This window comes from Pollachius pollachius (genome assembly GCF_949987615.1).
Source record: "Pollachius pollachius genome assembly, chromosome: 10".
Lineage (NCBI taxonomy): Eukaryota > Metazoa > Chordata > Actinopteri > Gadiformes > Gadidae > Pollachius > Pollachius pollachius.
In genome coordinates, this window is record NC_136943.1 from 3,747,003 (window position 1) to 3,865,397 (window position 118,395).

Below are 118,395 nucleotides of genomic sequence, written 5' to 3' on the forward strand. Positions count from 1 at the left end.
GTCTGTATGTAGTGTGTGTCTGTGCAGTGTCACTGTGTACAATGTCTGTGTGTCTGTGTGTACAGTGCGTCTGTGTACATTGTGTCTGTGTACGGTGTGTAGTGTTCCTGTGTAGTGTGTGTGTGTCTGTGAGCAGCAGGTAGTGCAGGAACACACAGGGGATTGTCAGTTCTTTAGTCAGTTGTGGCATCGTGTTGCTGTGTGTGCACATGGCTGCGGAGCTGATGAGGCGAAGGGTGGAGGAGGTTGAGCTGATAAGATGAAGGGTGGAGGAGGTATCTGCTGCTGACCTCCGACCTCATGTGCTGATGTGCTGTGTGTTTCCTGGTTTAGATCATTGTCCTCGTTCGACCAGCAGACCAAACTCTCTCTCCTTTAACACATCTCTGTTCTCTCTCTCTCTCTCTCTCTCTCTCTCTCTGTCTCTCTCTCTCTCTCTCCTTTAACACATCTCTAATGTATCTCTCTCTCTGTCTCTCTTTCTCTTTCTCTCTCTCTCTCTCTCTCTCTCTCTCTCTCTCTCTCTCTCTCTTTCTCTTTCTCTCTCTCTCTCTCTCTCTCTCTCTCTCTCTCTCTCTCTCTCTCTAATACCTCTCTAATGTCTCTCTCTCTCTCTCTCTCTCTCTCTCTCTCTCTCTCTCTCTCTCTCTCTCTCTCTAATACCTCTCTAATGTCTCTCTCTCTCTCTCTCTCCCCCCCAGGCGACTGAGGGTGACAGCGGGGACATGGACCTCAGTGGTCTCCCTGAGACAGCCGTGGACTCTGAGGAAGACGACGATGAGGAGGAGCTGGAGCGTGCGTCAGACCCCCTGATGAGCCGGGACATCGTGAGGGACTGCCTGGAGAAAGACCCCATGGACCGGACCGACGACGACATCGGTGGGTCCTGGTCCTGGTCCTGGTTCTGTTCCTGGGGAGCAGGAACAGGTCCTGGTTCTTGTTCTGGTTCTGGTCCTGGTTCTGGAGCAGGTCCTTGTTCTGGGGAAGAGGAACAGCAGTCTGTCTCTGTCTGGGCAGCCTCATATGAGGAAGAGGAGGATACAGCCACCCCCCCCTTGTGTTTTCTAGGTCACCCCTCCTCTCCCACCACATTAAACTTTCATCGCCGCCTCGCGCACGCCTCTGTTGCCGTGCCAACCCCAGGTCAGCCCAGCCCAGACTACCGCTGGGGGAGGGGGCTGGTGTTGGGGTCCTTGGGTTCAGTCTGAGTTCTTTAGCGTCTTAGCTTAGCAGCACTTTGCCCGGCGCAGCCTAGCTCCCACAGCCCTGGAGTTAAGGGGCGCTGTGACGCTAGCTCCCACAGCCCTGGAGTTAAGGGGCGCTGTGACGCTAGCTCCCACAGCCCTGGAGTTAAGGGGCTCTGTGATGCTAGCTCCTAGAGCACTGGAGTTAAGGGGCGCTGTGATGCTAGCTCCAACAGCCCTGGAGTTAAGGGGTACAGTGATGCTAGCTGCCAGAGCCATGGAGTTAAGGGGCGCTGTGATGCTAGCTGCCAGAGCCATGGAGTTAAGGGGCGCTGTGATGCTAGCTCCCAGAGCCATGGAATTAAGGGGTACAGTGATGCTAGCTGCCAGAGCCCTGGAGTTAAGGGGTACGGTTAGGCTACCTCCCAGAGCCCTGGAGTTAAGGGGTACAGTGAGGCTAGCTCCCAGAGCCCTGGAGTTAAGGGGCTCTGAGATGCCAGCTACCAAACTACAGATCAGATCCCTTATGGGCGGCCTGACGGCTCCAGTTGGTTGGACCATACAGGGGTCAGAGGTCATATCGACCGAGGCATCAGAGCGGAGCAGCGAGGAGACAAGCTTTCACTGGAGGTTGTTCAGGGTCGACATCAGACCGCTCTCATGCATGCCCTCACGTGCACGCTCCTGTCCAACATGAGATCAGACTGTCCTCTCTGTCTCCTCTGGCCGTCAGGAATCATCTCAACCTCTCTCTCTCTTTCCTGTACCTCTCTCTCTTTCTCCTTACTTCTTCCTCTCTCTCCCTCTCTCTCTCTCTCCTTATCTCTCTCTTTCTCCTTACTTCTTCCTCTCTCTCCCTCTCTCTCTCTCTCCTTATCTCTCTCTCTCTCTCTCTCTCTCTCTCTCTCTCTCTCTCTCTCTCTCTCTCTCTCTCTCTCCTTCTCTCTCTATGGCGCTCTCTCTCCTGACCTGTCTCCCTCTGTCCTGACCTGTCTCTCTCTCTCTCTCCTGACCTCTGTCTCTCCTGACCTGTCTCTCTCTCTCCTGACCTGTCTCTCTCTCTCTCTCCTGACCTCTGTCTCTCCTGACCTGTGTCTCTCTCTCTCTCAGAACAACTGCTGGAGTTCATGCACCAGCTGCCGGCCTTCGCCAACATGACGATGTCGGTGCGCCGCGAGCTCTGTGCGGTGATGGTGTTCGCCGTGGTGGAGCGCGCGGGCACCGCCGTGCTCAACGACGGAGAGGAGGTGGGTGTGTCTACAACATGTTATGTCTATATAACATGTTGTATCATTGTGTATATAACATGTTGTGTTGTGTATAGCATGTTGTGTATAACATGTTGTATCATTGTGTATATAACATGTTGTGTTGTGTATAGCATGTTGTGTATACAACATGTTGTGTTGTGTATAACATGTTGTGATGTGTGTATAACATGTTGAGTTTATAACATGTTTTATCATCGTGTATTAAACATATTGTTTCATTGCGTATATAACATGTTTTATAACATGTTGTGTGTATAACATGTTGTATAACATGTTGTGTTGTGTGTATAACATGTTGTGTTGTGTGTGTGTAACATGTTTAACATGTGCTGCTCCAGCTGGACTCGTGGTCGGTGATCCTGAACGGCTCGGTGGAGGTGCTCCACCCAGAGGGCCGGGCGGAGATCCTCTGCATGGGGAACAGCTTCGGGGTCAGCCCCACCCTGGAGAAGGAGTTCATGAAGGGGGTGATGAAGACCAAGGTGGACGACTGCCAGGTACAGACAGACAGACAGTCAGACAGACAGACAGACAGACAGACAGACATTGTTTCGGTGCAGATGGGTGGTGTCTAACCCCTGGTTTGGTTTGCTTTGGGTGTAGTTTGTGTGCATTGCGCAGCAGGACTACTGCTGCATCCTGAATCAGGTGGAGAAGAACATGCAGAAGGTGGAGGAGGAGGGCGAGATCGTCATGGTGAAGGAGCACCGAGAGCTGGACCGGACCGGGACCCGCAAGGGCCACATCGTCATCAAGGTGAAGACCCCCCCCATAGCCCTGCTAGGACCCGGTCCCCCAGAGACCTGCTAGGACCTGGTCCCCCAGAGACCTGCTAGGACCCGGTCCCCCAGAACCCTGCTAGGACCTGGTCCCCCATAGCCCTGCTAGGACCCGGTCCCCCAGAGACCTGCTAGGACCTTGTCCCCCAGAGACCTGCTAGGACCTGGTCCCCCAGAGACCTGCTAGGACCTGGTCCCCCAGAGACCTGCTAGGACCCGGTCCCCCAGAACCCTGCTAGGACCCGGTCCCCCAGAGACCTGCTAGGACCTGGTCCCCCAGAGACCTGCTAGGACCCGGTCCCCCAGAGACCTGCTGGGACCTGGTCCCCCAGAGACCTTCTGGGACCTGGTCCCCCAGAACCCTGCTAGGACATGGTCCCCCAGAGACCTGCTAGGACCTGGTCCCCCAGAGACCTGCTAGGACCCGGTCCCCCAGAGACCTGCTGGGACCCGGTCCCCCAGAGACCTGCTAGGACCCGGTCCCTCAGAGACCAGCTGGGACCCGGTCCCCCAGAGACCTGCTGGGACCTGGTCCCCCAGAGACCTGCTAGGACCCGGTCTGGGACCTATAAAATATCTGATAATTGTTCTTGACAATAACAATCCTCCTCCTCCTCCTCTTCCTCGTCCTCAGGGTACGACGGAGCGTCTGACGATGCACCTGGTGGAGGAGCATTCGGTGGTGGACCCCACCTACATCGAGGACTTCCTGCTGACCTACCGCACCTTCCTGTCCAGCCCCATGGTGGTCGGCAAGAAGCTGCTGGAGTGGTTCCACGACCCCAGCCTCAGGGACAAGGTAGGGGTCACGACCTTTCCCCTCTAACCCCAAGCCTCAGGGGCATGGTAGGGGTCACGACCTTTCCCCTCTAACCCCCAGCCTCAGGGACAAGGTAGGGGTCACGACCTTTCCCCTCTAACCCCCAGCCTTAGGGGCACGGTAGGGGTCATGACCTTTCACCTCTAAACCCCAGCCTCAGGGATAAGGTGGGGGTCACAACCTTTCATCATTAACCCCAAGTCTCCTAGGTAACGTGTGTTGACGGTCTGTCTCCTAGGTAACGCGTGTTGACGATCTGTCTCCTAGGTAACGTGTGTTGACGGTCTGTCTCCTAGGTAACGTGTGTTGACGGTCTGTCTCGTAGGTAACGTGTGTTGACGGTCTGTCTCCTAGGTAAAATGTGTTGAGGGTCTCCTAGGTAACATGTGTTGAGGGTCTCCTAGGTAACGTGTGTTGAGGGTCTCCTAGGTAACGTGTGTTGAGGGTCTCCTAGGTAACGCGTGTTGAGGGTCTCCTAGGTAACGTGTGTTGACGGTCTGTCTCCTAGGTAATGTGTGTTGAGGGTCTCCTAGGTAACGCGTGTTGAGGGTCTCCTAGTTAACGCGTGTTGATGGTCTCCTAGGTAACGTGTGTTGACGGTCTCCTAGGTAACGTGTGTCGAGGGTCTCCTAGGTAACGTGTGTTGACGTCTCCTAGGTAACGTGTGTTGACGGTCTCCTAGGTAACGTGTGTCGAGGGTCTCCTAGGTAACGTGTGTTGAGGGTCTCCTAGGTAACGTGTGTTGAGGGTCTCCTAGGTAACGTGTGTTGAGGGTCTCCTAGGTAACGCGTGTTGAGGGTCTCCTAGTTAACGCGTGTTGATGGTCTCCTAGGTAACGTGTGTTGACGGTCTCCTAGGTAACGTGTGTCGAGGGTCTCCTAGGTTACGTGTGTTGACGTCTCCTAGGTAACGCGTGTGGTGCTGCTGTGGGTCAACAACCACTTCAACGACTTTGAGGGCGACGCGGCGATGACCCGCTTCCTGGAGGAGTTCGAGAACAACCTGGAGAGAGAGGTGAGACAGCAGACCGTTATAACATCATAACATAGCATCATAACATGACAGCATAACCTAGAACAAAGCATCATGAAATAACCTACAACATCATAACAAAGCATCATGGATCACCTATAACATCATGACATAGTATCATAACATGACAGCATAACCTGGAACAAAGCATCATGAATCACCTATCACATCATAACATAGAATCATAACATGACAACATAACCTAGAACAAAGCATCATGAATCACCTATAACATCATAACATAGTATCATAACATGACAACATAACCTGGAACAAAGCATCATGAATCACCTATAACATCATAACATAGTATCATAACATGACAACATAACCTGGAACAAAGCATCATGAATCACCTATAACATCATAACATAGTATCATAACATGACAACATAACCTGGAACAAAGCATCATGAATCACCTATAACATCATAACATAGTATCATAACATGACAACGTAACCTGGAACAAAGCATCATGAATCACCTATAACATCATAACATGATAACATAACCTAAAACAAAGCATCATGAAATAACCTACAACATCATAACATAGCATCATAAGATAAGCTATAACATAGCATCATAAGATGGTATCATAACATAGCGTCATAACATAGCATCATAACATTACCTATAGCATCACATCATAACCTATAACATACTTATAACATAACTATAATATAACATACCGTTATATCATAACCTATAACATGGCATCATAACATTACCTATAAAATCATAACATAACCTATAACGTGATAACATACATTGTATCCTAACCTGTAACACCATGAGCTATAACACCATGAGCTATAACACCCTAGCCTGTTACACCATGAGCTATAACATAGCATCATAACATAGCATCATAACATAGCATCATAACATAGCGTTATACCGTGAGCTCTAACACCCTAGCCTGTGTTTTCCAGAGGATGTGCGGCCACCTGCGGCTCCTGAACATTGCGTGCGCGGCGAAGGCGAAGGCCCGTGTGGTGACGCTGACCCGGGCCTCGCGGGACGCCCCGCTGGCCTTCAGCCTGCTGGGGGGGCAGGACAAGGGCTTCAGGGTGTTCATCGACGCCGTGGAACCCGGGAGCAAGGCAGCAGAGAGCGGCCTGAAGAGGGGAGACCAGGTCAGGGCCAGGGCTCGAAGGCTCTCACCGTACCAGACATGGCCTGGAACAATGACATCAACTAACCCTGTCTGTCTGTCTGTCTGTCTGTCTGTCTGTCTGTCTGTGTAGATCCTGGAGGTCAACGGTCAGAACTTCGAGAACGTCCAGCTGATGAAGGCCAACGAGATCCTGAAGAACAACACCCACCTGTCAATCACGGTGAAGACCAACCTGCTAGGTGAGAGGCCACAGGGAGCACAGACCAACCGCAACCTCTATCCACAAACAAAAAAGTAGAATTTAAATTTAAATTTAACATTCATTTAATAAATCTCTCTCTCCCTCCCCCTCTCCCCCTCTCTCCCTCCCCCTCTCCCTCCCCCCCCCCCCCCCCCCCCCCCCCCCCCACAGTGTTTAAGGACCTCCTGGCCCGCCCGGACCAGGAGCCCTCTGAGGGCGAGGTGGAGGAGGAGGTGGAGAGGAAGAACGGCGCCCCCCACCTCCCCAAGATCGGAGACCTGAAGAAGGCCAGCCGCTTCTCCATCCCCGACCTGGCTGTGGACGTGGAGCAGGTCTGCTCTCAACATCACATGAACATCCCCTTAAGATCACAACATCACCTTAACATTACAACATCACCTTAACATCACAACATCACATTAACATCATCCTTAAGATAACATCACCTTAACATTACAACATCACCTTAACATCACCGTAAGATCACAACATCACCTTAACATTACAACATCACCTCCTTGAACATCACAACATCACATTAACATCATCCTTAAGATAACATCACCTTTACATTACAACATCACCTTAACATCACCTCCTAGAACATCACAACATCACTTTAACATCACAACATCACATTAACATCACCTACACCATCACATTAACATCACCTACAATATCACATTAACATCACCTTAACATCACATAGAAAATCATAACACCTTAACATCACCTAGAACATCAAAACATCACCTTAACATCACAACATCACCTTAACATAACATCACCTAGAATATCATAACATAGCATCACAACATCACCTACAATATCACCTAGAAAATCACAACATCACCATAACATAAACTAGAACTTCCTTCCCAGCATCTTAACATGACCTAGAACATCAAACCCAGCATATTAACATGGCCTATAGCATAACCTAGAACATCAAACCCAGCATCTTAACATGACCTAGAACATAACCTAGAACATCAAACCCAGCATCTTAACATGACCTAGAACATAACCTAGAACATCAAACCCAGCATCTTAACATAACCTAGAACTTCCAACCCAGCATCTTAACATGACCTAGAACATAACCTAGAACTTCCAACCCAGCATCTTAACATGACCTATAGCATAACCTAGAACATCAAACCCAGCATCTTAACATGACCTAGAACATAACCTAGAACATCAAACCGAGCATCTTAACATAACCTAGAACTTCCAACCCAGCATCTTAACATGACCTAGAACATAACCTAGAACTTCCAATCCAGCATCTTAACATGACCTACAACAAACCGAGCATCGTAACATGACCTATAACATTGCCCCCTCCCTCTCTCTCCCCTCAGGTGCTGGCCCTGGAGAAGAGCAGCAAGAAGGGGAAAGGCGGCACGGTGGGCGGCCGCAACAAGCTCAAGAAGATCTTCGACAAGACACTCACCAGCATCCTGCCCCCAAAGCCCTACAAGTAAACAACACAACAATAACACAACACATTAACACAACGCTCACCAGCATCCTGCCCCCAAAGCCCTACAAGTAAACAACACAACAATAACACAACATCAACACAATAACAATAACACAACGCTCACCAGCATCCTGCCACCAAAGCCCTACAAGTAAACAACACAACAATAACACAACAACAACACAATAACAATAACACAACGCTCACCAGCATCCTGCCCCCAAAGCCCTACAAGTAAACAACACAACAATAACACAACATCAACACAATAACAATAACACAACGCTTACCAGCATCCTGCCCCCAAAGCCCTACAAGTAAACAACACAACAATAACACAACAACAACACAATTACAATAACACAACGCTCACCAGCATCCTGCCCCCATAGGCCTACAAGTAAACAACACAACAATAACACAACACATTAACACAACGCTCACCAGCATCCTGCCCCCAAAGCCCTACAAGTAAACAACACAACAATAACACAACATCAACACAACAAGACAACATCAACAACAACACAATTACAATAACACAACGCTCACCAGCATCCTGCCCCCGAAGCCCTACAAGTAAACAACGCAACAACACAACATCAACACAACACAAGACAATGCTCACCATCAATAAATATTAATATACTAGACATGTATCAGTTAATATTCATATACTAGACATATATCAGTAAGTATTCATATGCTAGACATGTATCAGTAAGTATTCATTTGCTAGACATATATTAGTAAATATTGATATACTAGACATATCAGCATTATTCATATACTAGACATACATCAGTAAGTTTTCATATACTAGACATATGTCAGTAAGTTTTCATATACTGGACATATATAAGTAAGTATTCATAGACTAGACATATATCAGTAAATATTAATATACTAGACATATATCAGTATTATTCATATACTAGCACTATAAGTGTGGGCGTGTACCTCTCAGTGTTCACTTCCTCTCAGACAGGAAGTGCTGGTGATTTTATGGGATGTGTGTTGATGGCTGTGACTCCACCTCTCCCCTACACAACACCGCCCCCTGCCTGCCACCGACAGAACTGCTCCCTCACCCCGCCCGCCCTCTCCCTCCTGTTTCCATAGCGACGTGGCGGTGGGCCAATCGCAGGACGACAGCATCGTGGGCATGAAGCAGTCCAAGCAGATTCCGGCGGCGCTGCCCGTCAGCGGTAACCTGTCCTCCTCTAACCCCGACCTGCTGCAGACACACCATCGCATCCTGGACTTCAACAACCAATCAGGTGAGGGCTGACCGCAGGTCACCTGCTCATATACAGTATACTGTGTAAAGTATGATATATACAGTATACTGGATGATATATATACAAACAGTATGCAGTATGATATATACAGTATGCAGTATGATCTATAAAGTATACAGGATGATGTATACAGTATGATATATATACAGTATACAGTATGATATATAGACACACACAGTATGCAGTATGATATATACAGTATACAGTATATATATATAGACACACAGTATACTGGATGATGTATACAGTATAATATATCTAGTATACAGTATGATATACAGTATTATATACATACAGTAAACAGAATGATATATACAGAATACAGTATAATATACAGTATTATACATTGAACAGTCTGATATATAGTATTATATATACTGTATACAGTATGATATACAGTATTATATACATACAGTAAACCGTATGATATATATACAGAATACAGTATAACATACAGTATTATATACATACAGTAAACAGTATGGTATATAGTATTATATATACAGTATGATGTACAGTATGATATATATATATATACAGTATACAGGATTTTATACACACACAGTGTACAGTACTATATACAGTATACAGTGTTATATACAGTATACAGTGTGATATACAGTATTATATACAGTATACAGTATTATATACAGTATACAGTGTGATATACAACATTATATATCTAAAGTATACAGTATGATATATATCTCTGGGACAGACCTCTCGGACCAGGTCCTGGGGTGTAGAGTACTAAGTGGTCCCCTGTGCCCCCCCCCAGACCTCTCGGACCAGGTCCTGGGGTGTAGAGTACTAAGTGGTCCCCTGTGCCCCCCCCCAGACCTCTCGGACCAGGTCCTGGGGTGTAGAGTACTAAGTGGTCCCCTGTGCCCCCCCCCAGACCTCTCGGACCAGGTCCTGGGGTGTAGAGTACTAAGTGGTCCCCTGTGCCCCCCCCCAGACCTCTCGGACCAGGTCCTGGGGTGTAGAGTACTAAGTGGTCCCCTGTGCCCCCCCCCAGACCTCTCGGACCAGGTCCTGGGGTGTAGAGTACTAAGTGGTCCCCTGTGCCCCCCCCCAGACCTCTCGGACCAGGTCCTGCGGGTGTTCAAGGCGGACCAGCAGTCGCGCTACATCATGATCGGTAAGGACACCACGGCGAGGGAGGTGGTGGCGCAGAGCATCCGGGAGTTCGCCCTGACCGCCACGGCCGACGCCTACTCGCTGTGCGAGGTGTCCGTCACCCCGGAGGGCGTGATCAAGCAGAGACGCCTCCCGGAGCAGCTGTCCAAGCTGGCCGACCGCATCCAGCTCAGCGGCAGGTCAGACCCTCCCCCTCTCTGACTCCCCCTCCTGACTCCCCCTCTCTGACTCCCCCTCTCTGACTCCCCCTCCCCCCTCCTGACTCCCCCTCTCTGACTCCCCCTCTCTGACTCCCCCTCCTGACTCCCCCTCTCTGACTCCCCCTCTCTGACTCCCCCTCCCCCTCCTGACTCCCCCTCTCTGACTCCCCTCCCCCTCTCTGACTCCCCCTCCTGACTCCCCCTCTCTGACTCCCCCTCTCTGACTCCCCCTCCTGACTCCCCCTCTCTGACTCCCTCTCTCTGACTCCCCCTCTCTGACTCCCTCTCTCTGACTCCCCCTCTCTGACTCCCCCTCCTGACTCCCCCTCCTGACTCCCCCTCTCTGACTCCCCCTCTCTGACTCCCCCTCCCCCTCCTGACTCCCCCTCCCCCTCCTGACTCCCCCTCCCCCTCCTGACTCCCCCTCTCTGACTCCCCCTCTGGGAGTTGTTTCACATGTTCTGCAGAAAAAAAGCGTGCCTAAAAAAGAATTGATCCGGTTTGCAGCCAGCCTTCCCCCGTCCCCGCGGTAACCCCTCCCCCGTCTCCGCGGTAACCCCCCCCCCCCCCCCCAGGTACTACCTGAAGAGCAACATGGAGACGGAGACGCTGTGCTCGGACGAGGACGCCCAGGACCTCCTGCGGGAGGGCCAGATCTGCCTGCTGCAGCTGAGCACGGTGGAGGTGGCCACGCAGCTCAGCATGCGGGCCTTCACGCTGTTCTGCGCCATCGAGCCCACCGAGTACATCGACGACCTCTACAAGCTGCGCTCGCGGGCCGGCCCCGCTGCCCTGAAGCGCTTCGAGGACGCCATCAACCAGGAGACCTTCTGGGTGGCCAGCGAGGTGACTCGGGAGCCCCACCAGCTCAAGAGGATGAAGACCGTCAAGCACTTCATCAAGATCGCCCTGCACTGCCGCGACTGCAAGAACTTCAACTCCATGTTCGCCATCATCAGGTGAGCCTCAGGGGGCCGGCTTGGGGGTCTGGTCTGGTCTGGTCTGGGGGTCTGGTCTGGTCTGGTCTGGGGGTCTGGTCTGGTCTGGTCTGGGGGTCTGGTCTGGTATGGGGGGGTGTGTGACGGTCTGGTCTGGGGATATGTGGGGGCTTCACCCAGCGGTTCGATCCCCAGCTCAGGTTCTCCTGTTCTTCCACCAGTGGACCATATGAACCCACGTGTCCCTGTAGCCTCTGACCTCTGACCTCTGCCCTCTGCCCTCCCAGCGGTCTGAACCTGGCCCCCGTGTCCCGGCTGCGGGGGACCTGGGAGAAGCTGCCCAGTAAGTACGAGAAGCTGTTCGGGGACCTGCAGGACCTGTTCGACCCGTCCAGGAACATGGCCAAGTACCGCAACGTGCTCAACAACCAGAACCTGCAGCCGCCCATCATACCGCTGTTCCCCGTCATCAAGAAGGACCTCACCTTCCTCCACGAAGGTAGACCCCGCCCCCTACCCCCACCCTCCTACCCCCACCCTCCACCACCCCACCCTCCTACTGCTCCTCCCCTCCCCCTCCCACAATGCATTGCGGCGTGCGGGCGTCCCCCTGACATGCCTTCTGTCCCCAGGGAACGACTCCAAGGTGGACGGGCTCATCAACTTTGAGAAGATGAGGATGATCGCCAAGGAGATCCGCCACGTGGGCCGCATGGCCTCCGTCAACATGGACCCCGCCCTCATGTTCAGAACCAGGTACCCTCTAGGACCAGGGCTCCTCTAGAACCAGCACCAGGTCACCTCTAGAACCAGCACCAGGTCTCCTCTAGAACCAGGTCTCCTCTAGAACCAGGTACCCGCTAGGACCAGGGCTCCTCTAGAACCAGGTCTCTTCTAGAACCAGCACCAGGGCTCCTCTAGAACCAGGTACCCTCTAGGACCAGGGCTCCTCTAGAACCAGGGCTCCTCTAAAACCAGCACCAGGGCTCCTCTAGAACCAGGGCTCCTCTAGAACCAGGACCAGCACCAGGTCTCCTCTAGAACCAGAGCTCCTCTAGAACCAGCACCAGGACCAGGTGACCTCTAGAACCAGGACCTGGTCTCCTCTAGAACCAGGACCAGGTCTCCTCTAGAACCAGGACCAGGATCAGGTCTCCTCTAGAACCAGGACCAGGTCTCCTCTAGAACCAGGACCAGGTCTCCTCTAGAACCAGGACCAGGTCTCCTCTAGAACCAGGACCAGGTCTCCTCTAGAACCAGGTTCCCCATGGCCCTGATTCCTGTATTAGTTCTGTACCATGTGCAGCAGCCCTACTGGTCCGCCTCGCTAGCATCACTGGTTCAGCTCAATAAGTCCACGCCTCTACTTCAGCAGCCGTCTCCTTGACGACCGTTTCCTTAGCGACCGGCTCCTCCCACTCTGTCTGTCTAGCGTGTGTTGCTGGTGGCCTACATGTTTGTCCAATCATATCCTCTCTGTGGGTCATGTGACGTCCTCTTCCTGGTTCTGTCGTCATGTGATCCCTCTGCTCCTCATGTGATTGGTTACTGCTTCTCTTTGGTGATCTTGGTGATCTGTCCTGCCCTAAGCTTGTCTTCTCTCTCTCCCACACACTCTGACTCTCTCTGACTCTCTCTCTCTCTCGCTCTCTCTCTCTCTCTCTCACACTCTCTCTCTCACTCTCTGTCTCTCTCTCTCTCTCTCTCTCTCTCCAACACACTCTCACTCTCTCACACTCTCTCTCTTACACTTTCTCTCTCTCTCCCTCTCTTTCTCTCTCTCTCTCCCACACACTCTCTCTCTCTCTCACTCTCCCACTCCGACTCTCTCTCTCTCTCTCTCTCTCTCTCTCTCTCTCTCTCTCTCTCTCTCTCTCTCTCTCCCACACACTCTTTCTCTCTCACTCTCCCACTTCGACTCTCTCTCTCTCTCTCTCTCTCTCTCTCCCTTCATTCCTCTCTTCCTGCTGCTGCTTCTCTGTGGTGACTTCCTGTAGGAAGAAGAAGTGGAGGAGTTTAGGGTAAGTCTTCAGCGCCCTTTAACCTCTGACCTTTAACCTCTGACCTGTCACCTTTAACCGCTGACCTCTCCATGGCCTTGATTTCTGCTACTTCCTTCAGCGCTTGCCTTTGATTCGTCACCCTAACATGATGTCAGTCTTGCCATAATCAGCTCCACCAATCAGACAGCTGCATCTGCTATACCAGGGGTGCCCAATACGTCGGTCAATATCGATCGGTCGATCAGTCCATGGCTCATTGACAATTTGGCAACTTACTCACTGAAGTATCCAACCATGAGGACATGTGCCACCTCCTCAACAGTATCTGGCTCTCCTTATTTATGCCATTCAGCCTTTTCCCACATGAAGATTATTAATCCAAATGCCGTTCCACCATCACTGATGGTCATTTGGATCCTGCTGGAGACTAGCTACCAGCAGCTACTGTCCAGACTATCAAACCCTGGCTGACTCCATTCAGTGCAAGTCATCGGAATTTATACTTAGTTTATATGAACAAATATATGTTTAGTCTTTTTTTATGTAGGTAGATTTTTTTTGCCCTGCTCATTTTGAAAGTAGCTCGCAAGCCTGAAAATGTGTGGGCACCCCAGTACTATACTGTAGAGACTACTGTATATCTACTGTACTGTACTGTAGAGACTACTGTATGTCTACTCTACTGTACTGTTGAGACTACTGTATGTCTACTGTATATCTACTGTACTGTAGAGACTACTGTATATGTACTGTACTGTACTGTAGCGACTACTGTATATCTACTGTACTGTAGAGACTACTGTATATCTACTCTGCTGTATTGTACTGTAGAGACTACTGTTTAGCTACTCTACTGTACTGTAGAGACTACTGTATATCTACTGTACTGTACTCTGATGTAGAGACTACTGTATATCTAATGTACTGTACTATAGAGACTACTGTATATCTACTGTACTGTACTGTAGACTACTGTATATCTACTGTACTATACTCTCACTCTACTTGTGGGACTGTTGGTTTGAGAGGTGCATCTGTCTGATGGTTGGACCTCTTACTGGAGATTGACTGATGGCTGATTGGTTTGTTTGAATAATCTGATGTATGCAGCAGCCGTGTGACCAGATGTTTAGAACTAACAGTTTGCATCCAGTGGTTTACAATAGAACTGAGTGCAGCTGGTGTTTAACTGAGAGCTGAACTCTAGGGCAGATCATGTGACTCCACATCCTGCTCTACTATTGGCTAACCGACCTCAACCCTTTAACCTGCTGCCAATGCCTGGAATGTCACAAGTTCCTCTCTGCATGTCATTGTATGTAGCTGTTTTGACACACACACACACACACACACACACACACACACAGGAGGCTGAATATAAAACTGCATATTTATCTTGTCTCTTTTGTGTTTCTGTCGTCTGTGCGTCTGCAAATGTGCAATTCTCTTTGTTTGCGTTTGTATGGGGATGCACCTTTTATTATGGTGGTGTGTGTACGACCTGTGTGTGTGCATTTGTGTGTTTCCTGTTTATGTGTGTTCACTTTGTGTTCCGTGTGTGTGTGTGTGTGTGTGAATCTGTTTGTGTTGTCTGTGTTCTGTGTGCGTTTGTGCATGTTTGTGTGAATGTCTTTTTGTATTCTCTTTGTGTGTGTGTTCTCTGTGTGCGTGGGGTGTGTGTGTGTGTGTGTGTTTTCTCTCTGTGCGTGCGGCGTTTGTGTGTGTGTATGTTCTGTGTGTGTGTGCGTGCGTGCGGTGTGTGTGTGTGTTCTCTGTATGGGTGCGTGCGTTGTGTGTGTGTGTTCTCTGTGTGTGCGGTGTGTGTGTTCTCTGTGTGTGTGTGTGTTCTCTGTGTGTGCGGTGTGTGTGTTCTCTGTGTGTGTGTGTGTGTGTGTTCTCTGTGTGTGTGTGTGTTCTCTGTGTGTGTGCGTGCGGTGTGTGTGTGTGTATAAGCAGGTCTCTGAGCCAGGGCAGTGCCAACGCGGCGGTTCTGGACGTCAGTCAGGCCGGCGGCCATAAGAAGCGTGTACGGCGCAGCTCCTTCCTGAACGCCAAGAAGCTGTACGAGGACGCGCAGATGGCCCGCAAGGTGAAGCAGTACCTGGCCCACCTGCGGCTGGACGACAGCGAGGACAGCCTGCAGGCGCTGTCCCTCCAGTGCGAGCCCTCCGTCTGCACGCGTGAGTCCCCCGCTGGAACCTCGCTAGAACCTCACACACTTGGACCTCAAACTAGAACCGCGCACACTAGAACCTCAAACTAGAACTGCGCTAGAACCTCGCACACTAGAACCTCAAACTAGAACCTCACTAGAACCGCGCTAGAACCTCGCACACTAGAACCTCAAACTAGAACCGCGCTTCACCCTCACACACTAGAACCTCACACACTAGAACCTCAAACTAGAACCTCACACACTAGAACTTCACTAGAACCTCACACTAGAACTGCGCTAGACCCTCACACACTAGAAGCTCACACGCTAGAACCGCACTAGATCCTCACACTAGAACCTCACTAGAACTTCACACACTAGAACCTCACACGCTAGAACCTCAGACTAGAACCTGCCAAATGCTAACAGCTTACAACTAACTGCTCTCTCTCAGTTCCTAAAATCCTGCTAACGGCTAACGGCTAACGGATAATGGCTAATGGCTAATGTCTCTCTCAGTCCCTAAGATCCCGAGCGGGCGACGGTCGGACACGTCTCCGGTGGTGGCGCGGGCGGCTAGCCAGCAGCGCGGGCAGCTAGCGCGGGGGGGCCCCGGCCTTCAGGTCCCTGCCGTAGCCCTCTACCCCTCCCGCAAGAAGGTCCCAGTGAAGGACCTGCCCCCCTTCGGTGAGACCTGGAGGGTCACTACCCTGCACTCTGCTGCCACCTGGTGGCCGTGTGTACCACTGCATTCTGCTGCCACCTGGTGGCCGTGTGTACCACTGCATTCTGCTGCCACCTGGTGGCCGTGTGGAACACTACACTCTGCTGCCACCTGGTGGCCGTGTGTAACACTGCACTCTGCTCCACAGGCACCAGCTCTCCTCACTCCCTGAAGAAGATCTTGTCTCTGTCGGAGGAGGGGACCGACAGACAGAGGAGACCCCAAGAGGACACGGTGTCCAACACCTCCTCCCAGCTCTCCTCCCCGCCCACCTCCCCGCAGAGCTCTCCCAAGAAGGGTAAGACCTGGTACCTCCCCCACGCCCTCAGATATGAACCGTCTCCATGGTGACCACCACAAAGACACCCCATTGTGATGGTTGACTGATTTGTTTGCAGGCAAGAGCCGACAAAAATGTACCTACGATTAATATTAAAGTTGCTTTTTATCTTATCTTCTGCTCCTCCTCCTCTTCCTCCTCCTGTCTCTCCTCCTGCTCCTCCTCGCCCTCCTCCTCCTCTTCCTCCTCCTCCTCCCCCTCCTCCCCCTCCTCCTCCTCCTCCCCCTCCTGTCCCTCCTCCTCCCCCTCCCCCTCCTCCTCCCCCTCCTGTCCCTCCTCCTCCCCCTGTCCCTCCTCCCCCTCCTCTTCCTCCTCCTCCTCCTCCTCCTCCCCCTCCTCTTCCTCCTCCTCCTCCCCCTCCTCCCCCTCCTCCTCTTCCTCCCCGTCCTATCCCTCCTCCTCCCCCTCCCCCTCCTCCTCCCCTCCTCTTCCTCCTCCCCCTCCTCCTCCCCCTCCTCCTCCCCTCCTCTTCCTCCTCCCCCTCCTCCTCCTCCTCCTCCTCCTCCCCCTCCTCCTCCTCCTCCTCCTCCCCCTCCCCCTCCTCCTCCTCCTCCTCCTCCTCCCCAGGTGTGTCCAGAGGAGGTGAGAGCTACGCTGAGAGCGGGGTCCACAGCGACGTCTCCTCCCGCTCCAGCCTCCTCAGCACCTCCTCCTTCGACATGCAGGAGCAGCGGAGGCAGCGGAGCTCTGGGGGGGCGGACCCAGCCCTGGGGGGGGGCGGGGCCCGGCTGGAGAGACGGGCCCCCACCGACCCGGACCAGTACAGCCTGGGGTAGGAGCCCACACACACACACACACACACACACACAGACACAGACACAGACACAGACACAGACACACGCACACACGGACACACACACACATGGACACACACACACACACACACACACATGGACACACACACACACACACACACACACACACACACACACACACACACACACATGGACACACACACACACACAGACACACGCACACACGGACACACACACACACTCACACACACAAGGACACACGGACACACACACACACACGGACACACGCACACACACACGGACACACGCACACACATGGACACACACACACACACACGGACACACGCACACACTCCCACACACAAGGACACACGGACACACACACACAGACACACGAACACACGCACACACGGACACACTCACACACGGACACAAACACACTCACACAAGGACACACGGACACACACACAGACACACACGGACACACAGACACAAAGACACAAGCACGGGCACACAGACACACAAACACGGACACACGCACGGACACAAACACACACGCAGAAGCACACACACACACAAGAACATGCGCACACAGACGCACGGGCACACACACACACGTGTACACACACACACACACACACACGGACACACACACAGAAGCACACACACAAGGACAAGGGCACACAGACACAGACACACGCACGGGCACACACACGCACATGTACACACACACACACACACACAGAAGCACACACACAAGGACATGGGCACACAGACACACACACACACAAGGCTGACGGCTCGGAGCTGTTCTGAAGCTTCCCTCGGGGTCAGTGTGTCGGGGGGGTCCACGGGGGATGGGGCTGACCTCTCTCCCCCTCTCCCCCCCCCAGCTCCTACTCCTCCATGCAGGACTGCCGCTCCCTGTACGCAGGGGGGCCCACGGTGCTGTCCTCCCCCAGCAGTGAGGAGCTGACGGGGGACCAGGGCGACCGGGTGTCCCTGGACGCGGCCGACAGCGGGCGCGGCTCCTGGACCTCCTGCTCCTCGGGTTCCCATGACAACATCCAGACCATGCAGGGCCGCAGCTGGGAGACGCTGGCCTTCGTGGCGGGGGGCGGCGTGGTGGGCGGCGGCGTCCCGGCCGGGCTGTGGGCCGCCCAGACCCGCGGCAGCTGGGCGTCGGCCAGCTCCTCCTCCTCCTCCTCGGCGGCCTACTGGGGGGAGGAGTCGGAGGGGGACACGGGCACCATCAAGAGGAGGGGCGGGAAGGAGGTGAACGCCGACGGGGAGACCAGCAGCATCACCTCCACGGGCTCGGAGGACGCAAAGCACCGCGCCACGCCCTCGCCCGTCACCACGGGGGGCAAGGGGCTGCTGGGTGAGGTCCTACTGTAGGCCTACCGCACCCGACTGTAGGCCTACCGCACCCTACTGTAGGCCTACCGCACCCCACTGTAGGCCTACCGCACCCCACTGTAGGCCTGCTGTAGTCCTACCGCACCCTACTGTAGGCCTGCTGTAGTCCTACCGCACCCTACTGTAGGCCTACTGTAGTCCTACCACAACCTACTATAGGCCTACTCTAGTCCTACCACACCCTACTGTAGGCCTACTGCACCCTACTCTAGTCCTACTGTAGTCCTACCACACCCTACTGTAGCCCTACTGTAGTCCTACCGCACCCTACTGTAGGCCAACTCTAGTCCTACTGTAGTCCTACCACACCCTACTGTAGTCCTACTCTAGTCCTACCGCACCCTACTGTAGGCCTACTGTACATGCTGTAGTCCTACCACACCCTACTGTAGTCCTACTCTAGTCCTACCGCACCCTACTGTAGGCCTACTGTACATGCTGTAGTCCTACTGTAGTCCTTCCCCAACCTACTGTAGGCCTATCGACTATAGACTATAGTCGTACTGTAGTCCTACTGTAGTCCTACCGCACCCTACTCTAGGCCTACTGTAGTCCTACCGCACCCTATTATAGGGCTACTGTAGTCCTACTGTAGTCCTACCGCACCCTACTCTAGGCCTACTGTAGTCCTACTGTAGTCCTACCGCACCCTATTATAGGGCTACTGTAGTCCTACTGTAGTCCTATCGCATCCTACTGTAGTCCTACCACATCCTACTGTAGTTCTACTGCACCCTACTGTAGTCCTACTGCTACATACTGTAGTTCTACTGCACCGTACTGTAGTCCTACTGCTACATACTGTAGTCCTACTGTAGTCCTACTGTAGTCCTACTGCACCGTACTGTAGTCCTACTGTAGTCCTACTGCACCGTACTGTAGTCCTACTGTAGTCCTACTGCACCGTACTGTAGTCCTACAGCTCTATACGGTAGTCCTACATCCATACAGCTATATAGATAGGGGTTGTGTGTGTGTGTGTGTGTGTGTGTGTGTGTGTGTGTGTGTGTGTGTGTGTGTGTGTGCGTGTGCTGAACTGACCCGTGTTGCTCTGCGTCCGGTTGCCGTAGCGAGGAAGGACGGCCGTTACCGGGAGCCCCCCCCCACCCCCCCGGGCTACACGGCGCTGACCGCCGCCGACCTGCCGGACGCCCCGCCCCCTCCCGCCCCCAGCGCCCCCGTCGCCACGACGGCGGCCGGCCCCCCCTGCAGCCGCCGGCCCCCCGACTACAGCACGGCGCTGCAGCGCTCCCGCATGGTCACGCAGTCACCTGACCTGCAGCACCGCGGCCCCGCCCACGGCCCCGCCCACGGCCCCGCCCACAGCCCCGCCCCCCGCCCGGAGGAGGAGGAGGAGGAGGGTGAGTGTTAGTGAGGCCCGGAGGTGAGAGGTCACGAAGGTCGGGGGGTCACGACCCTGCGCGCTAGCAAAAACTACAACTCCCCCAAGTAGCCCCGCCGAACTACAACCCCCATCACATCCCCGGGGGGGGGGGGGTACGGTGGGCTGTCCCCACGGTTACCAGACCAGTGATCCTCACACCTCCCCCCGTCTCCCTCCTGTCCGTAGAGCTCCTGCATGGAAGGATCTAGATGTTCCGTATGAGACGGTGGCCTTAGAGACCAATGCTAACGCACTGACTCTCTCTCTCTCTCTCTCTCTCTCTCTCTCTCTCTCTCTCTCTCTCTCTCTCTCTCTCTCTCTCTCTCTCTCTCTCTCTCTCAGACGATGAACAGGTGTCTGCAGTCTGAAGGGGGCGGGTCTTCCTGCAGTGATGAGAGGCTCCGCCCAGTAGAAAGGGGCGGGGTCAGAGAGACTGACGTGTAGAAGGACCAATAGACTCATCATCAGTTACGTACGTGCCTGCGGCCTCTGATTGGTGGAGCTGCCGCCGGCCCCGCCCCCTGCCTTAAAGCATCTTTACTGTGAAGACGACAGACTTCTGGCACTTTGGACGGAGACTTCCTGTTAGCGAGAGGGAGGCTTCCTGTTAGAGAGTGGGAGCCCTGGTTGCCGTTAGTAACCGACACAACCGACTGTTGCCATCGGCGACGGACGCGGAATAAATCAAACTGACGTGTTGAGCCTCATCTGCACTTTGTGTTTTAGTACAAGAACAAAACCCAACTTCCTGTCTTACTTCCTGTCCCGCCCCCCTCAGCTCGTCTCTCTTCCTGGACTCTGAGAGACACCCCCCACCCCAACACCAGACCAGTATTATTACACAAACACGCACACATCAACACACATGAGCACACATCAAGACACACAACAACACACACATCAACATACACAATAACACACGCACACAGATTAAAACGCGCACACTGGACCACAACCACGGATCAAATGGCACTTTCAGCACAGCAGCGTGAGGTCAGAGGTCAGCGTGAGGTCAGAGGTCAGCGTGATCCAACGCTGTTCCGAACTCGTTGTTTTTAATCGACTGATGAAGGTCAAAGCACAGGGTCGCGTTACTGCGCCTCTGCACCCGGTCCTGGTCTTCAGGGTCCTGGTCTTCAGGGTCCTGGTCTTCAGGGTCCTGGTCCTGACCCGGGTCCTGGTCTTCAGGGTCCTGGTCGTCACCCGGTCCTGGTCTTCAGGGTCCTGGTCCTCACCCGGGTCCTGGTCTTCAGGGTCCTGGTCCTCACCCGGGTCCTGGTCTTCAGGGTCCTGGTCCTCAACCCGGTCCTGGTCTTCAGGGTCCTGGTCGTCACCCGGGTCCTGGTCTTCAGGGTCCTGGTCCTCACCCCGGTCCTGGTCCTCAACCCGGTCCTGGTCCTCACCCGGGTCCTGGTCCTCAACCCGGTCCTGGTCTTCAGGGTCCTGGTCCTGACCCGGGTCCTGGTCTTCAGGGTCCTGGTCCTCAACCCGGTCTTGGTCCTCACCCGGGTCCTGGTCCTCAACCCGGTCCTGGTTCTCACCCGGGTCCTGGTTCTCACCCCAGTCCTTGTCTTCGGGGTCGCTGACCCCTCGATGACCACTGAGCTGAACCAGCGGTGACCCCTGATGACCCCAGGCGACCCCCGCTGACCCCCCTGTGACCCCTCGACCGCCGGTCACATTGACCAGCGCCGGAGGCTCCGGTAGATGAGGAAGAAGAAGAAGAGCTTCCTGAAGGAAGCTCTCAAAGGTTTTGGATTAATTCTCTGACTTTGTTATTGTCATTTTTTGTAATGGCTGCCGATGGATTGTGGGTAAAATGATGCGTTTGTAAACCGTGGTGAGATCATGTGTATATTAGCACCCGTTTGATAAACAAGTTGCACAACAAGGAGAGCGCAGACGCCGGTTGAGCGGTCATCCCTACATTATCCCCATGCTAATCCCACTGCTAATCCCCATGCTAGTCCCACTGCTATTCCCATGCTAATCCCGTCGATATCCTTATGATAAACCCAATGCTAATCCCACTGCTAATCCTCATGCTAATCCCTCTGCTAATCCTGCCAATACCCCAATGCTAATCCCACTGATAATCCCAATGCTAATCCTTTCAATACCCCAATGCTAATCCCAATACTTATCCGATCAATATCCTAATGCTGATCCCTTCATAGACCCAAAACCTATCCAATGCTAACCCTTTCATACTGCCAATGCTAATCTCAAAGCTAATACCCTCATAATCCTGGCGCTAATAACAATGCTAATCCCTCCATAGACCCACCGCTTATCCCTAAAATAATCCCTTAATATGATAATCCCAGTGATCAACCAATCAAATTCTCAGTGCTAATTCCAGATTAATCCCATCACTGATCCCAATGTTTTCCCAGCTCTAATCTCTGAAAATCCACTCTAATCTAGTCCCACTCTAATCTAATCTCACTCTAATCTCTGCATAGTTCCACTCTAATCTCACTCTAGTCGATTCCCACTCTAATCTCTGCATAGTCCCACTCTAATCTCTGCATAGTCCCACTCTAATCTCTGCATAGTCCCACTCTAATCTCTGCATAGTCCCACTCTAATCTCTGCATAGTCCTACTCTCACCAGTCCCACTCTAATCAGTCCCAGCTCTAATCAGTCCCAGCTCTAATCAGTCCCAGCTCTAATCAGGCGTAGATCACAGCTCGTCAGCCTAGTGGTAGAAGTGTGTTTAATGACTGATGTCATAGACGATGTACATTTAACTGTCCCCTGCATCATTTCTCGTGATACTTCCACATGTATGTCTTTTAAAAAGACAGTTGATGAAGTATGTATCTGTTGTTTTTTTTGTATTTTTAATACAATAATTGTAAATATTGGTTCTATTTTTGTTCAAATGTACTGTTTATGCCTCAACCTCCAGTGGAACGCTGGAGATCAATAAATACTGCGTTAAGAAGCCACCGCCTCACACTTCCTGTTCACGACTTCCTCTTCCCCAATTCCTGTTAGCCACTTCCTGTTATCCATGCCCTCTTATCCACCATGGACCTATTAAAGAAAGGACAGCGAATTAAAAAATGGCGCCCATTCATTCCTATGAAAACTGCTCAATGGCGCAGGGTAACATCAAGGAGAGATTTGCTCGCGCACCATGGGAGCCAGCCACGCCCTGCTGCATTAAATGCCGGATGCAGAAATATTCTCGTTGTCTAGCATTGTAGCATCGTAAGGGATGCCTAAAAACCATCGTCATTCATGTTAATTAAAAAGAAAAACCTCGGACACGAGAAGTTAACGGAGCCGTGCGCTGATGCCGGGCCGAGTCAACATTTGTTTCACTACGACTCCTTTTAGCTGCCCACCCCTCCTTCTTCAAAAATAAATAATAATAAAATGGCTGATAAAACGCTTGAGGACGCGTTTTGAAAAGAGAAAACTTAAATTTTATTGGTACATGGTATAAAGATAATTATAAGCCTTTGATTGATATCCAGACATTTTTTGCTGGGACACGTTCCTGTTCCCCACTTGTATTGGAGTGAACAGCGAGATCTACTTCTGGGCCCCATGAATCGAGGGACCACAGAGATTCATGGGGAAAGGATACACAAATGCATTTTGTGATTTATATATAAATGACTCTTTTCTCACAAATACATTTCAATGCACACACAAATGGATATCGGTATGTATAAATGTAAAATAAATCCATAAACAAAAATAAGTTTCACAAACACATTTCTGATCCACACACAAATGCGTCTTGTTTTAAATAAATGTAATATAAATCCATAAATATATTAATTAAAAAATATTTGCAATTTTCATAAAAAATGTATTTGGATGTTGTTACATTCATATACAAACTGTTAAACTTTAATTAACAAGACGCTTTTCATTTGTGAACTTGTTTGGATTTGTGTGTGAACTGGTATGTATTTATATGTGGATTTTTGAGACTCTCCTGACGTGGTTGGATTCACAAATGCATTTTTTTCAACAAGGAACTATCTGTAGCCAATCAGATGCCTCCCTCGTTTTCAGCCAATCACATGACTGCAGTCCCGACCTCTGAAGAATAAGTCTAACCTCCGAGCCTCCCGGTTCCCTCGGTCAAATGTCTGGGAAATAGCGGGGCTTTTGAATGATCGTACATAACAATCTCTAGGTTGCGAAAAAGTCAAAGCTGCGTCACGTTTTGAACTACACACTTTTTCCATCTAGTTTCGACTGGGTTTGGGATTGTCGGTGCCGTTAAAGTAGTAAACGGCACCGACAATCTAAAAACCCAGTCACTGCAGTCATGTGATTGGCTGAAAACGAGGGAGGCATCTGATTGGCTACAGATAGTTCCTTGTTGAAAGAAATGCATTTGTGAATCCAACCACGTCAGGAGAGTCTCAAAAATCCACATACAAATACAGACCAGTTGACACACAAATGCAAACAAGTTTACAAATGAAAAGCGTCTTGTAAATTCAGGTTTAACAGTTTGCATATAAATGTAACAACATCCAAATACATTTTGAGGAAAATTGCAAATATTTTTTAAATTAAGATATTTATGGATTTATATTACATTTATTTAAAACAAAACACATTTGTGTGTGGATCAGAAATGTGTTTGTAAAACTTATTTTTGTTTATGGATTTATTTTACATTTATACATACCGATATCCATTTGTGTGTGCATTGAAATGTATTTGTGAGGAGAGAGTAATTTATATATAAATCACAAAATACATTTGTGAATCCTTCTCTGTGCATTCATTATTAATTAGACTGTTCTGACCCCATACTTTGTGGGTGTTGCGGCTGGTGTTGAGTGAGTGTGAGGTTGCGGGCGCACAGCTCAGGCTGCCGGATGGCGCTGTCAGGAACTTTTAGAAAGGCAATATTGTTATCCCGCAGTAACCAGCCCGACAGCCCCGAAACGTTAACGGCCCACCGGGAATTCTCCCAACTCTCCCGATTACCACTCCGCCACCATGTGTGTGTGTGTGTGTGTGTGTGTGTGTGTGTGTGTGTGTGTGTGTGTGTGTGTAGGCGTTATTCGATAGCCTGGTAATGTGTATAGGCCTACGTACGGTAGGAATATTCATTGTGGTTTAAATAATAAATGTTATAGTATTTCCCATCTTTGCTGAGCAAGAGTTTTGTTCGAAAGTTCAGTTATTGAAACAAATAAAAGGCTGGGCTAAGTTTTACGGTAGGCCTACCACTGTCATCCACCCGATGTCAAGTGGACCGGGTTGAATTCATTGCGGGTCTCTCTTATGTCCATCTTACCAAATATATTTTATTACTGTCCTTCTCAACACTCTCTGATCTCACTAAAAGGCTAGCAGCACGAAATCAAGGGATATTTACAATAGAAAAAAATGTGTGATTAATCGTGAGTAATTGTTATATTTTAATTGCTTGACAGCACTAATAATAACATATGATTAAGTATTATCAAGTTAAGTATTACCCCTCTTCCGAGACCTCCACTGGCTCCCTGTAATAGCTCGCATCAGATTCAAGATGATGGTACTGGCATACAAGGCAGTCGATGGAACTGCCCCTGCCTACCTCCAAGCATTAGTAAAGCCACACACCCCAGCTCGATCCCTCCGCTCAACTACCTCAGCTGGACGTCTGGTACCGCCATCGCTAAGAGCAAGCAAAGGTTGATCAGCGAAGTCACAACTTTTCTCTGTTTTGGGACCTCAGTGGTGGAACGAGCTTCCTACCGATGTCAGGATCGCAGAGTCGCTCACCAGCTTCTGTAAAAGACTCAAAACTCACCTGTTCAGAGTTCACCTCGACTCTGCATAGAAACCAATGCACAGCCACCATTGAATGTTGTACGTCCTGGCACTTGTACATTGCACTTATTCAAGGTACTTAATTGTGTAGCATCTACAGTAGCTGCTATCGTTGCTTTACACGGGGAATGGGTTAGCCTAGAGATTGTAATACTTGCACTTGGTTCTATGAACATCTTTACTGTACCGACAGCGATATATTGTTTCACTTCTTATGACAAATGTACTTATTGTAACAAATGCACTTATTGTAAGTCGCTTTGGATAAAAGCGTCTGCTAAATGCCCTAAATGTAAATGTAAATGTATTATAGAATAGAAAAAATAGATACAATTAAATAATTGATAACAATATAATAAATAATTAGAACAGATAATTAGAGGACCAGGGGTCTCTGAGTGGCCATCAACTATATTAATATCATGTTTGATTATATAATGTACATGTTAACATCATGAGACCACCAGGTAGGGATGTCAGGAGCAGCTATATCATATGCAATAAAGCCCATGTCTTATTGCGGTATCTTTACAGTGTTTTCAGTTTTCATAAATTAATTATAATAGTATTTCTCGTCTCATTTGATGAACTAAAGCAGCGAGGCCCCTAGGGGCCACCGGGGGGCGCTGCTGACTAAAGACTCCTGCATCGCTCCTCTCGCGGTGCGTCGCGGTCTCCTGGCCCACCGCTAGGTCGAGGCTCTGGTGGTCACGGCCTTTCAGAGACGGTGTCAGTACCTCAAAGTGGAGGTCTCTGGTCTCTAGTTGTTCTGGTCTCTCTTGTCTCTGGTATCTAGTGGTTCTGGTCTCTCTGGGCTCTGGTCTCTAGTGGTTCTGGCCCCTGGTCTGGTCTCTGGCCCCTGGTCTGGTCTCTGGTCTCTGGTCTCTATTGGTTCTTGTCCAGTCTGGTCTCTGTTGTTTCTGGGTTGCTGCAGGTGGTGAAATTAGTCTTCATCTTTTGATCCAGTAACTGAGAGCTGTGATGAATGATGGGCTGTGTCTTAAGGTAGAGGACAGAGGGAGGAGGAGAGAGGAGGAGGTGGGACAAGGGCTGTCTGATCTTCCGAGCAGGAGCCACTGTTCTTGAAGAAGATGTCAGCTCTCAGTTCTTGATCTCCACAACATGTTTACTAGATATGACACATAAACATCCCATAATACCTTATATATCCTAACAGGATATATAAGGTATTGTTTGGATCATTGATCTTTTTACTGTCCGGCCATTTAACAATAACATCAATAACCCACGAGTTGAAACGACAACAGAACAACGCAACAGAGAATACAGATATCATGGTTTAGTATAGAGGGGGAGGGGGAGGGGGGGGGAGAGGGCAGACAGAGACTGCATGATTACATTTCAACTTAATTCTGTGAGTAATAATAATGATTGAGCAGACTCAATCCAAGCCAAGTCTTCACCTGATGAGGCTGGGCCCACCCATTTTAGGTCCGGGCCCGCCCATTTTGACCGAGGCCTATAGTGAGTGGTGAGTGATTTTCATTCCAGCTGTTCATCCAATAAGCAGCCTGAGGAAAGCTTTGAGTAAAAGCTTCTCAGCCAATCAGCGGCTTTTACCCCACGTGTGGACTGCCTGCCCACAGGCTGCAATACGCACGTTGATTCTCCCCTGGGCAAATCATTACCTGTACAGCAAAACTCTGACCTACAGAAATTATGGAATGACATACTGGACAAGCAGATGATGGAGCTGAACACTCGTTTCAAGCCCGACACATACGGCTTTATGAGAGCCGGCTGCTGCCTTCTTGCCACGGTCAGACACCTTTGGTGACAAGGCCCTCATCCGGCCCGCCTGCGCGCCCTTTTCCATTCCGGTGGAAGACGCAGAGCACACTGTGTTTTTGCAGCAGCTTAAAAGAAAGGCAAAGGCCAACAAGACCATGAACGAGAAAAAAGAAACACTCGTAGAAGTGCTCGACGCATGCCCCCGTGATATTTTCCCCAACACGAACAGCCTCCTCACATTACCCATGACGACATGTACCGTGGAGAGACTCTGTCAATCGGATAAAAACAGGCACCAGGGCTACAATGTTGACAGATAGGCTGCACTCTTTGTCACTGCTTTCATTTGAAAGGGAATTGACTGATTCACTGGAATATCAAGCAATTCTTGCTGTGTTCAGCACGAAACCCTGCCGTCTCCTGCTGCCAGCCCCAAGTCCCACAAGCAAGTTTTAATTGAATTGTGTGCATTTGTGATTATTTATCAGTTATCTCGGATTGTTATGATTTTGTTTATATGGTTAGATATGTTATTCATTTAATTATTCTTAAAAAATAAGCTACAGTTGAAATAATTTTTGATCGTTTTCCTGCTGTTTGTGTTTAGCAGCTGTGGCAGATTCAATGCTGCTGTTATTTCATGTCCATACAGTTCTTCTTTCATTCTGAATTTATAAGAAACAGTTAAATAATTTTGGACAGTTCCCTGCCCGCCGTGCTGGGTAAATAAATGGAGAGAGAAACAGAACCTCCAAAGATATAACTCAGTTTCAGTCTTTTTGTGTGTTGAACGTTCAAAAGAGATAAATGAAGTTAGGCTTAATGCCAAGGTGTGTGTCTTTGTCCGCTTCAGCTCTGAGCTGAGGACAGTAGGCCTAACATAAGAGCCACACAGGTAGGCTACTGAGTCACTGTCCTCAGTGCCGCAGAAAAGCGCTGAAACGGAGATGAAGGGGAACCCGGTTTTTATTTTTGGCTTATTTTAACTGGCCCATCCAGTTTTCTGGAGGCCCACCCACAATCAATATCCTGGCACCGCTAGTGGCTGGGAGGCATTGTCTCCAGGGGACTGAGCTGGTCCACTAAGCCACCGGTGAGTGGAGGAAGAGCCGGCGGGAGGGTCTGAAGACTGGGCCAACGTCAGGGGGCAGGACACCATAGACCCGCTGGGATCCAAGGGGCTGGGAGGACCTTCCCGGTGTGCTGCTAGGATAACCAACAGAGAGCTCTGGAGGAACATCTGCTCAGCTTGGAGGATTTAGACTGAAGAAACAGGAAGAATCATCGGCTGAACACACGAGAACATTCAGTTCAACTGAGTTGTTTATTACCACTATGCTTTAACAACAAATAAAAGTACTTAAAAGTACTTATACCACGGTCTGGGGGAATACTCGATTCTTATTGGCTGAAGGGTGGAAATTAACTCCTGATATACGGACACCTGCTTAATAGTATCTGTGGTATAAAGGCTGGGACAAATTTCAAATTATAAATATGTACAATGCATAACGTTAGCTCTCTGGCGCATAGCTGAGCAGACTAGAATGCCTCCCGTTGCCAAGTCGTAGCTAAGGTCCATCCTAATTACTGGAAACGCATGAAAATATAAATGAATGGTCTTAATTTATTTTCTTTGGCAAGTGACCGTGGTATAAGCGGGATAATGCCCTTCAAGGTGTCCATTATCAGGAGTTAATGGACTTTGCGTCGGACGGTTCAAGCCTCCGCGTCGTCCGTTAAGTAAGGGGCATTATCCCACTTATTCCACGGCCACTTGACAAAGAAAATAAATTAAGACCATTAATTTATATTTTCATGCGTTTTACAATCCAAATATAAACTTTTTCACAAGCCACAAGGCTTTCGGGACTGAAGCCCCGAATCTCACTTCAAAAGCCCCGGATCTTTTTAAAGCTTCTTCGTTGCCATCTAGTGGAAAGGACATGCAACAGCATGGATAATTCTTCGCTACAAAATAATGGGCCTATTGTTGGCTAAGCACAGTAAGCATACCACTTCTATAATACAAAAAAGCAAATCCATCTCTGCAATCCTACTTTGAATCTATTGAAATTTAGTCTCAATTTTGCCATTGGAGTTTACATCAAACATTCTAGAAGTCAATAGTTATGGGGTTATTGTTCCTTTCCATTAAATAGTATTGTCTTGAGCAGGCCCTGCAACTGGAAATGTAGGCTATGAATTAGAAGGGATTTAGGATTACCCAATGTCCAGCAGGTCACCCTAAAAAGGACTAGAATGAAGGAAATCGCATCTTAGAAACTCAAATATTTGAGTCCAGCAAGCAACTAGTGCTGCTGGAGCTGACCGTCCCGCGGTAAGAACGCCTGGAAGAGGCCTTTGAGAGGAAGCTCTCCTAGTACGCGGGACTGGTCGGTGTCTGTCAGCAGGCTGGTTGGAGAGCAAGGTGTCTCCCGGTGGAGGTTGGATGCGGGGGTTTTGCAGCCCGTTCCCTGTTCAGAGCCCTCAGCAGTTTGGGCATCGAGGGAGAGAGAAGGAGGAGGGCCATCTGCAGTACCACCGATGCGGCAGAGAGGGCCTCAAGATGGCTATGGCTCAAAAGAGGAGAGCCATCGAGTCATGGTAGCGTGGTGGAAAATCGACATGTTACGTTTTTCTTTATGAACTTAGGTTTTGTTTACTATTTTGTGTATGTTCTTGCCATCCTGCTCTCTTTCAGGGTCGTCTAAAGTGTAAACCTTTGTGGTTGGTGATGTGATCTGTTCTCACTATCTGTTCCCGTGTTATCTTCTGTTGGTTTGGGCCTGTTCCTCGACCCCCTGGGGAGCGTCGGGAAACAAAGGGTTACATGGCACGGCCACGACCCCTTTTATGATATCCTATGGAACTTCAATCGATAGACTACCATCTGGTTAACAAAGGCTTTCGGTTTATTGGGGGCCAGCTGCCCTCAGGAACCCGATATAAGTGTATAAGAACTCCTGACTTTAGCCACTCAGCGGACTTCTCCTTGCAAACCTTTAGAGAATGAAGTAAGACGCAGGACGAACTCCCATCTGAGACCTCAGATTACTTTATTGTATGCCTGTTTTGTTGTTTGTTGATGCATGTTGTGATGTATCTTTGTTCTTACTTTTATTTAAAAATATATGACCACCAATTGCCAACGAGTATTGTGTGCTTTTTGCATCTAAATATCTCATCTGTCTTAGGCGCAACATCTGACGGAGAAATTGCCACGACAGTAGCTAGCTAGCCATCTGGACACAAGCTGGGGTCTGATCAGCCCCGGCTGGGTCACCTGGAGGAGGGCGCATTATGTTGAAAGACCCAAAACGTCTGATGATTCCAGGCACATCACTGATGATGTGTCCAGAGGCATCAGTTGATGTATGTACACAGTGACTAGAATGTATCTATTGCCAGTGTTGGGAAAGTTCACTTTCTACGTGAACTAGTTCTAAGTTCAGTTCACAAATTTGAAAAATAAACTAGTTCAGTTAAACGTTCATAATTCAAAATTTTGAACTAAGTTCACAGTTCCAAAAAATGAACTAGTTCATAGTTATTTTTTTCAATATGTTGCTGTGAGATATTCGTTTTTTCCGGCATTTTTAACATTGAGCCCCCTTTTGAGGTTTGTTTAGGATGAAATAGGTTGCTTGAATCAAGTATCGTAGCTTAATACAATTTCTATCGTGTTTTATTGCACATTTAGCGCAAGACTCATTGGTCGTTGGCCAGAAACGGAAAGGGGGGGGGTTGTGTTCACGTTTGGTTGTAGTCTTTTCGCTCGGTTCTAGCCCTACTGATGAGACGGTGAACCGAGCGAAAAGACTACAACCAAACGTGAACAGCCCCCCTTTCCGTTTCCGGCCAACAAGCAATGATTCTATGAGGTATTCTAGTCCGCTGAGCTATGAGCCAGAGAGCTAACGTTATGGATTGTACATATTTATAATTCGAAATTCGTCTCAGCCTTTATACCACAGATACTTTAGGGTCTATAGCATATAACCGCATTGTCTGATTACAGCTTAATTTATTTTCCACAATTTAACAGCTCTCGTTTTGAAGAATAATCACCGCGCCATTCGTTTCAATGGGAATCGCGCCGGTCTGTACTTTCAAAATAAAGTGTACATATTTATAATTTAAAATTCGTCCTAGCCTTTATACGACAGATAATATAGGGTCTATAGCATATAATCGCATTTTCTGATTACAGTTTAATGTAACAGTAAGATGGCAACACCACAACTGCAAATTAACCGCACGGAGAATACCATGGCAACCGGTCAAACAACACGCGATCTGCGCGCGCATCCGCCGTGTTGATAAACAAATAACCCCCATATTGAACGAAGTAAAACCGAGTGAGCGTGCCGTTCACAGACACCAGAATGAACGAGTTCACAGAAACGTACATCAGGCAGTAATACAGTACGTTCAGTTAGCCCAAAATATGAACGAGATCATGAACTGTTCAGGCACAACACTGTCTATTGCACTTAAATTATCTATTACAATGATAATGTAGGCCTACACATTACAATATTTGGCCTTTTCTTTTTATTAAAATCACAAGTGTAAGAACATTGAATTGTTTTGTCATTCAATATTCAGTAGTTAAAACCAATAGAAAGGTTAAAATAATTAAATTATAATTTATACATGTTAATCCTTTAAACATGTTCTACATAACTGCAACAATTTTATATTTTTAAACAAAAAAAAAATAGAGGGAAAACAGACACATAAATGTAATCTAACCCCTTATAATGGGTTAAATTCAACAACTAGGGTTAATTCTTAAGGTTACTTTTCTCATTAAATGACGGCAGTATGACATTAATGCAGATCTCTTAGATCTCACATAGTAGAGATTCTAATTATATTTTAAATCAGGAAACAACATTAGTTGTTTTGGTTGTTTGATTGTTATTATCAAATAAAGTCCTAGTTTGTTTGATTGACAGGTGAAATGATCAGGGGGGCAGAATTTTTACCACAATCATGTAAATGTGGACAGAGGAATGGATAGAGAGGTTCAGTAAAGGTGCAACCAGTAGCAGAGTAGATATGAACCCTGGCTTCCACATCATAGAAGGATACCAGACCCTCATCATAATCAACAAACACCCCCACCTTCTGGAGCTCAGTTCTCAGAGGGAGACGGACAGCAGGGTTATCATTAAATACCAACCCATCTTTGTTGTAGGCAAGAGCCCAGTAACCCGTCTCAGGGGTCCACATGGTCCCAGCTTTTCTGTCGATGGACTCTCTGACCACTCCTAACCACCATGCAGTCTTGTCTTTAACCTGGACCTCAAAGTAAAATCTCCCTGAGGAGAAGCTCTGCCTCGGGAGAACAAATACATACTTTGTAAATCTCTTAGGGCTGTCTGGGAGTACCTTCCCTACACCTCCATGATGTACTTGTTTACCATCCACAGACAAGAGTAGCTGGGGATGAGCTGTATCAGGATCCAAAGTCACATCTACTTCATACTGTTGGAACCACTTCAGTTCAGCATCACGCAGCTTCTTCATCTCCCTGTTCAGTGACTCCTCCAGCTGATCCAGGGATCTCCTCAAGCTCCCTACGTATGACGGAGGACGGACCTCCACCGTCGTCCAGTCCCTGGTGTGTGGAGGATTCTTCAGGGATCTGAAGGTCTGGAGGAAGTGGAGGTGGTCTTCAGTGTGTGAGAGCTGCTTCACCTCTGAGCTTCTATTGGTCAGATCTTCTATTTCCTGCTCCAGCTCTTTGATGAGGTCTTCAGCTTGTTTCACTGTGGATTTCAGTTTCTCTTTAACCGTTTGGTTGAAATCATCCTGGCACTTTTCAACACAGCCTATCAGAGCAGTGAAGACCTGCCCACCATCAGCTATCTCTCTGTCTGCGTCTTTGTTGCTAATTTCTACTGTGTCTTTGATCTCCTTAATTGTTAGTTTTCTCTCCTGGATCATCTGCAGAACTTCAGCCTCCATCTTCCCCAGCTGGGCTGTCTTCACTTCATACTCCTCCTTTAGAGGTACAACAGGATGGGACATGTGGTCTGTCTCTGTGCAGAACTGACACAAATACACCTGGTCAGTCTGGCAGAAGAGCTCCAGAAGTCGGTCGTGTTTCTTACACATCCTGTCTTCCAGACGGTCCATAGGCTCGACCAGCCGATGTTTCTTCAGGCCTGCTACTCTCTGATGTGGCTCCAGGTGGGTTTGGCAGTGTTACGGGTCCTGCCTCCTTGTTCCTGGTAGGAGGAGACTGGGCGTTACCTTGCAGTGACTAATTGAAAAGGCCGGCCCTCCCAAGTATATAAACCTGCCTACTTCTTAGATGGCTGTCTCTCTTTTTCTCTCACACCCTCGACATGGCAGACGCTGGCTGGTCGCACTTTTCCTTTTGATAAACCAGAACCCATTTGTTCAAATCCGTATGTATTATTGTTGATCTTGGATCTTTTATTTTATGGTGGGAGCGGTTGCTTTCTTTTCTGTTTTTGTGGCAACCCTCTCATTCTGTTAACTAAACCGATATATGGAAAAGAAATAAACCAAAACGTTTTCTTTCCAGAAAATCCATTTCTTTGAGTTATTATGTTAGTTGTTCACACGATTTTAATGTGGGCTCGTAACAGGCAGTAAGAGACAAGACACACTAGGCAGGACTTCACGGCCTTCAGCTGGGTCCCAGTACAGACGTCACAGGGAACTTCTGCTGGTTGAACATAAGGCTGCTCTTTCACTCTTACGGACGTTCTAAACGGAGCTGCCAGCTCTGATAAGAGGGTATTGACCTGTGGATCCGGTCTTGTGTCAAAGATCTTGTTGCAAACAGGACATTTGTACTGGACTCGTTCATCCAAGAACTTTGTAATACAGGTTCTGCAGAAGTTGTGTCCACATGCGGTGGTAACTGGGCTGCTGAACACATCCAGGCAGATGGAACATGAAAAGGTCCCCTCAGACCAGGAAGTTATAGCAGAGGCCATTCCTAGACACAAACAACAAGGTTTATGTATTGAGCAATTATGTATTTCTAATTGTATTTCTAATTAAATAACGGGAAGGTTTTATCACCTCTTGTGCTGTTATTCCCGTTCCCGTTATTTAATGTAGCATCTACAGTAGCTGCTATCTTTGCTTTACACGGGGAATGGGTTAGCCTAGCGATTGTAATACTTGCACTTGGTTCTATGAACATCTTTACTGTACCGACAGCGATATATTGTTTCACTTCTTATGACAAATGTACTTATTGTAACAAATGCACTTATTGTAAGTCGCTTTGGATAAAAGCGTCTGCTAATTGCCCTAAATGTAAATGTAAATGTTATTCTCACCTTGTTGTGGTTACTGTCCGTCAGACTATTTCTTTCCAAAATACGTTTTATTTTTCTCCTGAACGGGGAGGACTGCTTCCACGTCGCTGGCTTTGGTTTCTCTGAACTTTTAGTTTCGTTTCCTGAACAACACGTCACCTCCTCTCCTCCCCTAACAACTGGCTCCTCCCCTAACAACTAGCTCCTTCACTAACTTCTTGCTCCGCCCCCACGGTCACACAGTTGACTGACGTTTCGAATGTCACTCGCTGTCGTGTGATGTGTGTCTCTTCTACTTTCCGAAGATAAAAAATAACCTGTGTAAAACGAGAGACCTCGTCGTGATTTGGCGGTGATTCTTGACCCTAGCTAGGATTCATTGGTGTTAATCGACCCGGGTTTCCGGTGCTTCCCGAATCAAGAACTGGTTCGATGTTCGCCCCCCCAAAAAAAATGAATAGAGAGCTTTTTATTGGCACTACGCTCGCCCCAGTGTGCATGCTTACAATTCACAGACGAGCATTAGAGTTATTAGCAGACTGCGTATTCGGTCCGGTCAGTCGGAATAGAAAGTAATTGCCGTAACGCAGAGCCGGCGCTGGCGGCGCCGAAACGGTCCGCTGCTCAGACCCCTAAATATTCCGTTGTTGACATGTTGGGAGGCATTGTCTCCAGAGGACTGAGCTGGTCAAGCCACAAGTGAGTTGAGGAAGAGCCGGCGGGAGGGACTGAAGACTTGGCCAACGTCAGGGGGCAGGACACCAGAGACCTGCTGAGATCCAAGGGGCTGGGAGGACCTTCCCGGTGTGCTGCTAGGATAACCAACAGAGAGCTCTGGAGGAACATCTGCTCAGCTTGGAGGATTTGGACTGAAGAAACAGGAAGAATCATCAGCTGAACACACGAGAACATTCAGTTGGTTCGACTGAGTTGTTTATTACCATTATGCTTTAACAACGAATAAAAGTAGTTAAAAGTAGCCTACATAATAAACAGAATTACTAAAATGATAGTTTCAAACATTACAGATCATTAACAGTTGTGCACGTATCATTGACTCTCTTTGAGACTTTATTTCTAAAAGGCGACTAACGACACACTTGGCAACTTATTCAGACCATCAGGGAGAAGGTGAAACACATATGAACGTGTGATGGGGTTATTCATTCCCATGCTGCAGGCTGCTCAGAGGTATCGCGGTCCACGGCTCTCGTGCCAACAGCGTCGGGGTCTCTCCCTCCTCGCGCCGTCCAGGCAGTCAGTGGGCGTGGCTTATGGGGAGGAGGACTCCGCACGAGCGGGAGCGTCAACGTCACCAGTGATTCACTACAGATGAACTCCCCCAGTGGGAGTTCAACTGTACAACATGTATTTTAAATTCACAAATCTAAATGTGTTGACCCATGACGTATGGACACACGTAGTGTATAATGTACGAAAATAATGAACACATTCCTAGATGAGCTAAAGGAGAGCAGAGATAAGAGAGCGGAGGAGGATAAGAGAGGAGAGCTGACAAGACAAAGTCACGGTACTCACACACGGGGAGAATCTTTACATGTAGTCACTGCAAGCTTTGTTTAAGTTTGTAATACATGAAGGGTTGTATGGTGGAGATTAAGTCATTTACTGGTTCAAAAACTAAAGGCCTTTACACATTTTCAGTGATTTAAAACGTTCCATCAATCTCAACATTAACAAAATAAGGGTTTTAGGCAACAAACATTTTTTATTTTGTATTACACTGAGACAGTATTTCTACTGAACACTATTGGACGTCTAATGATTCCAGGCACACCTGGAATCATCTCCTGACCTCATGCTCATGTCAGAGCTGGGAAGCATTCAACCCCTGCCGGAAGAACATGTGCAGGAATCCTAACCTCTGCAAAAGACTGGCAGTTGTTGGTGGATCTTGAGCAGCAGCTGAAATTCCCTGGCCACATTGCCGTCACCACCCTGCGACAAGACATTGTCCTTGTGTCTGAGTCCAGCAAGCAACTAGTGCTGCTGGAGCTGACCGTCCCGCGGTAAGAACGCCTGGAAGAGGCCTTTGAGAGGAAGCTCTCCTAGTACGCGGGACTGGTCGGTGTCTGTCAGCAGGCTGGTTGGAGAGCAAGGTGTCTCCCGGTGGAGGTTGGATGTGGGGGTTTTGCAGCCCGTTCCCTGTTCAGAGCCCTCAGCAGTTTGGGCATCGAGGGAGAGAGAAGGAGGAGGGCCATCCGCAGTACCACCGATGCGGCAGAGAGGGCCTCAAGATGGCTGTGGCTCAAAAGAGGAGAGCGGTGGAGTCATGGTAGCTAGCTAGCCACCTGGACACAAGCTGGGGTCTGATCAGCCCCGGCTGGGTCACCTGGAGGAGGGCGCATTATGTTGAAAGACCCAAAACGTCTGATGATTCCAGGCACATCACTGATGATGTGTCCAGAGGCATTAGTTGATGTATGTGCACAGCGACCAGAATGTATCTATTGCACTTAAATCATTTATTACAATGATAATGTAGGCCTACACATCACAATATTTTACCTTTTCTTTTACCGTTTTTCTCAATCGTTTAAACACGTTTTCTGAAACTATAGCTCAATCTCTCAGAACTCCAAACACAAACCAGAGAAGAGTTAATCATTTCGTCAAAACTCGCAAATTCTTCTCAAATCAGATTTTTTCCACCAAACAGTAAACACAGCTATCAAATGAATATCTCTTAGAGAGCACCAATTAACACTGGTGTGATCAATTCCAACAATTCCATCAAAATACTATTTACATATGTTTTGGCTTCATGAGGCCATGTTACATATTCCAATGTATAAAATTGTCTAGAAATAGCTTTATTTTTTAAAGTTGCAATTAGGTTTAACATATAGTATAAAGACTGTTGCCATATTGTAATACAATACTGTGAATATATCACATAAATATTGCATTGACACAATCGTATCAGAATAGGGTACAATTTGTTTATCCAATGAGCTCCAATGGGCTAAACTCACAATCCCAGCTTCCCAGAGTTATATTGTACACCTATAGTTGATACTGCAACATTGTCCTGACAATACACCAATGTTACCTATTTTGGCAAATTACAGTACAGTATTTGCACTGATAAGTAAAATGAAAAACACTACAGTAAGAAAATGTTTAGACTGTCTTTCGGGGGATGTAATGATGAAATCAGTCAACAAATACAAAAAGGTAACAAAGCAAATATTTATTTGTTACTGTAATACAGTAAAATGTTCAGCTGAACTGACTGCATAAAAAACCTTTCGTAGGCCAAAAAAAAAAAAATTTAAGAATATAAATGAGGTGAAATAGATCAACATGTAAATCAGTCTGTATCCAACCTCCGATCCTGATCAGGCCAGAGGACCATATCTACAACACAGTAGAGCTCACCGAGTCCTCTTTTATGCTCTGACACATGATTGAAGTGTTTTGCCAGTTGAGTTTGAACAGGTGAGAAGTGAGTTAAACTTATTGGTAATTAGTTGTTGCGTTTTGAAGACCAGCATTTCCAGGTGAACCAAGTGTGCTAAATGATGAGATTTGTGGTTAGAGTTTTGCAAAAATGTGATTTAGAATTTCTATATGCATGAAAACAGTGTAATTGTGCTTAGAGTTTAGCAGTCTGGAGTCTTGTAGTTGATACATGAGCTTCAAGTTTTCAGAATTGTGTGCATAGCTCCATTTTTTGTGTGTATACAATCGAGAAAAACTATTAAATCACAAGTGTAAGAACATTGGATTGTTTTGTCATTCAATATTCATTAGTTAAAACCAATTGAGATGTTAAAATAATGAAATTATAATTCATACATGTTAATCCTCTAAACATGTTCTACATAACTGCAACAATTTTTTATCCTTAAACGTGTAAAAAAATAGAGGGAAAACAGACACATAAATGTAATCGAACCCTTAATATCGGTTAAATTCACCAACTGGGGTTAATTCTTAAGGATATTTTCCTCGTTAAATGACAGCAGTATGACATTAATGCAGATCTCTCAGATCTCACATAGTAGAGATTCTAATTTAAGTAACAACATTAGTTGTTTTGGTTGTTTGATTATTTTATTATCAAACAAAGGTCCTAGTCTGTTTTATTGACAGGTGAGATGATCAGGGGGGCAGAGTTTTTACCACCATCATGTAAACCTGGATAGAGGAATGGATAGAGAGGCTCAGTAAAGGTGTAGCCAGTAGCAGAGTAGATACGAACCCTGGCTTCCACATCATAGAAGGAGAGCAGACCCTCATCATAATCAACAAACACCCCCACCCTCTGGAGCTCAGCTCTCAGAGGGAGACCGTCAAAAGGGTTATCATTAAATACCAACCCATCTTTGTTAAAGGCAAGAGGCCAGTAACCCGTCTCAGGGGTCAACGTGATTACAGCTTTTCTGTTGATGGACTCTCTGGCGACTCCTAACCACCATGCAGTCTTATCTTTAACCTGGACCTCAAAGTAAAATAACCCTGAGGAGAAGCTCTGCCTCGTGAGAACAAATGCATACTTTGTAAATCCCTTAGGGTTGTCTGGGAGTACCTTCCCTATACCTCCATCATGTACTTTTTTCCCATCCTCAGACAGAATGAGATGGGGATGAGCTGTATCAGGATCCAGAGTCACATCTACTTCATACTGCTGGACCCACTTCAGTTCTGCATCCTCAAGCAGCTTCTTCATCTCCATGTTCAGTGTCTCCCCCAGCTGATCCAGGGATCTCCTCAAGCTCCCTACGTATGACGGAGGACGGACCTCAACCACCGTCCAGTCCCTGGTGTGTGGAGGATTCTTCAGGGATCTGAAGTTCTGGAGGAAGTGGAGGTGGTCTTCAGTGTGTGAGAGCTGCTTCACCTCTGAGCTTCTATTGGTCAGATCTTCTATTTCCTGCTCCAGCTCTTTGATGAGGTCTAAAGCTTGTTTCACTGTGGATTTCAGTTTCTCTTTAACCGTTTGGTTAAAATCATCCCGGCACCTTTCAACACAGCCTATCAGAGCAGTGAAGACCTGTCCACCATCAAATATCTCTCTGTCTGCGTCTTTGTTGCTAATTACTACTTTGTCTTTGATCTCCTTAATCTTTAGTTTTCTCTCCTGGATCATCTGCGGAACTTCAGCCTCCATCTTCTCCAGCTGGGCTGTCTTCACTTCATACTCCTCCTTTAGAGGTACAACAGGATGGGACTTGTGGTCTGCCTCTGTGCAGAACTGACACACATACACCTGGTCAGTCTGGCAGAAGAGCTCCAGAAGTCGGTCGTGTTTCTTACACACCCTGTCTTCCAGACGGTCCATAGGCTCGACCAGCCGATGTTTCTTCAGGACTGCGACTCTCTGATGTGGCTCCAGGTGGGTTTGGCAGAAAGAGACAAGACACACTAGGCAGGACTTCACAGCCTTCAGCTTGGTCCCAGTACAGACGTCACAGGAAACTTCTGCTGGTTGAACACAAGGCTGCTCTTTTACTCTTACGGACGTTCTAAACTGAGCTGCCAGCTCTGATAAGAGGGTATTGACCTGTGGATCCGGTCTTGTGTCAAAGATCTTGTTGCAAACAGGACATTTGTACTTGACTTGTTCATCCCAGAACTTTGTAATACAGGTTCTGCAGAAGTTGTGTCCACATGCGGTGGTAACTGGACTGCTGAACACATCCAGGCAGATGGAACATGAAAAGTTCTCCTCAGACCAGGAAGTGATAGCACAGGCCATTCCTAGACACAAACAACAAGGTTTATGTATTGAGCAATTATATATTTCTAATTCCATAACGGGAAGAGAGGTTTTATCATTTCTTGTGCTGTTATTCTCACCTTGTTGTGGTTACTGTCCGTCAGACTATTTCTTTCCAAAATGCGTTTTATTTTTCTCCTGAATGGGGAAACTGCTTCCACGTCGCTGGCTTTGGCTTCTCTCAACTTCTGGTTTCGTTTCCTGAAAAACACGTCCTCTCCTCTCCACCCCTAACACCTGGCTCCTCCCCTAACACCTGGCTCCTCCCCTAACACCTGGCTCCTCCCCTAACAACTGGCTCCTCAACTAACTTTTTGCTCCGCACCCGACGGACACTAGAGATGGGATTTATGACTCTTTGAAGGGAGCCGGATCTTGAGGAGCCGTTCTTTTCAAAGAGCCATTCAAAAGACTGGCTCATTCATTTATTTTTAAGAAGCTAGCCTAGTGGTAACCCTTTTTATCTGGGAAATAATCACTGGGAGGAATGATAGGGTAAGATTTGGATCAGAATTATTCAGACTTAGACATCGGATATCTGAGTTTGATATATTTTAAATATTGATTATAGTTTGATTTAACATGTGTGGACTAGATTTTAATGTCTGATCTGCATTCATTGTAAACATTCCACAATGTGGTGATATATCCCTCTGCTTTGACACTGAGATCACTATTTTGGATCTTTGTATACAATGTGTCGAAGCGTAAATACAGCTCTTTTCACTTGTTCATCATGTATCACCTTTTTAATTGTAGCACAAAAAAAACTAAGCAGGCAATGAACAATGAACTTCCATGCAAAAATATAATTGACAAAAAATATATTAAAATAGAAAAACTTTTACAAAACAAGTTTCTTTCAAGTATAACACTGCAGAGGACTCCTGAACTGTCCTTTGTAACATTAGTGCAAATCTTGGTAAACAATATTTTTAGAAAGAGATGCTGCTGTGCTTTCTTTGGCTCATAGTTGCAGTACTCTGCCTCCGCCGCAGACGCACTCACGTGAAACAAACAAACGCGTTTCCACCACGAGTGCACTTCGCACGCTCTCCTCTCAGTGGAGTAGGAGGAGGAGCTTGTGTGCGCATGCTGTGAACGTGACAGCGATAAAAAAAGAGAGAAAAGAACGAAAAAGAAAAAGAAGGCTCACCACTGCGACTCGGTTCCCATCGTTCATGAAAAAAAATGAAAATAGCAGCTAAAAAAAGAAAGCCCAGTTTAAAGAGCCGGTAGTTTAATAGATTCGGTTCGTTCGTGAACGTCACAACTCTAACGGACACACAGTTCACTGACGTTTCAAATGTTACTCGCTGTCGTGTGATGTGTGTCTCTTCTACTTTCCGGAGATAAAAAAGAACCGGTGTAAAACGAGAGACCTCGTCGTGATTTGGTGGTGATTCGCGACCCTAGCTGGGATCATTGACGTTGATCGACCCGGATTTCCGGTGCTTCCCGAATCAAGAACTGGTTCGATGTTCAACCCCCCAAAAAAGTGAATAAAGAGCTTTTGATTGGAACTACGCTCGCCCCAGTGTGCATGCGTACAGTGCACAGACGAGCAGCAGAGTTATTAGCAGACTGCGTATATTCGGCCCAGGCCCCCAGGAGCAGTGCATACTTCCGCAATCCACCCAAGAGTCTGGCTGCAGACATCCACGCACAGAAACATCCACCAGCATGTGTTTACATAAATGAACGTAATAAATTACGGTATAAAATCGGATAAACGCTTCCGGTTTTGGACAGAAGACTTGACACTCGCTGTTGAGTTTAAGCTGGAGCTTATGGCTCTTCTCTTTCTGTCAATACACACACCTTATTCAGAATTCCCTCTTTGTGTTATACTGCAATCATCTCAATTTAATATTTGATAGGACACAAACTGATACTCGTATTGCAAAGCTGAAGGGCATTAGAGATTGAGGCTAATAATTATTTTAAATACAGCAACTATGTATGACTGGACAGGAATAGTTAGAACAATTCCTCTTTAGCTTTTCCTTTTCTGACATATATATTAGGTCTAGTTATGTTACATTCTGTTGTCTTAATATCATAAGGTTCGACTGCACTCCAACATATTTATCATGTTATTTGCACTTTTGCATTCCTACATTCTTACTCTGAACCATCATTCATTTAATATCTGGCTGTAATTGTCTATAATATTTTCTTACCTTGTGCTGCTGGACCACCTTATTTGCCCATTTTTAAATACGACAAACTCAAGTCTGTGTTTTAACTTAGCTCTGTGTGTAACCAAAGTGAATATGTAAAGTCATAAATCAAAAATCAAAAATTTGTAAACGACTTTATTCAGAAGCGCGTCATACACTCAACAGATGAACTCAGAACCTCAACACCCACACCCACACACACACCGCAATGTCAATGAGTGTCCACCCAGCGACCCAGGAACATGGCGTTGACTCGAAGATCCTCCAAAGCTGCCATGTTAAGGATATGGCAGCTGTTTTAAAGATGTCACGGTTCATTTGAAATAAATACCATTTACTTATGTTTTTGTGAACACAAGATATCCTGGGTTTGGCACAAGGACAATGCCACGTGTTTTCTTTTGAGTTGTAAGTCACCATGATCCTGCCAAAGCGACTATAGTAGTTTACTGTCAGCTCATGGACAGAGAAACACAACTGCATCTGGGTTTCTTCAAGTGTGACATCAACACACAGGGGCACGTGACACGCCTGAGCATTGCTTTGCCTTTTCAGACAAGTTGCCTTTTTTGCATCACCAAAAAATTGCAATTGCACCATTTGGGATAGGATTTCTTCTTGTAGATGTTCTTCTTCAGCTGTATCTGTGCAGTACTGCAGTGAGCGGATGTGTTCACAGTGCCTAAATGTAAGCCCACTTCTTACTGCCATTAAATGATATTGCCTACATTCCTCCAACTGGCAATGTACTTTATGGAGATGACCCCAGGTTTTATTTTGGACATGTACTGGCACAGTACATGCACAGTACATGTTGCTCTTTGGACAGCAGATATGCCATTTGTAGCATCCACACAGACACCCTTTAAATGGTCATGAACTGTTATGTCCTTTTGTTTTTTGTTGTGTGTCCTCTGGATATGTTTTGCTATGTTTTTCTTATAGAAAGTTTATTTACAGTGCGGACATATTCCGTGAATATGCGACAGATTCCCCTTCCCATGGGAATGCTTTTGGTCATGGGACTGCTGGCTGGTCGTGCCGCCTCTCTGGGATTTGTCTTGTCTTTATGTTTTGGACATCGTTGTATATCTTAATGTCGTGTCCTTTTGCTATGTTTATGTGAATAAATCCCACTGGTTGGGTTTTTGTAAAAGGTGACCTTTGATATTTGGGGTCAAGGGTGGTTTGTTGTTAGCCCCAGTAGGGTCAACTAGAGGTGGGGCGTAACAACACACACACACACACACACACACACGCACACACACACACACACACACACACACACACACACACACACACACACACACACACACACACACACACACACACACACACACTTAAAATGATACCATTCTACGTACACTTAAGGTACCCTGAGCATTCCCCCATCATACAGAAACACCCTCAGCGGTTTCAGAGTGGAGCAGCCTCAGTGTTCTAAAGGCTTTCAGAGCAAGCCTGTTCTCCTGTCAGGGCTACTCTACAACTATCTGCGGTCGCAATGTTGGAATGGGGATTCCATCCCCCAGCAACCTATATACAGGTACATATGGAGAGAGAGAGAGAGAGAGAGAGAGAGAGAGAGAGACAGAGAGAGACAGAGAGAGAGAGAGAGAGAGAGAGAGAGAGACAGAGAGAGACAGAGAGAGAGAGAGAGTAGTAGTAGAGCTAGTACAGTTAGTATAGTTACTATAGTTAGAGTTAGTAGAGCTAGTAGAGTTAGTATAGTTACTATGGTTAGAGTTAGTAGAGCTAGTAGAGTTAGTATAGTTACTATAGTTAGAGTTAGTAGAGCTAGTAGAGTTAGTATAGCTGGTGTATAACTCTCATATCATTATATCTGCTGGTAGTTAGTAGCTGGTTGATATCTCCTGGTTAGTTAGTAGCTGGTTATATCTGCTGGTAGTTAGTAGCTGGTTGATATCTCCTGGTTAGTTAGTACTTGTTAGTTAGATCCTATCCAGGCGTTGCTGTCTGGGCCGTGCTGTGATGTCGTTAGGAGAACATAATTACGTTATAATCTCTGTTCTGGTCTTAATCCGTCGCACTGCATAGAGCTGAGTCCTCCGCCCACGCATCATTAATATTAGTATTAATAATCCTGAGCTGAACGCCTGATGTTCTCATGGTTCTCTGTGTTCTGAGCCTTGCCTCGTTTTACCAGAATGTTGACGCTTTGGACTGCAGATGAAAGGCCGTTGGAACCTTCCGGAGGGACCAGATCAGTGCTGCTGCTGGACGCTGTGTGCCTGAGCGTGAGATGATGTGGTCGTACACCAGACGACAGCAGGAGGAGAGACGAGTCCTTCCTGATACACCAGACCTGAAGAGCCTCTCTGTGAACAGCCTCTCTGTGAACAGCCTTTCTGTGAACTGCCTCTCTCTGAACAGCCTCTAAAAGAACAGCCTCTTCCTGAAAAGCCTCTCTGTGAGCAGCCTCTAAAAGAACAGCCACTCTTTGAACAGCCTCTCCCTGAACAGCCTCTCCATGAACAGCCTCTACATGAACAGCCTCTAAAAGAACAGCCTCTAAGAGAACAGCCTCTCCGTGAACAGCCTCTAAAAGAACAGCCTCTCTGTGAACAGCCTCTCTGTGAACAGCCTCTCCGTGAACAGCCTCTCCGTGAACAGCCTCTCTGTGAACAGCCTCTCTCTGAACAGCCTCTCCGTGAACAGCCTCTCTGTGAACAGCCTCTCTCTGAACAGCCTCTCCGTGAACAGCCTCTCTGTGAACAGCCTCTCTCTGAACAGCCTCTCCGTGAACAGCCTCTCTGTGAACAGCCTCTTTCCTCAAACAGCCTCGCTGTGAACAGGCTCTCCGTGAACATTCTCTCCGTGAACAGCCTCTCCCTGAACAGCCTCTCAGTGAACAGCCTCTCTCTTACTTCCTTTCTCCCCATTCTTCGCCGCCTGGCAGATTTGTGTCTCGTTCGTCCGACCTTATTGTGTCTCCTGGATTTATGTGTCACTCAGGAGCGGGGAGAGTGGGGGGGGGGCGGGGGGATCCAGCCTCCTGATAAACTGCTCCTCTGCCCTCTGGCGAGGTCTCATATCACAGACCTTCAGTGGAACAGATTTATGGTCTGGGTCTGAGGAGCGTTCAGAATACCAAAGCAGCCCCCCAGCCCACTGGATGGGGGGGTGGGTTCCTCGCGTTCCTCCAGTCCGCCTGAAAGTGGTTTCAGGGTGAGCTGCTTGGTCCGACTCTGAGCCAGCTGGCTCCTCAGGTCCTCAGGGATCCTGAGCCCCAGAACCCTCTCCTCATGAGGCTGAGGAGGTGACCTCCATGAGTCTAGGAGTGAAAGGATACTGGGAGGTCTCTGGGAGGTCAGTGGGAGGTCAGTGGGAGATCACCGGGAGGAGGTTACTCCTCTCCTCCTCCTCCTCCTCCTCCTCCTCCTCTCCCATCTCCTCCTCTTCCTACTCCTAGTTGTACTCTGTATTCGACTGGTTTCAGGATCATGTTGATTCCTGTACATTATAATTAGGGGTCCGAGCAGCGAAGCTGCTTGGCCCCTATTGTTTCTGTAACGTTTTTTTTTTCCCTCAAATTCTGTAAAAGTCATACTGCAGCCTATACCGTAAGTCGAAAACTCTTGACATTTTTAGGTATGGTTACCAATAACCCCCTCTACGCATAAACCCACATTTGTGGTACTTCACCCAAAGGTGGCGCTATTGTTAAAAAATCATGATCTAGGCTTATTTCTCCTCACCAGATTGACCAGGACTCAAAATCCTTTCAGAATATTAATCTCTAGAATCAGTCGCATTTATAAAAATACTTTACCCACAATTTCATATTAAAGCTAAACAAGATCAAAAGATTCACAGGCTACAAAAATAATAAAACATTCACCAAAATCGCCACATAAAATCTTTAGACCAAGCCTCACAAAAATCATCGAACAGAATTTGTTTTACTTAGTTCCATTTGAGAAATATTGGCCAATAAAGTTGGAGCAGTTAGCCCATTTTTCTTATATGACTATTTTGTTATTGGATAAAAAAAAACATTTGACTATTATTAGGTGGATACCAATACCCCCCACTACTAATAAACCCAAAATGTGGTACTGCACCCAAAGGTGGCGCTATTTAAAAAAATTATGAACTAGCCTTATTTCTCCTTACGAGATTGACCTGGACTCAAAATTCTTTCATCGTATTAATCTCTAAAATCAGATGCATCTTTTTCACCCTGGTCTTCTGCTCTAAAAATGTTAACTTTTCCCACAATTTCATAGAAAAGCCAAACGTCCACAGTCTCAACCCATTTTGCCTTAATGACCATTTTATTATTGTATACTTGTATACTACGGCTATCATTAGGTGGATACCATTAACAGTGCAAATTTTCAGATCTGTACTCTTTTAAGAAAGCCCTTAATTCTCTTGTGAAATGTGTGCTTGGAGTTTTCTTGATGTTGTGTGCTTGTGATCCTTGAGAGTTCGAATCCTGATTAGAGCATTATGAACAAGCTGAACATGACATTCTGTCATTGCCACTCATTTAAGGAACACAACATTGAACAGCACCTGAAATTCATCAGGCAATCAACATTCCAGCTCATTAGTTTCCAAGAATCGGACTGCCAAGACACAGTATGGCATTAACGGGAAGTTCTTCATTGACCATTTTTCCTTCATAATTAACACTGTCATATTTATATTTGTTCCGTTAGTGTTCTTGACTACAAATGTTTAATTTCCCCAGAATTTCAAAGATTTTTCAGGTATATGCTTTGAAGAAAGCCCTTTGAGAAATGTGTGCTTTGAGTTTTGTGTGCTTATCAATAGCCATTTTGACCATGTGAATGAGGCTGCAGTTCAGGTTTATAAGTGGAACATCTTTCCTTAAATATAACAATATGTTATATTTATATATCTTCCATTAGTGTGTTCTTGACTTTTTGCTCGGACCCCGTTAATCACCGATTGCGGTTATATTTGTATTTGTCATTTTACTAACTAAATTTTAAAGCCAATATTCCCCTTTCATCAGTAAGCTGTGTGTGTTTGTGTGTGTGTGCGTGCATGCGTGTGTGTGTGTGTGTGTGTGTGTGTGAGAGAGAGCTATACACAGAAACTGAAGTGTAAATAACAAATGTAGTGTTTTCTTAGTCTCATCTCCCATCTCGTCTCTGAGGAAGTAAACCAGCGTGATTGTTTTTTTTTCGATGCTAATCACATCAAGCTAACAGCTAACACTGTGGTGAGAGCCCAGATTATTGTAACGTCTGAGTCATAACCGTGTATATTTTCAGGAGAACATGGATGATTTAAAACCTCTCCAAACTAGAGAGTGGAAGGCAGTACACCTGGTCGCCTCCCTAATCTGATTTTAATGGTATTTTCAACACAAATCATTAAATGATGGAAGGAGCTTTTTTTGCGCCAGTCAATGATGAATGTGTTGTCGGTGGAAGAGGTTCGTCCTTGAACAAATGTGTGCGCGCGGCGTCTCTTTCCAGAGCAGGTGTGGAGCGAGTCTCCAGTGCTCTCAGACGAACCGGGTCAATACTGAGCCAGGCAGCGAGGCAACGGACCAGGTGGTGTTGGAGCCGGTGCTGAGGAATCGCTTTCCTCTCTCCCTCCATCACCCGGAGCGCCACGCTCCAGACCGGAACTCTCTGGAGGAGGAAGAGGAGGAAGAGGAGGAATAGGAGGGGAGGCTAGCCCTCACCTCCTGAGACCAGAGACCATCTACCTCCTCACTTTCTAAGAACTTATGCAATATTGGGTATCCTGTTTACAAGGCGTTCACCTGCACTTTAACTCAGTTTTTAGTTTTATTTATACTAAATCTGTATTTATTTTTATGCATACAAAAGGTTTATTTATCAATAGTGTACAGAATAGGTTTAGTTTTTAATCATACCGTATATATTGTTTATATTTGCTCCTAGTCCTCTCTTTTTAAGCACCAGGGGGAGCTCTCCCAAATTTCGCTGTACTTGTACCTGTACCTGTACATTGACAATAAAGATCATTCATTCATTCAGATGCTGACAGGAACCATCTAACGTCTCCAGAACTTATCCACTGGAGACGGTGGTCTTGGTGTCCACCTCCTCTCCTCAGTGTCTCCGTATGATCCACACGGTCTCATAGGGGTAGGAACCACAGCAACCAGAGGAGGCCCGCGTGAACACGTTAGAGCCTACAGACCCCCCCCCAGAAGGGTTGGACCCACCTCAGGCCCTGTGAGCTCCAGGGCTGAAGCAGCCCCGCTAACCAGCGGCACTGTAAGCTTATTATTACTGAGGCTTCCTCTACTGACATCAGCCCGAGACTCCTCCTCTTCCTGCCCCACAACCTCCCAGCGAGTCGCTGTAACGCAACGAGAGCAGCAGACCCGCTCCTCATCGCTCCGGTCCGTCTGTCTGCTTGTCGACAATGTGACGGCTCTACTCCTCCCTCCTCCCTCCTCTCCGATTAGGACTCGCTCTACAGGCCACGCGGGGATTCACGACCCACAGTGATAGGCCGGCTGTCAACAGGCTGTGGGTTCGATTCCCAGCGGAGCGCTTGGCTTAACGAGCTCCTGGGTAACGAGTTGATTGATAGTCATGGAGGGATTGATGATGTCAGAAGTCTCGCTGCCGCACGTTCCTATTGGTCGCCGCTGACCTCGTCTGCTCCGGTGACCGACGCTGACCTAACGACTAATTTACAATTAGCCAAAGTGTCAGGCGAGCGCACTCAGTATTCAGCAGGCTGTGAACGGATCGACGCCACACAAAGCAATACTTTATGAACTGCCCCTCATCAGTAGATCATCGTAATCAGCTCGACAACGTGATATTCATTAAGCAGGTTCCAGGTCAGCTGGATCTGCTCATTAAGAGTTCAGATCGAAGAGATGACAGCTTGAGAAAGAAGGAGATGAGCTTTATTAACCTCCCATCTGTCCCCTGCAACCTGTCCCCTCTCTCTCTCTCTCTCTCTCTCTCTCTCTCTCTCTCTCAATCTCTCTTTCTCACTCACTTTTTCACTCAATCACTCATTCACTCACTGAGCCAGAACTCAGTTGACTTGAGCCGCCACAGATGAATCGGATCCTAATGAGAACTTAATTAAATGAGTTCACTGGAGTAATTAAAAATATTAAATAAGCCGTTCAAATATGAACGCCTTCAGCGCTACACTACGCTAACATTAGAGCGCTACGCTAACATTACCGAGCTACGCTAACATAAGAGATACGCTAACATTAGAGCTACGGAGTAATTAAAAATAATAAATAAGCCGTTCAAATATGAACGCCTTCAGCGCTACACTACGCTAACATTAGAGCGCTACGCTAACATTACCGAGCTACGCTAACAAAAGAGCTACGCTAACATTAGAGCTACGCTAACATAAAAGCGCTAGTCTGGAGACCGATGCGTTCTCTAGATAAGGACCGGTGCGTTCTCTAGATAAGGACCGGTGCGTTCTCTAGATTAGGACCGCTGTGTTCTCTAGATTAGGACCGGTGCGTTCTCTAGATTAGGACCAGTGCGTTCTCTAGATTAGGACCGGTGTGTTCTCTAGATTAGGACCGGTTCTCTAGATTAGGACTGGTGCGTTCCCTAGATTAGGACCGGTGCGTTCTGATCTCTCCCCGCTCTGTTCTCTCTCTCAGTGGAGTCAAACGGCTCCGGTGAGCGTCAGCAGGGAGCGTGTTGCCGGCAGACGTCATTTTAGTCCATCATAAGAACTACTGAGAGATTAGCAACCTTTTTTCCAGCAGCTAGCCAGGAGCTAGCTTCTGATTCGCTGTCGCTCCTGAAGCTGAGCGAAGGCTGGAGGCTGATTGGTGGATATACAAATCGCTTCATAGAACCACTTGGGTCAAATATTCCCCTCGGCAGGAGTACTGAGAGCTCAGCCCGCTGCACGGGGAAGAATACAAGGGAGCTGAAAACAGAGCAGCCTGTGCTGTGTGCTGGGGTGATTGATTCTCTCGCCCTGGGGAGAGGAGCTCTATCTGCAGCCAGCAGCTGGAGGCCTCGTCTGGCAGCTCGGGGACGGCGTGACGTCACTGAGCACAACGAAAGAGCTCTCGACATGTCTCCATACACAGCTCTATAGTGAACTGGCCTGGAGTCACGGTGTGAACATCTATATTCTCTCCACACACTCCTGGTGTGAGGAGAGAACGTCCTCACACACTCCTGGTGTCAGGACCTTCTGTCCGCAAACCAGGAGTGTGTGAGGATGTTCTCTCCTAAGGGGTCACCAGATTATTGTTGTTTGAGGCGTTTTTTCCGGGTCTGGGATTATAATTCATCATCTCATAATCCCAGATTGCAGATTAGATACTGCCTCATGGTTCCAGTCTCTCCCCTCCAGGCAGGATCAGAGAGGAACACGATGCCTCACAGTCAGGGACATACTACTATAGATACTATTACATACTATCACATACTACTATACACACTAGTACATACTACGATACACACTGGTAGATTCTACTATACATACTAGTACATTCTAATATGCACGCTAGTTGTGCGGCGGCCATGAACCAGGACACAGGTCAACTGGAGTGAACAGCTTTATTACATTCTCTACATACAAGAGGAGCACACTGGTGAAGGTTTAAATGCAGCGGGGGTCAGGGTGACCATGTGCTCAGGGGGGCGTGAATAATGTCTACTGTAGTGGAATATAGGACATATGTAGTGTGTTCCTGTGGTGAGTATTGCTGGACAACAGGGAGCAGACAGTGGAGACAAGTGTTGACGGCTGGCAGCATAGGAGAGCGAGCTGCAGACAATCTAAAGAAACCCAAAACCATAAGGGATGGAAACAAGACATGCTGGTCGATCTACACTAGTGACCAAAAGATCCCCCCCCCCCACATCTACACTAGTGACCCAAAGATACTAGTAATGGAACATGTAAAGTGTAAAAAGAACGAGTCCTAGAAGGATTCCTAGATCCTAGAACAAGTCCTAGAACGTTGGTTTCATTCAGTTCAGACCTTCTAATGATGCTGAGGTGCTCTGACTGGACACTCAGAGGCACTCTCCTAACTCCGTCTGCACATCAAAGGAAGCAGCCTCAACATGGAGACTTCAAACAGACAGACCTCCCTCATTAGAGCAGAGGAGGAGAGAGGAGACAGGGAGAGGAGAGAGGAGGAGAGGGGATGAGAGAGGAGGAGAGGAGAGGAGGAGGGGAGGAGGGGAGGGAGAGGAGAGGGGAGGAGAGAGGAGGAGAGAAGAGGGGAGAGGAGAGAGGAGAGGAGAGAAGAGGGGAGAGGAGAGGGGAGGAGAGAGGAGAGGAGGAGGGGAGGGGAGGAGGAGAGAGGAGACAGGGAGAGGAGAGAGGAGAGAGGAGGAGAGGGGAGGAGGGAGGAGAGGAAAGGGGAGAGAGGAGGAGAGAAGAGGGGAGAGGAGAGAGGAGGGGGAGAGGAGAGGGGAGAGGAGAGAGGAGGAGGAGAGGGGAGAAGGAGAGAGGAGGGGGAGAGGAGGGGGAGAGGAGAGGGGAGAGGAGAGAGGAGGAGGAGAGGGGAGAAGGAGAGAGGAGGGGGACAGGAGGGGGAGAGGAGAGGGGAGGGGAGAGGAGGAGGAGAGGGGAGGAGGAGAGAGGAGGAGCTATGATAGACGGCCCTTCAAAAGATCATGTCTCTGACTCATATAGAATGGTCAGAGACATGGTGAATATTCAGCCAATCAGGGACGTTCTTACATATGACACCAATAAAGAGCATGTGTTTTAGCCTATCAGGGAGATGGTGGCAGGAGGGTCCCAGGACTCTGGGGGTCTGCGTGGTGCACATGTGGAGCCTAATTAATGAGGAGCTCATGAAACCCTTAATGAACAATCAATTTGGTTAAAAACATCTTGACCATGGCGCCCGCCAGAAGTCCAGCGCAGCAGGCCCTCTAGGACGGGGTCAGGACCGGGTCTAGGACGGGGTCAGGACCGGGTCTAGGACGGGGTCAGGACCGGGTCTAGGACGGGGTCAGGACCGGGTCTAGGACGGGGTCAGGACCGGGTCAGGACCGGGTCTAGGACAGGGTCAGGACCGGGTCTAGACAGGGTCTAGGACGGGGTCAGGACGGGGTCAGGACGGGGTCTAGGACCGGGTCTAGGACCGGGTCAGGACCCGGTCAGGACCCGGTCTAGGACAGGGTCTAGGACCGGGTCTAGGACGGGGTCAGGACCGGGTCTAGGACCGGGTCTAGGACGGGGTCAGGACCGGGTCTAGGCCGGGCTCAGGGACGGGGTCTGGACGGGTCTAGGACTGGCCCACCCACACCACTGCCCCCGCCCCTACCACCTCGGTGATCTCACAGTTGAGCTTGTTGAGGTGCCCGTCCAGGACGAACAGGGACTCCCGGGAGGGGCTGAGGAGGTACTGTCCGAACAGCCCGCTGCCCACCACCTGCCGGTTCCTGGAGCTCCACCTCCACTCCTCCGCCCTCAGCGGCTCCTTCAGGCTCTTGATCATCTTGACCTCCCCGGAGCTGAGCTCCACCAGCAGGGCGTCGGTCTGCCGGCCCGAGGCGCCCACCACGTTGTACTGGCCGCGCTGGGTGCAGGAGCGCTGGAAGGCCAGGTCGGCCAGGTGCAGGTTGGTGTGGATGTCGAAGGGCGGGCCGATGGCGCCGGCGTCCGACACCGTCTGGATCCTCATGAGGCCGTCGCCGTCGTCCACGGTGACCAGGTAGCGGCCGTCCGGCGACACGTACGGCGTGCCCGTGACGTCGGCGTTGCGGCCGATCACGGCGTCGGTGACGGAGTCCAGCAGCAGCTGGGGCTGGGCGGCGCCGTAGGAGTCGGGCCGGCACTGGATGACGTAGTAGCCGCCCAGAGGGGTGGAGGCCACGGCTCGCGGCACGCAGCCCCACGCCGCCAGGCTCACGTTCTTCACGTACGACAGCGTGGCCAGGTCCATCTTGTGGAGCGCCGCCTCGTCACGGTGCAGCACCACGCCGAACCTGGAGAACCAAGAGAACCGCTTAGAACCAACAAGAACCGCTTAGAACATGAAGATCCAAGAGAACCGCTTAGAACCAACAAGAACCGCTTAGAACCTGGAGAACCAACGAGAACCGCTTAGAACCAACAAGAACCGCTTAGAACCTGGAGAACCAACGAGAACCGCTTGGGACCAACAAGAACCGCTTAGAACATGGAGAACCAGGAGAACAGCTTAGAACCAACAAGAACCACTTAGAACCTGGAGAACCCACAATAACCACTTAGAACCAACGAATTACCACGCTGAACCTGGGGGAACCAACACGGGTCAGAACCCTTGAATCAACAAGCACAGGACACCTGTATCTGTACGGGGGGGGGGAGAACTTTCTGTGTCAGTGGATTGAGGTCTTCGATGTGTCTCCTTAATGAAAGGAAGCAGGTTTGTAAACGCTGTGAATCAAAGGCTCCTGGTGGCTGGGGTAGAGATCTCCTCACATCTTAGCAGAGGAGGGAGGAGAGAGGAGAGAGGAGAGAGGAGAGAGGAGGACCCTCCTCTCTCCTCGCTACACTCTCACATCTCTGATCTCACATCCCTGATCTCACATCCCTGATCTCACATCTCTGATTGCACATCCCTGATTACACATTCCTGATCTGACATCCCTGATCACACATCCCTGACCTCATATTCCTGATCTCAAATCCCTGATCACAAATCCCTGATCTCAAAACCCTGATCACAAATTCCTGATCACTCATCCCTGATCGCACATCCAGACTGCCCTCAGAGAGGCGGACCCATCCTCCGGTGATGCATGCTCCTCATTGGTCTGGAAACACACTGGAAACCCCAGGAAAAAACACTTAGTGATTATCCCACTAAGGACCTGGGTTTCACACCCATTAAAACTTGGGTTTGAGGCCCAGTAAAACATGGGTTTAAGATCCAGCAAAACATGAGTTTGAGGCCCAGTAAAACATGGGTTTGAGGCCCAGTAAAACATGGGTTTGAGGCCCAGTAAAACATGGGTTTAAGGCCCAGTAAAACATGGGTTTGAGGCCCAGTAAAACATGGGTTTGAGACCCAGTAAAACATGGGCTTAAGGCCAAGTAAAACATGGGTTTAATGCTCAGCAAATCATGGGTTTAAGACCCAGTAAAACATGGGTTTGAGGCCCAGTAAAACATGGGTTAAGGCCCAGTAAAACATGGGTTTAAGACCCAATAAAACATGGGCTTAAGACCCAGTAAAACATGGGTTTGAGGCCCAAAACCCCCAGTTGGAAGTTTTAGATTAAACTGCTCTATATTTTTGGACTGTTGTTGGCTAAACTTGAAGTCAGAACAAATTTATTGTTTTGTCACATAAGCAGATATGAAGGTTAAATATTGAGGCAGATGGTGAATCAGTATTCACCATGCCTTCATTGATCCTTCTCCCGCTGCCAGACAAACCACAGTCCTGCTACCAAAGCCTTCTCTCTTTTATGTCGTATGATAAATGAGTTCTAGTGCTGAGAGCCTTGAGCTCGTTCCATTGTAGAACCTCTGTGATACTTTAACAGTAGAACATATGGTGTCTCCTTCACAGGCCACTCCGCCAGCTGACATGCAGGAGCACGGGGGAGGAGTCAGCTGGGAGGAGGAGGGAGGAGATTAGATGAGGTGGGCGGAGCTGGGAGGAGGAGGGAGGAGATTTGAAGAGGTGGGAGGAGATTTGCAGAGAGATTAGTGGAGGTCAAAGGAGATTACCAGAGGTAGGAGGAGATCAGTAGAGGAGGGAGGAGGGGGAAAAGGGCTCCAGAAGACCGGGGGGGGAGTGTCTGTGGTGATGCTGATGCTGTCTCCGTGGCGACAGGAGATGCGGCCCTCCCCATGATGCAGTCAGTCATGACCAGGAGAGAGGAGAGACCAGGGGAGGCCAGGAGAGACCAGGAGAGAGGAGAGACCCGGGGAGACCAGGCGAGACCAGGAGAGACCAGGAGAGAGGAGAGACCCGGGGAGACTAGGGGAGACCAGGAGAGAGGAGAGACCAGGGGAGACCAGGAGAGAGGAGAGACCAGAAGAGACCAGGAGAGACCAGGGGAGACCGGGAGAGACCAGGAGAGAGGAGAGACCAGAAGAGACCAGGAGGGAGGAGAGACCAGGAGAGACCAGGAGAGAGGAGAGACCAGAAGAGACCAGGAGAGAGGAGAGACCAGGGGAGGAGGTGTACCTGTTGTGGCTGACGATGAGGCTGGGCGGGGGGATGTAGAAGCTGGCCACCCTGTCGAAGCGCCGGCCCACCGGCCGGGCGTGGACCGTGTGGTGGGGGGCCCGGCTGCTGGCCTGGGAGATGACCTGGGGGGGGGGGGGGTGTAAAGAGAGATGATGAGTGATGGTGGGCTGCGGGCTGCTGGTATCCAACGGGAGACCCTGGTTGTCCCGAGCCTCCACGGAGGCCTGGGGTCCGTCTCTACTGAACCACCAGACACCTCCTCCTCCTCAACGCTCAGCAGGGTGGAGCAGGGGAAGGAGTTTGAGCTGGTCTGATGCCTCTCTCTCCCTCCCCTCCCCCCTCTCTCCCCCCTCCCTCTCTCTCTCCCTCACCTTTCCTCCCTCCCCCCTCCCTCTCTCTCTCCCTTTCTCCCTCACCCTTCTCTCACCCTCCCTCCCTCTCCCTCCCTCCCCCTCTCCCCCCCCTCTATCCCCCTAGACCATCTAGACCAGTATAGACCAGTATAGACCAGTAGGGGCTACCTGCAGAGTGGGACTCCTCTGGTCCAGAGACCAGTAGGGACCAGTAGAGACCAGTAGGGGTTACCTGCAGAGTGGGACTCCTCTGGTCCAGAGACCAGTAGGGACCAGTAGAGACCAGTAGGGGTTACCTGCAGAGTGGGACTCCTCTGGTCCAGAGACCAGTAGAGACCAGTAGAGACCAGTAGGGGTTACCTGCAGAGTGGGACTCCTCTGGTCCAGAGACCAGTAGAGACCAGTAGAGACCAGTAGGGGTTACCTGCAGAGTGGGACTCCTCTGGTCCAGAGACCAGTAGAGACCAGTAGAGACCAGTAGGGGTTACCTGCAGAGTGGGACTCCTCTGGTCCAGGTCGCCCCAGCTCAGGATCCAGACCTGGTCGTGGTCCGGGTCGTACTGGAGCGTCGCCGGGAAGGGGTCGGTCCGGACCGTCTGGAAGAGGAGGAGAGGAGGAGGGGAGGAGAGAGGAGAGAGGAGGAGGAGAGGAGAGAGGAGAGGAGAGAGGAGAGAGGAGGAGGAGAGGAGAGAGGAGAGGAGAGAGGAGGAGAGAGAGGAGGAGGAGGAGGAGAGAGGAGAGCGGAGGAGGAGAGGAGAGCGGAGGAGGAGAGGAGGAGGAGAGGAGAGAGGAGAGAGGAGGAGGAGAGGAGGAGGAGAGAGAGAGGAGGAGGAGAGAGAAGAGTAGAGAGGAGAGGAGAGAGGAGAGAGGAGAGAGGAGAGAGAAGAGTAGAGAGGAGAGGAGAGAGGAGAGAGGAGGAGGAGGAGGAGAGAGAGGAGGAGAAGGAGGAGGAGGAGAGAGGAGCAGAAGAGAGAGGAGGAGAGAGGAGGAGGAGAAGGAGGAGGAGGAGAGAGGAGCAGAAGAGAGAGGAGGAGAGAGGAGGAGGATATCACAAGGTGTTTGAAGAGCAGACCCCATGGGGAGAGGGGGGCTGTGTGTGTGTGTGTGTGTGTGTGTGCCTGCGTGTGTGCGTGCGTGCGTGCGTGTGTGATCCTCTGACAGCACATGAGAGGTGAGATGAATGCTGTGAAGAGGAGCTAAGTGAGGCTTCCACCTGGGACCTGTCTGTTGAGATCTACGTATATATTCATTATGTAGAGCAGGGTGTTACTTTACACATTATCTCTATGAAACATGTGATGTATGGCATCAAAATGTCAATATTGCATATTCACTGTGTAAATAGACACAGGGAACTAGACACACACTAGAGATATAGACTAGCTTCATCAATACTACCTGTGCTAAGGACTAGATACATGAATACTACCTGCACTAAGGACTAGATACATGAATACTACCTGTACCAAGGACTAGATACATGATTACTACCTGTACCAAGGACTAGATACATGATTACTACCTGTACCAAGGACTAGATACATGAATACTACCTGCACTAAGGACTAGATACATGAATACTACCTGTACTTAGGACTAGATACATCAATACTACCTGTGCCAAGGACAAGATACATGAATACTACCTGTACCAAGGACTAGATACATCAATACTACCTGTGCCAAGGACTAGATACATGAATACTACCTGTACCAAGGACTAGATACAGAATCAGTCCCAAATATCCCAGCGTGAAAATTTGGATCTTTTGTCCAGCAGTATCTCCTGTCAAACAGGAAGTACCTGAACGGCCTTCTGTGATTTGACGTCCAGCAGCAGCAGGCGATGCAAGCCGGGCTGCGCCGCGTAGATCAGCTGATCGTTGACGTTGACCGCTGATGACCAATCACATCTCTGGACCCCTGCTGTGAAGCCGGGACACACCTCCTCCTGACGCACACACACACGCGCGCACGCATGCAGGCACGCACGCACACACACACACACACACACACACACACACACACACACACACACACACACACACACACATACACACACGATAAATGACAGGTGAGCAGGGGACTGGACCCCAGAGCCTCTGACAGGGGACTGGACCCCAGAGCCTCTGACAGGAGGGGACTGGACCCCAGAGCCTCTGAGAGGGGACTGGACTCCAGAGCCTCTGACAGGAGACTGGACCCCAGAGCCTCTGACAGGAGGGGACTGGACCCCAGAGCCTCTGACAGAGGGGGACTGGACCCCAGAGCCTCTGACAGGAGACTGGACCCCAGAGCCTCTGACAGGAGGGGACTGGACCCCAGAGCCTCTGACAGGAGGGGACTGGACCCCAGAGCCTCTGACAGAGGGGGACTGGACCCCAGAGCCTCTGACAGGAGACTGGACCCCAGAGCCTCTGACAGGAGGGGACTGGACCCCAGAGCCTCTTACAGGAGGGGACTGGACCCCAGAGCCTCTGACAGGAGGGGACTGGACCCCAGAGCCTCTGACAGGAGGGGACTGGACCCCAGAGCCTCTTACAGGAGGGGACTGGACCCCAGAGCCTCTGACAGGAGGGGACTGGACCCCAGAGCCTCTGACAGTAGGGGACTGGACCCCAGAGCCTCTGACAGGAGGGGACTGGACCCCAGAGCCTCTGACAGGAGGGGACTGGACCCCAGAGCCTCTGACAGGGGACTGGACCCCAGAGCCTCTGACAGGGGACTGGACCCCAGAGCCTCTGAGAGGGGACTGGACCCCAGAGCCTCTGACAGGGGGGGACTGGACCCCAGAGCCTCTGACAGGGGACTGAGTGATCGGTGCAGAAGGCTGACGGGTCAGGAGGGCTGGTGACCAGACCTCCTATCAAATCCTGACAGCGTTTCAGACAGTGGTGGTCCTTCTCTAACCGGGTCAGAACTCATCCTGCAGGAGATGAGACTTGAACCCTGAGGACTCTGAATCTCCCTTTGAGGGGTTGGGATTAAAAGCATTTCTCTCCTTTTTCACTTCCTTGTTTCAGATCCCCGTGAGTAGAAAGCTGAGAGTGACTGTGTGGGTAATATGCAACACAGCGCCTAAAGTCAGAGCGCGGTTTCACTATTCTTTGCAATCCTACGCCTACACCCATAAAACAGAGAGAAGCAGGCACCAACACAACAACCCCAGGCTGTCAGTCTGGTCCAGCAGTCCTCCACTGCAGAGGGATGGACTCAATATGTCGGGCTTCACATGCTAAATATAATAGTAGGTCTGATCCGAAATGACAGCTCAGCTAGCAGGTCTGACATGAGGAACCAGAGTGGTCTGAGGAACTATATGTTCAGAGGAACCAGGTAGTGAGGAACTAGATGTTCAGAGGAACCAGGTAGTGAGGAACTAAATGTTCAGAGTAACCAGGTAGTGAGGAACTACATGTTCAGAGGAGTAGTTGAAGACCTCAAAGACTAGACCTCAGAGCGTAGACCTAGTCAGAGGACTAGTCCCAGAGACTAGTCCTCATGGAGTCATAAGGAAGGCGTGTCCCAGGACCTTGAGTAAGCAGATCCAACATGGCCGCCCTCATACCTGCAGCCCCAGCAGCTTCTCGCTGGGCTTGATGTGCCTCTGGATCTCGCAGGCCACCGGCTGGATCACCTTGATGCCGTCTTCGTAGAACACGTAGAACATGTTCCCGATGCCCAGACCTGCAGAAACCAGGAGGTGATCAGAGCTACGCACACACTGGCCTCACAGCAGGGTGTTGACGTTGCTATCCCACTGGTCACGGGGTAAACATCATCTACTGGGAGTTCTGGGAGTACTGGGATCCTAGTGGGGAAGTGAACTCACCAACATGAACACATATCAGCTCCCACACATCAACACAGCTCAGCAGCCACAAGATGTGAATCCACTTTATTTCATTCATTCTACAGAGGAGTTGAGATGGTTACGTACCGTCCTCCCGCCACAGGATGTTGGCGACTGTGGAGAAGAGAGAGACCCCGTGAGTCGATGGTGTACAGCAGGGAGTCATCCCAACACAACGCTATGAATGTTTAATGGAGGCGCCGCCGACACTTTGAGCAGAAAACAATCAATAGAGCCTTCAATGGAGGACCCTACAGGACCGGGGGGGGGGGGGGGGGGGGGGGGAGGGGCGAGGACACCGTGTGGGTCTCAGACCACCGAGGGGTCTTCAGATCAGCTCACCAAATGTTTTAAAAAATATGCAAATTCCTCCATGCTACTTCTGTTGAATGTGAATACTGGTTTTGATTAGAATCAAGCAGAGACTCATGTTGTCCTCCCCCTTTGGAGATGCTAACCAGTTGTTTATGGGAGGTTCAGATGCTCGTACTGGTCACTCTGAGATCCCTACTCTGAGGAGCCCGGTGTGACTCCAGCTCCTGGCGTCGTTCCTCACCCCTCCGCCCCCCTGCCGAGTGGGGGTGTGGAGCTGTCTGAGTGCTTTGGTTTATCCCTGAAACATGAGCCAGCTCTAGGGCCCTCCAATCAGCCGCCAACAGCAGTGTGAGGAATACCAACGACCTCCAGTCCGTCATCACGTGCAGACGGAGCACTCTCAATCTAATGAATATGACAAACCCACTCCCCCAGGAAACTCATCTCGGGTGGACCAGACGTCTGCTCCCTGATGCTATGCTCTCTTTGGGGCCCAGCCAGGGGACGGCAGTGAGACAGGCGGCAGGGAGACAGACAGACAGACAGACAGACAGATAGAATCCCTGACATTGCTCTGTAAAGTCGGTACCCTGATGCTATGCTCTCTGTGGGGCTCAGCAATGGGAGGCACAGAGACAGAGAGACAGACAGACAGACAGACAGGCAGACAGGGTGGACAGACTGACAGACAGACAGACAGAATCCCTGCTGTTCATATCACTGCTCTGTAAAGTCTGTGCCGCTCCATAGTTTGTTAAAAATGAGTGAGTATCCAGACCTCGCCTTGTGAAAGAACCCTGGTGTGTTAGAACCATGTAGAACCCTGGTGTGGTAGAACACTGTAGAACCCTAGTGTGGTAGAACCCTGTAGAACCCTGGTGTGTGAGAACCCTGTAGAACCCTGGTGCGGTAGAACCCTGTAGAACCCTGGTGTGAGAACCCTGTAGAACCCTGGTGTGTGAGAACCCTGTAGAACTCTGGTGTGGTAGAACCCTGTAGAACCCTGGTGTGTGAGAACCCTGTAGAACCCTGGTGTGGTAGAACCCTGTAGAACCCTGGTGTGTGAGAACCCTGTAGAACCCTGGTGTGTGAGAACCCTGTAGAACCCTGGTGTGGTAGAACCCTGTAGAACCCTGGTGTGGTAGAACCCTGTAGAACCCTGGTGTGTGAGAACCCTGTAGAACCCTGGTGTGGTAGAACCCGGCTGTGTCAGAAACCGGGTAGAACCCTGATACTCTGGTGTGTGAGATTCTTTCGGCCCTCTGGTCGCTCTGTGAGAGAGGTGGTGGAGCCCAAAACGAAGAGTGAGTTTGTGAGATTGTTACCTTGGGGCCTCCTTGTTCCTGGTAGGAGGAGACATGCAGTGACTAATTGAAAAGGCCGGCCCTCCCAAGTATATAATCCTGCCTACTTCTAAGTTGTCTCTCTCTTTTTCTCTCACACCCTCGACATGGCAGGCGCTGGCTGGTCGCACTTTATCGTTTGTTAAACCAGAACCCTTTTGTTCAAATCCGTATGAATTATTGTTGATCTTGGATCTTTTGTTTTATTGGGGGAGCGGTTGCTTTCTTTTCTGTTTTTGTGGCAACCCTCTCATTCTGTTTTCCGATATATGGAAAAGAAATAAACCAAAACGTTTTCTTTCCAGAAAATCTGTTTCTTTGAGTTATTATGTTAGTTGTTCACACGATCTTAATGTGGGCTCGTAACATAAATGGGGGCTCATCCGGGATTGAATCTGGTTTGGGTTTATGTGTTTCGACACTCCCTTTGACGTCTCGGAAAGACGAGAGTATTTGTCAGGCTTTTGCACCATTTATTATGGACGGTTTTGTCACTTTGCTCGAAGAGCCTAATGCACGCATTCCTATTAAAATACTTCGCGACACGGCTGCGTCGCAGAGTTTCATTTTGGAGAATGTCCTGCCTTTCAGTGAAAAGTCCCACATTGGTGCGAGTGTCTTAGTCCAGGGTTTTGATATGGGATTTGTGAATGTGCCACTACATGAGATTTCACTCTCTTCTGACTTGGTCACGGGCACTGTAAAAGTGGGCGTACGTCCCTCTCTCCCTATTGCAAATGTATCGTTTTTGCTTGGGAATGATTTGGCAGGTGGGAAGGTATTTCCTAACCCTGTGGTAACCCATAATCCTGTTGTGACTTCGGCTTCTAAAAGTGAATGTCCTGACGATGTGGCTGTGAAATACCCTGAGGTTTTTCACGCCACTGTTGTTACGCGCGCCATGGGACGAAAATAGCCAAAGAGACCCCTGTTCGTGAACGCAGTGATGAGTTTTCTGATCTCTATGATACTTTTATTGCTCATCCCATGTCGTCTGCTAGTGGTAAAACGTCTGTGAAGTCGGCCCCGCTATCTGCGGTTCCTTGCGTTTCTAAATTGTCTCCCAGTCGCGAACAACTTATGTGCGGACAAAAAAACGATCCCTCTCTCTCTACACTATTGGCGGAGGCTGTCTCTGAGAAAGACATTGAGTCTGTGCCTCATGGTTATTTTATTCGTGAGGGGATCTTGTTGCGAAAATGGAGGCCGCTTGTGGCTTCTGCTGCGGATGAGTGGCGTGTGCTGAATCAGATTGTCATTCCGATGCCGTATCGAAATGAAATCTTACGCCTTGCTCATGATCACCATTTCGCAGGTCACTTAGGTATCAATAAAACATCCGATCGCATTTTGCGCTATTTCTTTTGGCCCGGTCTCAAGAGTGACGTTGCGAGACACTGCAAAACATGTCACGTATGCCAAGTTACGGGAAAGCCTAATCAGCTGATTCCTCCAGCTCCGCTACAGCCGATACCCGTCACGTCGGAACCGTTTGAACAGGTCATCCTAGACTGTGTGGGTCCGTTGCCGCGGACTAAGTCCGGAAAGGAGTATCTGCTCAAAATTATGTGCAAGCTGCCTTGTTCGCTGTGCGTGAAGTAGTGCAGGAGTCCTTGGGGTTTAGTCCCTCCGAGCTTGTCTTCGGGCATACGGTACGCGGCCCGTTAAAAATGCTCAGTGACTCCATGTTGACCCCGAACACATCACCTCCTCCCAGCAGTCTGTCTGACTATGTGTCTAAACTTCGTTTGAGGCTCCATCGAGCTTGCGAGCTGGCTAAAGAAAACCTTGGCGTTACTCAGAAACGAATGAAACAGCGTTACGACCAAAAAGCTGTCTGCCGGGTATTTAAACCTGGTGATAAAGTGATGGTGTTTCTTCCAATTCTCGGCTCCGCGCTTCAACCACGCTATACCGGTCCCTATCTTGTAGAAAGACGTGTCGGAGATGTGAACTACGTCATAGCTACCCCTGACCGGAGAAAGCGATCTCGTTTATGCCATATCAATATGCTTAAACGCTACTGTGAGCGGGATCACTCTGACATTAAACCTCCCGCCTGCATTAAAAGCTCCCCCGCTTCAATGAGGCGTGTGATCGATCCAGCAGTGGCGCTGTCCAGCACGGCAGGTGCAGAAATTGCCACGACTCTGCCTGTTACCTGTCGGCCTGCCCCCTGTAGTTCAGCGCCCCCGTGTGGACCTGCTGCTCCGCCGCATGACGACGAGGGGGTTCGCTGTCCTGCCGCTGAGGTCGTCGAGGGCAGATTGAGGAACTCTGAAATCCTCGTGGGTCTGAACCATTTCTTTTCACATTTACCTAATTCAGAACGTGAAGATTTAATTTCTCTTTTCTCTTCTAATATTAATTTGTTTTCCGATGTTCCTGGTCGTACCACTGTCATGGCTCACGACATTGATGTTGGGGAAAGCAGGCCCATTAAACAACACCCTTACCGCGCCAACCCACTAAAACGCCTCCTACTGCGAAAAGAAGTTAAGTTCATGGTAGACCATGGTATTGCTGAGCAGAGTTTCAGCCCGTGGAGTTCGCCCTGCCTTCTTGTGCCAAAACCTGACGGCACTTCAAGATGTTGCACAGACTTTCGAAAAGTCAACGCTGTGACCAAGCCCGATAGTTTTCCGTTACCACGCATGGACGATTGCGTAGATCGCCTTGGCTCAGCTGTTTACGTGAGTAAGATTGACCTTCTAAAAGGTTATTGGCAAATTCCTCTGACTGAGCGTGCTAAAGAAATAGCCGCATTCGTTACACCAGACAGTTTTTTACAATACACTGTCATGGCGTTTGGTCTTAGGAATGCACCAGCTACGTTTCAACGGTTGGTCAACCACATTCTTGCTGGATTGTCTAACTGTGAGGCGTACCTCGACGACTTGGTGGTGTATAGCGCCACCTGGGATTCTCACGTTAGCCACCTGAGAGACGTGTCTGAAAGATTGTCCGCTGCTAATCTGACAATAAATCTGGCAAAATGCGAGTTTGGCCAAGCCAAGGTTGTTTATTTGGGCAAAGTGGTGGGTGGCGGCGAAGTGCGCCCGGTGCACTCGAAGGTTGAGGCCATTCTTAAATATCCTGCCCCCACAACTCGTCGTGAACTTAGACGCTTCCTTGGTATGGTCGGCTATTACAGGTCGTTCTGCAAAAATTTCTCCGTGGTAGCCGCCCCTCTGACTGACCTCCTCAGCACCAAACGGTCTTTTGTATGGACTGAGGAGAGTCGTGTCGCTTTTAATTTAATCAAAGCGTTGCTCACAACGGCCCCTGTGCTCGCCGCTCCTAACTTTACTGTCCCTTTTGTTCTTGCAGTAGATGCAAGTGATCTAGGAGCCGGTGCAGTACTTATGCAGGGTGGTAATGACGGACTGGAACATCCCGTTTGTTTTTTTTCTAGAAAGTTTAGCTGCCATCAACGCGCTTATTCCACTATAGAAAAAGAGGCCCTTGCCCTCGTGTTGGCGCTCCAGCACTTTGAAGTTTACGTTGGTGGTGCTGTGCATCCGGTGACTGTTTATACAGATCACAACCCGCTAACTTTCCTGGACCGGATGCGCAATCACAACCAACGGCTAATGCGCTGGTGCTTAATATTGCAAGCTTTCAATATTAACATCCAACACATCCGTGGTCGCGAAAATGTCGTGGCAGATGCGCTTTCACGTGCATAGGTTTTGTAGGCCTATTGAAAAATTTGTGTAAATAAATTGGATGGTTTTCTTTTTTTTCTTTTCTTTCCTCATTCATCCACTTATGTAAATATTACCTGTAACATGTGTTTTTTTTCCTTGTGAAAAATTGAAAAATTCTCCCCCAATTTATTTCTTTAAGGGTGGGGGTGTTACCTTGGGGCCTCCTTGTTCCTGGTAGGAGGAGACTTGCAGTGACTAATTGAAAAGGCCGGCCCTCCCAAGTATATAATCCTGCCTACTTCTAAGTTGTCTCTCTTTTTCTCTCACACCCTCGACATGGCAGGCGCTGGCTGGTCGCACTTTATCGTTTGTTAAACCAGAACCCTTTTGTTCAAATCCGTATGAATTATTGTTGATCTTGGATCTTTTGTTTTATGGGGGGAGCGGTTGCTTTCTTTTCTGTTTTTGTGGCAACCCTCTCATTCTGTTTTCCGATATATGGAAAAGAAATAAACCAAAACGTTTTCTTTCCAGAAAATCCGTTTCTTTGAGTTATTATGTTAGTTGTTCACACGATCTTAATGTGGGCTCGTAACAGAGATGGTTGTGGCGCCGTGTTAGTGAAGCCATACATCACCTGCAGGGAGAGCAGAGAGAGCAAAGAGCGGAGAGAGGGCCGTACATTACCCCCCCCCCCCCCCCGCCTGATGACTCTGTGGGCAGCCAGCGGCTGCAAAGAGGTTACATTGGTAACCTCAGAGGTCATAAGGCTACACAGAGCTGCCCCACAGGCCCCCGTATCACCTGCTGTGATCTGTCAGCCGGGTCCAGGCGCGCGGTGCGTCCGGTTCTTGTCCACGCCGAGCTGTAAATATATACTACAACCGCCGTTGCCAGGCAACCACTGCTGAGTGGCGCAATGCTGGTCCATGGCGGTAATTATAGACAAGCACAGACACTCTGTTAGCACAGGAGCTAATGCTGCATCAGAGACAACACAGGATCTCACTGCCGGGGCGGAGGGGCGCTGGGTCGTATAGGTCTTAGTGGGTCGGGGTACTGGTCTTAGTGGGTCGGGGTACGTACTGGTCTTAGTGGGTCGGGGTACTGGTCTTAGTGGGTCGGGGTACGTAGTGGTCTTAGTGGGTCGGGGTACGTACTGGTCTTAGTGGGTCGGGGTACGTACTGGTCTTAGTGGGTCGGGGTACGTACTGGTCTTAGTGGGTCGGGGTACGTACTGGTCTTAGTGGGTCGGGGTACGCACTGGTCTTAGTGGGTCGGGGTACGTACTGGTCTTAGTGGGTCGGGGTACGTACTGGTCTTAGTGGGTCGGGGTACGTACTGGTCTTAGTGGGTCGGGGTACGTACTGGTCTCAGTGGGTCGGGGTACGTACTGGTCTCAGTGGGTCGGGGTACGTACTGGTCTCAGTGGGTCGGGGTACGTACTGTCTTAGTGGGTCGGGGTACGTACTGGTCTTAGTGGGTCGGGGTACGTACTGGTCTTTGTGGGTCGGGGTACGTACTGGTCTTAGTGGGTCGGGGTACGTACTGGTCTTAGTGGGTCGGGGTACTGGTCTCAGTGGGTCGGGGTACGTACTGGTCTTAGTGGGTCGGGGTACTGGTCTTAGTGGGTCGGGGTACGTACTGGTCTTAGTGGGTCGGGGTACGTACTGGTCTCAGTGGGTCGGGGTACGTACTGGTCTTAGTGGGTCGGGGTACGTACTGGTCTTAGTGGGTCGGGGTACTGGTCTCAGTGGGTCGGGGTACGTACTGGTCTTAGTGGGTCGGGGTACTGGTCTTAGTGGGTCGGGGTACGTACTGGTCTCAGTTGGTCGGGGTACGTACTGGTCTTAGTGGGTCGGGGTACTGGTCTCAGTGGGTCGGGGTATGTACTGTCTTAGTGGGTGGGGGTACTGGTCTCAGTGGGTCGGGGTACGTACGGGTCTTACGGTTCGAGTCCTCCACGAAGAGCGAAGAGATGTCTTCGTCCACGCCGGCCGCGTTCTTGGCGATGCACGTGTACGCGCCCGTGTCCTCGAAGTGCACGTTGCTGACGTGCACTTCGCTCCCGTTGGCTTTGGGAAGAGGACGCACAAGACGTGTTAGAAAGACACAAACGGTCCCAGCATCTTAATCCACTTGATAGTGAAGGTGGTGTTGGTGGTGGTGAAGGTGGTGGTGGTGGTGGTGGTGTTGGTGGAGGTAGTGATGTAGGTAGTGGTAGTTGATGTAGGTGGTGGTGGAGGTGGTGTTCGATGGTGGTGATGATGGTGATGGTGGTGATGGTGGTGGTAGTAGTGGAGGTAGTGACGTAGGTAGTGGTAGTTGATGTAGGTGGTGGTGGAGGTGGTCTTCGATGGTGGTGATGATGGTGATGGTGGTGGTGTTGGTGGAGGTAGTGACGTAGGTAATGGTAGTTGATGTAGGTGGTGGTGGAGGTGGTGTTCGATGGTGGTGATGATGGCGATGGTGGTGGTGTTTGTGGAGGTAGTGACGTAGGTAATGGTAGTTGATGTAGGTGGTGGTGATGGGAGTGACGTAGGTAATCATTTGGATGTAGGTGGTGATGACTTGGGGATGATATAGATTTGACCGGTGTGGTGTTGGGGGTGGTGGGGGTGAGACAGACACTGGTCGGACCGGTGGGGGTGAAGGTGTGGTTGATGAGGCGGTGGTGTGGCGGGCGGAGGTCTCACCCTGCAGCGTGAGCTGCTTGCTGAGCTTGGGGGTGATGTCCAGGCCGTTCTTCAGCCAGGCCAGCGTGGGCGGAGGGACGCCCTCGGCGTGGCACCTCAGGCTGGCCGTCACGCCGGGCTCCCGCGCCTGGCTCTCAGGGTACACCCGGAGCACTGGGGGCACTGGGGGGACGGGGACACGTCAGACTGGGAGCACTGGGAGGAGACAGGGGACACGTCAGACTGGGAGGAGACAGGGGACACGTCAGACTGGGAGCACTGGGAGGAGACAGGGGACACGTCAGACTGGGAGGACTGAGGGCACGTCAGACTGGGGGCACTGGGAGGAGACAGGGGACACGTCAGACTGGGGGCACTTGGGGGAACGGGGACACGTCAGACTGGGAGGACTGGGGGGAACTGGGGGAACGGGGACACGTCAGACTGGGAGGACTGGGGGGAGAAAGGGGACACGTCAGACTGGGAGCACTGGGAGGAGACAGGGGACACGTCAGACTGGGAGCACTGGGAGGAGACAGGGGACACGTCAGACTGGGAGGACTGGGAGGAGACAGGGGACACGTCAGACTGGGGCACTGGGGGGACGGGGACACGGCAGACTGGGGGCACTGGGGGGACGGGGACACGTCAGACTGGGAGCACTGGGAGGAGACAGGGGACACGTCAGACTGGGAGGACTAGGGGGAACTGGGGGACGGGGACACGTCAGACTGGGGGCACTGGGGGAACGGGGACACGTCAGACTGGGAGGACTAGGGGGAACTGGGGGACGGGGACACGTCAGACTGGGAGGACTCGGGGAACGGGGACACGTTAGACTGGGAGCACTGGGAGGAGACAGGGGACACATCAGACTGGGAGGACTGGGAGGAGACAGGGGACACGTCAGACTGGGGGCACTGGGAGGAGACAGGGGACACGTCAGACTGGGAGGACTGGGGGGACGGGGACACGTCAGACTGGGAGCACTGGGAGGAGACAGGGGACACGTCAGACTGGGAGCACTGGGGGGACGGGGACACGTCAGACTGGGAGGACTAGGGGGAGACAGGGGACACATCAGACTGGGGGCACTGGGAGGAGACAGGGGACACATCAGACTGGGAGCACTGGGGGGAGACAGGGGACACGTCAGACTGGGAGCACTGGGAGGAGACAGGGGACACATCAGACTGGGAGGACTAGGGGGAACTGGGGGAACGGGGACACGTCAGACTGGGGGCACTGGGAGGAGACAGGGGACACGTCAGACTGGGGGCACTGGGGCACTGGGGGACGGGGACACGTCAGACTGGGAGGACTCGGGGAACGGGGACACGTTAGACTGGGAGCACTGGGAGGAGACAGGGGACACATCAGACTGGGAGGAGACAGGGGACACGTCAGACTGGGGGCACTGGGGGACGGGGACACGTCAGACTGGGAGGACTCGGGGAACGGGGACACGGCAGACTGGGAGCACTGGGAGGAGACAGGGGACACATCAGACTGGGAGGACTGGGAGGAGACAGGGGACACGTCAGACTGGGAGCACTGGGGGGAGACAGGGGACACGTCAGACTGGGAGGACTAGGGGGAACTGGGGGAACGGGGACACGTCAGACTGGGGGCACTTGGGGGAACGGGGACACCTCAGACTGGGAGGACTGGGGGAACTGGGGGGGAGACACAACACGCTCTGCGGGGGCGGACAGCGAGCAGATAAGCCAGGGAGGCTGCAGCGCCCGCCGATTGATTTTGCGTCTCGTCGTGTCGGACGGAGGCGGAGGGAAAACAAAAAGCTCTCAGCTGTCGAGCGTTTTGTCAAAAGCCACTTTAAATATCCCTCCACACTTCATCCCGCTACAAAGGCTGCGTGACGCCTCCCACCGTCGTCAGGGGGAACGCTCAGCCTCTGGCTCCATGCATTTATGCATTGGCTGAGAAAATGTTCAGGTGTCTGCCCCTCAGGTGCCCTTGTTAGGGTCTGAGGAATGGATTCAAATCTCCTTTGAAAAGGAGAGTGTCTGATGTAGGGACACAAACGCACGCACACACAAACCGCACGCACGCACGCACAAACCACGCACCCGCACGCACACAGGTAGGTCCGTGGGCCCGCGTCTTAGGAAGGGAGCAGAGAGCCGGCTAACAGGCTAACAGGCTAACAGGCTAGAGGCAGTTGAGAGAGGAGATGCTTCTTTACTAGAAACACCTCAGCAGGAGAAGGATATGGAATAGTCTGAGTTCTTCAACTCTTAACATAGGTGTGTGTGTGTGTGTGTGTGTGCGTGTGTGTGTGTGCGTGCGCTCACCCTGAACCAGCAGTGTGTGGGTCTGGGAGAGTTGGGGGAACCCGTCTGCGTGACAGCTGTAGTTCCCCAGGTGGCTGCTGGTCACCTTGGTGATGTACAGGGAGCCATCATCCCCAAAGTCCTGAGAGGAGAGAGGAGGGAGGAGGGAGGAGGAGGGAGGAGAGAGACGATAGTGTTTAGATGCTCTACTACGGTGACATCGTCTCCATCCCACACACACGCCTTTAAAGGCGGAGCTTTTATACAAATCCCTCACAGATTTCCCTTTTTCACCCATTGCTTAAAGAGAGACCGTTTGGTCAGGTGAGACACACACACACACACGCACGCACGCACGCACGCACGCACGCACGCACGCACGCACGCACGCACGCACGCACGCACGCACGCACGCACGCACGCACGCACGCACGCACACACACCTCGACTTATGGTCTCTCTATCCTTTGCCCTCTCTTTCCCTCCCTCCACCCTCTCTCTCTCTCATGGCTGACCGGGCGAGCGAGGCGGAGAGGTGAGAGAGGGACAAGAGACAGCTGAACACGTTCTGCTTTGAAGGATGAAAGAGACACCTGAGGCATGGACACGCTCGCACACACAGACACGCGCGCATGCACGAGAACAGGCACTCACGCACGCACGCGTGGACGCAAGCAAGCATGCATGCACGAGAAAAAGCAAGCACGCGATTCTATAGGGGGTTCCGTAGTGGTCTGTAGGGGTTCTATGGCGTCTCTAGTGGTCTGTAGGGGGTCTTTATGGTTCTAAGAGGTCTCTAGGGGTCTGTAGGGGTCTTTACGGTTCTAAGGGGTCTCTAGTGGTCTGTAGGGGGACTTTATGGTTCTATGGGGTCTGTAGGGGTCTCTAGTGGTCTGTAGGGGGACTTTATGGTTCTATGGGGTCTGTAGGGGTCTCTAGTGGTCTGGAGGGGGACTTTATGGTTCTATGGGGTCTATAGTGGTCTTTATGGTTCTAAGAGGTCTCTGAGGTCTTTGTGGTTCTAAGGGGTCTCTAGGGATCTTTATGGTTGTAAGGGGTCTCTAGTGGTCTGTAGGGGTCTTTATGGTTGTAAGGGGTCTCTAGTGGTCTGTAGGGGTCTTTACGGTTCTAAGGGGTCTCTAGTGGTCTGTAGGGGTCTTTATGGTTCTAAGGGGTCTCTAGTGGTCTGTAGGTGTTTTTGTGGTTGTAAGGGGTCTGTAGTGGTCCGTAGGGGTCTACGTGGGGGGGGGGGGGGGGGGGGGGGGGGGCTGTACTGTGTACGTACGCTGATGTCCTCCAGGTTCAGCTCGTTGAGCAGCTGTCCGTGGCGGGTCCACAGGATGGGGGGTCGCCCCTCCCCCGACACGGCACACGTCAGCACGGTGCTCTGACCCGCCGTTACCACGGTGACGCTCACCTCCTGGTCCTTGGGGAGGGTCAGCTGGTACACGTCTGGAGACACAAAACCGTTCACATTCACTCATCCATTCCAAGTGAGACACACACTGATTCATTGATCCATCAGGTGGGGTTTAGGTGGGTCTAAGGTGGGGTTAAGGTTGGATGCGCCAAGCTAATTCCAAGCCTGTCTTGTGAGGTCTTTGGCTGTGAGTCCTCCGTCCTCCACTAACAGGAGACCGTTGTCTGTAGAGTCGTTAACTCATAGCTCTTTGAGAACCAAGAGCTATGGAGCGCCACGAGAGAACCAGACGGGAACCAGGGAGGTTCAGCAGCTCTAGAACCAGGAGAGGGTTCAGCGCCTCTAGAACCAGAGGCCCAGTAGTCCTGGAGGGTATTATGACGAACATCTCCGAAGAAGGACTGCTTGATGATTTTCAGCGCCGGACAAGGCTGTCAGCACGGACCAATCAGGGGGAGCCAGAGGGCCATGAGGACGTTGTCTGGAGCAGCAGGATCAGCCCGTCCCAACAGTCTGAGCTACCGAGGGTTTGGTTCCTCTGGTGGTTCTGAAGAGGTTCAGGTGGAGCTGTGCTCCTTTTGAAATCATACATTTCCTTCAGGATCAATGAAGTATATTAAAAAATCTCTTCAACACCAACGGTGAGCTGTTGGGTGCTCACACAGTCTGCAGCGACCAGGTTAGGGCCTAGGGCGGTCTAGGCTACGTTTTGCTCCGTCTCCTTCAGCCACTCCTGTCCACAAAGACCCCACTAGCCCATAACAAGACATAGGAACATAGAACATGTTAAGGAACATCCTAGGAACAGGGTTCCGGCGGGGTGGAGCTCTGTGTTCTTATGACTTGACTAAACTGCTAACCTTCTCCTCAGAGTGAACTTCAAACGGAGCCTTTCATCCGGCCGTCAATCTTTATATATTTATAAAAGTCTGAAACTAAACGCAGTGTTACAGCAACGAGGCTTCAATGTTCGGATCGTACCACAGCTCAGCCCATCGCTTATTACCCAATCACAGCGCAGAACCCTGTCAGCTTATTATCCAATCACAGCGCAGAACCGTCTCAGCTTATTACCCAATCACTGTGCAGAACCCTCTAAGTGTCCCCTAATAGAAAAGGGTGGCAGGTGTGTGTGTGGAAAGTGTGTGTGGGAGGTGTGTGTGTGTGCACGTGCGCCCCAGCGTGTGAGATTGGCGGTGGAATCTCCTCGGTAATATCTCCCTCACCTCCCCATCTCCCCCCCCTCTCTCCCTCACCTCTTCTCCCCCTCACCTCCCCCTCTCTCCCTCATCTCTTCTCCCCCTCACCTCCCCCTCTCTCCCTCACCTCCCCCTCTGTCCCTCACCTCCCCCTCTCTCCCTCACCTCTTCTCCCCCTCACCTCTCCCTCTCCCCCTCACCTCCCCCTCTCCCCCTCACCTCCCCCTCTGTCCCTCACCTCTTCTCCCCCTCACCTCTCCCTCTCCCCCTCACCTCCCCCTCTCTCCCTCACCTCTTCTCCCCCTCACCTCTCCCTCTCCCCCTCACCTCCCCCTCTCTCCCTCACCTCTTCTCCCCCTCACCTCCCCCTCTCTCCCTCACCTCTTCTCCCCCTTACCTCTTCTCCCCCTCACCTCCCCCTCTCCCCCTCACCTCCCCCTCTCTCCCTCACCTCTTCTCCCCCTCACCTCTCCCTCTCCCCCCCACCTCCCCCTCTCTCCCTCACCTCTTCTCCCCCTTACCTCTTCTCCCCCTCACCTCCCCCTCTCCCCCTCACCTCCCCCTCTCCCCCTCACCTCTTCTCCCCCTCACCTCTCCCTCTCCCCCTCACCTCCCCCTCTCCCCTTCACCGTTCCAATTCCAGTCGCATAGAACTTTCTCCCTGACTCACCTCCTCTCCCCTCCCTCCCGCCCCCTCACCCTCCCTCTCTCCCCACCTCCCCAGCTCTCCTCTGAGCTCCATTAGCAAGAGATCCCGGGGAAATGAGGCAACATCGGCTCAGAGGAGGAGGTGGGGTTAAGGAACCTGATGTTAGATGAGGAGGCGGTGTTGTTGGAGGAGTAGAGGTGGTTACCTCTAGTCAGGTGAGGGTAACCTCTAGCTAACCAGGTGACATAACCTTTAGCTAACCACGTTACACAACCTCTAGCTAACCAGGTGACATAACCCCAAGCTAACCAGGTGAGGTTAACCCCTAACCACCACCCCCAGGGGTTAATCCTACTATTACGAAGCAGCCATAAACCTTATCCGTCCCCCATGATGCACTGTGGCGCCATGCAACCGCCTCAGAGGAGGACAACGGAGGCGGCGGAACACACCCCTCATGTTTGGACCGTCTAATAAATCAACATCACTTCTCTCCTCTCCCGCTTCCCGCATGAATAATGCATGACCATTAAAGTCTTATCTGGCGCTCTGACCAACAGCGGCGGCGGGGCGACGCGTCCCACCGAGGTTGTGAGTGTTTATGAGCCGTGCGGCCGCGACGCTCGCCGCCTCCTCCTGTCGTGGGACAACCCGACTCGGAGCGTCTCCCCGCTGACGGGGCCTGCTCTGCATCTGCATAATGCGTCCGCGCTTTGTGGAGGCCTGTTACACTTTACGCCGGATAGATCCGTAAACTGGGTGTTAAAAATAGCAGTCAGCCCTCGGGCCCGGGGCTCTGTCTGTGAGCAGCGTTGTGTGGAGCGTCACGACTGAATTCATCTCTTTATGGTTCGTCATCTAAACAATAAGGAGACCGCCTCTGGAAGAGGTTCAATTATTTCACCACATGGCATTCCCCCGCACTAGAACACACTAGAACACACTAATACACACTAGGGCACACTAGGACACACTAGAACACACTAGGACACACTAGGACACACTAGAACACACTAGGACACACTAGAACACACTAGGACACACTAGAACACACTAGAAAACACTAGGACACACTAGGACACACTAGAACACACTAGGACACACTAGAACACACTAGGACACACTAGAACACACTAGAACACACTAGAACACACTAGGACACACTAGGACACACTAGAACACACTAGACTGCTGGCTCCTCTCATCTCACCTCCTCTCACCTCCTCTCCCCTCACCTCCTTTCACCTCCTTTTACCTCCTTTCACCTCACCTCACCTCCTCTTACCTCCAACTGCCTCCTCTCACCTCCCCTCTCCTCCCCTCCTCCCCTCCTCCCCTCGGGGTAGGGTCTAGTTCTACGTTGAGGTTCTCATCTGTTTCTGCTGGTGTCCTCAGAGCCCAGCAGGCTGAGCTGAGCCCCTCCCTTGCTGACGCTCCGCCAGACAAAGGTCACGTATCGAGCGACTGAAATGTCAGCCGAGGGTCGTGAGGACGGAGCTCACGGCCCGGTACTGGAGACAGCTTCACACCTGTTTTCCTCACGGGCTAGAGACCGGGGGTTTGGCTCCTAGGACCTTCTGTGGGCCTGGTGCCTTGCCCCAGGGCACCCTGGGATGTAAGGTGGAGCCCCGCCGTCCTCTGTCACTTAACCGCCCTGGTCCAGAACACTGGGCCTCCACACCGAGCTCACACCGGACTGAACCAGACTGGACCAGACCGGACCAGACCGGACCAGATGGAACCAGACCGGACCAGAAGGAGCCAGACGGAACCAGACGGGACCAGACGGAACCAGACGGAACCAGACTGGACCAGACGGAACCAGACCGGACCAGATGAAACCAGACGGAACCAGACAAAACCAGAGCGAACTGGAATCAATTGAACTGAACCAGATGGAACCAAACGGACCCAGACGGAACCGGACTGAACCAGATGGAACCAGACTGTGTGGGGGGGGGGTGTCCTGGGGGGTCCTGTTGGGGTCCTGGGGGAGGGTATCTCGAGGCGGAGGTTCTCAAACTCACCGAAGGCGGAGTACACCTCCTGCAGGGTGAGGTGGGCGTCGCCATCCGGGTCGTCGTACTTCAGGAGGTCGTAGAGCGAGCAGGTGGAGGTGACCCTGGAGAGGCCCTCCTGTCGGATGACCTGAGGAGACACACAGCGGGGTCAGGGGTCAGGAACACACACACAGCGGGGTCAGGGACACACACAGCGGGGTCAGGGGTCAGGGACACACACACAGCGGGGTCAGGGACACACACAGCGGGGTCAGGGGTCAGGGACACACACACAGCGGGGTCAGGGACACACACAGCGGGGTCAGGGGTCAGGGACACACACAGCGGGGTCAGGGGTCAGGGACACACACACAGCGGGGTCAGGGGTCAGGGACACAGACAGTGGGGTCAGGGGTCAGGAACACACACAGCGGGGTCAGGGACACACACAGCGGGGTCAGGGGTCAGGGACACACACAGCGGGGTCAGGGACACACACAGCGGGGTCAGGGGTCAGGGACACACACAGCGGGGTCAGGGACACACACAGCGGGGTCAGGGGTCAGGGACACACACAGCCGGGTCAGGGGTCAGGAACACACACAGCGGGGTCAGGGACACACACAGCGGGGTCAGGGGTCAGGGACACACACACAGCGGGGTCAGGGACACACACAGCGGGGTCAGGGGTCAGGAACACAGACAGTGGGGTCAGGGGTCAGGAACACACACAGCGGGGTCAGGGACACACACAGCGGGGTCAGGGGTCAGGGACACACACACAGTGGGGTCAGGGACACACACAGCGGGGTCAGGGGTCAGGAACACAGACAGTGGGGTCAGGGGTCAGGAACACACACAGCGGGGTCAGGGACACACACAGCGGGGTCAGGGGTCAGGGACACACACAGCGGGGTCAGGGACACACACAGCGGGGTCAGGGGTCAGGGACACACACACAGCGGGGTCAGGGACACACACAGCGGGGTCAGGGGTCAGGAACACACACACCCAGGGTCAGGAGTAAGAAGATCGGGGAAGAGGAAGAGAAGGGATGGGGGCGAGGAAGAGGAGGAGGACGGCTAGGAGTGCTTGTGTCTCTATTTGTACTAAGAATCACTGCAGATAGAGGAAGAGAAGGGGAGCGGCAGGAGCAGGAGGAAGAGGAGGAGGAGGAGCAGTAATCCCAGTCCGGCTGGGGGGGGCTGGAGAGGGCTGGCAGCAGTCGGCTCCGCTGCTAAGCTAAAGGTCATGTTCAATATTCAATATTCAGGCTCCGGGCTCCAGGGGGGCTTTTGTTGATTCTGCGTTTCTCTCGCCACACATCGATTGGTTCCCTGGCTGAAAGCCAATCAGCATGGAGGATTACGTAAACGACCCAGAATGAACCGGGGGGGGGGAAGTGGCGTGACGCTGCTGTCCGTCAGACCCTCGTCAGACCCCCGGAGGCCTCCGGACCCTCGTCCAACAGCAGCAGATAGCTCAGCTCGCTGGAGTGGACACAACATCTCCTCTCAGCACCGCAGACACAGAGGGAGGGCTTTAGAGACGCTCAAAGACCCCTCATCCCCAGAGAGGGGGCTCCCTCCTCCAGGGTCAGAGTGGAGACTCCCCTCTGATACCTCTCCTTCACCCCCCTCTCTCCTCCCTCTCTACCTCCCTGTGTTGGTCCTCTCCCCCCTCCCTCCCTCCCTCTCTCCCCCCTTCCCCCCTTTCCTCCCTCTCCTCCCTGATCCTATCCTCTCCTGCCCTCCCTCCTTCCTCACCTCCCTTGTTGCCGTGTGTTGCCGTGTGTCAGCCATCAAAGCGACACATGATGACACTTCTAAAGCCCGGCCCTAATCGCTTCCCTGGTTGTTTATGGCGACAGACGTGTTTAGAGCGACACTCTGAAACACTTCAACAGACGCCCGGTACTAAAGTGCTTTAGTATCCACTGTAAAATATCGGACTGGCTGCCCTTAATCACACAGAGGAAGAGGTCAGAGGAGACCAAGAGGAACGGCTGTTAAGGTGCGTTCACACCAAACGCGAAGGGGCGACAAGATCCCATACAAAGTGAACATAGAGACGCAAATCGGGCGAATTATTCGCTCGAGAAAACCCGCGGCAAGTTTTGATTTTTCGCGCCACACTTTCGCCCTGCACAGGCGACAAATTCGCTCGAGTTGAAATATTTCAACTTTGCCGCGACTTTCGCGTGATGATAGGTAATCACAGTCAACAACGTGGCCACTGAGTGACAAGTGTAACGTAACAGCCAACCAGCGTTCAACCGGCCAACCGTTCCCTGCAGTGCAGTCCGGGATGAACCCCAGCAAATTCGCCTGACAAAACTTGCACAGCGACAGTTTATGATTTGTCGCGCAACAAAACTTGGGCGACAACGCGAACGGGCGACAAATGTGTCTTTTAGTGTGAACGCACCTTTACGACCGGTAAGAGGGTTCAGCTATCAGTATGGTAGATAGTATAGTGGTCTATATATATATATAGAAAATCAATAGCCTAATTTGAACGGCTGCAACATATAGGATGAGTATCCAGGTGTAGTAGGGACTCACCTGGGAGATCTCCCTGCTCTCCACCTGCCCGTTGCTGTCGCTGTCGAAGCGTCGGAACATGGCGTTGACCAGCTGCCGCCTGGCCGCCATGTTGTCTGTGTGGGCGCCGGCGGGCTGGGACCCCAGGGACCGTCGCTCGTGGAGCTCCAGGATTTTGGTCTTCATCCTGCGGTAGTCCCCCAGGCGGCAGTCATCATCTGGGGAGGAGAGGAGGAGGTGAGCTCCTGGCCTCACCTCGTCTGCACCTCCTGGTCTACGCCTCATTGGGCAGATTATTATAATTGTACAACATTGTAACATGTATAATTATAACAGTTAATTGTAACATTTTATTACACGGCTCTTCTCTATGCTCTCTCTTCTCCTTCATTTGCATGGGCCCTTCACAACTTCCGGTGGTGAATTATATTTGATAATTCACCGTTGCTAAGTATAATTGACCGCCGTCAAGGAAAGTGGATTTTTTGCCGTCTTTCGTATCACTCGCAAGTAATCCGGTAACTTATCAACCCCAGCGTACTCGGTTGCTAAGCGACGTCAACATCTTTGGCGGACTATTTCTCTGCTGATCAACACTACGAATGCTGGTAACAAATAAATTGTAAAAAGACACACCGTGTGAAGTTATTTTTTCGTTTCATTACATAATAACAATAATAACGTTACATAATAACAATGTTGACCTCAGGGGGTAAAATTGTCTTTCACTCCTGAAGCCGTCCCTCCTTTCACAGCAGCTCAGGTCCCTGGTGGACCAGGACCCTTATGGACCAGGACCCTTATGGACCAGGTCCCTGGTGGACCAGATCCCTGGTGGACCAGGTCCCTGGTGGATCAGGACCCTTAGGGACCAGGACCCTTATGGACCGGGTCCCTGGTGGACCGGGTCTCTGGTGGATCGGGTCCCTGGTGGACCAGGTCCCTTATGGACCAGGTCTAACTGGGGCTTCCTAAGTCCTCTCTCACAGTGATTCCTGCTGACTGGAGCTCAGTGCTTTTGGGATGCGGAGGCGATGGCTCAGGTCTGTTTGGTAAGCAGACCGCTTGGTGCTGATGATCACACTGACTTCTTCAACCTCTTACCCTCAGCTTATACTTATTAATGCGTGCATTTGAGGCTTGATTAAGCAGAGGGAAGTACACAATGCAAACAAGACCGCTGGCTTGTCTTCAACAACCGCTGCACAATATGTCCTTGGAGATCTTAATGATACACAATCAACACAATGTGGTATAACATAATTAAATGTTGAAATCCTGCTTATAGCTCCTTGTACAAACGCTGGTTAATTACCACTGAGTGTCTCGCTCTGTGCTGCTCGTTTCCAGCGCCTGTCTCTCATTGTCTGCATCACAACAACCTAGTCGACTGAGGCTCTGAGGGGAATGAACCTTGATCTGCTCCCCGTGTTTCCTGCCCTGGAAAACATTTGAAGTGGAAAACACAGCAACAGGGCTCGTGGTTCACAAGTGGCTCTCCAGGGGATTCCCAACAACAACATGCTAAGAAGAGAAGCACCGTGGAGCCGAGAGACAGAGAGCAAGAACGGTGACACGTCCCTGATCCTGTTAGGGCTTTCTGCTAATGATGCGCTTCTACTGGTTGAAGAGGCCAAGGCTTTGATATTGAGTGAGATCTCTGGGGAGTCTCTGGGGCGAGGTTACACCTCAGGTTCACTCTGCGTTGAAATGAGGCAACAGAACAACTGCATGGTTACAGGAAGATTCTGGAGTGAGAGCTGAGATAATCCACCTAGCATCATGTTCTCAGGACCACCGGAGTACCCTGAGAGGTCCTGCTGCTCCAAAGACCGGGTCCTCTACCGACCTCCTCACACTAGAAGGGTTATCTACCTGACACTAGAAGATGGTGTTCTGTTAGGGTTATCTACCTGACACCAGAAGATGGTGTTGTGTTAGGGTTAGCTACCTGACACCAGAAGATGGTGTTGTGTTAGGGTTAGCTACCTGACACCAGAAGATGGTGTTGTGTTAGGGTTAGCTACCTGACACCAGAAGATGGTGTTGTGTTAGGGTTATCTACCTGACACCAGAAGATGGTGTTGTGTTAGGGTAAGCCACCTGTCACTCACACACTGAGACATGCACACACTGACACACACGCACTAAGTGGCGCACTGAGACGAGCGCTGAGTGAAGCACACAACGTTGGGGATTAGACGACTGTGTGGAACAAACATGAATCCAGAGAATGCCATTTAATAATAACGTTTTTATAATAATGTAATCGTCTGGCCACTCGCTGCCACTGGCTTAGTTCGGCTTCACGTCCCACAGGGAAACGTTTGACATTTGGAACGTTATTGGATGGATTCAATAGAGAGAGAAACAACATGTCAACACTCACTGTTGATGTGTCTTACCCGGACCCAAACCTCCATGCAGACGTTATCCATCATAATACTGTTAATAGTATTGATACGGCTGATACTGCTGATGCTTAGAGACAGATGGAGGCCAGTGTTGCCAGATTGGGCCAGAGTTCCCACCCAATCTGGCAACAATGGCTCTAGCGCACTACAGCCATTGTTGCCAGAATGGGCGGGAACTCTGGCCCAATCTGGCAACACTGACGGAGGCAGTAGAACAGTCTGAAATGTATTTCATAGCATCAGTTTAAGGGCACAAACAATAGTGTATCTATAAATCATTCAGTTATCCCAACCACAACACGGTGCTTGAGCATTGGTTATATATATACTTAACAATAAATATGTGTGTATTTCCTTTCTCTGCGCTGAGAGCTGGTCTGCTGCTGAGCGCTCGGCTGGCTCCGATGATTGTCTCGTTGGATTTGTCTCCAACCACCATCCTAGAAACCGTTCCCCAGACCTACATTCTCATTCCCCTTAAAGCCCAAACAACCCAAACGCTGGGAAAATCCTGGAAATAGCTTTTCACCACAGAGGACTTCCACAGCAGTTTCCAAACAGGTTCCACATTCTCATTAACTTGTCTGCTTGGGGTTAAGGTAACAGCTCAATTCTCTACATTCCCCTCAGACAAACACAGTAATTTCACTTCAAACATTCAGCTCTTGCTAGAAGCAGAGATTTCCTTTAACTCCTCCTACCAGTAGACATGAGAAACTTCCGTTCATACAACAGTCGACATGACACAGACCTCCTGTCCATAGGTCAGTAGAGACATAAGGACCTCCTGTCCATAGGTCAGTAGACATGAGGACCTCCTGTCCATACGTCAGTAGACATGAGGACCTCCTGTCCATAGGTCAGTAGAGACATGAGGACCTCCTGTCCATAGGTCAGTAGACATGAGGACCTCCTGTCCATAGGTCAGTAGAGACATGAGGACCTCCTGGCCATAGGTCAGTAGACATGAGGACCTCCTGTCCATAGGTCAGTAGAGACATGAGGACCTCCTGGCCATAGGTCAGTAGACATGAGGACCTCCTGTCCATAGGTCAGTAGAGACATGAGGACCTCCTGGCCATAGGTCAGTAGAGACATGTGAGGACCTCACATGTCCTGAAGGAGGTTCTGTGAACTCGTCTGGTGGCTCTGGTTTCTCTCTGGGAGTAAGTTTCTCTCTGCTCCCAGTACTCCCAATGATCCCAGTGTCACCACAGCCGCCAGAGTCCTCTGTTATAGGATCTATTATTTATGCTAAGAACACAAGAACACTGAAACAGTCTGGTCTCAGTCTCCTGGTTCAATAGGTGTAACTCTCTTGGACCAGTTGTTACTCTATTTGACCAGGTGTATCTATATTGGACCAGGTGTATCTCTGACCAGATGTATCTCTATTGGACCAGGTGTATCTCTATTGGACCAGGTGTATCTCTATTGGACTAGGTGTCTCTCTATTGGACCAGGTGTATCTCTGTCCAAGTGTAACTCTACTGGTCCAGGTGTAACTCTATTGGGTCAGGTGTATCTCTGGAGGAGAGATGTCATTTACTGGACCAATAAGAGCCAGCGGTTTGATGTGTGACGACTTTCGGTTTCCTATTTCACAACTCTAAAGTTTTCTGACAATAATAAAACTAAAACAACTCCATAAGTTGAAAAAAACACAAAGACAAGAAACAACAAGGAAAGAAGACAACACCCCTCCATCTGTCATTCATATCAGGACTCTGATCAGGATTCAGTTTGTTTCTCGTCAGACTCTCTCTGCTCTGTCTGCTCACCGCAGAAACATCTCCTAGATACGGAGTCATTATCCACATGGAGGGAGGAACATCATTTCATTTCACATCATAAGTCCTCATTTAGATGTTTCCAGATCCCAATGAGGGAGTCCTCCTCTCAACTGCTCCTCCAAGTAGAGCTTTTATTTTGAATTATTTATGTAGACACAGCAGACCGGAGCCGAGCTGGGAGCCAGCCTCAACCACACACACCTCCTCTCCCTCCTCTCACTATTCCTCCTCTCCTCTCAGTCTCCCTCCTCTCTCTTCTCTCCTCTCCTCTCAGTCTCCCTCCTCTCCCTACTCTCTCTTCTCTCCTCTCCTCTCCCTCCTCTAACTCTGCCTCCTTCCCTCTCATCTCCCCTCCCAGCTCTCTTCTCTCCTCTCACTCCTCTCCTCTCTCTTCTCTCCTCTCACTCCTCTCCTCCTCTCCTCTCCCTCCTCTCCTCTCTCTTCTCTCTTATCCTCTCCTCTCCCTCCTCTCCTCGCCCTCCTCTCCTCTCTCTTCTCTGTTCTCCCTCCTCTCCCTCCCTTCACTCTCCCTCCTCTTCCTCCTCTCCTCTCCCTCCTTCCAAGTATTGAATCACAGGTTACATATTCACCCTCCTCCCAAAGCCCTCGACAGAACATCACGAGTTCACAGCCTCCTGTAGTGTGGATGTGTAGCATCATGAGCTGGAGTAAATAAACGACTGGACACAGAGCTTGATACATGAGCTGGAGTTAATGAAGGACTGGACACAGAGCTTCAAACATGAGCTGGAGTTAATAAATGACTGGACAGAGCTTCATACATGAGCTGGAGTTAATAAAGGACTGGACAGAGCTTCATACATGAGCTGGAGTTAATAAATGACTGGACAGAGCTTCATACATGAGCTGGAGTTAATAAAGTACTGGACAGAGCTTCATACATGAGCTGTAGTTAATAAAGGGCTGGACACAGAGCTTCATACATGAGCTGGAAATAATCAAGGACTGGACAGAGCTTCATACATGAGCTGGAGTTAATAAAGGACTGGACAGAGCTTCATACATGAGCTGGAGTTAATAAAGGGCTGGACACAGAGCTTCATACATGAGTGAGGTCTTCAGGTCCTAGGAAGACATGCGGTCTCTGGTGCCACGGCGACGCTGGGGGGCCACGCCCCCTAGCGACCTCGGATTTCAGAGGACCCAGAGACGCCGGCAGTTGCCGCTGAGTGGTCGCCGTGGTAACGGCCCCTCGGGTCATGGTGGAGGGGAGGGGTCTGGGGCGGCCGTTCTGTAACCAGGTGATCAGCAGGCCGCCGGGCCTCGCTGGGCCTCGGGGGGGCTTGTTAGCGGGGGGATCCTGAGGGACCCGGGGCAGGTGTTGTTCAGTTAGCAGTCCTTGGAGGAAGAGAGGGGGGGGGATTGGGGGTGTGGGTGAGACGGGGGTTTGGTTGGGCTCAGGAGGGGTCTGTCCGGGTAGAGGAGCCCCAGCGAGACCCCCACCCAGCAGACCGACGCCTCGTACGTCACCTGACCCAGAGCTCGTTAGCACTAATTGGCCGCTTGCCTCCCTGAGGAGTGAGCGCTTATTATGGGATGCAGCAGCGAGCATCTTTATCGCTGAGGAGAGGGTGAACTCTAAAGTTAAAATCATACGCAAGGAGGAGCAGACGTCAGACTGTTGATGTGTTTCCTAGGGATCAGGGCCCCCCCCCATGCTGGAGACACGCCCTCCTGCTGGGGGCCCCTGCTGGGGCTCAGCATCAGAGCAGAGAGCTGGATCTCTCCTGGAGGTCGCTGTTCACTAGCGACCCCAGACCTCATCAATAATCACCCAGCGGGGGTTTGATGATGAATAGTTTGCGTGTTTTTTTTTTTCCCGCCTGCTGACTGGAGAACATGTCTCGTGCTGTCATTCAAACATGTCCGGTGTCCGATCGCTGTGGCCTCATGTTACACAACATGTTACACAAGATGGTACACAGCATTTTCTGCACACATCATGCCGATGTTTCCTAGCCTGAGGGTGTTCTGTGCACTCTGTGGCCACATGATGAGGTCATCATGATGAGGTCACCGTAATGAGGTCATCATGATGAGGTCACCTTTGACCCTAGGATGAACCACCTAGAGATGACTTTTGACCCTAGGATGAACCACCTAGTGATGACCTTTGACCCTGTAATCACCCCAAATTAGCTCTGGTTCTCAAACCGGTTCCGTTCAGGATTCAAGGAACCTGCTTTCCAGCAGACCAGCCGGTCTCCACCGGTTCTGAGCAGAACCGTTACTCGAGGTTCCCCCACGGCGGGGCCAGGCGCGGCGGGAAACGCCCACTGGTGGTAACGCTACCAAATGATAGGCTGAGAACGAGGACACGCCCACTGGTGGTAACGCTACCAGATGATAGGCTGGGGATGAGGCCATCCCCAGACAGACAGGTGTTTAGACAGACAGGTGTTCCTACCAGAGGGCAAACAGGTGTTCAGACAGACCGGTGTTTAGACAGACAGGTGTTCAGAAAGACAGGTGTTCAGACAGACAGGTGTCCTACCAGGGCACAGACAGGCGTTCAGACAGACAGGTGTTCAGACAGACAGATGTTCAGACAGACAGGTGTTCCTACCAGGGGTAAGAAAGGTGTTCAGACAGACAGGTGTTGAGACAGGTGTCCTACCCTTGTAGAAGCAGTCCTGGCTGTGCGTGATGGTGATGTGGGCGTGGGTGAGACAGGCCGCCCGGTGCAGCTCGCAGTGGTTCCGGTACAGCGTCCCGTCGGAGCCGCAGACGGGCTTGTAGTGCGGCCGGCAGCGCTCCAGACAGCCACAGGTCGCGGCCCCGCCCCCCGGGGGGGCCACGCAGTGCCGTCCCAGCCCGCACGACTGCTGCTCACACGGCCCGCCGTAACCCTGGAGACCTGCGGACACAGGGTCACCATGGAGACCTGATCAGCCTCATCGCCACGGACACAGGGTCACCATGGAGACCTGATCAGCCTCATCACCACGGACACAGGGTCACCATGGGGACCTGATCAGCCTCATCACCACGGACACAGGGTCACCATGGGGACCTGATCAGCCTCATCACCACGGACACAGGGTCACCATGGGGACCTGATCAGCCTCATCACCACGGACACAGGGTCACCATGGGGACCTGATCAGCCTCATCACCACGGACACAGGGTCACCATGGGGACCTGATCAGCCTCATCACCACGGACACAGGGTCACCATGGGGACCTGATCAGCCTCATCACCACGGACACAGGGTCACCATGGAGACCTGATCAGCCTCATCACCACGGACACAGGGTCACCATGGAGACCTGATCAGCCTCATCACCACGGACACAGGGTCACCATGGGGACCTGATCAGCCTCATCACCACGGATACAGGGTCACCATGGGGACCTGATCAGCCTCATCACCACGGACACAGGGTCACCATGGGGACCTGATCAGCCTCATCACCATGGACACAGGGTCACCATGGGGACCTGATCAGCCTCATCACCACGGACACAGGGTCACCATGGAGACCTGATCAGCCTCATCACCACGGACACAGGGTCACCATGGGGACCTGATCAGCCTCATCACCACGGACACAGGGTCACCATGGGGACCTGATCAGCCTCATCACCACGGAAACAGGGTCACCATGGGGACCTGATCAGCCTCATCACCACGGACACAGGGTCACCATGGAGACCTGATCAGAGGTCTCCAATTGCAAGATACAGAAGATTAACTGTCAATTAACACCAAGGACAAGATCGATGGGGATGATGACGATAAGAGAAATATGGGGGAGAGAGAGAAAGAGAGATAGAGAGACAGAGAGACAGAGAGAGGCAGAGAGAGAGGCAGAGAGGCAGAGACGGAGAGAGAGAGAGAGAGAGAGAGAGAGAGAGAGAGTGACAGAGAAAGAGAGAGAGACAGAGACAGAGAGAGATGCAGAGAGGCAGAGAGGCAGAGAGACAGAGAGACAGAGAGAGGGAGAGAGAGAGACAGAGAGAGGGAGAGAGAGAGAGAGAGAGTTCTGGCGTTGTTCAGAGAGCAGGAAACACGATAAGTACTTAAGGCTCGGATCAGGATTAAATGTGTCTGTTGCCCCGGTACTGGGATCAGGTTTAGTGAAGACATCCCGGTACTGGGAACAGTACCGGAGATGCAGAGGAGGAGGAGGAGGGGAGGAGGACCGGAGTTGTTTTCAGACTAGATGTTTATTCGTAGCTCCTCCCAGCCCCCAGCCATGTTCTTCCAGTCTGTGTTTTTCCCCTAATTGATTAACCTAACTAATCAGTCGTTAGGTGATTGATTGATGGGGCTGTAGCGGCACCCAGCCTGATGTGGTCCTACTGACCAGAACACATCCTACTGACCAGAACACATCCAACACCAGCAGCCTGGTCCTACTGACCAGAACACATCCACCACCAGCAGCCTGGTCCTACTGACCAGAACACATCCTACTGACCAGAACACATCCACCACCAGCAGCCTGGTCCTACTGACCAGAACACATCCACCACCAGCAGCCTGGTCCTACTGACCAGAACACATCCACCACCAGCAGCCTGGTCCTACTGACCAGAACACATCCACCACCAGCAGCCTGGTCCTACTGACCAGAACACATCCACCACCAGCAGCCTGGTCCTACTGACCAGAACACATCCACCACCAGCAGCCTGGTCCTACTGACCAGAACACATCCACCACCACCAGCCTGGTCCTACTGACCAGAACACATCCACCACCAGCAGCCTGGTCCTACTGACCAGAACACATCCACCACCAGCAGCCTGGTCCTACTGACCAGAACACATCCACCACCAGCAGCCTGGTCCTACTGACCAGAACACATCCACCACCAGCAGCCTGGTCCTACTGACCAGAACACATCCACCACCAGCAGCCTGGTCCTACTGACCAGAACACATCCACCACCAGCAGCCTGGTCCTACTGACCAGAACACATCCACCACCACCATCCTGGTCCTACTGACCAGATCACATCCTACTGACCAGAACACATCCACCACCACCAGCCTGGTCCTACTGACCAGAACACATCCTACTGACCGGAACACATCCACCTGCACCAGCCTGGTCCTACTGACCAGAACACATCCTACTGACCAGAACACATCCACCACCACCAGCCTGGTCCTACTGACCAGAATACATCCACCAGCACCAGCCTGGTCCTACTGACCAGAACACATCCACCACCACCAGCCTGGTCCTACTGACCAGAACACATCCTACTGACCAGAACACATCTACCTGCACCAGCCTGGTCCTACTGCCAGCACCGGTGTCTCCTCTCTATGAGGATCTATTTGTGGTCTCTCCTCGGTGGGTGAAGGCTACTTAAGGTCTAAATGTTTGATGACTTCTCCTCCGCCACGATGAGTCCATCATGGAGTCGCTCTCTGACTCATGAAGACACAGAAGCCAGAAGAACAAATCAGAGCGAGGGAGAGATCTCTTAATACATCCTTAACACTAGACGACAGAGGACTCATTAACCCAATCTCTTTATGAGGAGTGTTTGACTCCTTTAGTCGAGGCTTCCTGCTGCTGAGCCTTCCTGGGGTCTTCTGACAGCAGCTCATTACTACATGAGTTATTAGTCCAGTTCTGATCCTGTGAGGCACTAAGCCCTCGAGTCTATAGAGAACTCATCTGCAATCACATCAGACCCATTTACAATCTGAATGAGAGCATCTCATTCAGATTAAATGTTAAATGTTAAATGTTTCAGTCCACTGAGGTGGGCCATGGCTTCTGTCTGGCTGTCCGAGTTATGTTAAGTTATGTTCTAGAGCAGGAACAAAGCTTAGAGCATCAAACCAGCATGTTCTAGAGCAGAAACAAGGCTCAGAGCATCAGACCAACCTTTTCTAGAGCAGGAACAAGGCTCAGAGCATCAGACCAGCCTGTTCTAGAGCAGAAACAAGGCTCAGAGCATCAGACCAACCTTTTCTAGAGCAGGAACAAGGCTCAGAGCATCAGACCAGCCGGTTCTAGAGCAGGAACAAGGCTCAGAGCATCAGACCAACCTTTTCTAGAGCAGGAACAAGGCTCAGAGCATCAGACCAACCTTTTCTAGAGCAGGAACAAGGCTCAGAGCATCAGACCAGCCGGTTCTAGAGCAGAAACAAGGCTCAGAGCATCAGACCAGCCTGTTCTAGAGCAGGCCAAGGCCCAGAGCATCAGAGAAGCCTGTGCTAGAGCAGAAACAAGGCTCGGAGCATCAGACCAGCCTGTTCTAGAGCGGAAAAAAAGGCCCAGAGCATCAGACCAGCCTGTTCTAGAGCAGGGACAAGGCTCAGAGCATCAGACCAGCCTGTTCTAGAGCAGGGACAAGGCACAGAGCATCAGACCAGCATGTTCTAGAGCAGGGAAGAGACTTCAAGAAGCAGACATCACACCTCTGTAGTTTCCCCCTGACAGCTGGTTTCCCTGAGCTGTTCACCCTCCAAAACCTGGTCTGACCTTACTTTATCACGGGAGGAATCATAAGATACATGTCTTCAAGTAGTTGCTACTTAAGAGTGCTGCTATTTAAGCTTTTAAAGATATCTAACGGCCAGCTAGCTATCTACTAACTCTGGGGTTAAACTCGAAAGGCATCCTGTGTGTATAAAGCTGTATGTAGCAGTAGAGTTAGCTAGTAGCTAGATTCAGCTAGCTGCTGCTAACTCTGGGGTTAAACTCGAAAGGCATCCTGTGTGTATAAAGCTGTATGTAGCAGTAGAGTTAGCTAGTAGCTGCAAGCTGTCTGCTAACTCTGCTGTTAAACTCTAAAGGCATCCTGCGTTTATAAAGCTGTATGTAGCAGTAGAGCTAGCTAGTAGCTAGTAGCAGCTAGTTGTCTGCTAACTCTGGGGCTAAACTCTAAAGGCATCCTGCGTGTGTAAAGCTGCATGTAGCAGTAGAGCTAGCTAGTAGCTAGAAGCAGCTAGCAGTCTGCTAACTCTGCTGTTAAACTGTTGTCAGAAACAGAGAATAAATCAGAGCCACACGTCTCAGGATCACAGGAGAGAACAGAACAGAATGTAAACCACATTGTCTGGTCCCTAAAACATTCATAATCCTCAACTCGCTGTAAAACACTCCAATTCCAGCTCACATTGTACGACTGGGGCTCATGAATATTCAGCGAATGCAAATATTGACTTTTCTAGTGCATAGCGGCTCAGTGGCAGTAGACGGCTTCACACCGCTAGTTCACATCTCAAACAGGAACTCCTCATTAGAAACCCGTCCCTCAGGGCGCAATGAAGGAGGAGACCTTTACCCAGCTCATGGACGGTACTGGGAGCAGACCTCCCATCAAATCTCAGCCTCCTGTCTGATGGGACCGGCTGGTGGATGTGATGTCACAAATCACCAGGGAACCGCCCACCTCTCTGTCCCTCTCTCCCAGAGACTCGCGACCAATCAGACCCCCAGACCAGGTCCTCCACCACAAGACACTCACCGGACCCCCTGACCCCGATCCCTCAGACCCCAGCCCCCCTGGTCCATGGCTGGTCCAGGGGTCTGGGTCCCCTTCAGGGTGTTGGGTTCCAGCCCCCGCCCCCTGGTGCAGCTCTGGGCCCGGTTTCCCAAAACCTTCTCAAAGCTTTCTTTACGCTACGTCATTCATAACCTCTATTTTAGGTTCTACCTTAACATTTCGCATGTTTCCCGAAACGTTCTTTGCTGTGAATCTCTTTCGTACGTCGTTCGTTGGTAAGGTTGGTCTGAAGCCCTCATAGAACTTTCTTAGCTCTACCCGTAGTGATGTTTCAGCTCCTGACACTAGTCGCTGCAACTGTACAGTAACCTTTAGAAGTCCCCGTTGCGCATGGAACTGCCACATTGGCAGTGTTGTGTTTCACCAATGGTTTTAAGTAATTCATGAAGAAAATAATTGCTGGAAACACACAAGCACAAACTAAAATGTGCATGCATTTCATCACAAGACTAAGGTTTAGCCTATTCAACCTCAGAAGTAGCCTAGGTATATTAGAGTGTCATTTAATTAGCCCATTTAGGCCTAGGTGTTTTAACAGTTAATGGAAGGAAGTAATGGGTGGCAAAGCAGGATAGACATGCAGGGTAGCAGGATAGGCCAAGTTGTTTAATTGTTCATTCCAAGTTTGCATCCGTAGCCAATTGAGGCTAAATGAAACGGCATGTTTGAATTAAGGATGTAATTAAGGATGCAATTGCCTCAATCTCCGCCGCTGTTTCTATATTTTCGATACATTTTTTAAATCAGTGTAGGCTATGCTAGTATCTTCGCCCATAGTTAAATAAATGTTTAGGCCTACTAGAAGGATTTCAAGCAATGTTTTATTCGCAGAGACTGAAATATTTTTTATAACGCTGTCATGCACCTGCGCATGAAATGGAAAATCAAACCCTGAGCAATCGATTTCAGCACTTTCTTTCTGGACAGCGCCGTGCATGAACGACGCAAGGAGTCTTTCCTTAAGAACACTCCACGCCTATAGAGGCAAATAACTTTGATAAGTCTAAACGTAGGAGTGTTCGTAGCGCGCTAAGAGGGGATGTTATCGGGAAACCGGGCCCTGCCCACTGGGTTCAAGGCCTCCTCCTGCACTCAGAGCTCCGCCTCTGCTCTCTGTTCTTCTGTATCCATGCCTTCACGGCTTCTTGACAAACTCTCAGCGAGGCGCAGCCTTCAGTGACCCCTGGGCGGGTTATATTTAGCCTGGCTGGGAGCTATCAGCCTTGATAGAGGCTCCCTGTGTGACTAACTTGATTAACACATACAGTATGGGAGACATTAGCAATTAAAGTGGGATGAGACACCACACACTGCAGAGAGGCATGCCATTGTCCCTGCTACAGTGCTCCTCCCTCCTCCAATTCTCCTCTCTCTTTCTCTCCTCCTCTCCTTCCTCCTCTGCCATCTCATGTTTCCTGTTTCCTCTCTCCACTCCTCTCCTCCACTCTCCTCCTCTCTCCTCTCTCCACTCTCCTCCTCTCTTCCACTCTCCTCCACTCTCCTCCTCTCTCCTCTCCTCTATCCTCTGCCCTCTCCTCCTCTCTCCACTCCTTCTCTCACCTCTCTCCACTCTCCTCCTCTCCTCTCTCCTCTCCTTCTCCCTCTCCTCTATCCAATCCTCTCCTATCCATTCTCCACCTCTCTATTCTCTCCACTCTCCTCCTCTCCTCCTCTCCTCTCCTCCTCTCTCTCCTCTATCCACTCTTCTCCTCTCCACTGTCCTTCTCTATCCTGCTCTCCCCTCACCTCCTCCTTAAGGATTTGAATGTTCCTCTTGTGTGGGGAGATGTTTGTTGGTACATGAGTGGGCTGCAAGCGAACATGTGGTTGTGTAAAATAACCGCACAATAGAATATGTAGGAGAACCCTTCTTCATTTCGGGTTTAGCAATCAAAGTTGAAAATTAAAATTTAAGTCCCACAGAAAATTGCCTTATGTATTGTAAACCCGCGTAAATCTTTCTCTTTTCTTGTGCAAATAACATCACAGCTCCTCAAATCTTTCATGTACACTTTGAAACTCTCCAGTCGTCGTGAGAAGGGGAGGATGCAGTATTTATGGAGAGGAGAAAGATCTGCTGAACGCCTCGTTTCAAACCTATTCTAGGTTCATATGGATACATTATTCATCACTTCATAATGGACATGTTCCACAGTATGGGATTCTCTGACATAACCAACCAGTGAAGGGATTGCTGGGTTAGGGTTAGGGTTCATGGGTAAGCAATGCATCATGGGATACGTCCATAGTTTAAACCCCAGAGTCGTCTTTTAGGGAGTAATGGTTCATGACATGTAGGTCTTTGCCCCTAATGGAGGACCAGGTCGTTGTCCCTAATGGAGCAATGAGGCTCAGGTGATGAGGCTCTGGTAAGGAGGCTCTGGTAACGAGGCTCTGGTAAAAGGATCTGGTAACGAGGCTCTGGTAAGGAGGCTCTGTTAACGAGGCTCTATTAACGAGGCTCTGGTAACGAGGCTCTGTTAACAAGGCTCTGGTAACGAGGCTCTGGCAACGAGGCTCTGGTAAGGAGGCTCTAGTAAGGAGGCTCTGTCACGAGGCTCTGTTAACGAGGCTCTGGTGATGATATTAAACCAGTGATCGACTGAAGACGAGAAAACAGGAGGACTTACTGTTAATCCTGAGGGCAGCAGCGGTCCCGTCCTACGGGAGAGAAGAGAGAACAATGCTTACAACTCGGACTGATAACAAACTACCTCAACACGTATACATTCAGACACCATCAGTGAGGTTCAACCACAGGCCCTCGTCAGGTGATCATGTGATGAACTCATTAGAGCTGAGCCTGGTTCACCAGGGTCAGAGGTCACAGGTCAGGTCCGGTCACTCGTAGGTAAGTCTACGGCAACACGCCACCTGAAGGACGCCACAGGGCTCCTCAGACCGGACACAGGGTGTTGGGGTGTATTGTGTATTATTGACACATTGACTGGTCCCTGCTGCCATGCAGGAGGGCTCCTGAGGGTGTGTGCAGCCTGACCAGCCCCAGAGTCCAGTCAGACCAGTCAACCATCCACACACGGCCCCTGGGTGGTGCTGGACTGGGTGGTGCCGGACTGGGTGGTGCCGGACTGGGTGGTGCTGGACTGGGTCTTGCTGGACTGGCTGGTGCCGGACTGGGTCTTGCTGGACTGGGTGGTGCCAGACTGGGTGGTGCTGGACTGAGTGTTGCTGGACTGGGTGGTGCTGGACTGGGTGGTGCCGGACTGGGTGGTGCCGGACTGGGTGTTGCTGGACTGGGTGGTGCTGGACTGGGTGGTGCTGGGCTGGGTGGTGCCGGACTGGGTGTTGCTGGACTGGGTGGTGCTGGACTGGGTGGTGCTGGGCTGGGTGGTGCTAGACTGGGTGGTGCTGGACTGAATGCATAAAGCAGCAGCAGGCCCTGGGTTGAGGGCTGCCAATCGCTGAACAAACACAGCAGTCGGTGTCAGGGCTCTGGGACCATTTATTAGCTAAGTGCTCATGCGTAGCGCTAGTTCTCGATAGCGTAGCGCCGCGGACGGGGGGCTAACAGGCCGACCTTGAGCCTCCACCAGCGTCAGGGCGGACACTGCTAGCGCTGTGCTGCTAGTGCTAATGCTGCTAGCCCTGATGCTGTTAGTGCTGTGCAGATAGCCCTGAGGCTGCTAGCCCTGATGCAGCTAGCCCTGATGCAGCTAGCCCTGAAGCTGTTGGTGCTGTGCTGCTAGCCCTGATGCTGCTAGCAACGAGGCTGCTAGCGCCGGTGCTGCTAGCCCTGATGCTGCTAGCCCTGATGCTGCTAGCGCTGATGTTGTGTTTTAATAGGAGAGCTGGGGGACCCCAAGCAGAGCTCCACCTCTGGATGTCTGGCTCCTCCCCCTCGTGGTTGGTGTATCTGGTGATGATGTTGACAATGTGTCAGGGGAGATGGGGATAATATTGGTTATGTCATCGGTTTAAATAAGGCTTTCCCTTCTCAAGGATTACATTGATCTCTTCTGTCAGTCTCTGCTTTTTTCTCTGTACTGAGGATCTACTGCCTGGTTAGTGGGGGGTTGATTAGTGGGGGGTTGGTTCGTGGGGAGTTGGTTAGTGGGGGGTTAGTTAGGGCTGAGGGGACAGGGGCTGGTGGTTAGTGCAAGGTTGGTATGTGGTTAGTGGTTAGCAGGGTGTTGGTTCATGGTTGCTGGTTAGAATCCCTGATCTCCCATCAGAGCTTCGTGGTTTGGGAGGAGCAGGCAGGAGAGATGGCAGACTGCTTTTCATAAAGCTCACACCTGATTGGCTGGAGGAGGGAATTACCCAGAAGCCCTCGGAAGCTCCAGCTCTGAGAGCTAGACAACAGGATGATCACCTGACCAGTATGACTGGATGGTCTCTCTCTCTCTCTCTCTCTCAGATTAGTGTTAATCTAGATTTGCTCCATCCAGGCTGATCTGTCCTGTCATCCATTTTGTCCTGTTCTCCTCCTCTTCAGGGTCCGAGAGCTCCCCACAGTCAGACAACTGTCTGTCTGTCTGACTGTCTGTCTGCTGTCTCTAGAGCAGCCTTCATGATGAAGGGCTGTCTCTAGTGCAGCCTTCATGGTGAAGGGTTGTCTCTAGAGCTTCGCGATGAAGGCTTGTCTCTAGAGCTTCATGATGAAGGGTTGTCTCCAGAGCCTCATGATAAAGGGTTGTCTCTAGAGCTTCGCGATGAAGAGTTGTCTCCAGAGCTTCATGTCCATGATGATCTCTAGACCCAAGATGATCTCTAGACCCAATGGGCATGGCGCCCCATGGCTTATCATGGGAATCAGGGGTAGCAGGGGTAATTAATCGCCATGGTAACCGGGGAGTTCTTAGGGTGGTTTGAGAAGTTGGGACACACTCGAAAAGGAAATCTTAAAATATTCATAACAAGAAGCTGAGCTCTGAACAGAAATCTAGTTTGCTATGGAACTCCCTAAGATGGGTTCAAGTGGATGAGATGAGCCTCTATCTCTCTCTCCCTATCCCCTGCTCCATCTCACTCTCTGTTGGTTTATCCCTCTATCCTCTCTCGCCCTCGCTCTCTTTATCCCTCTATCTGCCCATCTCTCTATCCTCTCTCTATCCTCTCTCTCTCTCTCTCTCTCTCTCTCTCTAAGAGCCTTGTGATTGGAGGAATCACAACCCAAAGTGTCTGCCATATTTCACTGTTGGTACCCGGAGAGAAGAGACAGGCGGAGGAATGGAGAGAGTTTACCTCCGCTCTCACCCCTCTCTCCCCTCCCTCCCCCCACCCCCTCTCTCCCCCCTTTCCCTTCTCGCCGCTCTCGTCCCTCTTGCCCGAGATCGGAGGTCCTGGTCTTAAGGTCAAGATATTCATCTGCTCTGTCAGTTTGTCATGTCCTTCTGACTGAACAACCGCTTATCAGACTCATCCCTCCCTCTCCTCCTCTCTCTCTCCCTGCCTCCCTCCTCCCTCCTCCCCCCTGCTGTGGTCTGTTATCTCCCTCCTTGAGGGGGGGTCTCCCTCCTCCCCCCTACTGTGGTCTGTAATCTCCCTCCTTGAGGGGGGCTCAGTGTGTGTTGACTGGCTCGGCGCCCAGCAGGGGGGGCCGTGTTTACCTGCCAGCAGCAGCCAGGCCTCATGGGAAACATCATTTGACGGGATGCTGGCGCTGCTGCCTTCCCCTTCTCCCCCGCCTCCCCCACATCACTCTAACTGACCCATCAACCTACCTCCACGCGGCAGTACGGCAAAAACAAACAAAGAAATCCACAGAAATCCTATGTAGAGCGCAGCTCGCGCCAACGCCTCAAAACCCATCACAGCATTAAAGGTCCCATGACATGCCACCAGGTGTGAGTGTGATTAGCCTTACAAGCCGTTTTGAAAATCCCCTTATGACATCACAAGTGGGCGTGTCCACCTAGATGTGTGAGGGGACGATTTTCAAAACGGCTTGTAAGGTTATTCACACTCACACCTGGTGGCATGTCATGGGACCTTTAAGGCGGGGGCGAAACGCAGCAAGCCCTGCTGGTCCCTCCTACTGGGGGTCTGCAGACACCTGGAGGGGAGCCTTCAGCTCTAGAGAGGAGCCTTCAGTTCTAGAGAGGAGCCTTCAGCTCTAGAGGAGCCTTCAGTTCTAGAGAGGAGCCTTCAGCTCTAGAGATGAGCCTTCAGCTCTAGAGAGGAGCCTTCAGCTCTAGAGGAGCCTTCAGTGCTAGAGAGGAGCCTTCAGCTCTAGAGGAGCCTTCAGTTCTAGAGAGGAGCCTTCAGCTCTAGAGAGGAGCCTTCAGCTCTAGAGGAGCCTTCAGCTTTAGAGGGGAGCCTTCAGCTCTAGAGGGGATCCTTAAGTTCTCATTATTGGCGGGTGAGTTACCTTGAGGGCTATGATTGGTTGTTATCCTGAGGACTGTGATTGGCTCTTACCCTGAGTGCTGTGATTGGCTGTTACCCTGAGGGCTGTGATTGGCTGTTACCCTGAGGGCTGTGATTGGCTGTTACCCTGAGGGCTGGGATTGGCTGTTACCTTGTGCCTGAACCTGATGGCGTGGGGTGCGTCCTCGGCGGGCCGTGCAGCCGCCAGGACCACGCCCATCAGCAACGTCGCCGACGGTAACCAGCCCTCCATCCTCATGGGCCTGGTGCTGAGGAGGGAGAAACAAGGATAGGAGAGGAGTCAGGGGAGAGGCTGCTGACGCCGGGATCGCCACGGTAACAGTAGCTTATAGCTCGGCTCCCAGCTGGGATAAAATCACTCTCATAGTTCATCTGGACCCAAAAACCACAAAGTTATACCACATAGGAAACACACACACCCACACACACGCACACTGACACACAGACACACGCTGACACACAAACACACACTGACACACGCACACACACTGACACACACAGTGACACACTGACACATACACACACACACTGACACACACACACACACACACTGACACACACACGCAGACTGACACACACTCACACAAACACACACACACAAAAACACACTGACACACACACAGTGACACACATACACACACACACGCTGACACACACTGACACACACACAAACACAGACACACACGCACACACACACACACTCAAACACACCAACACACACACATCTTAATTAAATGATGAATACCAACTACAGTCTTGGATTATTGTTGACTATCAGGGCTAGCTATTAGCTTGGAGGATAAACCAGCTAGCGAGGGGGCCTAGCTTCCAGATGAAATGTAAAGTTGTGTCCAACTCTTCAGAAGTCTTTTACCATGATGCTCCTCCTCATTATCGTTAGAAGACGTTGACCAATCGATAGCCCTGAATGAAGGCTAATCCGATCAGACCGACGCCCGTCGCATCACAACTTGTTGTCCTTTGCCAAAGTAGCCGATCACAGGGCAGCTCAGACCGGGAACTACCAACACACAGAGCACCCTTGAGCCACAACACACGCACACACACACACACACACAGACACACAGACGCACACACAGACACACACACAGACACAGACACACACACACACACACACACACACAGACGCACACACACAGACACACACAGACACAGACACACACACACACACACCCATAAACACAAACACACACACACACACGCACCCACGCAGACGTGCAGACACAGACACCGCTTAGCTGATCAGAGTCTGCATGCTGTTCCTGCTAATGGCCAACAGCCCTGCTGTTATGATTTAACCACGACATGTACACACACACACACACACACACACACACACACACACACAAACACACGCACACACACACACAAACACACAAACACGCATCAACCCAACCCCCTGAGACACAGACCCAGCTGCACAGGGTGTGAGTGAGGTGAGATAGAGAGTGTAGGGACTGGAGGTGTACAGTTATATAACACGGTGATACAGTGGTACTGTTTTTATGTTTAATAGGACAATACCAGAGCTGAGCTGAGAGCAGCTGAGATCCATTAGAACCTGAGAGACCGCTATGTAGCATAACAACCCTCTAGTGCTCCTTCCTGTAGCTGATACGTTAGCATAAGAGTCCTCTAATGCTCCTTCCTGTAGCCGCTACTTTAGCATCAGAGTCCTCTAGTGCTCCTTCCTGTAGCCGCTACGTTAGCATAAGAGTCCTCTAATGCTCCTTCCTGTATCCGCTACGTTAGCATAAGAGTCCTCTAGTGCTCCTTCCTGTATCCGCTACGTTAGCATAAGAGTCCTCTAATGCTCCTTCCTGTATCCGCTACGTTAGCATAAGAGTCCTCTAGTGCTCCTTCCTGTAGCCGCTACGTTAGCATAAGAGTCCTCTAATGCTCCTTCCTGTAGCCGCTACGTTAGCATGGCAACCCTCTAATGCTCCTTCCTGTAGCCGCTACGTTAGCATAAGAGTCCTCTAGTGCTCCTTCCTGTAGCCGCTACGTTAGCATGGCAACCCTCTAGTGCTCCTTCCTGTAGCCGCTACGTTAGCATAAGAGTCCTCTAATGCTCCTTCCTGTAGCCGCTACGTTAGCATAAGAGTCCTCTAGTGCTCCTTCCTGTAGCCGCTACGTTAGCATGGCAACCCTCTAGTGCTCCTTCCTGTAGCCGCAATATTAGCATGACAACCCTCTAGTGCTCCTTCCTGTATCCGCTACGTTAGCATAAGAGTCCTCTAGTGCTCCTTCCTGTAGCCGCTACGTTAGCATAAGAGTCCTCTAATGCTCCTTCCTGTATCCGCTACGTTAGCATAAGAGTCCTCTAGAGCTCCTTCCTGTAGCCGCTACTTTAGCATCAGAGTCCTCTAGTGCTCCTTCCTGTAGCCGCTACGTTAGCATAAGAGTCCTCTAGTGCTCCTTCCTGTAGCCGCTACGTTAGCATAAGAGTCCTCTAGCGCTCCTTCCTGTAGCCGCTACGTTAGCATAAGAGTCCTCTAGAGCAGCGTTTCTCAACTGGTGGGTCGCGACCCAAAAGGGGGTCGCGGACTCATTTTGAATGGGTCGCGGAGTGTAGGAGAAAAAATAAAATAGCTAAAAATAGTACCAGTGATTAGGCCATCTGATTAGAGATGAGATTTTAGGTTATTTTTAGTGAGCCGGATAATTTGGATCAGCTCACCAACAAGAGCCGGCTCTTTCGGCTCCCAAACGGCTCTTCAAATGACCACTTATACCTTTTATAATTCAGCCAAATGTAGCCCGTTTTGACTTATGATTCCTATGTGTCGGCCTATATATCACTTTAATTACTAAGTTCAGCACTACCTATCTCTGCGAAAGTGGCTTCTCAACTTTGGTCCAGCTCAAGTCCAAGCAGAGGAACAGGTTGGACGCTGAACATGATCTGAGAGTAACTCTGTCAACCATCACCCCAGACTTTGAAACAAAGCACAGGAGACAGGAAAAAAGCACATCCCCAACTATCTGAAAAGCTTCACTGAACACTTGTTGAGTAAAAACAATCCGTTTACTAAGCCAACTTGAAGATTATATTTGTGTGATCAGTTATGATGTTCATCTTTTTCATATTCACCTAAATCAGCAGCACGCAGTATTGATTGATCAGTTTCTCATTGCTAGAGAGCTCTGTATGCAGGGATGAAAAAGGTTTTGTTTTTTAAGTAAAAAAACATGATTACAATTGTGTATGTGTGATTGTTTTAGAGAAATAAATTTGCTAGGTTTTAATAAAAATGGGTCGCGACATAATGACCATGAAAAATGTGGGTCCCAAGGCCAGATCAGTTGAGAACCACTGCTCTAGAGCTCCTTCCTGTAGCCGCTACTTTAGCATCAGAGTCCTCTAGTGCTCCTTCCTGTAGCCGCTACGTTAGCATGGCAACCCTCTAGTGCTCCTTCCTGTAGCCGCTACGTTAGCATAAGAGTCCTCTAATGCTCCTTCCTGTAGCCGCTACGTTAGCATAAGAGTCCTCTAGTGCTCCTTCCTGTAGCCGCAATATTAGCATGACAACCCTCTAATGCTTCTTCCTGTAGCCGCTACTTTAGCATAAGAGTTCTCTAGTGCTCCTTCCTGTAGCCGCTACGTTAGCATAAGAGTCCTCTAGTGCTCCTTCTTGTAGCTGCTACTTTAGCATTAGAGTCCTCTAGCGCTCCTTCCTGTAGCCGCTACGTTAGCATAAGAGTCCTCTAGTGCTCCTTCCTGTAGCCGCTACGTTAGCATGGCAACCCTCTAGTGCTCCTTCCTGTAGCCGCTACGTTAGCATAAGAGTCCTCTAGTGCTCCTTCCTGTAGCCGCTACGTTAGCATGGCAACCCTCTAGTGCTCCTTCCTGTAGCCGCTACGTTAGCATAAGAGTCCTCTAGTGCTCCTTCCTGTAGCCGCTACGTTAGCATAAGAGTCCTCTAGTGCTCCTTCCTGTAGCCGCTACGTTAGCATGGCAACCCTCTAGTGCTCCTTCCTGTAGCCGCTACGTTAGCATAAGAGTCCTCTAATGCTTCTTCCTGTAGCCGCTATATGAAATACTTTCATTGTTTGTTTTAGTTTTCATCGAGGTGTTCTTAATAACGTTAAAAACAGTATACGGGGTTAGTGATTACTTCCTCTGTGTCTAGATATTTTATAAATAATATAAGAGATATAATAAAAAAATGTCTTCAAACATTAATGATTTTATGCGTTAATGTTTTAACACGTTTTTAATGTCCAAAAACATTGATACTTCCAACAAGCCTTTATCGTCTGAAATTCACTGAAACGAACTTTTGTAGTCCGACAATGACTTCCAAAAGGCTTTCATTGTGCTAGAGACATTCAATACAATGTTGTTATCTTAGAACAACCGTTTCTAAACATGTTTCACTGTCCTAGAAACACAACAATAATATTTCAATCACTCTTTTATTGTTTCAAAGCCAGCACTGCACTCAACAGCTTTTATTGTGAAATACACACTGCCAGCATGCTTTTACTGTCCTGAATTTAGTGCCCTGGGACTGATTACTCTCTAAATAAAACAATCACTGTCCTCCCAATAAGCTTCTGTTGTATTAAATACACCACTACAACACACTGTCATTGTCTGGAACCCACTGTGACGCTTTTATTGTTCATCCCACTGTTTCCCCAGCAGGCTTTTATTGTGTAAAACAAATGTTTCCCCAGCAGGCTTTTATTGTGTAAAACAACTGTTTCCCCAGCAGGCTTTTATTTTGCTATAAGCTAGTGCACCAGGTGAGCCATTACAGCGCTCTTACCTTGAAGCACAGAGAGGGCTTATACCATTTGTACTGTTTATAGGGGGGAGAGAGAGAGAGAGAGAGAGAGAGAGAGAGAGAGAGAGAGAGAGAGAGAGAGAGAGAGAGAGAGAGAGAGAGATAGTGGGGGGAGAGAGAGGGAGAGAGAGAGAGAGAGAAAGAGAAAGAGGGGGGGAGGGAGAGAGAGAGAGAGAGAGAGGTTCTGTTTAAAGGTTCATAATTATTATTATTATTATTATATATACCTTAGCTTTTTACTTTTTAGTTTTATAACGCTGTTTATTTTATTGTTCACTTGCTTTGGCAATGCAAATGTATACTTCTCATGCCAATAAAGCTTTTTTGAATTTAATTGAATCGAATTGAATTGAATTGAGAGAGAGAGATTCAGGCTCCAAGACCACCTAGACCCCTTCTTGACTCCTCCTTGACCCCCCTCTGCAGGCCTACAGAGCGGGGGGTCCTCAGCCCCCCTGAGGACCGGTCCCCAGTGGGTCTACGGGTCTAGTCTGATGTGAACCAGACGGACGGTTCGCGGCTCGGTGCGTGGCAGATGATGAACCAAAGTCGCGGTAATCCTCCCGGAGCTCACGTGTCAACTGGGGATTACATGGGGGAGGCGGGAGACGCGGGCCGTGGCCCGGGACAGACCCGGTCTAGACCCAGGACCGACCCGGGTAGGTCCCGGTTCAGACCCGGCGGACCCTGACTTCGTCGACAAGTTGAAGAGAGTCACTACACCAGAGAACCAACGGGTAAAACACACACACACACACACACACACACACACACACACACACACACACACACACACACACACACACACACACACACACACTCGGTCCAGGTCTTACCTCGCAGTCCGCGGATAACGGAGATATTCCGGTAGTTCGGTTGTTTTTCCCGGTCTTGAAGTCTTGGGACAGTCGGTCTAATAATCACGTGCAATCAATAACATGTGATCGATAACATGAGATCGATAACATGTGATCGATAAGGTTAATCCGTTATATCCACCGGAGAGGAGAGCTCCTCACCGTCTCTGCTCGCTGCCGTCCGGTCCCGAGTGCTCCTCCACCCCCTCCACCTCCTCCACCCCCTCCGCGCGCTGCTCCGTCCCAATGGATTTACATACAATCACCGGCAGAGCCAATCACAGGCCGCACTGCCAGCGCGTTCCCGTGTGTCCGTTGGTTTCCCTCTTTTTCCTTCCCGCCACGGCTCGCCCCTTGGCCAATCACAAAGCGTCTAATATCAAACCATAACTTTATATCCTCTGAGCTTACTGTTGATGTATTGTATTTTAATAAATCACTAATCGATGATCAAAGCGACAGCGCGCGGAGTTGTCATTAATAACAGAGCGCGTCACACTAATGACACGTGATGCTGTCGGCGCTAGCGTTCCCGCGCGGCCGCTCCGCCGAGGGGACGGCGCGATTCATTAGCCCCATGGACCTATTAAAGATTAGCCCGCGAAGAGGAAACCTCTCGCGGCTTCTAGATACGGTGCTTCAGGACGTGTGCGTGTGCGTGTGTGTGTGCGTGTGAGTGAGTGTTCAGTGGTTCATCTAGAGGTGTGACCACAGCTGTCAGGCTCCATTGTAGATTGCACGTTGGTCTGGGGAAGCTGCTGTCAATTTCTTCAGCTCAAGAGGCGTGATCAATGGGCCTAGTTCAAATGATTCTGTACGCAATTGGCTGCTTGCCGTCCTCATGTGTTCATCAATACGTCCTCATGTGTCCACAACACGTTCTCATGTGTTCATAACTGGTCCTCATGTGTTCACAACACGTCCTCATGTGTTCATCAACACGTCCTCATGTTTTCATCAACACGTCCTCATGTGTTCATTAACAAGTCCTCGTGTATTCACAACACGTCCTCATGTGTTCATCAACACCTCCTCATGTGCTCATCTACAAGTCCTCATGTGTTCATCAACACGTCCTCATGTGTTCACAACACGTCCTCATGGGTTCACAACGCGTCCTCATGGGTTCATAGCACGTCCTCATGTGTTCATCAACGCGTCCTCATGGGTTCACAGCACGTCCTCATGTGTTTATCAACACGTCCTCATGTGTTCATCAACACGTCCTCGGGTTCATCAACGCGTCCTCATGTGTTCACAACGCGTCCTCATGTGTCCACAACACCTCCTCATGTGTTCACAACGTGTCCTCATGTGTTCATCAACACGTTCTCATTGGTTCATCAACACGTCCTCATGTGTTCATCAACACTGTTCTGAATCCCAGCTGAGTCCTGTTTCCGTTGTGGTGACACTGGGCCAGCAGGGGAGAATGGTTTACAATGGGGTGAGCTACAGGGCTAGGGTTAGCTTCAGCCTTATCTTAACCCTACGGGGTTAGCTAGCTTAAGGCCTAGCTACCAACATGGTTAGCTACTTAGAGAGATGGTTGCATAGTGGGTTAGCTAACTATGAGGTAAGCTACCTAAAGAGTTGGCTACCTATTGGGTTAGCTTACTATGGGGTTAGCTTCCTATGGACCTAAATAGCTAGTTGATTAGCTAGCTACGAGCTAGGCCACCTGCTGGGTAAGCTCATACAACATAGCAGCTCCTATCTGTTTTACCGGCTCTTACAGTAATAGGAGATTACCAAACCAAACCCTTCTCAGAGGGAAAGTGTTACTGAAGTGGATCTCAGAGGAGAGATATCAGATTTCCCAACAAAGAGCCAGTCAGCAGAAGGATTGTGTTTGAGCATCGATCGGACCTGGGGGCATCGCTAGCCTCGTCGACACTCACGAGAGGAGAGGAGGGTCAGTCAGTCAGGGGGTGGAGTTTGGTCTGTCACTCAGGGGGTGGAGTTTGGTCTTTCACTCAGGTTGTGGAGTTTGGTCCATCTAACACACGTTACGATAAAATGCTAAACCAAGAAAGGCTTTGACATTTGGCTGCTCTATAATACAGGTTAGGTAATTCCTCTAACCTCTGCGTCAATGTAACACAAAGGGGCATTTAAAGCTTTTTCTCTAGCGACCTTTCCTTGTCCTGAACCCAAACCAACACTAGCATTAATCTGCCCAGACGCTCCCTGGCGGCAAACATGAGGTACTGCAGGCTGTAAAGGTCGGCCTCTGATTGAACGCCACAACGCTCCACATAATGTCAGACTGGTTCTTGGGATCCTTATCAGCGGGAAAACTCTTTCAGACCATTCTATCTTTTTAGCCCAAATCATTATTTTGACATTTTGTTGGAAATCCCTGAAGGTCAGAAAATACACTTTTATGTTGTTGACATTTTCCATGGTATTGACTGAAATTTTATGGGTCGCAAGTTCTTGAGTTCTTTTTTGTTTGTCTAGAGAAACACCAGTCTAGAGAACTTCTGGTTTAGACTGGAGTTTCTAAGGCCAGATAATTAGTTAATAGACTGTAGTTTAATCTAGACTGGAGGTTCTAGACTAGAAATAATGGTCTAGAGCTGGGTCCGGGCTCCGGGCCCCTGGCTCCGGGCCCCTGGCTCCGGGCCCCTGGCTCCGGGCCCCTGGCTCTAGACCCCTGATTCTGGGCCCCTGGCTCCAGACCACTGGGTCAGGGTTACCTGGCTATAGACCCCTGGCTCCGGGATCGGGACCCCTGGTTGCGGGCCTCTGGCTCCGGACCCCTGGTTGCGGGCCCCTGGCTATAGACCCCTGGCTCCGGGCCACTGGTTCCGGGCCCATGGCGTCGGGCCCCTGGTTCCGGGCCCCTGGCTCTAGACCCCTGGTTGCGGGCCCCTGGCTCCAGACCCCTGGCTCTGGGCCCCTGGCTCCACGCCCCTGGTTCCGGGACCCTGGTTCCGGGCCCCTGGCTCCAGACCCCTGGCTCCGCACCCCTAGCTCCGCACCCCTGGTTGCGGGCCCCTGGCTGTAGACCCCTGGCTCTGGGCCCCTGGCTCCAGGCCCCTGATTCCGGGACCCTGGCTCCGGGACCCTGGTTCCGGGCCCCTGGCTGTAGACCCCTGGCTCTGGGCCCCTGGCTCCAGGCCCCTGGTTCCGGGCCCCTGGCTGTAGACCCCTGGTTCCGGGCCCCTGGCTCCAGACCCCTGGTTCCGGGACCCTGGTTCCACGCCCCTGGCATCGGGCCCCTGGTTCCGGGCCCCTGGCTCCGCACCCCTGGTTCCGGGCCCCTTGCTCCAGACCCCTGGCTCCGGGCCCCTGGTTCCGGGCCCCTGGCGTCGGGCCCCTGGCTCCGGGCCCCTGGTTCCGGGCCCCTGGGGTCGGGCCCCTGGTTCCGGGCCCTTGGCTCTAGACCCCTGGCTCTAGACCAAGCTGTATCATCTCTCTCTGATTGTCTTGCTCGGTCCTGATTGGTCCCTCGCCCCCCTGAAGGTAAACCTTGGGAAGCAGCCGCCAGACAGCGGAGACACATCACAGCTTCTGCTCCTCCCTCTCCTCCCAGCTCCCCTTTCCTCCCTCTCTTATTATCTCTTCCCTTCCCCCCCCCCTCACTCCCTCTCTCCTCACCCAGAAGTACTCTGCTTGATTCCAACATGGCGGCCTGACATTCAGCAGACTGCAGCTCTCCTCTCTTCTTTCTAACAACACCTGAAACCAGTCTCAGCGTTTATAATCCATTTATAGTGTCTCTGCCCCCCCCTCCCGAGGGGGGGGGGGGGCACTGCTCGGGGAGATTATCGGACTGCATAGAAGTTTGGTCGTATGTGGTGGTGACTAAGAAATGTCCCAGTGCCCACAGGCTACAATCTCAGCACAACTATTTATTCTTATTTGTTCGTCACGGTTGGAATGCATCTCATGCTTTTCCCAGCTGAAGGCCCAGAGCCACTTAACACACTAAACACTCTGGGGCAGCCCAGTGTGTGGGAGGATGGCGACATCTGGTGGTCACCGAGGGAATTGCGGTGAGTTGTTGAAGGGGCTGATTTCAGATTATTCATGGGAAAATCATTTCAGTGTTGGTTATCAGGTTAGAGTTGGTTAAAAATCGACATATCAGGTAAGAGACGGTTACGTGTATTAGTTGATCATATTTTAATGAAGAATCACGAATACACAGAAATGGCTCAATCATATGCAAACCTTGTTGTTCAGGTGTCAAATCGGATTGTTCTAACGAGCTCTGCTTTTGAAATGTTAATGCACTGGAACAGTGTCCATCGTGATGAGTGTATAGATGAGTTTTGGTACGTCCTGTAGGTCGGAGGGTGGAGGACAGCGCCCCCCAGCGGTAGATCGGAGGAGGGCAGCGCCCCCCAGCGGTAGGTCGGAGGGTAGCGCCCCAGCGGTGGCTGCTGGTACGTGCACCATCGCCACAATCACAACACTCACCCGCTCCTCACTGGTGAGTTGTTGTTCCTCCATCGAGTTCAGGTTTAAGTGTCAATGTGTAAGGTGTCAGTGTGTTAGTGTCAAGCTAGGGTTAGCATGTGTCTACTGTTGACATGGAGCTAGGGTTAGCATGTATTACTACCAGCGGTTCATCTCACCACGATACTTCGTGGTCCGAATTCCCCTATAAATTACACATCATCAGGCAGATAATAGGTCGCCCTTACCACCGGGTGGGGTCCTTCTCCGTTTGTAAACATTGTCGCAAGCAGTGTTGCCAGGTTGGGCCAGATTTCCCGCATTATCTGGCAACCCTGGTCGCAAGTCGCGATAATCTAGTTCGTTCAACCGCATGGAGACAGTGCATTCAGACAAAGTGAGTCGTTATTTACATTTACACAGCAGTTAGTTCCGACCAAGTAATTTGATTGAACAAGAGGCATTCCATAAGTGCTGATATAAAGTACAACACCACTGGCACTTTTAACTATACATATAATGTATCACTCCGCTTTACAGGTGTTCTAATAACCATTAATGTTATTATTCTATTTGTGTTGGCGGACCCAAATAAATCTTTAAATAAACAAACAGATCATAATCTGTTGTTGTTTATTACTGTTAACTAGTAAATGGCCTACGGCATCGTACCTACGACCGAATCACAGCCGTGCTGATATTCAGTACAACAGCACGACCTCGAGTGTGATATTGCTTAATTGTGTAATTTCAGAACAGTGCAGTTGATGTACAAGAACAGTATATATAGAACTGTGTAGTTGATACGAACAGTATGTATAGAACATTATATTTACGTATAAGAACAGTACATTTATGATTAAGAACAGTATATATAGAATATTACATTTCCGTATAATATCAGTACATTTTTAATTAAGAACAGTACATTTATGATTAAGAACTGTACATTAATGTATAAGAACAGTATATATAGAACAGTGCAGTTGATATATATATATATGTGTGTGTGTGTGTGTGTGTGTGTGTGTGTGTGTGTGTGTGTGTGTGTGTGTGCGCGCGCATATAGGCTAAATCTCTGTAACATATATACCAGGACTGAGAGACTGTGGTCTGAGGAGGCCTCCTCAATAACCAGATAACATCACCGCTATCATGTGGAGATAATGAGATCCATGTTGGACCGCCTCCTCAAACTGAGCTGTGATTGGGTTCAATACAAAACCTGTTGCTCCTCCCAACCAGGCAGCGCCTCTCATTCTCTCCCCCCTCCTCCCTCTCTGTCCCTCCTCCTCCCTCTCTCTCTCTTCACCCATCTTTCTCCACCCTCTCTCTCCCCCCCTCCTCCCTCTCTCTCTCTCTCCCCCACTCCTCCCTTTATCTCTCCCCACTCCTCCCTCTCTCTCTCTCCACTCCTCCCTCTTTCCCTCCCTGTTCTATAGTCCTCACTCTGGTCCTGACCTCACTCTCTCCGCCTCGCTCGCTCTTCTCACTCACTCTCCGCCTCACTCTCTGTCCTCACCCTCTCACCCAGCATGGCGTCTCACCGGGTCCTGGTCTATGGGGGTAAAGGAGCACTGGGCTCCCAGCTGGTGCAGCATTTTAAATCCAAAGGCTGGGTGAGTCCTGTTTCATGTGCCCTAAGACCTATTAGAGGACTGAAGGGCCGTGGTCTGTTACCATCAGGATCATCTGCTGATAGTGAGCAGCTTGTCTCTCTCCTGTCTCTCTCACACCCCGCTGTCTCTCTCCTGTCTCTCTCACTACCTGCTGTCTCTCTCCTGTCTCTCTCACACCCTGCTGTCTCTCTCACGCCCTCCTGTCTCTCTCACACCCTGCTGTCTCTCTCCTGTCTCTCTCACACCCTGCTGTCTCACACCCTGCTGACTCTCCTCCTGTCTCTCTCCTGACTCTCCTCCTGTCTCTCCTGTCTCTCTCCTGTCTCTCCTCCTGTCTCTCCCTCTGTCCCCTCAGTGGGTGGGCAGCATCGACATGGCCCCCAACGAGGAGGCCAGTGACAACGTGCTGGTGAAGCGGTCGGAGTCCTTCATGGAGCAGGCTGACCAGGTGAGAGGTCTGCCCTCGTAGCAACCCACTGATCATTATGGGATGTAAAGGTAGCAGGGCTGATGAGGATGTGTGTCAGGGATGCAGACGGGGGATGAGAGATGCCTGGTGGAGTGTACCCCGCCTTTGTCCAAACAGAGCGCCGTCTCATAGCCCCCCCCCCCACTCTCAGGTCACCACCGACGTGGCCCAGTTGCTAGGGCAACAGAAGGTGGATGCCATTTTGTGCGTGGCGGGCGGCTGGGCAGGGGGAAAGTGCAGCTCCAAAGGTCAGAGGTCAAGCTCTTTGTTTGCAGTAAAGTTAATCATCATCTGATTGTATGATGTCGGTGTAGTAAAGTAATTGATATCATATATCAATTACACATGTGTGTGTGTGTGTGTGTGTGTGTGTGTGTGTGTGTGTGTGTGGTTCCAGACCTGGTGAAGAACTCAGACCTGATGTGGAAGCAGAGTGTCTGGACCTCCACCATCTCCAGCCAGCTGGCCGCGTTGCACCTGAAGACCGGGGGCCTGCTGGCCCTGACGGGGGCTAAGGCCTGCCTGACCGGGACCCCAGGTAGGACCGGGGGGGGGGGGGAGCATGACTCAGCAGAATGACTCAGCAGAATGACTCAGCAGAATGAGAGCCAGACGTTAGCTGTTAGCTCTAATATCACAGCGTCAATATTAGCAGGTGAGCCACGTTGACTCAACCCCCAGGAGATTCCACATGCTGTATGACGGTCTAACATTATATCAGTGGGAAGGCTAGCTAGCAGCTAGTGGATAGCTAGCAGGTAGCTAACAGTACCCTAACACAGGGAAGGCTAGTGGCAAGCAGGTAGCTAACATGCCCTCACACAGGTAAAGCTAGCTAGCAGGTAGCTAACAGTACCCTCACACAGGGAAGGCTAGTTAGCAGGTAGCTAACAGTACCCTCACACAGGGAAGGCTAGCTAAGGCCACAGAGGAAGATAGAGACTAACATTAATGACAGACTCAGCATCGGGGGCTTGGGGGGTCTTGGTATGACCCCCCAGCACTGGGAGGGAGGAGGTTGTGGATTACAGAGGAGGGCTCAGACAGCATCACATGCGGACCGCCTGATTCCACACATTCTAGACGACTTAAGGTCTCATGTCAGACTTGAGGCAGCATGGGAACACCCTACAACCTGCGACCTACGACCTTCAACCTGCGACCCCGTCCCCGTCCTCAGACACAGACAAGAGGTCTGTCAGCAGGGGGCTTTTTAGGTTTGTTTTCAAATTCCTCCTTTAGAGGGGAGGGGAGGAGTGGAGAGGAGAGGAGAGAGCAGAGAAGAGGAGCAGCTAGTGAAGGGGGAGGGGAGAGGAGGGGAGAGAGGAGAGGAGGAGGAGAGTGGACCCCTCTGGTACGAAGAGGATGGAGCTTTAGGAGGCTGAGCGGGATCCATGTAGAAAGACTACAGAACACTGGAGAACTCTGTGGTCCATGTTGTCAATGTGTTCCTGTCTTCGCTGCAGGGCCCAGTGGTCTCATAAGAGGCTATAGGCCGGTCTGTTGAGGCAGGCGGCTGTCTGAAGTCAACTGAGCTCATTTTTTATCCTCTAACTGTTCCCTGGACGTCACAGTGTTATTACTGTAGTGCTGTTTCCTAGACAACCACAGTGTTATTACTGTAGTGATGTTCCCTAGAGACCACATGGTTATTACTGTAGTGCTGTTCCCTAGACAACCACAGTGTTATTACTGTAGTGATGTTCCCTAGAGACCACATGGTTATTACTGTAGTGCTGTTCCCTAGACAACCACAGTGTTATTACTGTAGTGCTGATCCCTAGACAACCAGTGTTATTACTGTAGTGCTGTTCCCTAGAGACCACGGGGTTATTACTGTAAAGCTGTTCCCTAGACAACCACAGTGTTATTACTGTAGTGCTGTTCCCTAGACAACCATAGTGTTATTACTGTAGTGCTGTTCCCTAGACAACCACAGTGTTATTACTGTAGTGCTGTTCCCTAGACAACCACAGTGTTACTGTACTTCTGTAGTGCTGTTCCCTAGAGGTCCCAGTGCTGTTCCAGCAGGTTTTGCACGATGGCTAAAGTCTTTGTCTGAATGTTTGTTTGTTGTTTGTTTCATTATTTCATCATGTTTGACTAAATTTAAACAAAAACGAGGTAACAATAGATTTGTGCAAAACAACACTCCCCTCCTCCTATTGGTCCGTTCCCCAGTGGGTGCGCTCATGCGGCGGTGTGTGATTGGACGAGGGCAGAGCGGGCGATGTCTGTGAGGATAAGCTGATCCAGATGGTTATGCTGCTGCAGCATTCCTCAACACAACAGTGTGGCTCCAAACCAGTTCAGTCAGCAGGGAGAGGAGTCCCAGTTAACTGGTGGCCACTGGTTCACTAGGCCACTGGTCCACCAGTTAACTGGTGGCCACTGGTTCACTAGGCCACTGGTCCACCAGTTAACAGGCCACTGGTCCACCAGTTAACAGGCCACTGGTTCACTAGGCCACTGGTCCACCAGTTAACAGGCCACTGGTCCACCAATTAACAGGCCACTGGTCCACCAGTTAACAGGCCACTGGTTCCCTAGGCCACTGGTCCACCAGTTAACAGGCCACTGGTTCCCTAGGCCACTGGTCCACCAGTTAACAGGCCACTGGTTCACTAGGCCACTGGTCCACGAATTAACAGGCCACTGGTCCACCAGTTAACAGGCCACTGGTTCCCTAGGCCACTGGTTCACCAGTTAACAGGCCACTGGTCCACCAGTTAACAGTCCACCGGTCCACCAGTTACCAGGCCACTGGTCCACCAGTTAACAGGCCACTGGTCCACCAGTTACCAGGCCACTGGTCCAACAGCTAACAGGCCACTGGTCCACCAGTTAACAGGCCACTGGTCCACCAGTTAACAGGCCACTGGTCCACCAGTTAACAGGCAACTGGTCCACCAGGCCACTGGTCCAACAGCTAACAGGCCACTGGTCCACCAGTTACCAGGCCACTGGTCCACCAGTTAACAGGCCACTGGTCCACCAGTTAACAGGCCACTGGTCCACCAGTTAACAGGCAACTGGTCCACCAGGCCACTGGTCCAACAGCTAACAGGCCACTGGTCCACCAGTTACCAGGCCACTGGTCCACCAGTTAACAGGCCACTGGTCCACCAGTTAACAGGCCACTGGTCCACCAGGCCACTGGTCCACCAGTTAACAGGCCACTGGTCCACCAGTTAACAGGCCACTGGTCCACCAGTTACCAGGCCACTGGTTCACAGTTCTAAATAAAAGGATCACATTTACCTGATGTTACCTCCTTTAGTGGTCGTTCTCTGATCTCGGTCCAGGTCTGGTTCTATGATAGTCTCTGGTCCCAGGTCAGTGGTCTTCAGGGGGTCTGGTCCCAGGTCAGTGGTCTTCAGGGGGTCTGGTCCCAGGTCAGTGGTCTTCAGGGGGTCTGGTCCCAGGTCAGTGGTCTTCAGGGGGTCTGGTCCCAGGTCAGTGGTCTTCAGGGGGTCTGGTCCCAGGTCAGTGGTCTTCAGGGGGTCTCAGCAGGTCTCTGAGGTGAGGTCTAAGACATTGTTAGAGTGTCTTCACGTCTCCACGACCGATCCTGAGTCAATCTGAGAACAACTATTGATTTCCAATACAATCAGCCTCTCATCACCACGGTTATATTATGGTCTGTATCTCTAGGTGTGGTATATTATGGTCTCTATCTCTAGGTGTGTTGTATTATGGTCTGTATCTCTAGGTGTATATTATGGTCTGTATCTCTAGATGTGTTGTATTATGGTCTGTATCTCTAGAAGTGATATTATGGTCAGTTGTTATATTATGGTCTGTATCTCTAGACGTTATATTATGTTCAGTTGTTGTATTATGGTCTGTTTCTCTAGGTGTTCATATTGTGGTCCGTTGTAGGGATGTGACATTAATCACATTTTAATCGTAGTTCGCTTTTTTGGTCAAACGATCTCCAAACTTTTCTAATTTTTTTTTTAATATATATATATATATATATATATTTGTTTTATTCAGAACAGCTGAATACATATTTGTACTTTATATTCGATTTGAACATTTTGTGCATTTTTTTAAGGGGAAAGTTCTCAGTTACAAAAGGTTTTTTTGGAGAGAAATGCTGATGAATGCATCATGTTTTCAAACTCTAAAATAATCGTTTGAATAATCGTGATTTTTAATATTGACCAAAATAATCGTGATGATGATTTTTTCCATAAGCGAGCAGCCTTATTCCGTTGTTATATTATGGTCTGTTCCAGGTATGGTTGGTTATGGGATGGCGAAGGCTGCAGTCCATCAGTTGTGTCGGAGCCTTGCGGAGAAGAACAGCGGCCTGCCAGCAGACGCCATCGCCGTGGCAATCCTACCGTAAGTACTGTAATATAGGCCCACTGACCATCCTACCGTAAGTACTGTCATATAGGCCCACTGACATTCTACCGTAAGTACTGTAATATAGGCCTACTGACCATCCTACCGTAAGTACTGTAATATAGGCCTTCTGACCATCCTACCGCAAGTACTGTAATATAGGCCCACTGACCATCCTACCGTAGGTACTGTAATATAGGCCCACTGACCATCCTACCGTAGGTACTGTAATATAGGCCTCCATCCATGTGTCTGGAGGTGTTAAGATAAGATAAGATATACTTTATTCGTCTCCGCAGCGAAATGTAGGTGTTCCAGCAGCCAGCATACATACAAACAACACAACACAACAAAACAGATGTATACATACATATCCCACCTATACAAAAACCATGAGCCCACAATACCTAGCCTAGGAGAAAAAAAAAAGTGGAATGGATGGTCCATGTGCAGAAGTATAAGTATAAGTAGCTGTTACTCAGCGATAACAGTACAAAATGTGTGCAAATATACAGGTATGCAAATATACAGGTGTGCAATAGACAGGTGCAATACTCCTATACTAATTAACTCCTCTGATGCTGATGCTGAACATCTTCTTCCCTCCATCAGGGTAACCTTGGATACGCCGATGAACAGGAAGTTCATGCCGGATGCAGACTTCGGTACCTGGACGCCGTTGGAGTATGTCTCTGAGTGAGTACCGGGTTCAGAACGTTCAGAACGTTTAGAACATTAGCATGTTGAGGTGTTAGCTGCTCTTCATTTGGCCATCGTGTATCCGTTAGCCCGGATGCTACGCGTGTTTTGGGAAACACGTGGCAATTAAATGTAAAACAGTTTATAAAAGACAAGTAGCAGTGTATAATATACTGGGTAGTAGTGTCTAATAGTGGGTAGTAGTGTATAATAGTGGGTAGTAGTGTATAATAGTGGGTAGTAGTGTATAATAGGGGGTAGTAGTGTATTATAGGGGGTAGACGTTTAATAGGGGGTAGTAGAATGTGTACTAGCTGGTGGTTTAATCCATGGCAGATTAGAAGGGATTGTGTGCTGTGTGTGTATGTGTGTGGTGTGTGTGTGTGTGTGTGTGTGTGAGTGTTATATATCCTATATAACATTCATAAGATAATGATGATATTGGAGTGTTATATATGTTATATATATGTTAGGTGTTATATATTTAATGAGGTCATGCTTAAAGCCTGTTAAGAGTCTATTCATACAACCCGTCATATTTACGTAATCAATAATACTGTACTGTGATTGGTCCGTGTGACTGGGAGACTGCTCATCTTTGATTGGCTGTTTGTTTCCAGGATGTTCTTCGGCTGGGCGAGCGGCGTCGATCGCCCGGTGACCGGCAGCCTGGTCCAGCTGATCACCACTGGAGGGGCGACCGAGGCTGTGCCTGCACAGTAGAGGGAGAGACAGGTACAGAGAGAGAGAGAGAGAGAGAGAGAGAGAGAGAGAGAGAAAGAGAGAGAGAGAGAGAGAGAGAGAGAGAGAGAGAGGAAGGGAGGGAGGGGGAGAGAGAGAGAGAGAGAGAGAGAGAGAGACCTCTAGTGGTCATTGTAGTTAACTGAAGCTAAACTTCAGGCTCTATCTTATGACAGTAGGAGGCGTCACACAGATCCTCTCCTGCTACGGCACGCTGCGCTTTCTACCGGTTTTTAGACTTTGCATAAAAGTGAAATATTCTCAACATGTCACACTTAGCCCAGGCAGCCAATCACAGTCCTTAGTACCTCAGCCCAGTCATCATCCAGACACAGCTCAGGAAGGTGGTGTTCACTCTGTGTGGGCGGCCCTAGGTCGTGGTATTACCCATCATGCAGCAGTGCTCATCTGTAAACACCTCTCTGTGTGGGCGGCCCTAGGTCGTGGTATTACCCATCATGCAGCAGTGCTCCTCTAACTGTCGTCAATCACCTGGTTTGTTGTTTCCAGATCTACGCGTCTTCAACCACCACCAGGACCTCTGCTGGCACCACCTGTGTGTGTGTGTGTGTGTGTGTGTGTGTGTGTGTGTGTGTGTGTTTGTTGTCCAGTGTTTATGTGAAATGAATTGTTTTCAAAAGTTGTTAAAAAATAATAAAGAAAAGAGTCTGTTATCATTCTGTTACCCTTCTCAATGCTTAACTTTAACTACCACACCCTTAACTTAGGCCTTAACCAACCACCTTAACCGTGTACCTAAACTAATCATCTCTAACCTTATACAAAGAATAGCATGGTGGTGATCAAATGGTCAAGGGGTGGTGATCACATGAACATACCAAGAGTAATTCTCACCACGACCACCAGAGAGCGCACTTCTACAGCCAGAGAGAGAGAGAGAGAGACACACACAGACACAGCGGGAGAGACAGAAAGAGAAAGGGACAGACGGAGAAGGAGACAGAGGGACAGACAAAGAGAGAGACACATAGAGAGAAAGAGAGGGACAGAGAGAGAGACAGACAGAGAGAGAGACAGGGAGAGAGAGGGACAGAGAGAGAGACACACACAGACGGAGAGAGAGCGACAGAGAGGGATAGAGAGAGAGACAGACAGAGAGAGGGACAGAGAGAGAGACACACAGACAGAGAGAGGGGGACAGACAGAGAGAGACAGACTCGTCATGTGGACTGATGGTTTCCTCGTCTCCTCCCGTCAAGACGGCCGAGGTGCAGAGGCCACGGCCACACGGTGGGGGGGGGTGCGTGTTCATCATGAGAGCGTTTCACTGGATGCTAGTCTGTGTTGTGAGGGATTAGAGATGTAATCCAGTGCCATCCCTCATCACCATGACAACCAGGCTCTGGTAACCACGACGCTCTGTGACGCGTCTACCTAGAAGGCCACGCTGCACAGAGGTTGAACCTTGACCCTGTGACCCTCGTCTCTGGTAATCTCACTCTCAGCTACAATTTCACTCAAGAACAGAGCATGGTAAAGAATGAAGGTGTGTATGTGTGAGTGAGTGTGTGTGTGTGTGTGTGTGTGTGTGTGTGTGTGTGTGTGTGTGTGTGTGTTAGGACCCCCATATGGTAACTATTGAGTGCTGAGGAGAAGTGGGCGTGTCTGGGGGCCACATGGTAATGTTTACCACCTGGCTGCCGTGGTAACCAGACCCAGGGGCCCGGAGCGTGAGAAGAATTCTCCTCCTCTACTCACCCACCACAGCACACCCCGGACACGCCCCCTAGCTTCCTGTCTGACCCCCAGCTTCCTGTCCTCTTCCCCTCCTCCTCCTCTCCCCTCCTCTTCTCCTACCGTCCTCTCATCCTCCTCTTCTGTCCTGCTCTCCTCCACTTCTCCTCTCTCTCTCCTCCTCCTCTCTCTAGGAAGAAGGAATCAAGGACATGACTGTAAGACCTTTAAGCATAGTGCTGTTAGAATGAATTGGTTCCATCATAATGTACCTGACAATGTTTACTTTAAAAGCATAGCAAAAACTCCAGACATTGTAATTGTAAATGTAAGACTCTGAAAACTGTACTCCTTATTGAGGTGGACTGTTACTTTGATTTGTATATGAACACCTGCTACTACTCTAAGTTACTGAAATAACAGCCACTGGTGAGTCGTATATATGCCATCTAGGTTACCAATGTAAAATAATATCTTTGATCTTTGGAAGCTTAGGTCATATCCACAGGGATGGGGGGGTTACATAAGAAGGAAGCCAAAAGATTGGCAAAATGTTGCTCTGTTTCAGCCACCATAGGTTTTATGAAAATCTGGAGACAAAGATGTTTTGTTTACCCATAAGTGATCGGTGTAAACTCTCTCTCTTTTGTGTGTATATTGTAGTGTGTGTGTGTGTGTTTGTGTGTTGCTATAGTGCAAAGAATGAAATACTCTATTAAGATTTGACAATATTTGACTTATTAACAACTAATGATCAACTATTGTAAACTATTATGATATATATATATAACTATAATTAACTTCTAAAGTTACTTGGTCCGTATGGTATTTGACAATATTGATCTGAATGATCAGTAAAAGTAGCGGTGAGCTCATGAAATCATTCATTAAAATTTTGAAAATTTGGATATTCAGGTTCGGTTTCGCACACAGTTTCAGGCTATGAGGACTTAAAAGAGGCCACGTCCTTCATTATTCATGCTAATTTATGCATCAAAATATCCAACTAATGAAATTTCTGAATGCATAAGTGTGTCTGAAAGCAGAGTAATGAGATATGCCAATAATAATAATATGTAAATGTGGTGAATTATTGAAGAGGCTGAGGATCTGATATTAGTTTCCATGTTTATTTCAGAAATACTCATCGCGACATATTCCATAACTAAAGCGAATCAAACACCGAGATCAATAATTCAACTGGACCGCGTGTGTGTGCGTGTTGGCTGTATGTTGTAGGTTGGTTGTATGTTGGTTGTTGGTTGTATGTTGGGTGTATGTTGGCTGTATGTTGGTTGTATGTTGGTGGTATGTTGGCTGCTGGTTGTACGTTGGCTGCTGGTTGTATGGTGGTTGTATGTTAGTTGTATGATGGTTGTTGGTTGTATGTTGGTTGTATGTTGGCTGTATGTTGGTGGCATGTTGGTTGTATTTTGGTTGAATGTTGGTTGTATGTTGGTTGTACGTTGGCTGCTGGTTGTATGGTGGTTGTATGTTGGTTGTATGTAGGTTGTATGTTGGTTGTATGTTGGTTGTATTTTGGTTGTTTGTTGGTTGCATGTTGGTTGTATATTGGCTGCTGGTTGTATGGTGGTTGTTGGTTGTATGTTTGTTGTATGTTGGCTGTATGTTGGTTGTATGTTGGCTGTATGTTGGTTGTATGTTGGTTGTATGTTGGTTGTATGTTGGTTGTATGTTGGTTGTATGTTGGCTGTATGTTGGTTGTATGTTGGTAGTATGTTGGCTGCTGGTTGTATGTTGGTTGTATGGTGGTTGTATGTTGGCTGTATGTTGGTTGTATGTTGGTTTTATTTTGGTAGTATGTTGGCTGCTGGTGGTATGTTGGTTGTATGTTGGTTGTATGTTGGTTATATGGTGGGTGTATGTTGGCTGTATGTTGGTTGTATTTTAGTAGTATGTTGGCTGCTGGTGGTATGTTGGTTGTATGTTGGTTGTATGTTGGTTGTATGGTGGGTGTATGTTGGCTGTATGTTGGTTGTATTTTGGTAGTATGTTGGCTGCTGGTGGTATGTTGGTTGTATGTTGGTTGTATGTTGGTTGTATGGTGGTTGTATGTTGGCGTTGTGATGGTGATCACGTGACCATGTGGTCATGTGCTCCGATCGGCCATGCGGACCACC

The 118,395-nt window shown here is 50.1% G+C and overlaps 4 protein-coding genes across 11 annotated transcripts in view; 2 read left to right on the forward strand and 2 right to left on the reverse strand.

Annotated features, from left to right (window-relative positions):
- Nucleotides 1-23,247, forward strand: part of rapgef2b (Rap guanine nucleotide exchange factor 2b) — a 65,160-nt gene extending 41,913 nt beyond the window's left edge. For 2 of the 5 annotated variants that reach the window (XM_079744200.1, XM_079744203.1), the window contains 23 exons: nt 702-879; nt 2,295-2,431; nt 2,794-2,952; nt 3,059-3,211; nt 3,869-4,033; nt 4,961-5,068; nt 6,024-6,227; nt 6,339-6,447; nt 6,621-6,781; nt 7,814-7,932; nt 9,058-9,215; nt 10,315-10,555; nt 11,152-11,535; nt 11,802-12,013; nt 12,147-12,270; nt 13,512-13,535; nt 15,474-15,697; nt 16,192-16,359; nt 16,545-16,694; nt 17,304-17,508; nt 18,385-18,872; nt 19,981-20,271; nt 20,637-23,247. In XM_079744200.1, the coding sequence (XP_079600326.1) occupies nt 702-879; nt 2,295-2,431; nt 2,794-2,952; nt 3,059-3,211; nt 3,869-4,033; nt 4,961-5,068; nt 6,024-6,227; nt 6,339-6,447; nt 6,621-6,781; nt 7,814-7,932; nt 9,058-9,215; nt 10,315-10,555; nt 11,152-11,535; nt 11,802-12,013; nt 12,147-12,270; nt 13,512-13,535; nt 15,474-15,697; nt 16,192-16,359; nt 16,545-16,694; nt 17,304-17,508; nt 18,385-18,872; nt 19,981-20,271; nt 20,637-20,662 (4,188 nt within the window). In that variant the 3' untranslated portion in view covers nt 20,663-23,247. Of the gene's footprint in view, nt 1-701; nt 880-2,294; nt 2,432-2,793; nt 2,953-3,058; nt 3,212-3,868; nt 4,034-4,960; nt 5,069-6,023; nt 6,228-6,338; nt 6,448-6,620; nt 6,782-7,813; nt 7,933-9,057; nt 9,216-10,314; nt 10,556-11,151; nt 11,536-11,801; nt 12,014-12,146; nt 12,271-13,511; nt 13,536-15,470; nt 15,698-16,191; nt 16,360-16,544; nt 16,695-17,303; nt 17,509-18,384; nt 18,873-19,980; nt 20,272-20,636 lie in introns of all 5 variants that reach the window. The other 3 variants (XM_079744204.1, XM_079744201.1, XM_079744202.1) reach the window with 3 other exon arrangements.
- Nucleotides 23,248-32,273: 9,026 nt separating this feature from the next.
- On the reverse strand, nt 32,274-41,082 carry LOC307081579 (uncharacterized protein). The gene is made up of 3 exons (XM_079744830.1): nt 40,992-41,082; nt 39,277-40,892; nt 32,274-34,050 (listed from the first exon to the last, which is right to left on the reverse strand). Exons 2-3 carry the CDS (start codon nt 40,888-40,890, stop codon nt 32,797-32,799), a joined length of 2,868 nt encoding a protein of 955 aa, XP_079600956.1. The 5' UTR covers nt 40,891-40,892; nt 40,992-41,082; the 3' UTR covers nt 32,274-32,796.
- Nucleotides 41,083-53,334: 12,252 nt separating this feature from the next.
- fstl5 (follistatin-like 5) lies at nt 53,335-96,832 on the reverse strand (the record flags this gene model as incomplete). Its single annotated transcript, XM_079744707.1, has 15 exons — nt 53,335-54,037; nt 56,239-56,363; nt 57,083-57,190; nt 58,399-58,545; nt 60,163-60,281; nt 60,535-60,561; nt 67,696-67,830; nt 68,452-68,613; nt 70,746-70,866; nt 72,010-72,176; nt 76,020-76,140; nt 78,557-78,753; nt 85,381-85,620; nt 92,874-92,904; nt 96,725-96,832. 15 exons carry the CDS (start codon nt 96,830-96,832, stop codon nt 53,335-53,337), a joined length of 2,511 nt encoding a protein of 836 aa, XP_079600833.1.
- A 9,790-nt stretch (nt 96,833-106,622) lies between these two features.
- On the forward strand, nt 106,623-115,236 carry qdpra (quinoid dihydropteridine reductase a). Of its 4 annotated transcripts, none has more exons than XM_079744330.1 (9): nt 106,623-106,709; nt 108,118-108,294; nt 108,650-108,742; nt 108,915-109,011; nt 109,161-109,301; nt 113,008-113,116; nt 113,732-113,815; nt 114,439-114,553; nt 115,070-115,236. In XM_079744330.1, the coding sequence occupies exons 2-8, from the start codon at nt 108,211-108,213 to the stop codon at nt 114,539-114,541; spliced, it is 711 nt and encodes a 236-aa protein (XP_079600456.1). In that variant the 5' UTR covers nt 106,623-106,709; nt 108,118-108,210; the 3' UTR covers nt 114,542-114,553; nt 115,070-115,236. The 4 variants fall into 4 exon arrangements, with proteins under 4 accessions (XP_079600456.1, XP_079600458.1, XP_079600455.1 ...); XM_079744332.1 differs by having other exon boundaries at nt 106,685-106,709; nt 108,210-108,294; XM_079744329.1 differs by lacking the exon at nt 106,623-106,709 and adding an exon at nt 107,011-107,072.
- The last annotated feature ends 3,159 nt before the right edge of the window (nt 115,237-118,395 follow it).

What these genes read in the sequence shown, in the direction of transcription:
- LOC307081579 (XM_079744830.1), bottom strand. Translation starts at nt 40,890, where the DNA reads ATGGCCTGTGCTATCACTTCCTGGTCTGAGGAGAACTTTTCATGTTCC. An exon ending in TGATCATCTCACCTGTCAAT is followed by an intron (nt 34,051 to 39,276) that starts AAAACAGACTAG and finishes ACCCACCTGGAG; the next exon opens with CCACATCAGAGAGTAGCAGG.
- qdpra (XM_079744330.1), top strand. Translation starts at nt 108,211, where the DNA reads ATGGCGTCTCACCGGGTCCTGGTCTATGGGGGTAAAGGAGCACTGGGC. An exon ending in ATTTTAAATCCAAAGGCTGG is followed by an intron (nt 108,295 to 108,649) that starts GTGAGTCCTGTT and finishes CTGTCCCCTCAG; the next exon opens with TGGGTGGGCAGCATCGACAT. An exon ending in GGGAAAGTGCAGCTCCAAAG is followed by an intron (nt 109,012 to 109,160) that starts GTCAGAGGTCAA and finishes GTGTGGTTCCAG; the next exon opens with ACCTGGTGAAGAACTCAGAC.